Raw genomic sequence first — 129022 nt, 5'->3', positions numbered from 1 at the left:
TAATTTTTCCAGTTAGGCTTACATTATTAGTAGAGATGAGCGAACGTACTCGTTAAGGGCAATTTCGCAATCGAGCATCGCTATTTTCGAGTACCTGGCTACTCAGGTGAAAAGATTCGAGGGGCGCCGGGGGGCGGCGTGGTGGAGCGGGGAGTAGCAGTGGGGAACAGGGGGGAGCTCTCTTTCTCTCTCTCTCCACCCCACTCCCCTCTGCAACCCCCCGCTCACCCCCGGCGCCGTCCGAATCTTTTCACCCGAGTAGTCAGGTACTCGAAAATGTGATGCTCGATTGCGAAATCGCCCTTAACGAGTACGTTCGCTCATCTCTAATTATTAGCTGTACATGCTTCCATGAGGGAGCTACTCCCCTTCACAGAAGCCTCCCTGCAGTGCGCTTCCTCCTCAGCCACCACCTGTGTATGCCAGCGGCAGCACCCGAGAAGACTGACAGCGGGGCTGCTAAGAGGATCGCTGGTGGGATAGGACAGCCGGCGGGAGCAGGGCCAATACAGGGGAAACGGGGAGAGTGACAGCGGGGACTGGAGGTGGTAGAGGACAGCCGGCAGGCGTGGGGCCACTACAGGGGAGACGGCCACAGGGACAGCGGGAAGTGCAGGTGGGAGAGGATAGCCGCCTGGAGCCAGCCCAGTAAAGGGGAAAGTGACAGCGGGAAGCAGAGGTCGTTGTCTGCTACTGCTCCCCTGCCTCATCTACCTGCTGCAGCTGTCACCGTCGACACTGATTCCCGATCCTAATTCTCTTCTCACTGACTGCCAGGGAGCGCCGCGTAGTATGAAATCAGCTGTGGCTACAGATTTTGAAAGTTATTTTGGATGCAGAAATGCTGCAGAATTTGCTTCCAGTCTTTTTTGAAATGGCGCTGTCCTTTTTATAATGACGGAGGTAAAATAATGTCATGATAAGCCCCGCCCCTAACCACACCCCTGTCTCCCGCTTTGACTCTGGGAAAATCTGATCACCTTAATATATGTATATTACACTATGCAGAGGAGAGCTCCGACATCAGACCTCTCTTCTGCACTGTGTTATTGGAACTATGCAGGGAAATCTCAATGTCGGACACTGGCATGGAAAGGGTTAATGGCTGCTAAAAAAAAAATGATAGAATTAAAATAAAGTCAGAGCTCCAAGATCCAGAAAAGTACTAAAGACAAACACCCTGGCAGGAGGTGACTCCCCTGGTGGGCAGACCGTCACACCTCAATCCAGGATGGCCTTAGAAATGAATGTATTCAGTGAGATGGGACCCCTCGTCTTCCCAGAACATCCCCCAGGGAAGAGCGTCTGCAGGACCTCCGAGGGTGGGAGAACACAAGCCAAATAGGGGTAAAACCAAAATAATAAAATACAGGAGCAATGATTTTATATAGACCTGCGGAACATGGACTCCATACCGTGTTTCATCAGTTTTTTTGGCTTGAGAAAGACCTTTTGTAGGTCGAAACGTCGCCTAAATTTTAAAACTATGAAACAATAAAGCATGTTCCTTTAGACAAGGAGTTTTTTTTAATCACTATATGCTGCCACCTTTTTTGCTATACGTGTTTCCCCAAGGGGCCTATGTCCATAGCCCTGTTTGTGGCTTTGCATTCATTTAAAAAAAAAATTTCGCTACAGAGAAAAAGATTCCTTTTGCCAATAAATACAAGTTTTTTGAACTTTTCTCTAATTTGCCTCCCCCCGAGTATTCTACTCCAGTGGGGTCAAGTGAGTGCCGTGGTTTTTGGCTTAATTTTATATAGACCTTAAGTTCCCTCCCATCTTAATTAGTGCGAATGGAGGGGGAGCGGTTTCTTTGTCCCGCCAATCATTCATTCCATTTGGCGTGTGTTCTGCCGTAGAACCGGGTGTGCACGGCTACCAGAGGTATTTGTCAGGGCTCACACGAGCGTGGTGTATAGCATGTAAAAGGCGCAGTTTACCCCCTTGTGAGCTGGCCTTTCACCACGTTTGGCAGCCAATTTCTTTTTTTTTTTCCATTGCACATGACAGCGTATCTTAATTTCCAACGACCGGAAATGCAGTTGCGCTGATGTTAGTACAATAACTCTACAATTAAAAGGGAATATAAAACAGTTAAGTCATCACTATATAACTAAAATAGTTGCCTGTCACCATATCTCAACTTATTTGTATATTTTTTATCAATTTTCACTATTTTAGTTATATTATGATGATCTAACTATTTTATATTCCCTTTTAATTCCCCCCTGCAAAATGCAAGCAGAGCGTTGCTGACTATGACCGGCACCCAGACTTGTCAACTCCATCATGACAAGTAGAGATGTTGGCCGCAGTGGAGAAGCTCTGGGTAACAGCCCCCCAAGGCCTCCCACACATTCGGCAACAGCAGTGTTTAGCACTGAAAACGGGCGGATTTTGGCAGGGAATTGAAAGTAGCTGAATCCTGCCGGCATTTCCACATCAAAATTCAGTTACAAGTAACCTGCAAGTTTTGGTGCGGAATTCAGGGAAGGTTCCCGCATAGTGAGCAACACTGTTGCAAAAAATTCCGTTATGTTAAAAGGTCCCTTAGGTGCCATAACTTAAAGGGGTTGTCCCGCGGCAGCAAGTGGGTCTATACACTTCTGTATGGCCATATTAATGCACTTTGTAATGTACATTGTGCATTAATTATGAGCCATACAGAAGTTATAAAGTTTTTCACTTACCTGCTCCGTTGCTGGCGTCCTCGTCTCCATGGTTGCCGTCTAATTTTCGCCGTCTAATGGCCAAATTAGACGCGCTTGCACAGTCCGGGTCTTCTTATCTTCTCAATGGGGCTCCGTGTAGCTCCGCCCCGTCACGTGCCGATTCCAGCCAATCAGGAGGCTGGAATCGGCAATGGACTGCACAGAAGCCCTGCGGTCCACGGAGGGAGAAGATGCCGGCGGCCATCTTCACCGGGTAAGTAAGAAGTCACCGGAGCGCGGGGATTCAGGTAAGCGCTGTCCGGTGATCTTTTTTAACCCCTGCATCGGGGTTGTCTCGCGCCGAACGGGGGGGGTTGAAACCCCTTTAAGGGCTTCTCCCCTGGAAAATGGCGCTGATTGTCATTGGTGCCTGGTGTTGGCAGTTCAATCACAGTCCAGGTGCCGGCTGCAATCAGCGTTTCTCCCCCTGCATTTTGTATAGGTGAAACGCTGCTGAGTAATAACAGTCTTACTAACTTGGAGTTCTACTATGATGCTTATAAGTGTTCCCTTCATTAGTTTGAGCAGTGTATATATTATTTTATGTTACACGGTGCTTTTCCACTGCAACAGATGCTGCCATCGGTATTATTGTATCTTGATGCCACCAGGAATTCCTGGTGGAGGCAAGATTAACAGGGGGTGACGCCCCCTGAACGTGATTGACTGCACAGCTTCTTCGTCTCTAGGTCTTGCAAAAACACGTTTAGAAAAGGCATACAGTGGGTCCCGGCGCTGCAGCGGCGCGGCCCCAGGTGCATGTGGCTTCCTCAACGGCGCCCCAGAACGTTGAGTTCCTGCAGGGAAGCCAAAGTAACGTTTATCTGCTTTACCGGGAGCATCTGCTTTCCTTCTGAGCTGTCAGTGGGGAAGTGGGTGTCAGGGATCACAGAGGCGGCCGTGGTCACCCAGCAGAGAGGCGTCCGCCGCGACGGAGCACTTAGGCAGCCCCCGCCACAGAGCACGCAGCCGCCGGTCAAGACGGAGGCTTGAGGGGCTGGACGGCCTGGAGGCTTGAGGCGGCAGGCGGGTGGTAAGCATGGCTGAAATGCCGGCCGGCACGGAGCACACACGCAGCGCCTGGATTGATTTGTGCCTAGCCTGCAGGGTTAGGCAGAGGGTTACTTTGCTCGATAGCCTTACTTTATTACATGTAAATGCTGCCATGTTACAGCTATTCAATGGCAGCATTTACAGCTATTCATGTAAGGCTAACTGCCAAAGTAACCTTCAGCCTATGCCTCCATCGCTGGAACAAAGCAATCCACACTGTGCGGCTAGGACCTTCCTCCCTTGATCGGGAGCTGGGGTGTGAGAGGGGTGTTCCTCCTGTTAAACCCCTAGTTTCTGGTGGCGTCAAAATACAATAATACCGCTGCCATACCAGAGAAGTCAGTCCTGCTTAAATGCTGCATTTTTCATGCGTATGACGTTATGATAGTTTTCAGCTTTGATCAAAGGGAGGATCAGATCCCTGAACAAGGCAGGAGAGGAAATACCCCCCCCAAATTCTGTTATGAAATACTTTGTTTCCAGTCTCTTGTACTGGGATCTGATCCCTCCTTCAATCAGAAAGGATGTACAGGCGATCATTTTTGAAAAGACATATTTGGGAGATAAGATCTCCAAAATGTGATCTAAAAGGGATCTTGAGTTTGTGCTATCCCAGTGATCTCATGATCAGTCACGTGACCAATAAAGACACTCGTACTGCTGCCCTTATTTACACGCATGCCAAAGGGGGGACTTGTAGCTCCTTAAGGGGCATGTGCGCCGTCTCCTCAGTACAGGCGACAGTCAGGTAAACGACTGCACGAGTGCCGACATCATGGCTAAGCTAGTTAGTGCTCTCGCAGAGCGTTTACACAGACTGAGTCCTGCCCATTTAGACGGCATGAGCTGTTGGGCTAACGATGCCTGATACTCGTCCCAGTGATGCTCGCTGCTGTGCTGTAACACAGTGAGTATCGTTAGCATCGCTGATAGCGCTGCCGGTATGGAGGCGGGTCAGCCAGGCAGCGTTCTCCGCCCGCCCCTCCCCCTACATCCACTGTAAGCTGACAGTCATTCAGAAGTGAAAGACTGTTTATACTGAATGGCGGTTTGTTTAGTTTCTTCATGCAGAGACTGAATAACTCGCGCTCAGTGGCTGCATTCATTTACACGGAACGTTCAAATCCCTGCAAGAACGCGGGAATTTGAACAATTCTGAATGATTATTGTCCCGTGTAGGTGGCCCTTTCGTGCTGGATCGCTGGCTTCTCGCTCAGCACTTCACCTTCTGCATGAAGTGCTGAGCGGGGAAATTTAACATGGAACGAGGACCCAGCGATAGGTTTTATGCTGACTGAGGGCTTAAACAGATGGGCGGAGTTTAAAAAATCCAAGAAAAGAATAAAACAGTTCATGCGCAACTCTGCTCCGTAGCGGCGAGCATAGTTGCGCTCACACCCATCTGTTTAATCCTTGTCAGTTAGTGATAGCAAACTGCGAATAGTGAGCAATTTTTTTGTATTTGCACTGCACAATTATCGCTCAAATTCGTTTGTTTGAATGGATTTTGAGCAATAATTGTCCTGTGTGAATGGCCATGTTGGCGCTTTGCGAATAAGTGCGTTTTGGGTTGCAGTTTGGGCACTCTGTCTTTAAAAGGTTTGCCATCACGGCTATAGAGGCTTCTCAAGTCTCTCCAAGTAGTTGGCCCTCCCTACTTTGGATGGAAAATCCTCTTCCAACAAACTTCAGAAATATTGCTCCATTCTCCTTATATGTTCGTTTTGAGGTGATCCAGGGATCCGACGCCTGCCCGCTTCTCCGTAACCCTGCCTTTCCTCCAGGCCTAGAGGTTGCGCAATTTGAATGGTGGCAAACTAATCAACTTTCTACTCCCGTATGATTTTTTACTAAATGGTAGATTAATGACATCTCCTTTCAATAGTCAATATAGCCCTCCTCCGGACGAGTGGTTAAGAAAGTCGCACGTATTCCATCAGCGGAAAAACTCGCCACAAATCTATTCGGAGCCTCCGTTGCTGATTTCTATAAAAATACAGGATAAAATAACGGCATGCAGCGCTATTTCGTCCTATAAAATGCTAAAGGGCATAACGGAAGGTGAACGGATCCTATTCAAGTCAATGGGGTCCATTCGGCGCTGTTCAGTTCTGTCATAGGGTGGATCTGTTTTGTCCAGAGATTCAGCTTCCCTGTTCCTATAGCGGAGCAGAAAAACAGAATCACTAGTACTAATGTGAGTGAAGCCTTAGGGTTAAAAAAAAAGTCAGAGGTGAAAGTCGGCATAATTTGTTGCTGAAATCTAGAAAATACATTGGAGAAAATTTACTTAAACCAGCATTTCATAAGTAAAGAGTGCCCTAGAATGAAGTATGCACACCTCTAAATAAATTTGGCGCATGTCTAGCCAGTCCACGTACCGGACCAAAATCTTCCCCAGCTGGTGTAGATTTCCCATATAATTTTCTGTTGTAATTTATAGTAATTCCAAGAGGTCAATCTTTTTTTTTTGCTAAAACTTGCACAGACATAAAAAATGTGGCGAAACGCCGGTTTCCAGGGCTGACAGCGATGGAACACGGAAGCTGATAAGTATAAAAAAAAACACACACACCCACGCTTCGTGTTCCCTGACCTATGAGACTATAAACAGCAATATAAACTTAGTTTATGGCACTCATACAATATGACAGGTTCCCTTTAAATCTAAGCAATAATAGAGTATAAGGCCTCATGTCCACGGGAAAAATCAGGCCCGCTACGGATTCTACATGTAGAATCTGCAGCGAGTCCCTCCTGCCCCGCGGACATGAGCGCTAAAAATAAGAATTTAAAAGAATTTACCTATCCGTAGCGGGCGGGGAAGGTCTGCTGTTCCTCACGGCCGGATCTTCTTTTTCGGCCGGCGGATGAATTCGTCACGTCGCCGACGTGCCGCGCGCATGCGCCGGGCACATCCGCCGAGCCGAAGCAAGAAAGATCCGGCCGTGAGGAAGAGAAGACCTTCTCGGCCCGCTCCGGATGGGTAAATACTTTTAAATTCCTATTTTAGGTCTCCCGCGGATCCGGACGGCTTCCATAGGCTTCAATAGAAGCCCGCGGGAGCCGTCCCCGCAGGAGACCCGCACGAAAATGGAGCATGGTCCAGATTTTTTCATGCTCCATTTTTTTTAAAATCCCTTTTATTGACGATCCGCGGGTATTTATCTACCCGCGGGTGGTCAATGCATCCCTATGGGGTGCGGATCCGCATGCGGGAGATCCGCTGCGGATCTTAAATCATATTTTGCCCGTGGACATGAGGCCAAATGCTCTATGTGTGATTGCATCGGTGCACATGATGACTTTCCCCTTTCTATAATGTCAAACACTAAGAATTTAAATAATGCTACAGTTAAATGTGTTTAAGGCCTCTTTCACACGCAAGAAAATCACAGCAGTATCACATCTGTGTGATATTGCTGTTTTTTGTCAGGACGATATCATGATTTTGTGGCACTACAAAGTCACACGATTTTGTAGCACTCTTTTGCCAGGATTTTCATGGAGTAGGGGAGTGCTGAAATATAAGCCCTACTCTGAAAATAAGCCCTGGCTGCTTTAAAAAACAAAACCCAATGCATCACCTAACAGGTGCTGTCTGCTCAGCTGCACTTCTCCTCGCAGGTCCCCGACACACCTGCTTGTAGTTTTTCCCCAGCTCTTCCTGGTCAGGGGTTTGAAAACCTCTCCTGCAGGAAGTGCTGGCTCTGATTGGCTGAGCCATGGCGCTTGAGAACCAATCACTGCAGCGGTCTATGAACCAATCAAATCACAGCCATTCAATGTGATGGCTGTGATTGGTTTATAGAGCACTGCAGTCATTGGCTGAGCCACGGCGCTCGTGAACGATTCAGAGCCAGCTCTTCCTAGAGGCAGGGTTTTTGAACCTCCTGACTAGGAAGCACTGGCTGAAGACTATAGAAAAGTGTGCCGGAGCTGCAGAGAAGATGTGCCAGAGCGGACAGCGCCTGTTAGGTGATGTATTGTTTTTTTTGTTGTTTTTTTTTTAATGTAGCTACGGGTAATTTAAAGGGAAATAGTAGGATTTCCCACTGTAAGGCCTTAGTCAGACGGGCGTTTTTTCGCGCGATTTGCGGATCGCATGACGGATGCGCATCCGCAAATCGCGTGACCGGTGCCCGAAAATCGCCCGAAAATCTGCTCCTAGCCGCGTTTCATTAGAAACGGGCCGGAGCTGTCCAGCGCATTGCATTCAATGGAGCTGGCAATACAGCCGGCTCCATTGAAAGCAATGAGCTGCGGGCGAGTGTGGGATAAATTGTCGGGAAGGACTTAAATACATAAGCCCTTCCCTGCAATTCATCCAGAAAAGTGTTAAAATAAAAAATATATACACACTCACCTGCTCCCGGCAGCCGGAGTTCCCCGCGGCCGGCCTGCAGTGGGTGTGAGTCAGACCTGCCCCCTGATTGGCTCAGCGCTGAGCCAATCAGGGGGCAGGTCTGACTCACACCCCCTTCACACCCACTGCAGGCCGCACGGAACTCCGGCTGCCGGGAGCAGGTGAATATATATATATTTTTTCAAATCGCGCAAAAAAACGCCCGTCTGACTAAGGCCTAAAAGTTACATTGCACCACATGAAAACTGAGTTTTCGTTCAATACGATGCAACACAAAGGAAGGCTCCATAGGGAAACATGGGCTACAAAACAGCGCAAATCACAGCAATATTTCACACGCCGTGATTCTTTTTTTCTCGCAATGTAGCATCCTACAAAATATCACTAATGTGAAGAAACCCATTGGAAAGCACTGGCTTCACATACATGCGATTTATAGCGCTGTCGCATCGCGAGAAAATCACACGATTTTGTCGCCCCTGTAAAAGTGGCCTAAAGTGTACCTTCGCTTTCAGATGACTTGAGAATAAGCTGCCATGTGTGTCCATGAAGAATAACCCTATAATTGGTAATTCTACGACTTGTATATTGCATTTTTCACCAGTTTTCCCCTCTGTATTTTTAATTCTCAGTTAGCTGCTGCAGTGTCTATGTAAACTCTACCTTCTCTCTATAGAATTCTATGGGCAGCATGAGACATCGCTCTCCTGTTATCAATCTCATCTCTGTTGACTGACTTCACTTGACAACAAACAATGGACAGCAGATTAGCAGGAAGGGAGAAGCTTAAAGGGGTTGTCCCGCGCCGAAACGGGTTTTTTTTTTTTTCAACCCCCCCCCCCGGTCGGCGCGAGACAACCCCGATGCAGGGAGGTAAAGAAAGCTTACCGGAGCGCTTACCTTAATCCCCGCGCTCCGGTGACTTCAATACTTACCGCTGAAGATGGCCGCCGGGATCCTCTGTCTCCGTGGACCGCAGCTCTTCTGTGCGGTCCATTGCCGATTCCAGCCTCCTGATTGGCTGGAATCGGCACGTGACGGGGCGGAGCTACACGGAGCCTGCATTCTGCACGAGCGGCTCCATAGAAGACAGGAGAAGACCCGGACTGCGCAAGCGCGGCTAATTTGGCCATCGGAGGGCGAAAATTAGTCGGCACCATGGAGACGAGGACGCCAGCAACGGAGCAGGTAAGTATAAAACTTTTTATAACTTCTGTATGGCTCATAATTAATGCACAATGTACATTACAAAGTGCATTAATATGGCCATACAGAAGTGTATAGACCCACTTGCTGCCGCGGGACAACCCCTTTAATGGTCAGCACTTTAGAGGGATTTGCCTTTTTCCAAGTTTTCCCATTAACACAAGTCTCAAAAAGTAGTAACAATATATTTTATATTGATACCTGTGTGCGCATATATACATAGTAGTTCTTTAAATAGGACTTGAAGTACAATGTGTTCGTTATTATCTATAAATATTAACACAAGAGAAATGTAACAATTTGTTGACCTCAGTTCCACTTTGACTGCTGTTAAAGCAACTACTGTATATCGTGATAACAAGTATGGATGTGTTCACCCTGCAAATTTCGTTAAGGACTACAATTTCTCACAATACAATGTCAATTCATTTTCTCCATATGCTGTTAACACTTGACTATCTGAAGTGCACGTCACAACCACTAGGTGGCCACATGTGGCATAAGCATCTCCAGACAGAGTACCAAATAATCATGTTTTTTTCACTGCAGGACATCTTGTGACACTCATCTCAGGACAGGTTGCACCAAGAGGAAGGGTCAGGAGGGATACATCAGTACAAGCCAAGATATGTAACAGGTCACATATAAAGTTCAGTGATTTTGTTAAATTATAGTCATCAAGTTGGAGACAAACTTCTCGTTTCAGCTAAATGCAAACTCTCCAAACGTCTTTACAATTCCTCCATAATTTCCAAAATTGTTGCCTGGAGGTTTCGAAAGCTTGGTCTGTCATCAGCTTTCTGTGGAAAAAAATGAGAGACAAATTATTTTTGTTATTTTCCTGATGTGTAAAACATGGTAATACCATCCGTAGAGTGGCGAAGGATATGGCTGTACAAATGAACACTTTTCCCTCTGGTCAAGAGTAGAGATGAGCGAGGACGCTCGGTAAAGTCAGCTACTCGAGCGAACATTGCTCTTCTTAAGTAACTGCCTTCTCGTCCGAGCATGCTCGGGGGGCGGCGGGGGAAAGTGGAGGGAAGCGGAGGGGGGGGGAGAGTGAAAGAGATCTCTCTCTCTACCCCTGCCCCCCCCCCCCCCTGAGCATGCCCAGACGAGAAGGCAGTTACTTGTGAAGAGCGATGCTCGCTCGAGTAACTGACCTATTGGAAGGCAACATTCCTTCAAGCCAAAGTTAGACTCTTTATACAAGCCTTGTAACAATGACTGGAAATTAAAAGTAAAGTCAGACACCATCTACAGATAGCTGTTTCGGGGTATTTACCCTTCATCAGTGTACAGTAGGAGTCTGGCTTTGCTAGTGAGAGACCTGGGACAGAGGTCAAAAATGCTATCTTTTCTCCTTTGGGAGAGCACCTAGACGGTGAGTGAGGAGACTCAAAAGGCCATTCATGCTCCTCTAGGTAATATGCTGCCTTGCAATAGCTGGCACTGTGGAGGTATTATTCCATCTCCCTTATTTGCATATTACCCAGAGGAGCATGAATGGCCTTTTGAGTCTCCTCAACTGAGATTCATGCGTCAAGAAAGGTTGGATTGGCTTTTTGTCTTCAAGTATAACTAAACTTTTTAAAAACTTCTGATGTGTCATAGCGATATGTCAGAAGTTCTGAATTTTGTGGGTCTGGATGCCGAGACCCCCACTGATCACTAAAACGAATGTGCAGAAGTTTGCAGTTGAGCGAAGTACCTGTTCAGCTGTCATCACCAGCGATGTAAGGACTTCATAGACTTTCGATGGAACCTTTACACTGCTCTGAGCTATGATGGAAGCAGCTGAACAGGCACAGCACTCAGATGAACACTTCTGCCTGTTCATTTTAGCAATCAGTGATGGTTTCGTCCCCCAGACCACCAACAATCAAAACGTCTGATATGAAAACCTTCATTGGCATATCATTTTTATAATGCTGAAACTGTAAAGAGTTGTGTGCGTTCTGTTAATACTACATTAAAGTTTATACATCAATGCAATTTACTGTTACCTCTTCCCAACAGCTAACCATCACACTGTACACTTTTTCTGTTGCAAGTTGAGGTCTGTACAAACGGACTCCTTTTATTACTTGATCCACAATTTCACTGTTGTTGAATCTTTCGTAAGGCATCTTTCCAAATGTGAAAATTTCCCACATCAGAACACCTAAAAAATTAAAATGTATTTTTGTTAACTTTAGAGTAAAATGTTTAAGGGTTTATGAGGGATCAGTCCTGTCAAACCAATCTGATCAGCTGCTACGAGGGACTTCCCAGCGGGATACCAGCTGAGTGCTCCGAAAACACAGCAGCTATATACAGAAGACAGCACTCCCGCTGTCTTCTGTATACAGCGGGAGCCTGCATTTACACACCAATAAGCTCTTAAGTAGCTAATTAGCTACTTAAGAGCTTATGTAAAGTGAACACTCAAAATTGTCAGTCAAACTGCTGTTTGAGCGAATTTTGAGCGATCATCTTGCCGTCTAAATGCACACAACACACATAATGCACACATAAAAGATTGGCATATAAAATGAGAATGCTTGGTCTGGGTGAGAATGTGTGTCAGTGGGTAAGTAACTGGTCAGTGATAGAAAGCAGAGGGTGATTATTAATGGCACATACTCTGAACCTCTCTGCCACAGGATGTTCTAATAACTGATTCATTGAAAGCGTTTGAAAATGGTCTAGCTGTCTGACTTTAAAGATTTCATTACAATGTACGTGTAATAGATTGCTGTAGATGGGTCATAGATCCAAGCATTTATTCTGATCACCTTTTTTTTAGAATTAAGATATTTTTACCCCCTAATATGAGACAAGTAGTCTTGAGGGTGCTGTTGTGTTGCAATCTCAAATCTGCATATAAAATGTATTGTTTGGTACAATTACAAAGATTAGCAAATTACTCCAATATTGTTCTTGTACGCTCAGGTAAGTTTCCTGATATCTACAGATGGTATAATTTATAGGTATCGGAATACCCTGTGTAGATACTAGGCCTCATGGACATTTCACACATAGTAATGGCCATGTGATCCAATTGCTACAGACAGTGTCGGACTGGGATACAAAGGCCCACCAGTAGAATTAACTCTAAGGCCTCATGTCCATGGGGAAAATCAGGCCCACAGCGGATTCTCCATGTAGAATCCGTAGCGGGTCCCTCCTGCCCCGCGGACATGAGGCATAAAAATAAGAATAAACTTACCTCTCGCCCGCTCCGGATCTTCCCTTCGCCACGGCTTCATCTTCTCTCCGTCGCGGCCGGATCTTCTTTCTTCGGCTCGGCGGATGCGCAGGGCACGTCGGTTACGTGCCCCACGCATGTGCCGGCCCGAAGAAAAAAGATCCGGCTGCGACGGAGAGAAGATGAAGCCGCGGCGAAGGGAAGATCCGGAGCAGGTGAGTAAATTCCGATTTTGGTCTCCCGCGGATCCGGACGTCTTCCATAGGCTTTAATAGAAGCCCGCGGTAGCCGTCCCCGCAGGAGACCCGCACGAAAATGGAGCATGGTCCAGATTTTTTCATGCTCCGTTTTTTTAAAAATCACTTTTATTGACCATCCGCGGGTATTTATCTACCCGTGGGTGGTCAATGCATCCCTATGGGATGCGGATCCGCTGGCAGGAGAAGTGTTAAAATCCGCTGCGGATTTTAATTCTTCTTTTGCCCGTGGACATGAGGCCTGAGGCCTTAGTCACACGGGCGTTTTTTCACGCGATTTGCAGATCGCATGACGGATGCGCATCCGCAAATCGCGTGACCGGTGCGCGCAAGTCGCCCGCAAATCGCCCGAAAATCTGCTCCTAGCCGCGTTTCATTAGAAACGGGCCGGAGCTGTCCAGCGCATTGCATTCAATGGAGACGGCAATAGAGCCGGCTCCATTTAAAGCAATGCGCTGCGGGCGAGCCCGGGATGAATTGTCGGGAAGGGCTTAAATATATAAGCCCTTCCCTGCAATTCATCCTAAAATGTGTAAAAATAAAAAATATATATATATACTCACCTTCTCCCGGCAGCCGGAGCTCCGCGCGGCCGTGGTGCAGTGGGTGTGAAGGGGGTGTGAGTCAGACCTGCCCCCTGATTTGCTCAGCGCTGAGCCAATCAGAGGCATGTCTCACTCACACCCATTCATGAATTCATGAATGGATGTGAGTCAGACCTGCCCCTGATTGGCTCAGCGCTGAGAGGCAGCAGTCACTCACCCATTCATGAATTCATGAATGGGTGTGTGAGTGAAACCTGCCTCTGATTGGTCAGGGCTGTGACCAATCAGAGGCAGATCATTCAGCAGGCGGGGATTTTAAAGCCCCGCCGGCTGAATAGTGCCGAGAAGCAGTTCAGGAGAACTGACAGCGGCAGCGGCTGGACTCCGGCTGCAGCGGAAAGGTGAGTGTACAATTTTTTTTTTATTTTAACACATTTTAGGATGAATTGCAGGGAAGGGCTTATATATTTAAGCCCTTCCCGACAATTCACCCCCCGCACGCCGGCAGCCCATTGCTTTCAATGGAGCGGCTGTATTGCCGGCTCCATTGAATTCAATGGGCAAACATCGTTCTTCTCTGTCACAGCTGTTACAGCTGTGGCAGAGAAGAATGATTTGTCTTCTATATGTTCTCAATGGGGTCGGCGCTGCTGCCGCCGGCCCCATTGAGCGCATATAGAGAAGAGAACAGGAATCGCAGATCGCAGATAGGTGCGATCTGCGATTTCTGTTCTATAATGTATCGGACGAGCGCATGAAAAGCGCTCATGTGTCCGATACCATTGCAAAGCAATGGTTTTATAAAATCGCTGGACGCATGCGCATGCGCAAATCGCGGCTAAAAACACCCGTCTGACTAAGGCCTAAGGGTCAACTCTAAAGTTAGGATGCATTCACACCACATTTTTGACTATGTCTCAGGGTCTCCCCTCAGGATCCATTTGAATCCTTGAAAAAAGGATTAAGATGGAACATGAAACGGAACAATAGGCTTTCACTTGTCAATATAGTTTACATTAGTTTCTATTTTAAAGGACAGAACTAATGGAAACCTTGTCAAACAAAAACTTATTCGTCTCTGTTTGACTAAAGTTAAGGAATGATTCAGTTCGGGATTCTGCCTCAGTGCCGTCTGGAGTGATCCAGGTGGAAACCTGAAACACAAACCCACGGCATAATGAAAAACAGCATGCAAATAAGGGTCCATTTAGAAACAAAGATTATCGCTCAAAAGACATCTTTTGAGCGATAATCTTTGTGTGCATTTACACGGCAAGATGATCGCTCAACGGCAGTTTGAGGGACAGTTTTGAGCGTTCACTTTGCATAAGTGTGTAAATGAAGGCTCACGCTGTATACAGAAAACAAGCAGGACTGCTGTCTTCTACATACAGCTGTTTTCTTCTCGGAGCGCACAGCTGGTATACAGCTGAGCACTCCGAGTGGGGTATGCAGAACACCACTGGAGCACTGTCTTTTGCATACTTCTGTTGCGTTCACAAAGCGCTCAGCTGGTATACAGTTGAGCACACCGAGCGGGGTATCCAGAAGACAGCTGGAGCGCTGTCTTCTGCATACTCCTGCTGTGCTCATAGAGCACTCAGCTGGTATCCAGCTGAGCGCTGAGTGAGGTATACAGAAAACAGCTGGAGCGCTGTCTTCTGTGTACAGCTGCTGTGTTCTCTGGTCCTGATAAGACTCATCGTTGTCTTTCAGCTTGCTGCATCTTTTACGAAAACTGCACGATGGCCGCACATTTAGAGCCAACGATTCTCGCTCAAAAGATGGCTTTGAGCTAATGTTGAGCGAGAATCGTTGTATCTAAATGGACCTTAAATCCTTACATGCAAATATTACTTGTTCATCTCTAGACATTCAGGAAGTAGTAATTTTTTTACCATTGTAGCATTTTAAGATGCCTATCTCTCTTTTTTCCCATTGACAGTCATATGAGGGCTTGTGTTTTTCAGTGATGCCATTTGGGGGTACATATCATTCATTGGTTCACTTTTATGAGTTTTTTGGAGGAATAGAAACAAATTAATCTATTGTTTTTTTGACCCTTATTCCACTGGGTCATTTTGGTTGGGGTGTTACCAACTATATCTAGTTTATTTTCTATTTTACTACTTTGCACTGTAAAGACATATTTTTAAAAAATGATGTGTTTGATGCCACAGTGCAGAAGTAATGGCTTTATATTTTTCTGCTGACACAGTTTTATAAGAGCTTGTTCTTTTCTGGATGAGTTGTAGTTTACAATTAGCACCCTTTTGGGGTACATATGTCTTTTTTGGGGGGGAAGGGGGGTGGTGTGATGAAGGGGGAAAAGGTAAATATACCATGACTATATTATATTACATCATATGTTGTGCCCATGCAGTATAAATACCATATCATCTATATATGAACCTTAGGTGCCACGCTTGTTATTGACCGTGGCATCTGTGGGAATTGAATGGCTGGGATTGTAATTTTCTTTGATCCAACTTATCAGCTGGCACCAGCATATGATAGGTATGAAAACTACAACTTCACTCTATGAACTACCATACAATTATGTTATAGTGATGGGAACCCACACATCACTGTAATGTAATACTATGGCAGTTCACAGGATGAAAAACTACAACTGCCAGCAGCTCCTGAAGGTCTGTAGCTGTTAGGACATGCTGAGAGCTGTAGGTCCCAAAAGGGAAAAAGTAAGACAGAAATGGACAATAAGTGTATTTTTATGTATTTGTGTTTGGAGGGGACTGGGACAGATATATTAGTTTTTTTTCCCCTCACAGCCTCAGCCTGCTGGGCCTTCTCTTCATCAACGTCCGAACTATGCATTCTATCTTTTGCACCTTGCAGCAAACTCTAGGATATGGGCGGCACTAAGTATATGCTGCATCAGCGTCCCACTTGATGAAATAATCAGCCAAACGGATAGGAGGATGGCCATCAGGGAACACGTTCAGGTCAGGAGGTGGGTCCCATTGGAGGGAGCAAGTGATAAGATTTAATCCATTATTTCAACACTTGTTACACACTGTTGTACCGCCCTTTAGCTTGTATACAAGATATGATACGGGGGAGCATAGAGGCTCTAGTAGTCTTTTGGGCCACCCCTAGCTTGCATACAACATGTGATATAGGTGAGCATGGAGGCATACTGGTTCCGTATGATATCTTGCGGCATATCACTCCACATTTGCTGTAACTGAGCCTCTGGGTTGTGTAAACTCGGCGAAAATGGCGTTACAGATGGTCCCATACATGTTCTCTTGGCAATAAATCTGGCGACCAGGTAGGCCACAGAAGTGTGATAATGTTGTGGGGACATTCCTGTGACACACTTGCTGTGTGCAGTTGAGCATTATCTTGTTGGGATATGCCTCTTGGAAGTGTAGTGGCCCAGTGCACCATCCTGGTCCCCTCCATAAATGTCATACAAGTGTGTCTTATGTTGATGCACTGTGCAAAGCTGTCCTGTCATTTCCAGTGTGTGTGTTGCACAGCTGCAGTACTAGAAAGGTTAAATGTTTAATAAAATCCAAAGCCTGCATGTAAATGTATCAAATCTGTTATATCATGTAGTAAGAGAGAGGGTATAAAAGTGAGTGCTTGAGAGCGGGAAAGGGTCATCTTCCATCTTGTCTGCCACCTGAGTTCCACCTAATACAGAGCCACATGAAGGCATCTTCAGCCTTCTTATGGTGAAGATGGAAGCGGAGGAGAGAAATCCTGTTCTGCTTGTGAGTTGGATGTGAGTGGAGTAAACCCCCAAGAGTGAGAGAGTTTTTGTAAGTAACTACTTCTTCTCAAGGCCAGTGCAGAGGTACTAATTAATCCTCTAAATTTTCCTACGTGACTGTCTGGAGCCTGGATCACCGCATAGAGGTACATCTACATGGGTGTCTTTGAGCTTATGAGAGCTGTGTGGAGGTACTAAGTTCTAAAGTCATTTGCCTGCACTGTAAAAACTTTAATTGAACTGCTTTGTGTTATCTGTGTCAAGTTTTCAAGTAAAGTTTATGCCGGGCTCTAACTGTCCCTAGAGACCTGTGGTACTAAGAACTGAGTGGCTGCATTTATTCTCCGCCGAGGGTCATTCTGGTGTGTGAAGGAACGGTGGCGTCACCGGTGACAACTACAACCCGTTATCTTCCCTATCCTAGGGGTGTTCCTGTGGCAAAACCGGTCATCTAATCACACCACAACTTTAATCATTTGCATATCTACCTGAGATGTAACTGCATACTGAGTTTTGCAACAAAATAACAACAATCTCTAGGGGCTTGATTTATTTATTTTTTGATAATGAGTATATTCAGCACTGCTAACGTGTGGATTTTGGCACGGAATTGAAAATAGAATTCTGCATCAAAATTCGAAGTTAGTAATGCTTGATTTTTTTGACAAAGAGTCTATTTGATATATAGTGGTTCAACCTTTTATGATTGTGATTCTACAAGGATGCCATATGACCTTACTTTAGTATGGCAGTAACATCACTACAACCTGATGTCTGCAAAACACAACATCAATGGGACCATGTGCCATGTTACAACTGTAATAGCTAGTACTTGTCAGATTGTATTATTTTACTGTTCTTCCTACATATCTTGCCTATTCGTTTGAAGAATGAGGTTTTTGTCTAAATCTTGGAAAATCAATTTTAATATCACTTACCAAATGACCATACATCTGATTTACTGCTGAACTTGCTGTATAAAAGAACTTCAGGCGGAGACCAACGGACGGGAAACTTTGAACCCAGTGAACTTGTATATTCGTCATCCAAAACATACCTGTCCAGGATCAGAACAATAGGGGTCAGGATTCTGGCTGCATTTGTGCGAAAAAATTGGTTCACATGCTTTACACTACATTTATGTCTTTTAGGCATTTTCATCGCACAAGCAACATGGCTTGGTGGAAAGGAAGTGTGGTTTGTTGCTAATAGGGTACATTTTCCATTAGTACTGTAGACTTTAACAGAAAGAGCCATACAAATGCACAGCCACCTCTCCATTCAGTCACTACCTTGATATGCCGTAAATTTATAAAAGGGAGAATTTTTTATACCTCGAGAGGCCAAAGTCTGAAACTTTTACTGTCCCATCTTCAGCAACCAAACAATTTCTGGCAGCCTAAAAGAAATTAGAAATTGGGTCACTGGCAGTTTTATGCATTTTTAGTATCATTTCATCAAGGTCTACAGAATGTTAATGTGAAATTCCTTACCAGATCACGGTGAAGAAATTGTTTAGCCTCAAGATAATTCATTGCAGCGCATACATTGCTACACATGGACAGGAGGTCTCCCCGTCCCATACGAGAACGGGACTCCTTCAGATAAGTCAGCAGGCAGCCATTGGAGAGATACTCAGTAATGATAAAAATCGGCCGTTGTTTGGTGCAGACTCCATATAACTGAACCAAATTTTCATGGGATAGTTTCCTGTAAAGCAAACACACATGCTAAAAGATACTATCCATCTGGGAGTTACGCCCGTAGCTATGAGTTACATTAAAGTCCCTCTTGATTTGTTTGATTTTTATGTCTTGGTGCTGCTGATAATAGATATCTACTAGAGATGAGCGAGCACGCTCGTTTAAGGCTGATGCTTCGAGCGAGCATCGGTATTTTTGAGTAACTGATTACTCGTCCGAGCACCATGCGGGGGGGGGGGGGGGAGAGAGATCTCTCTCACTCTCCCCCTGCTCCACCACACCGCCCCGCGCCTCCTCGCATGGTGTTTGGTCGAGTAATCAGTTACTCGAAAAGACCGATACTCACTCGAGCATCAGCCTTAAACGAGCGTGCTCGCTCATCTCTAATATCTACTGCTGTCAGTAAAAAAATGAGTGCTTTCACAAGCGGAGGAAAAATCTACTTCAAAAAAATTTGCTGCAAAATCCACGTGCGTTTTATACAGATTTGCCCCAGAATCGCTGCGGATTTGCAAAGGGCAAATCCATACTATTTCCACTTCAAAATCTGCAATGGAAACATAGAAAATTGATGAAAGACATGGATTTAGTAGTAGATTTGTCCATGGTGGATCTTTCCGTTATGTGTGAAAGCACCCTTTAAGGGGTGATCGCTACAGGCCTGGCTCCTCTAACCCTTACTGATCACTTGTTATTTCTGGGGAAGCCAAGTATGAATAGATTACCTGGAGCCAGACGCATACTGTCAATGAGGCAAGTTGAGCTACGCACCTAAGGCATGCTCTTTCCTGACTACAGGGGCGACAAATTAATAAAAAGGTGTCGTTCTCTGCATAGTTTAACATTAAAGTACAAAATCATGTAGGGAAAAAAAAACGCAAATTTGGAATAATTTTTACAGGACTGAGTTGTATGTGATTTGGCTCTGAGGAAATCGTGGCAAAACCATGGTGTTCTTGCTGCAATTTTGAGCAGATTACTGGAAAAACTCAACCACAAGGATTTAAGTACCTTCTATGATATTGTAGTCAAGTGACAAAGGTCCTGCACACTGCAGTGTAGAGCAGGAGAAGGTGGTGAGAGCTCTGCCAGGAGGTTCATGGCAGGAGGGAAGAAATGCTAGGGGGTTAGAAAATATCAGATGGGGAGGGTGGAGGGCATGAAAGAAGATGAAGTGTGTAAGAAGAAATGGAGAAGAGACAGGAAGAAAGCAAACATAATAAAAGTTATGCAGGTAGCAGTGATGGGACTGCTGGATGATGAAGATGATGTTCACGTTACGAATTTGCTGCAGATTTTCCACAGTGGAAAATGTGCAGCTACAAACATGCTGTTTAGAAGCTTGAACATCAAAAAGCACAACAGAAGCTGTGTCTTTTTACAGTGACTTATCCAGCAAGTGTAATTGGGAGAAGTCATCATGGTGGTCTGAGTGAGATAGTAGAAAAAAAAAACAGAAAAGAGAATGACTCCAAATCAGATAAGACATTAGATTTAGACATTGGCTGAAAATTTTAAGTCTGTCTCTGATTGTGTCTGGTCAGTGATGGATTCACTATATGGTTGGGTGGTAAAATTTCTGGAAACAATAACTTCCAGTTTATTCTTACGATTGTTCAGGCCACAATGGGAGTTGTAACACCTAAAACCTTTGGGCAATCAAAGGCCCAGTGGCTACACACCTGAGAGCCTGCCAAACCTATGGTACTAGGTGGGCCATCATTACAAGTGTTTGGCTCAGGCAATAAAAAGGCTAGGCACACTCCTGCCACTGTTGCTTGTATAACTGCCATTCACATGACAATCTAGCCATGTAATGCATCCATGAGATGGGTCCACCAGCGTGGAATTTATTTCTCTATAGTGGCTCTCCATTCTGGCTCCTGGACCGGGTTCCTAAGCAGAAAACTTCCTCTATCAAGTTCAGATGCCCTAGTAGTTCATATAGTCAGTTGTTTTGCTGCTTACATACATGCATATATGCTTTTACAAATTCTCTGCATGATTAAAGCTGACCATGTTTTAACAATAGAAATATGTTGTAAAGGTTGCACAGAAGTGTCACTTACATCATGCACTTTGCTTCTTCAATGAACTCATCCTCCGACATGGAGCCCTCTTTTACCATTTTGATTGCAACTTCATGTTGACCTCTCCATTTTCCATACTTTACAACCCCAAACTGTCCATTCCCTAATTCTTTTAAGAAAGTCAGGTCTTTGGGATCAATCTCCCATGAGCCTTGGGATAAAATCAAAAATATAATTGTAAGTAATTTATGTTCTATTAACTCTAACTTCCCAGTAAACTAATGTAACACTTTCTTTCTGGTTGGCTATAATTATTAGTATCACTCATGGACTGATTCTTAGGTTTCATGTATTTTGGCTCCATATTCTGCCAGCAGAGATTCAGTGAAGCATTGAAAGCTAAATGTTAACCTATTCAGCTACACATATTTGTGTTTTATTTCCACATGCAGCATAATACAAAAAAATGGTTGGAATCAATGGCAAAGTTTTGAGGCGTTCCAGAGGTGGACTGGCCATTGAACCCACTGGGAATATTCCCGGTGGGCCAGTCAGGTCCTGTGGCTTGTAAAAGGGCTGAAATTTTTAAGCTCTATTTGGTGGTAGGCTCTGAAATGAAAAAAGGCAGTTCTACTCATCTATGCCGATTCTCCCACTACCGGCCTCTGCAGTCCATGCCTGCACTATTCACCCAGAAACTTGCCACAGTGATCACAGGGTCGCTTTACACGGAACCTAGTGGGGAAACAGTGTGGACACAAACTGCAGAAGCTGGTAGCGGCAGAGGTGGGTATAACAGCTTTTTATTTTAGTAAATATACCATTACTGAGGGGGCTGATGCCTTAAGGGGCATTATTATTGAGTAGAGGCACTTATACTGTGCTTGGGAGACTAAAAGTGGAATTTCAGGGAGCAGGAAAACGGGGATACTAATAGTGTGTGGAGCACCATGGGTAGCATTGTTACTATCTGGGGTACCATGAATAGGAAGATAATGTAAAGGTTTGGAAAACAAAGCCAGGTGACTGGAAAATTGAAGAGCCAAAATGCCCGTGTCAAATTTTGCACAGATAAGTCGTGACCAGGGAAAGTTGTCATGATGGTCTGGGCCAGATGGACAAGAAAAGGGAAAGTCAACAACTCCAGTTAGAGATGATGTTACCTGTGATCACTGGATATAATGGTACTATAATCACCTGTATGGCCTGCACAGCACCTGTGTAGAGCTGGTACATACTGCTCTATGGTCACTATAAGGGGGGCAATAATAGTCTTTTTATGGTGTGTTTTTTAGTAACACCATGGTGGCATTATTTGGCCCTTATCTGGTGTTGTTATTGATATTTGCAGTGGTCTTTATTTAGTGACAGTACTATATGTTGGTATTAATCACAATGTGGTGGTATTATGTGGTCATGATCTGGGGGTATAATTTGGCACTCATATAACGTAATTATTGGTAATACTAATCTTTGTAGTGGTCCTTATTCTGTAACAGTATGGTAGTATTAAGGCCCATTTAGACACAATGATTATTGCTTAAAGTCGCTCAAAAGACATCTTTTCAGTGATAATCGTTGTGTGCATTTACACGGCAAGATAATCGCTCAAAATTCGCTCAAACGGCAGTTTGAGTGACAGTTTTGAGCATTCACTTTGCATAAGTGTGTAAATGAAGGCTCACGCTGTATGCAGAAGACAAGCGGGACCACTATCTTCTGCATACAGCTGTTGTCTTCTCGAAGCGCTCAGCTGATATACAGTTGAGCGCTCCGAGTGGGGTATGCAGAACACAGCTGGAGTGCTTATCTTCTGCATACTTCTGCTGTGTTCTCCGAGCGGGATACCAGCTGAAACAATAGTATCAACGGTATCCCGCTAAGAACTCAGCGCGCGGTCCTGATAAGACTCATTGTTGTCCTTCAGCTTGCTGAAAGACAATGATGAGCAAATCGTTAATAAAAACTGCACGGTGTCCGTGTGTTTAGACCCAACGATTCTCACTTAAAAGACGAATTTGAGCAAATTTTAAGTGAGAATCGTTGAGCCTAAATGGGCCTTTAGTCACTATGTGCGTGGTTATATGTGATCAAGGTTTGGTGGTATTATTTGACCCTTATGCTCCGTTATTACTGGTAACGTGGAACTTGGTATAGTGAATTTTATTCAGTGACAATGGAGGTCATTATACAGGTCACGATGATTTTGCATATATAAGGATGGTTTCACACCTTTACCCAGGGTTCTGCTTTCCTGCTCCATTCGGTGACCAAGTAAGGGGAATCCCCATGACCGAACGGCTCTGTCTCAGGACTGAACCTAACAGCACTGAATGGACCCCATTGACTATAATGGGGTCCATTTGGTTTCTCCTCAGCTGCAACATTTCAGAATAAAGCATACATGGGGGCATTGTGTATACCTGTCCCAAGTGGCTCAGTCAGCATACATCGGTTGATATGTTTCCTTTAACTGTATATTATTGCATTTAAATGAAAGCTAAACACAGAAAAAGTATGGGTAAAGATTTAGGCCTCCTTCACACGAGCAACAAAGTCGCGCGATTTTGTTGCGTTGCAACAATGCTGCAAATCGCATGCATGTGAAGCCCATGTTTTCCTATGGGTTCCTTCACAAGTGCAAAGTTTTGTAGCATGCGACAACCTGACAAAAACCTCACAGGTCCGGTGATATGCCCACAACTTGTGAGGTTTTGTAGCCCATGTTTCTCTATAGAGCCTTCCTCTCTGTTGCATCGTATTGCACGAAAATGTGATTTTTGTGCAGTGCCATGCAACTTTGACAGTAGGAAATCCTACTGTCAAAGCCTAAGCTAAGCCCTAGCTGCAGGAAAAAAAAAAAAAAAAACATATACATTACCTTAGAAGTCATGGCCAACGCTGTTACAGCTTCCTCTCGGTTATTAACACTGTTTCTCTTCATCTCTTCTGGCCGGGGATTGAAAGATCCCTGCCTTCTGGAATCGCTGGATGTGATTGGCTGACGCTTAGCCAATCACAGCCAGCACTCGATGAACAATCACAGCCATTCATCAAGCGCTGCCTGTGATTGACTAAGCATCAGCCAATCACAGCCACCGCTTCCAGGATTTTTCAATCCCTAGCCAGAAGAGATGAAGAAGACTGCTGGGGACCGAGAAGAAAATGTGTCAAAACCCAGGACAGTGCTTCTAAGCGATGTATACTTTTTTTCTGCAGCTACGGCATATTTTTGGGGTAGTGCTTATATTTCGACTTTGTAGCACCATATGCAACTTTGTAGTGCTACAAAATCACGGCATCACAGCGAGAAATCGCAGCGATATCACACTGACCAGCGATACGATTTTGCTGTGATTTTCTTGCTGCGATACGTACGGCCCATGTGAAGGACGCCTCATACTTTACTATTTAACTTTTTTAAATGCATGCCTGGTTTTGCCTAAAAAATATAGATGTAAAGTATTGATGAAGGCCATGTTCACACGGGGCAGATTTGCTGCAGACTTTCTGTTCAGAATTTCTGCAGCAGCAAAGTGGATGAGTTTTCAAAATCTAATCCACAGGCTGCATATGAAACCTGTATTGATTCCGTGTGTAAATTGACCTGTAGTGCAGATTTTCTGCACCAAATTCGGCTGCAGATTCATAGTGGATTTACCACTATGTTGTTTACTTTCCGTGGATTTTCTGCTGTGGAAAATCTTTGGTGAATCCACAGTGTGAACATAGCCTAAATCTGTGTGAAACAAGTGTTAACTGCTCAAATGTACTGTATTACTGCTTACCATAGCCGAGCCCAGCAGTGGATGGTGTACTTCTGACAGAACACACTGGATATTTAAGTCTTGAGATCAATCCTATATAAGAAAATTAATAGAAATGTATTAAAGCTCATTTTTTAAATCTCAGTCTTAACATTCTCTGTCTGTAATGCTCTTGTGAGCACCAATGTCAGTTCAATCCATACCAGGCACAGCACTGTACACTGTATAGTGGCTGTGCCAGGAACTGCAGCTTAATGAGATTGAGCTGCTCTTAGGTCACGTGTCAAATGAACATCACACAACTGTCTAGCGCAGATCCTAAGAGGCGGACCCCTGCCAATCAGTTTACGCCCGAAAAGCTCCTTTAATTCAGTCTTTACTCCCTGAGGCAGAGAAGGCTTAATCAAGATTTTGACATACATTTTTTTTATTCAACTGGATAACTTTTGCACGTGTCACATCGGCCTATGGGTACATCCACAGGAACATATTATCCACAGTGGAGAATCCGCAATAAGTTCATACCAAAATCTGCATCTGTTACGGTACCCTCTAGAAGTTTGGAAACATCCTCTTAAAATGTGGAATTTGGGAAGAAATAATAAATTCTAAAGTCCATAGCTTTGCAGTGTATGTGTTTATACCACCATAAAAACAAAACAAAAGCAGATCAATCTTCAAACTGACTCTGGAAAAAACTTCAAATTTAGGGCTCTTCGAAATATCCACCCTTTGCTTGTATTACAGCCTTGCATAATCTCGGCATGCAGTGGATCCATTTAAAGGGGTATTCCAGAGATTGGACGAAATTTCCCTAACATTTCCACTTATTGCCATTATTCAAAACTGAAATTCAGTTCCTTTATTTGCCATCCTGCACCACATCCTTCAGATTTCCATATTGTTATTTAAAGTGACTGTCAAGGAGTGCAAAAACTACATCTCCCACAATGCCCTGCTGCCAATTACTGAGGAGAGTGCATTTACAACTGCACAGACTGTGAAGGCACTGAGCATGCCTGACCAGTGAAACACTGAAGCTACAGGCTGTAATCATTGGATATCAATGGAGAACCAAGTGGGGTGAGGCCATATCTCTGCAGCTTTGTTAAACAAGTTATAATATTATATTGCAAAAATACATGTTATCACCCTATGCGCTCTTTCACACGAGCGTATATCGGCCGGCCGTATACGCTACGATGTGAGGTGTAAAAACTTGTGAACGGGCACACACATCTAACGTTTGTGCGCCTGTTCAGACAGCATGGGCCCTGGCGCATATACACCGAGGCCACCATGCCGTTACCCCTTCCATCCCCCTTGTCGGCTCACCTCCTCTCTCCTCCCCTCCGGCTCATTGCAATGGGAGGGGACGGGGGCGGAACTCAGTGAGCCCTATTTTTCCTCCTCCCATTGCTGGCTGTGAACAAGGGGCAGGGAGGTGGCATGAGCTTAGCTCCATCCCCGTCCCGCCCCTTGTCCGCAGCAAGCAATGGGAGGAGGTGGGACAGGAAGCCGCTTAGCGCCGCCCTGCCTCCTCCCATTGCAATCAGCCAGAGGGTAGGAGAGAAGAGGGATGGAGTTTAGTAGTCATACTGCTAAACTCCCTCCCACCTCCCTTCTCTGGCCGCTGTCATTGGCTCCCATAGGAGCCTATGCAGCGGCCGACGTATTCCAGATGGAAAGATAGTTCCAGGACTATCTTGTGGGTCCGATGTAAAAACACCCGGCACTATAGTGGCCAGCCATGCACTTTTACGTTGCGGGAATACGGCCATGTGATCGGATGCATTGGACTTCAATGCATCAGATCACAGCGTATATCAGCCGACCGTGAAAACGGTGTGAAGGAGCCCTATGAAGCATATAACTTTCATTTTAAATCACCATAATACCCCTCCAAGTTTCTCACTCATACTGGATGAAAAACCTTCCAAAGAAGTTTCTGACTGGTGATTTGCTGTATAAACCATGGGATGTTTCCAAACTTCTAGAGCGTGCTATACATGCAGATTTGCTACAAATTTCACCCACTCATTTGAAGGGGTGAAATCCACGATAAACAGTCACAGCATAAATTAACATTGTGCAGATTTTAAATCTGCACCACTGCACAATTCACACTGCGGATGAAATATTACCCATCTGACCTGTAGTTTAATATGCTGTGTATTTTCTACATACAAATCTGTAGCATAAAATATTCATAGTATAAGCCACATGTGAACACCCCCTAAAGACACCTTTGCCATAAACATTAATAGGCCTTACCGGCGGCATTATGCTGGTGGTAAGTGATCAGTTCTGGAATTGAAGTATAGAGATGTTTCTCCGCCAAGTAATACTGGTTTGAAGGCGACTCGCAGACTACATAATGACGGATAATTCCTTCCCTGTAAAAGCCAATTAATTATACAATTAACATACGAGTTATCAATCTGTCTAAGGTTTTCGGTGTGCTCTTCATTTCTTTCACTTACCCTGATGACTTCGCATACACAGAAACTGTATACTTTCCAGCTTTACTTGAATCTCTAACAATAAATCCTCCTTCTTTGTCCTGTAAAATATTTTTACATATCATTATTGTTGCAAAAAAATAATTTCAGCAATTTTTATAACATTTAAGTAGGTTTTTACAAACAATGGGACATACACATTAAAGGGCTTGTGCAAGATGTACATTTATCACCTAGGTGATCAAATTCTGTTCATAGGGGTCTCACGGCTGAGAACCTCACCGAGTGCTTTGTACTCGGCTATTTCCATCAGCCCCAATGAAGTGAATGAAGCATTGCCTGCATATGGGCATCCAGCGCTCCATTCAATCTGACATCACTGCGGTTGAGAGAAGTGACCCTACAGTGACAAGAGGGTGGGAACAGGAGACCCCCATTCTCGGGATCAGTGGGTGTCTCAGTTATGAGATCTCCGTGGATAAGACTTTTATCACCTTTCTTATGGATACGTGATAAAAGTTTATCTTACCTCTTTAATGCTTGCATGCCAAATAAAAAAAAAATCAATTTTTTCCCTTCATTCTGCACTTAATACCCCATAATGACAAAGTGAATGCTAGAATTTAAGACTTGAAATTTAGTTCTAGGCGCCTCCCATTTCTCTTTATCATCTTTGAGATGTTTCTACACCTTGATAGAGTCCACTGGTGGTAAATTCAGTTAATTGGACATTATGGGTGAAAACACCTCGGGGCTCAGTCATTCGGGCGTTTGTACGCACGTCTGTCAGTTGCGTTTGCCGGACGCATCTAAATAGAATCAATGCTTTTCAATGAGAACAGGCACATGTGCGAATTTTACATGTGCACCGCGCATGCGGCGAAAATTATAGGACACCGGTTCGCAGAATGCATGTAACTGCATTCTGCGTCAAACCGGGGTTCTGTGTATGTGAAACCCCTGGATGCTATCGCATCCAGGGGTTTCACCTTGTGCTCAATGGCGCTGGCGGCAGCAGCGCCGGCCCCACTGAGAATATACAATAAAGATCGTGATCCTCTGCCACAGCTATCACAGCTGTGGCAGAGGAGAGCGATGTTCTCCCATTTAATTCAATGGAGCCGGCAATACAGCCAGCTCCATTGAGAGCAATTGGCTGCCAGCAAGCGCTGCAGTAATTTTCAGGGAGGGGCTTAAAATATAAGCCCTTCCCTGAAAATCAATCCAAAAAGGTGTAAAAAAAAAAAAAGATGTATACTCACCTCTCTGCAGCTGCCGGGGCTCAGCCACGTCCAGCCGGCTCTTCTCCAGCACTGTTTTGAGGATTTTTCAGCAGGCGGGGATTTAAAATCCCTGCCTGCTGAAAGGGCTGAGCACTGTGACAAATCAGAGGCAGCTCTCAGCTATTGAATGACAGCTGAGAGCTGCCTCTGATTGCTCCCTGCGCTCAGCCAATCAGAGACAGCACTCACCCATTCATTCCCACATATCTGTTTAAGAGCACTGTCGGTAGCAGGGAGGACTCAGCGGTGGCAAGACACTCACTGACAGACGTCGGCCGCACACTGCAGGAGAAGAGCAAGAAGCCGGCAGCGTTGCTGAACACTCCATTACATGCGTCCCCCAAAGACTGCATGACAGCAGGGATGCAACAGCGCAGGGCGACTGTGAGTGATAGGTACCCACTGGGGACACCAGGGAGGGCACAGTGCCGGGCCCGGGGAACAGGCGGGTAGCTAGGGAAAACTGCGGTGGAGCACAGCGCTGCCTAACACACAAGGAGCGAGGCCACAGTAGCACCTTCTTGGACCTTCAGCTATTGACCCTATCGGGAGCTAAGGGTGTAACAGGGGCGTTCCACCTATCAAACCCCTAGCTTCCGGTGACATTAAGATACAATAATACCGGCTAAGTGTGCCTCTGACTTTCTGTAGCCACCATACAAGTAAATGTCTGATCTTTTAACAGGCCTTGCAATATGACTAGCGATGTACCTTTTTCCCCAGGGCAAGTCTTAGTTGGTAACCCCCTTTCCCCATGTATCCCTCTGTCCCCAGACTCACATCAAACACCTCTAACCGCAAGAAAAACCTTGTGCTATGTCCTATCTTGGTGCGTATTATGCACGCATACACGCAAAGATAGTGCATGGGGATTGGTAGCACGCAGCAAGTGCGTTTGTCATTGTGCGGCGCACAGCTACTTGCAGCTGTGTCAGCATAACCTTAGTGACTATGAAATACTGGTAAACCATAACAATAAAAATAACAAGGACATGTAACGTGAAAGCAGAAAATCTAACTTGGTACACCAAGGAGAAACGGAAGATAAAAAAGGGGGAAAAGAGAGTGTGTTATGGTCTCCCTCGTGGTGTCCAGATCAATGCCTCAGCTGCGCTACAGAATCTTTTGAAGAAAGGGGGCCAGTAGATAACCAAGCAGAAAAAGCTGATGAGTCTCTGCAGTTCAACCACGAAGGTACCTTTACATGGCATGACTTGCGCTCCTGTGCTTTCACACAGGAGCAATAGTCTATAAGAGAATGAAGACAGAACGCGCCGGAGATCTCTTACAGCCAACCGCCTCCATTCACAGTAAACCACAAGTTGTGCAAAGATTGAGCAACTCCTGTTAACATTGAGCGAGAAGTCAGTAGTTCTTCTGTTTCAATGGGCTGAAATGGGACAACTCACAACTTCTGAGCAACTCTTGCCCTTAACCTTGTTGGGGCTTTTGTGTACACAGGTCTACAGTCACTCATTAATTGCTCATTTGAGCAATTATTTGGGTACCTACTGGCCTGTGTAAAGGTACGATACGGCCCAAGAAGAATAGAAGTTGGAGATAGCATTATCATCTATGGATCTAAGTTTTTTCATGTGCCTTAATGAGTCCAAGGCTTTAACCTGTATCACCCTCAATGGAGGAGTGGTCAATTTCCATAATCTGGGAATGACTCGTATTGCAGCCATGATAAAGTGTTCCAGGAGACCCTTCTTAATCCGAGAGATATAGCCTGGGACCATAGAAAGAAGGGTAATCTCCGATGTAATGCCTGTTGATGTCCTACACAAAGCTTTATATAGTATGGAGGTATCCCACCACAAACGGGCAGTCCCACCAAATGTGCTACATAGTACCTGGAAGATCCCATACAAGTCACGATCTTCAAAGGGGACACATAGTAGGAACCAGGGAGTGGGTGAGTATTAAAAAAAAACATCACCCGGCTCCATGTGACCTTCCCTACCAGCATAATAACTTAGTTTATGGTACAGTAGGGAGGTAACAGGTTCCCTTTAGGCAGTATCTGGAGCAGGATATACAGCAGTAGAAGAGGTCCATGATAGTTATTGCTTACCTCTGCTCTTAGTAATTGCTCTGCCTGGCTTCTTGTCATGTTTTTGGAATACCATCTGTAAAGGAAAAATAAAAGACACAACTGTTGTGAATCTATACCATATCCATCGCCATGTATTAGGGATTTGGGTTGTTCATAGACACTAACAAAATGAGTAGAGGAGCATCTTCTGGAGGAAGTGATCGAGGCTTCAGGAAGCGCTGCACTGAAACCATTGTCTCTGCAGAGGGCACAGTTGAATAGGGAAGAGCTTAGGTCAGCTAAGCACCTTAGGAAGATGCATCAAGCTTACTTTCCAGGTGATAAATCTCAAATTCCTAGAGTCCCCACTACCGTGTCCCCCACCAATCAAAAAAGGATGTTGCCAGGCCAGAAGATTTGGGTGTAGTGCTCAACAGGGAAATAAGTAAATAAAAACATTGGCATGAAGTGCAACCTTCTAGGTGTAAAGTGAAGCACTGAGTCAGGGACACCTTCTTTATACTACCTGGGACTTCTAAAGTATCTGTAGAGGTCCAATTCCAATCAGTAATTTCCGTGCGGTCCCGCTTCAGTCATTCCACAAGATTTGCACGGGAATTTCACCACATGTGAACCGAGCCTTGAGTGCTCCTGTCCATGGACGGATTTGCATTCTGGACTACGGAGCGGAATTCCGCTTCCGGACTCTGCAGTAAATCCAGCCCCATAGCATGCAATGTAAAAACGCGATTTTCTGCTCACAAGCGGAAATCAATTGCGATTTTTTTGCTCGTGGAGAAGAAATTGCAACATGCTGTGATTTTGTATGGGCTACGCACGGCCGGCATCCATTGAAGTCAATGGAAGCCATCTGTCCTACGGCCATTTTGCAATCATTATTGCAGAATCACCGCGAGGGCCGTGTCATCGCCGTAGCGACGGTGCGGCGTCCTCTGTACTGAGCATGTGTGCCGAAGCAAGAAGAAGGCGCTGGATGGGTACGCAGGTGTCACCAGCGGGGCCCAAAGTCGAACTTTGCTGTTGGATTCTACATGCGGGGTCCCGCCCGCCCATGGACAGGGGGCCTAACATAGCATTTCTATGGAGTGTGTCTGACAGCGAATTTCGCATCGATCCGTCCGTGGGCATTTGGCCTAAGTTGAGTATGTCTACTTTTGTAACTTTATGCTATAAGAAGCTTCTATAGAAAATGTGTGAATGCAATTTTGGAAAATATAAAAACACACATTTTAATTTATTTAGCTAATTTATATAGCATAAGCATATCCTACAGCGCTGTACACAGAGAGTCATCATTTACACTGGTCTCTGTCCCCATGGGGGCTCTCAATCTAAATTCAGCTATTTGTATGTTTATGGGGGGTTTGGGAGTATGTTTCTGGAGATTCCACTGCAACTGAAACCACCCTTATGTTACCTGTACACATAGTATATTTTGCCGTGTGACCTAGAACCATGCAGCAAAAACCATATGTAGTTTAACGAGTTGCAACGTTTTTTAGATATAGTTTTCGCGTGACTTGAACAGATATAGGCACCCTTACGATCATGCATGAGCAAGTGAAGGGCAAGAAGAGGAATTTTTCTGTAATGTGTGTCGATTAAAGATGCAGCTCATGTTTCTAAATTAGGCATAATTTTATATAATACACTTACTCATATATTTCCAGGGGATCCTGAGCTTCTGTAACATAATTGCCAGGGATATAGCCTTCCTGCCTAGAAGCAATAACATAGATTGCCATTTACAACTGAGGTGAGGCATAGAACTCTACAAGATTTAAAATACAGTGGTCCCTCCACATACAATATTACTTGCTTTCTGGCCGACCATTGTATATTGAAAATATCGCATGTTGAAACCATAACTCTATGGAAAACTGGCAATTGGTTCAGAAACCTCGAAATGTCAACCCAAAGTAAGACAAAATGAAGAATAACAAAAAAAGGCAGATAACTAAGACAAATAAAACAGGTTTGAATATTATTGGAAATTCCCTTGATATTTATGAATTTAAATTCAGCATACATGTTGATCACGTTGTTATTTATTACTGTTCCAATCATTACTTTACCCAATCTGATGAAAACGTGATATGCGACCCCCAGTCCAATGGATAACGGCAATCACATGAAAGTAAATAAAAAGTGAAAAGGTTAAAGTTTCAGCTCCCCTCATAGATCAGATCCATGAGGGGAGCTGAAAGTACTCACCTCCATCCTACACGATGTCCGCAGCATTCTGGTCCTTCCAGGATCTGACGCCGCCTTCTGCGCAAGCACGCCAGACGTAAAACGTCAGACGCATGTGCAGAATCACTCTGCTCCTGGCAAGTATGAGTAGCCGAGAGCAGGAAGAGGTCACCGGGAAAAAAAATAAATAAAAGACAGAACATAAAAAGGGTTAAAAAGTTGAAATTGCATCTTCCCTCATGGATCAAATCCGTGAGGGGAGATGAAATTACATATCTAAGGCTCCCGGATTTATCCACGGACCTCACCACGACTTCTGAGCACGTTCCGTCGCCCAAATGGCAGACGCATTTGCAAAAGCCACGGATTACTGGGGTAATTTAAAATCTCCCTGCTCCTGACTACCAAATGTAGCCAAGAGCCCGGAGATTTCACAGGGGGCTGCGGTACGTGTCCATGGTCACGTGATCGCTGTTATTCAATGGATAACAGTGATCATGTAAAAGTAAAAGAAAAGTCAAAGTTTCACCTCCCGCCACATATCCGATTCATGAGGGGAGGTGAAATTACTTACCTAAAGGCTCCAGCAATGTCCCACACTGGGATCTTTATCCATGGACCTTTCCACAGCTTCTGCGCATGCGCCCATTGACAAAATGGCAGACGCAGGCACAGAAGCTGGGACAGGCCCAGGAAATTTCAAATCTCCTTGCTCCTGGCTAGTAAATGTAGCCAAGAGCCTGGAACAGTGACAGAGGGCCGCGGTGAGCGGTCCCTGGTCACGTGATAGCCATTATCCATTGCATCACGTAAAAGTTAAAAAAAAGTTGAAGTTTAATTTCCCCTCTCCAATGCGATCTACCCCGGACTGCATTTCTACCCTGATGCGATCCTCCTCCACAGACCTTTCCCGGCTTCTGCGCATGTGCCCTCCAGCAAAGTGCCAGACACATGTGCAGAAGCCGAGGAGGGCAGAGGAAACTTAAAATCTCCTTACTCCCAGAGGTGAAATTACTTACCTAAAGGCTCCAGCAATGTCCCACACTGGGATCTTTATCCATGGACCTTTCCACAGCTTCTGCGCATGCGCCCAATGACAAAATGGCAGAGCTGGGAGCCAAGGGTAGCTGGGAGCCTAGAGCAGTGACCAGTGGCCTCGTTCAGCGGTCTCCAGTCACATGATAAAAAGGTAGCGGTCTATCTTAGGCTGGTCTGTTATGACCGGATAGAAATTGCGGATTCCGCATTAGTTTAATCTGCGGTAATACCCATTGTGCTCCATGGTCGTGGATATACCTGCAACCCATACGCAACTACATTGTATACAAATACAAACAAAGGTGTACTGCGCATGACCGCCTGTGAGTACGCAGTTATGCGCAGCCCATTACGCGATCATACGCAGGGCCACGGACGGGCTCACAGCTGGGATCCGCTGCGGGCCTCCACAAGCAGATTCCACATATGGCCATATGAACCCAGCATTATTCAGATCGCTACCTGAAGTACGCAATTTACAAGAAGTCCCCGAGAACGCTCGCCTTTCTGCAGTTCCAGGAGCAGCTTGTTGAGTGCCTTCTGTGTGAGACCACCGCACCTCAGAAAGCTTACAAAGCCTCCAGAGTGCCACTTTTTACACCCCATCCCTGTCACCGAGGTCAAGAAATACCCCCCAAAAAAAGTGTTGGGTTTGCAGGAAGCATGGGGGTAGGAGTAATACTCGGTTTGCAATGGGAGGGGGCGTGATGGGGTGGGGCTAAGCTCTGTTCTGTCCCGCCCACTCCCATTGCTGGCTGTGCACAAGGGGAAGGGAGGGGGAGTGAGCTTAGCTCCACCCCTGTCCCGCTCCCTCCCATTGAAAACAGCCAGAGGAGGAGGAGAGAGGCAGAGAGCCAGTGAGGGGAAGGTAAGGGGGGAACTGCTCTGATGGAAGTGTGTATCGGCCAGGCGTGAAAACAGTGGCCAATATACACTGGTGTAAATAAGCCCTAAGAGTAAGGAAATGCTCCAAATGTGGATGTAAACTGCTGTTTGGGCATACAGTATGGATTTAGAAAGGAAGGTGTGCTATTTGGCTTTTGGAGGACAAATTTTGCTGGAATAATTTTTGGACACCATGTCGTATTTGCAGATCTCCCAAAGGTACTAGTATAATCTGAGCCCCTAAAAAGTGACTCATAGTATGTAAGGCTGAAAAAAGACATATGTCAGTTCAGCCTATTATCCTGCAATGGTGATCAAGAGGAAGGCAAAAAACAACCCATGAGTTAGACGCCACTCTTCCCAGCTTCAAATCTGGCAATCGGAATAATTCCTGGATCAACAATCCTTCTAGTTCACCATTACCACGTCCTCAGGCAGAGAGTTTCATAGTCTCACTGCTCTTACAGTAAAGAACCCCCTTCTATGTTGGCATAGAAACCTTTATTTACAGTCACAATCCTCGGTATAATAGGTCATGGGAGAAATCTCTATATATTTACTAATCCCTTTTACCATTTCTCCACCCTTTTCACTACTTAATCCCAGTTCACTGTCTGCTGTGACTTCTCCTCTGTCTCTGTGGTTGCCCTTCCCCAGTCCCTAGTTTAAACACTCCATTTTGGAAACTACACCCCTTAAGGAATTCATCACATCAAGGAGTGTAGTAAGCATTTTTAACCCAAGGCTGTTTTATGGGATTTGTTTAACCCCTTAGTGACGGCCCCATCGGGATTCTACGTCCTGGCCTGCTGGGCTTTATTCCTAGAGGACGTAGAAATATGCATCCTCTAGGAATAAAGGCCCTGCAGGCTCAGGACGTGCTACCTCCATGCTGTCGGTTACCAGAGGTAGCCGACAGCATGGAGCTGTCATCCAGGGCCACAGGACCCCACCACCGGTAACACGATCGCCGGTATCCACCGGATACCGGCGATCGCGTTAAAGTCAATGTAAAGTAAAAAAAAGTTAAGATTTCAGCTCCCCTTACGGATCGGATCCATAAGGGGAGCTAAGAGTACTCACCCCCGGTCCTTCGCGCCGTCCGGCATCTTCAGTCTTCTCCCCGGCCCTGCCGCCGGCGTCTGCGCATGCGCGCCAGACGCATTACGTCACTCGCATGCGCAGAGAGACGGAAATTTAAAAACTCCCTGCTCCCGGCTAGTATGAGCAGCCGAGAGCAGGGAGCTGTCACCGGGAGCCGCTGTATGCGGTTCCTGGTCACATGATCGTTGCTATCCAATGGATAGCGATCATGTAAAAGTTAAAAAAAAGTTTAAAAAGTGTAAAAAAAAAAAAGATAAAAAGTTTGTTTCATCTCCCCTCATGGATCATATCCATGAGGGGAGATGAAATTAGGTACCGTAAGCCCCCAGATTTATCCACAGACCTTGCCCGGCTTCTGCGCACGCGTCCGTCGCCAAAGTGGCGGACGCAGGCGCAAAAGCTGCAGATTTAATTTAAAATCTCCCCGCACCTGGCTAATAAATGTAGCCAAGAGACTGGAGATTTCATGGGGTGCCATGGTACGCTTTTCCCAGTCACGTGATCGCCGTTATCCAATCAATAACGGCGATCATGTAAAAGTAAAGAAAAAAGCTCAATTTTCACCTCCCGTCATGGATCGGATCCGTGAGGGGAGGTGAAATTACTTAAATAAGGCAACCGGCGAGGTCCCCTGACAGGATCCTTATCTGCGGCCCTCCCCCCAGTTTTGGCGCCTGCGCCCATTGCCAAAATGGCGGACGCAAGCGCAGAAGCTGGGGAGGGCAAAAGGAAATTTAAAATCTCCTTGCTCCTGGCTACTAAAGGCAGCCAAGAGCTTAGAGATGTCACGGGGGGCCGTGGTGAGCGGTCTTCGGTCACGTGATCGCCATTATCCAATGGTTAATGGCGATCACATAAAAGTCAAAAGACAGTTAAAGTTTGAAGCTCTGTTCAGTTTGGGCCCCGTTGTGCATCCAGACAGAAAATTAGGGCCACAATGGGTATGTTTCTGAACACGGGACAAATGGGGGTATACATTTTGGGGTGAACGTCTTCATTCCTATGTATGCTGTACAAAAAAACTATTTTTAAAATGACATAATTGCCAAAAAAACAAAAATCGTAATTTTTTTCCTTCTGCTTTGCTTTGATTCATTTAAAAACGGTGGGGTCAAAATACACAGTACACCCCTAGATTAATGTGTTAAGGGGTGTAGTTTTTAAAATGGGGTCATTTGTGGGGGCCTCTGTCGTTTTGGTCGCTCACGGGTTCTACAAGTGGGCAATGGGGCCTGAAACACCTTCAACCAAAATGTCTGTTCTGAAAACCACCCGCTGCTCCTTCCAGTTAGGGCCCCGTTGTGCATACAGATAGAAGATTAGGGCCACAATAGGTATGTTTCTGAACACGGGACAAACGGAGGTATCCATTTTTGGGTGGAAGCCTCTATTCGTATGTCTGCTGTCCAAAAAAAACTCTTTTTAAAATCACATAATTGATAAAAAAAAAAAATCATAATTTTTTACTTCTGCTTTGCTTTGATTCATTCAAAAACTGTTGGGTCAAAATACGCAGTACACCCCTAGATTAATGCGCTAAGAGGTCTAGTTTCCAAAATGAGGTCATTTATGGGGGTCCTCCACGTTTTGGCCGCTCGAAGGGTCTACAAGTGAGCAATGGGGCCTAAAATGCCTTCAAGCAAAATGTCTGATCTGAAAGCCACCGGCTGCTCCTTTCGGTTTTGGCCCCGTTGTACATACGGACAGAAGATTAGGGCCACAATGGGTATGTTTCTGAACACGGGACAAACGGGGGTATGCATTTTGAGGTGTAAATCCTCATTTTTATGTGCACTATAGAAAAAAATCCTGTGTTAAGAATTACGTATTTGCAAAAATATGACATTTTATTTTTTCTACTCTAAATTGCATTAATTCCTGAAAAGAAACTATGGGGTCAAAATACTCCTGACCCCCCTCAGTGAATACACTAAGGAGTGTAGTTTTTAAAATAGGGGTCATTTGTGGGGTTATCTATAATTCTGACACCTATGAGCCTTTGCAATCTTGGCTTGGTGTCGGAAAATAAAGTGTTCCTCAAAATGTTGATAATTAATGTTAAATTTGTCTGTCTCCTAAATGGTTAATAAAAAACAAAAGTTTTTCAAACGTGCGTCCAGAATAAAGTGAACAGATGGAAATATGTATCTGAGCAAAAATTTATACAGTATGTTTGCACATATTTGAGATATTACAGTTGAAAATGTGAAAAAATGACAAGTTTTTCAAACTTTTCCCATTTTTGGCACTTTTAATAAATCTACACAAATTCTATGGGTCTATTTTTACCACCTGAATGAAGTACAACATGTGGCGAAAAAACAATGTCAGAATCACTTGGATATGCAAAGCTTTTATGGAGTTATGATATGTTAAGTGACACATGTCAGATTTCCAAAATTTGGCTCCGTCACTAAGGCGCAAACAGCCTTCGTTACTAAGGGGTTAAACTGGGCCATGAAAATGAAAAATTACAATTTTTTCCAAAAACATAGGCTTGGCACCAAATTTTGCATTTTTATTAGGAGCAATATAAAAAAAGCAGTACATAATTTACCATTTAATTTCTCCTGAATACGGAAATGCCCCTTATTTGGATGTAAACTACAATTTGGGTACATGGCAGGGCTCATAAGCAAAGGACTTCACAATCCACAAGTTCTCTCTCTGGTATTTTCTCACTATGAAAGGCAATCTAATGTTTTTTTATTTGTTCCTGACATCATATCAACAAGGAATCACAAAGAATAAAAAAGTAATGTGTTATTTTACCCATTTTTGTCTCTTGCTCTTAACCAGGGCTGTCCGCTGCACTCATCTAATAATAGATACTCTTCTCCTTTGTGTAATTCCAGATCCTGAGAATTGATTGGAGTGAAATCATACATAGCTACAACTTTCTGTGGTCCTAATGGACTGTCAACATTTGATGGAACAGGTGGTAGTGGCTTTACAGATTTTACCTGTCGGCAAACAGAAATCAAATATTTTAGTTTACTTGTTACCACTACAATTAAGGAAAATGCCCCAAACACTCTTTTGGCTTTAAATGGAACCTGTCATCACCTATGAACTTAGCATAAACTAAGTTATGGTGCTCATAGGGTAGGCCCCAAGGTCTTCAGGGATATTTTTTTTATACTTACTTATAGATCTCTCTCTCTCTTCTCCCCCTCCCCCCCCCCCCCCCCCGCACGCATTTGCTCGGACGAGTAATCAGTTACTCAAGAACACCGATGCAGCTCCAGCATCAGCCTTAAACGAGCGTGCTTGCTCATCTCTAGGTATAACACATTTGACACTAGACAAGGTACACAATCAAAAAGGGAAATAACTGAAGAATAAATACATTGTGTAGACTGAATGGTACAAAACCTGCAATATACACTTCAAACAACATTGTTCAGTACTTGTTATTACCGAAGAATCATAAGGTGCAGACGGAAGTGGCTTTCGAGATCTTCTCTGTGAAGAACCACTCTTTAGAACTACATGATAGAGAAAGCAAATAAAGAAAATGTAATATTAAAAAGATTTTTATGTTTCTAGCAAATGTTAAAATTTAGTAATTTGCAACCTTAAGGGTTTCTATATGAAGGATTTTACAGTAACATCATGCATAATATCACATTAATTAGTGGTCACAATGCATCCAAGACCATGTGAACAATTAACTAGATGAAATAGTTCAAAGTATTTGAATGGTCTATGCATCTAAAAAACATCTTCATACAGTGTCTGATATACATCAGAAAATGTAATCAGTGGGGATTTATGTTTGAGGTTAACATGAAGGAGATGTTATAGTTAAAGAGAACCTGTCATATGCTCGAGCCAACAAGGCTGGTTGCACAGCTTTGCAGACGCAACCCCGCTAACTCTGGTGCAACTTGTCTTTTGTGTCTACTCCCCTCATTTATTCTCAGATGATTTTGACCTTGGATGCTGTGAATCTGTCTAGCAGGCGGTCCTCTTCACTGACTGTCAATGGGTAACATCAGTTTTGCTCCATCCCCTACATCACCCATTGACAGTAAGTTGAGAAGATTGCTCACTTGACAGATTCATAGTACTGGGAGACGAAGCTAATGGTCAGTGCAGAAGAACTGGTGGAGTAGACACAAGAGTAAGCTGCACTAGGGTCAGTGAGGCTGCGGTTGCAAAGCTATGCAGTCAGACTTGCTGACCCAAAGACATGACAGGTCCTTTTTAAGTAAGGCCAACAGAAGGTAAACAAACACAGCAACCCCTTCATTCTAATAATTGGTGAGGTTCTTAGTTCACAGCTGAAATTTAGATATTTTAGTAAGTTTTTTAAAGCAGACATCCTTTAAATACTGTTTAACTGTTAAAATACTATCACAGCCCCCATTCGAAAAAAAGGTTGGGATACAGTGTAAAATGTAAATAAATGGAAAGAAAAAAGAATGCAATAACTTGGAAATCTCATATTACCATATTTTATTTGCAGCTTACACATCACCAACAAATCTGAGCAGTATATAAAGGTTTTAGAACAACATATGCTCTTATCCAGACAACCTTTATTTCCAGGTAAGCCCTTGCATATTTCAGCAAGACAATGCTAAACCACATACTGCATCCATCACAACAGCATGGCTTTGCAGAAGAAGAGTCCGGGTGGTGAACTGGCCTCCTGCAGTCCAGACCTTTCACCCATAGAATACATTTGGTGCAATCTGAAGCGAAAAATCTAGCAAAGACGACCCCGGACTGTTGAGCAGCTAGAATCCTACATCAGACAAGAATGGAATAACATTCCTCTCCCAAAATTCTAACAACTGGAGTCCTCACTTCCCAGACGTTTAAAGGCTGTTGTAAAAAGAAGAGTGGCTGCTACATAATGACAGACATACTTCTGTGCTAACGTTTTTGAGATGTGTTGCTGCCATCAATTTCCAAATTAGTCAATTTACGTAAGCAATTTTTCAGCTGATACGAGCTAGCCCATGTAAGGGCACAATTAGACATGGTTTTATCCCTGTAATCTCTCCCTCTAAGGTGAAGCACAATGGTTTTGTGAGGGGTGACTGATTCACTAATAAGAAGGTAACAGTGTGAGTGAACTGAAGTGATTATAGAGTTAAGCCTGGTTTAGACACAATGATTCTCGCTCAAAAGACATATTTTTGAGTGATAATCGTTGTGTGCATTTAAAGGGCAAGGTGATCGATCAAACGGTGGTTTGATTGGCAGTTTTGAGCGATCACTTTGCGCTCTGAGCGGGGTATACAGAAGACAGCTGGAGCGCTGTCTTCTGCATACTCCTGTTGTGTCCACGAAGCGCACAGCTTTTATACAGCTAAGCATTCCGAGCGGGGTGTGCAGAAGACAAGTGGGGCCGCAATAGCGGCGTTTCACCGCCGCTATTAGGTTATATTGAACCTAATAGCTCAATCCTCAGCGTGAAATAACTCGCGGCATGTCCTATTTGCTGCAGGAATAGTCGATGGAAGTTGTAGTCAATGGAAGTCGCCCGTCACGCTATACTTCCACTGTAGCACAGCGGAAGTATAGCGTGAATACGCGCCCGCCCACCGCCAGCAGCGTCATATGCACTGGCACGTCATTGCAGGATCTGGAGGTGAGTTTGGGGTCTTTGGGGGGGCGCCATCACAGACTCCGCTGTGGTATTCCGCTTGCGGAAACCGGCATGGCCGTGGGCATGAGCCCTTGAGGAGCCATGGAAAACCCAATTAAAAAAATAGGCCTGACAGAATAGAAAATTGTAAGTTAGGGAACATCATTATTAACATAATTAACAGTGACCACCAGGGTTGCCAACTGTCCATAAATTTCTGGACAGTCCAAATAAAAGGGCACTTGATGTGTCCTTAATTTTTTATAAGCTGGAGAAGCTTATGTTGGCTATTGCAATTGTAATTATCAACATTTTCCAGCTCACAATAAATAGTAACATAGTACGTAATGACAAACAAAGACTTATGTCCATCCAGTTCAGCGTATAATCCTGCAATGGTGATCTAGAAGTAGGCAAAAAAAAACATGAGGTAGAAACCTATATTCCAAATTTTAGGGGAAAAATCCCTTCGCGATGCCAAATCTGGCAGTCCTTGGTAAATATAGATCATTGAAGAGATCTCTGTATTGACCCCTATGCTGCCGTGTTCATATAGGTATGTTCTGCTGTAGTTCTATTAATTATAATCTTCATGATTTATTATCGGTTTTCAATGTGTCCATAAAAAATGTCATCCATCTATCATTTCTGGATAAGTCGTCCAGACAAAAAGAAAAAAATCATGTTAGCAATCCTGGTGACCACAACATAATACATTTACACTGGTATTTTTAGGGGAGCTACAAAAACTTTAAAATTCAGGAAGGATAAAGGTAAACATCTGGAGAGACGTGAACTGAACAGACTTGTGTAAAGAGAAAAGGGCGCAAAATGTATGGGAAATTTTTAAAAACATATTCAAAAGGAAATTAATGAGTCACTCATGAAATAATGATACAGACACAGCCAAATGTAATTCAACAAAACAGTCCTTATTGTTAATTTATGCTAAGACAGTGGTACAGCCTCAAAGGGGTGAAAACATTCTACTCATCAGAGTGGTGCAATCCTGGAGTGTTATAACAGCAGAACAGTCTCTGTACAATCACACAGAACCAGGTAGCATTGTTAACTACCTCTTCCTCCCATCGTCCTCTGGGGTTTGGTATGTTCTTCGACCCTGGTCACACACAAGGCCCATGATCTGTGAGCTCCCTCCATTTGGTCATACTTGATTTGCTCTCCAGTCTGCACATGGTGGAGCCACTTCAGCAGGTCCCTTGTTTAACAGACCTGCAGTCCACAAAAACTTTGAACTGATTCCTATCCGCCCAAACAGAGCCATATCCTCCCCCCCTTGAAGTTGAGCTACCGCATGGTCCCTTTCTTTCAGTTTCACCAAATGTTATGAGCATATGATCTCGCCAGCAACTTTTATAACTTGTTGTACGCCAACCCACTGGTCCTTTGACACTCCAATTGTGTCTCAAACTGCTTGCTGCATCTCAGCCATCGTGCTGCTAGTAGGACTTCCAACTCGGCTACAGTCCCGGTCAGTTTTCCTCCAGCCATGCTCCCGCAATCTCCACGCTCAAATGTTTTATCCACTCCCGCTGTCAACTCAGAAGGACTGTGTATCATTAACAATCTTTCCTGGACAGGGCATCAATCCGGCTCTGTTGTAAGGTTCAGTAAGTTGTGGAAGGATGCACATGTATGGCCCAATAGTAATGCAACAAAACAGTCTTTGTGGAATTACACCAACACCGTAGTTTGGCCTCAAATCGGTGCAAACAATCTTCCCATTAGTGAGAGATAAGGTGGATAACAAAAGTGGGTTAAGGGCTATTTTCAGTGAACTGAAGACTCCTGAATGCAATAGTGTGTGAGACACACTACTGTGTTGAAGGTTTCAGCTTTGGGTTGATATTGTTGTGCCTCTTCATTTTGTGGTTGTCTGTTAAAATGCTGAGAGACCAGAGGAAAGGCTACCCGACTGCCAGACTAATTTAATTGGAACTGTGAATCCGGACTAACAGGTTAAGGACTTATCCGGAAAGTCTCTGCCAGTGGTCGTTCCAGGAAGAACCATGCCACCCATCTGGGCAATCAAGGCAGTAACTGTCCTAGGGCCAGAGAAATTACCACAGTGGAGGTCATGGGTAATCATTCTGGTAAAGGTATATGTGTCATTTGTGTCTTGTCTGTATAAGTTATATGATTTATGTGTACCCTTGGACTGCTGGCCATAGACTGGAAGAAGCACGCCCAAACAGTTAGCTAGACTACAAGAGGTGGAGCTAGGTGATGTAAGGGGAGGGAGGAAAAAATAGGTAGGATTTCTCTGACGTGATAGTTTTTTCCCCTCCTTATCACAGACCAACCTAGCAGAGAAGTGTATATCTATTTGGGTGGAATATATATATATACACACACACATACACACTATATATATATATATATATATATATATATATATATATATATATATATATATATGTACACACACACACATATATATATATATATATATACACACACACACACACACACACACATATATAAATATATACTGCACAACACAAGTGCATAGTATATTCAATATATTAGGTTTTACTTATTTGAGTACTATTGAATTAGAATGCTAAACCGGTAATAATACAAATAGTGTACTTGACAGTCCTTGAGTGGGTCACAGTATCTCGGAAAGTGCGTGACAGAGGATATAAGGAAGTTGAAATAAAGTGTTAGATAGCAGTCAATAGGAGATTGTGAGCACTAGAATGTTGCATCATAACATTTCATATAGATGGCATCTTCTTAAAGTGATGGTTACTTAGTTTTTTTATGAAACACAAATCATTATTTACCCTTTCCATTCTGCCACAATTAACATTTTAGACATCAAACATTGGTTTCTTTAAAGTGACAGCAACAAGACAGGTGTCAACTTAAGCCTTCAACATATATGCCTGATTTGGCTAGAATTTAGCATCCCACTGCTCAGTAGTTCCGATCAAAATACATGCAACTAACTCAGCAGCTGGCAGCTGCTGGGATTCCGCATCCATCTTCCTTCTGCTCATGTTGCATAGAAGCTTACACAGGAGCTTAACACATCCCTGACTGCACAGAAGTATTCAATCAAATATGTGCTTCACACAACTTCAGTTTAATCATTCAGCCCACATGTAGCGGTTTTGGGCACGAGTCTGGAGCCTCAGGTGTGATGGCCACAGGTCCGGAGAGTAGTCAAGGATGAGCCAGAAGTCAGCAACGGGAGGTATCAGTTTGCAGCACAAATGGATGAGGCGGGTAGTGTAGTCAGAGAGGACGTCAGTATCAGGAAGTCTTGCAGAAATAGCGAAGGAGTAGGCAACGTGGAGCTTGATCGAACAGTGCCGTGAAGCAGATTAATCACATGCAGGTGCAGTGGCGGGGTTAGGCTTTTATAATGAGCCTAATCAGAGACAGAAGCAGGGTCAGGACCAGAAAGCAGGAACTAAATAACCGGGATCATGGAACAAGGCTGATAGTAATGCAAGGGTACTGTCCACAGACTAGATGGTTCAGCAATGAGAGCCACTGACTTGAAAGCAGGAGTCCCCGGTTTGATTCCTGACTACATACCTTGTAGAACCAAACATTCCTCAGTAAATATGTGGAAACCTTGTGTGATATTTTGGTGTCTGCTGCTTTATCACTGCGTCACATACTGTATAACCAAATATGCAATGTTACTATCAGTCTTTACTTTTGTTATACACTTACTGCCTTGCTGCGCCATAACAACCAAATAAACATATAAGCATTATATCATCATAGTAACGAAATGTGCTTGCACTGAAGATGGTGCCATATTTAACACAGTTCATTATTATTAACCTTTTTGGGTAGTTCCATTAGGTCCAAGACCCCCACACTATCCAGTGATTCTGCACAAAACAGAACTGGGGGAAAGAGTTCACTCATGATTGATACTGGTAGCCAACTTTTAGATATAAGCCTTGGCATAACGATAAGTCCAAAGAACCAGCTCCAGATCTAATGGTCCGAAAGGCTCAGCTCCTTTGTCCTACAGGGTGTTCAACTCAGTATAAGTCTATCTCCAGCATAGTCTCATGGCAGACTTCAGACGGTGCTCTCAGCAGTCAGCTTGCATTTCTCAGCATCAGCAGACAGGAACCACTCCTGGGATATCTCGCCAACAATCTTGATAACTTGAGACATGTTTTATGTACAGGGCATACGTTTTCAGGCTGGAACACTGCTGCTTTCACACACTATAGAAGCTGCTCTGTCACTCCTCTTGTGGGATAGGTGAGGCTTGCTCCATGGTAGCGGCCTTTGCCACTTTATTATGTTGATTGGACAGGTCTCCCTGATTTTCTCTTTTTCCGCTGTGTCACTATCTGGAAGGTTCTGAGACCTCCCTCTATAAGCTCAGTCTTTTAGCCAATCAGCACAGAGCGTAAGGTGCTGGCAGCTTACTGCATAAGAGTGGAGCTGATTTGAACCACATGACCTGCTTGGAAGGTCCTGCAGATATATACAATTGTAACCCTGCAGCGATCTGAACTTGGTTGATCACTTGCACCTGCAGTACAGGGCTATAGCACTTCCTACTTTGCCCTTTACTTTAGTCAATAGAGTTAAGTCAGCATAGTGAAATTAAAGCAGTTTAAATCAGCCAATATAAAATAATTGCTGCTAAACTCTATTCTATATATTAGGGCACATTTTTTAGGCGTCTCAATACACTGAAAAAAAGGTAACCTAGAGTAACTGTTGAGCGATTTTACCATGACTTTGTGAATATCATAGAAAAACCTTGATATGACTCCAGCGTGCGAATAGACTATAACAAGTTGCTCTATCAATAATTATATGGTATGTGTTTCAGCCAGAGTTATATTGGCAGATGCATAAGCCAGAATGATCAATGCGTCTTATTAATCATAGGCATTTAGCTCTACTCGCTGTAAGTCAGCAATAAATATAATATGGCTCTTTTTAACCTACATGGGTTGAAAATATATTATGCACAAAAATTATACAGTGATCAAAGCTGTGAATTCAAACAAAAACAATTTTATCTCCGACAACACGTGGTTTCACACTGCATTGGAACCTCTAGTCGAAGGCTCTGTCGCAGTCCGGCACAAAATACCAGAAGAAAAAGTGCTGCATGCACAGCTTATTTTGGAGAAACTAGGCGGCTGAGCGTAAAGTGAAGGGACCCCATTATAGTATATGAGGTCTGTTTGGCGCTGTTTGGTTTCATCATAAGACAGAGTCGTTCGACCACAGGGATTCCCCTTTCCTGCTCCCTGAATGAAGCAGGTGGGAAATCACCAAATCTTTTTCAATTTGAGAACCACCATTTCAATTAAAATTGGAGCAAGTAAAAGTACAATGTAATTTACAGCCATTTAAATTTTATGTGAAGTCAATGATAATCATCTATCTATATCTATCTATCTGACATATATATTTTAAAACTTATACAGTAATTTGATCCACTGACTTCCATTGGCATTCCGCAGCACTTGACATCCCATGGCATTTTTAGCTGTTTGGGCACAGCATACGTACTGTCCATCCTGGTGGAAGCGAGGATGAAACTTCTGGGCGAGGTCACTATTAAAACGGATAACTAAAAAAAAGGAGATAAAAAGGTATAAATAGAATATTTAAGAGGGAAAAGATGTAAATACTGCCCTAACAAACCACTTATAGCTAGTTCTGGGGCATTGGGAAAGAGATTTTTACTGTAAATGTAATTCCACCAGTAATGTTAGCGATGCTGTATGATTAGAAATCAATAGCAAAAGAACTCAAAATTAATTCTGTTACATAAGAATAGACAGTTAGAAGAAAAAGTAAGTGCAGCATGTGGAATCACGTGGATTTCTAAATTAATTACTAGCTAAATATGGTCTCAATGTCATCCGAGTCACAATGTAACTACACTAATTAAACCATTTATAACTTTTCTCGAGCTCATTGAGTAAACATCCACAGTGCAGGGAGAAAAAGTAAAGGCCTTTTTACACGGAACGATTATCGTTCCAAAAATTGTTCAAATGAGCAAAAAAGAGCGATAACGTCCAGTATTAACATGGCCAACGATAGGACGATAATGTGTTCGCTTTTCATTCATTTTATGCAGGCATAAAAATAATCGTTGGCTCGTTCATAGAGATGAGCGAACGTACTCGCTAAGGGCAATTATTCGAGTAAGTATTATCCTTAGGCCTTAGTCAGACGGGCGTTTTTTCGCCCGATTTGCGCATGCGTCCGGCGATTTTTTAAAACCATTGCTTTGTAATGGTATCGGACACATGAGCGCTTTTTATGCGCTCGTCCGATAAATTATAGAACATAAATCGCAGATCGCACCTATCTGCGATCTGCGATTCCTGTTCTCTTCTCTATATGCGCTCAATGCGGCCGGCGGCAGCAGCGCCACCCCATTGAGAACATATAGAAGACAAATCATTCTTTGGTAAGGGGGTGTGAGTCAGACTTGCCTCTGATTGGCTCAGTGCTGAGCCAATCAGGGGCAGGCCTGACTCACACCTCCTTCACACCCACTGGAGGCCGGCCGCTCTGAACTCCGGCTGCCGGGACAAGGTGAGTATATTTATTTTTTTTATTTTAACACATTTCTGGATGAATTGCAGGGAAGGGCTTATATATTTAAGCCCTTCCCGACAATTCACCCTGCGCTCGCCGGCAGCCCATTGCTTTTAATGGATCTGGCTGTATTGCCGGCTCCATTGAATGCAATGCGCTGGACAGCTCCGGCCTGTTTCTAATGAAACGCGGCTAGGAGCAGATTTTCGGGCCCCCGGTCACGCGATTTGCGGATGCGCATCCGTCATGCGATCCGCAAATCGCGCGAAAAAACGCCCGTCTGACTAAGGCCTTAGCGAGTATCTGCCCGCTCGGAAGAAAAGATTCGGGTGCCGGCACTGGTGAGCGGTGAGTTGCAGGAGTGAGCAGGGGGGAGCGGCGGGGGGAGAGGGAGAGAGAGATCTCCCCTCCGTTCCCCCCCGGTACTCCCCCGCCGCTCCCCGCCCCCCAAATCTTTTCTTCCGAGCGGGCAGCTATTCACTAAGGACAATGCTCGCTCGAGTAATTGCCCTTAGCGAGTATGCTCGCTCATTTCTACTCGTTCGCTAATCGCTCGGTTTAAATAACGATCGATCAGTTGTTCTCATTCACTTATACAGTGAATGTGAAGGACTGAACGATTTCTCGTTTGAACGAGCTAATGATGTATCTGCCTGCTGTCCGAGCGAACCCTGACATCCTTTGCTCATTTAAACGAGAAATTGACAAGTCTAAATGTACCCTTTGTAAACACTTTAATTACATGTAGACAGGGGCAGGCTAGCAAATGTAAGGCTCATAAGCAGCGGTCCATCTATAAGCTTTTTACTAGGGCCAAGTTCATAACATAATGTCAGAAATGAGGTTACTGTTTAGATAAGGAAAGAGGATCAAGCTTACTACATAGATACAAGAACAGAACTAAGATTACTACATAGATATGGTAACCCCAATCTGTTCACCCACAATCGTTCCCAGTAGCCTTTATAAATGTTGAAGCTACAAACATTTGCTGATGATTTTTTTTAAATTTACACTTTAAACAAATCAAATTATTCCCTGTCCACAGGATAGGGGATAACTTTCTGATCAGTGGGGGTTGGATTCCTGGGACTACCAGCAGGGGCTCTGGTGTTTTCTGAAGGATAAGCAGCGGTGGTTATACATACATACTGGCACTCAATTAATTTCAAAGAGACTGCCAATGATAGCGGTCCACTTAAACCTGCCTATCTCTAGTGGTTCCATTGAAAAAAAAAAAGAAGTGTTGGCGTGCATGTGCGACTGCTGCTGCCCACACCTGAGAATGCATCGGAACCCTCTTCTCAGGATTTGTGGGGTCCCAGTGGTAGGATTCTCACCAATCAACATTTTATCCCCTATCCTTTGGGACAACCCCTTTAAACCCTTCTGAACATGTACGGCTCACTATGGTTGTCATTGTATGGAGCAAGCTCAGGAGCCGTTGTTTTGTTGCAAAACTCTGCATGCAGGTACATCTCAGTCAGATATGCAAATTATTACAGTTGTGGCATGATTAGATGAACGGTCTGGCAACCTGAAGCTGTTAAATTGATTCCACCCTTGGTCTATAAAAAGTCTTTGAGACTACTTGTGTGTAGTAGACCTCTTTTTCTGCTTGTGTAGAACTTGTTGAGCACTAGACATACCTCTACGACGCAATCAAAGAGATTTAATCCGGTAAACAGTGTTTGAGAGGGGGCACATTGTTAGAATGCGATAAGCTGGGTGGTTGTATCAGTGAATTAGACCAGACTGTTAGGAGGTGTTGTGACCAGTGAGGACATGCACACAAAGCAATTGGGCTCAGGACACCCTCGACAGACCACCAGTAGAGATGACTGTCTGATAAGCAGCTCCAAGTGTTTTATTGTCCACCCCCCAGAGACAGGTGGCACCATAGTTACAGGCCCCTGTGTCTGTTAGAATCATTTTCAGGCGCTTAGCTGAAGAATATTTGGTCTCATGGCACCCATTACGTGTACGGCCTTTGACACCCACTGTCGCCTCCTTTTGCAGTGGTGTCATGAATGATGAAACTGGACTATTACAGAATGGAATCATGTTGTCTTAAGCTATGAATGCTCGTTTAGTTTGGGCACTGACGACGGCCGTATTCGTGTCAGGAGACCTAGGGGATGGGAGCCTCAATCCTGCCCTTGCTGTGCAGCGGCACACTGCCCCCACTGCTGGTGTGATGGTCTGAGAAGCCATCACATACGACAGTCGGTCACCCCTAGTATTGGTACGAGGAACAATGACAGCTCAGCGATATGTTCAGCACATCCTGCAGCCACATGTGTTCCTCTCATGGCGGCTTCCAAGAGGTATTTCCCAGCAGGATAACGCTCAGCCGCACACAACAAGGATGTGACAGAAATGCCTCCACAATATCGCCAAACCAACGTGGTCTGTCTAGCCACCAAATGTATCACCAATGGAACATGTATGGGACCATCTGGAATGCCAACTTCAACAGCCTGCAAGTTTACATGATCAAGAGGCTCCGTGCCCATCTGTATCACATCTATTTAAGCTACAGATGGCCTAACCTGAATTTTCACGAAAGAAATGTGCTCCCATCGAGAGAACATTATGTTATAGGGTAGTATTTAGTGAGAAGGCATCGTTTGACAATTGCTGAACCTTCTGGTTGGTGGAAGTAGTAGGAACAACACTATAAATAATACTCGCGACCTCTATTTTCCTATCATATAATACATTTTATCTGAATTTGTTATACTGTAAATGTAGTGGAGTGTTGCTTATTCCTGAGACTCTTGGGGGCAACTCAGATCAGACAAACACACAGACATCCCTTCCGTGTATTGTCCCATGTGCTGGAGACTCCGAAATTGACATGTGCTATTCTTGTCTGAAAATTAGACAAGAATCAGACATGCCGCAATTTCTTTTTATTATGACTATTCATCTGAAAAACAAAAAACATGCACATATACCTCTTCAAATGAATGGGTGCTATTTCTGTCCGATTTTAGGACTAACTTTTGGTCCAAAAATCAGACAGAAAAAAAGCCTGTGTGCATGTACCCTAAGGCGTAATTCAGGGGGGCTATTACTACTTTATAAGGGGGGTTCAAAGGATACTGTGCCTATATAAAGGGTGCTTTGTGACTATATAAAGGGTGCTTTGTGACTGTATAAGGTGGAATCCAATATGAATAGATAAGGCCAGCAAAGAATTGGTGCAATTAAAGATCCAAAGACATCCTTTATTATTATTATTTATTATTGCTTTTACTTGTCACAGAGGAATAAAGGATATATTTGGATATTTAATTGCACAAATTGTTTTCTGCCCTTATCTATTCATATTGGATTCTACCTGGATTGTTGGTTTACTATCCTATGGGCTTTGCATGTCTGCCTCACTAACTTCCGTTTAAAAGGTTTGTGCTGCTGATTATAATCTGTCTTTGGACATTCTGTATAAGGTGGCATTCATTGGGAGCATTATTAATATATGAGGGGAGGTATTATTACTAATAATAAGACAGCATTATTGCTATATAAGGGGGCATTCATAAGGGACAATATTATTACAGAAGGGGGCTTTCAAGGGGGACAATATTATTACTATATAAGAGGGATTTCAAGGGGGTCATTATTATCTTATAAGGAGTAGAGATGAGCGCGCGTACTCGGATAAGCACTACTCGCTCGAGTAATTGGCTTTATCCGAGTATCGCTGTGCTCGGGTCTAAAGATTCGGGTGCCGGCACGGAGCGGGGAGCTGCAAGGGAGAGCGGGGAGGAACGGAGGTAAGATCTTTCTCTCCTTCTCTCCCGCCCGCTCTCCCCTGCTCCCCGCTGCGACTCACCTGTCAGCCGCAGCGGCACCCGAATCTTTAGACCCGAGCGCAGCGATACTCGGATAAAGCCAATTACTCGAGCGAGTAGTGCTTATCCGAGTACGCTCGCTCATCTCTAATAAGGAGCATTCAATGTGGACAAATGTATTAAACGGTGGTTTTCAAGAGGGGTCATTATTGCTTTATAAGGGGACACTCAAGGGGGGCACTCACAAGGGTAATCATTAAAGGGCCACTCCAGTGAAAACATATTTTCCCATGTCTTCCCCCCTCACTGGATTACCTGTCACCCTCTGAAGGCCTCATCTCTGTATTCCAGCCACTTCCATGCCTGTTTGATGCTCGTCAAGCACCATCCTGAGTGACATTTTAGTTTCAGAGTGTAGGTGACGATGCATAAAAGAAATCTCGGAGACTATTATGTGATCATCATCTTCTACTAAGCAGTATGCTACCATATGTAACCCCAGAGTTTGAATTATGCATAAATGTCCTACATGTCCTTTTCTCTGTCTCTGGGATATATCATGGCAGCTTGTCTCTGTGCCTTATGGGGCTCTGCTCATGAAAAACTAACGAATCATGCTCTAACTCATGCAAGAATAATGCCTTCCAATAGGTGACGCTGCAGATGTATTGTTCCATCTCCCTTATTTGCATATTATCCAGAGGATTATGAGTGACCTTTTAAGTCTCATCACTCACCATCTAGGTGCTCTCCCTAAGGTAAAAAGATGGCGTTCCTAACCCACATCACAGGCCTCTCACTAGCCAAGCCAGAAACCTACTGCACACTGATGAGGGGCAAACACCCCGAAACAGCTGCCCGTGTATGGATTCTGCCTTGGATTTCCATTCCAAGTGATTGTTACAAGGCTTGTATAAAAAGTCTAACATAGACTTGCAGGAATGCTGCTTTCCAATAGGTGGCACTCCAGAGGTATTGTTCCATCTCCCTTTTTTGCTAACTCATGTACACACGGCCTATTCTGAAAATTTACTCAAAACCATAGTGACACTTTAAATTATTACAATTACAATTCTTATTTTGACTAAGATTACTCGTTACCATGCTTGAGCTGATGAATCCAACGTTTCCTCAGATCCTCTGTTGGGGCGAAGACATAGAGTGGTCCATCATCATACATTATCTGTAAGCATCATTTGTGGTTTAGAGAATATCTGATAGCTACATAGAATTGTATTAACTGTGTATTTATCTCTACTCATCCCACACAAACAATCCTACACATTAGAAATATATCATGCACGATGAGCAGGCATTATACTTTGATATGATACAGTTGATGGCCATACCTTCTAACCATCACAGATCCAGTGGGACTGTCCTGTATTTCAAGCATTGCTTCAGGAGAGCTGCTGCATCTCCTGATATGCTACTTAACACTGCGCTGTTACTTAGTTGGGACTGCATGGTGGTGCTATGCCAGTGTTGAAGAAGGGGACCAAGAGTAAGTTTACCCAAATTATTCCATACAGGCTAGAATTAGAAAGGAATGGGGAAAATGATCATGGCAGATGATGGGAAAGAAGACGATTGATGAGGTGGGGCAGGGTGTAGAAAGACACCATAAGGAAGAGAGGAGGCGGGTTCTAGTGGAGCCAACGAAAAGGAGATAAGCAGGAAGAAAAAGCTGTGTAGGCACGTAGCTACAGGGTGTAGAAAGACACCAAAAGGAAGAGAAGAGGTGGGTTCTAGTGGAGCCAACGAAAAGGAGATAAGCAGGAAGAGAAAGCTGTGTAGGCACGTAGCTACAGAAGGCTTGCAGCTTTACTGTATCTTCATGGTGAGCATATCATAGAATAGGCTGGTGGCTTCTCTGTAGAGCTGATAATGTTCCTGCAGCTGCTGGATGACTTGCTGTCTGTTTCCCCAGTGATCTGGAGCCTCTACCAAATCTCTTTGCCATATATACAAACTACCCTGTGAACTGTTAGTGGGTCAAAATGTGAATCTGTCAGATTTTAGAAGGCTTATCCGTTCTTACAGGAAACTCCTGAAAATTATATGGACACAGAAATATCCACATTGGACATTGAATTTTCAGATTTGAAGAATAACAATAAATCACATAGTAAATGGAGGGGTAGATTTAGGGATCGAGGTAGGGAAAGAAGCCATTCACAGAGGGGGAGACTGAGACAGATATCCTACACCAACCCTTCATTCCCCTGAACCGAGATCCGCCCCGCCCCAATTCTTTGCATACTTCATCCTCTAAATCCTCAGCATCATTTTCTGCATCTTTTTTGGCATTTAAAAGAACATGATTGAGTATTTCAAGTTAAGACTAGAGATGAGCGAGCATACTCATCCGAGCTTGATGCTCGTTCGAGTATTAGGGTGCTCGAGATGCTCGTTACTCGAGACAAGCACCACGCGGTACTCGTCTCGATTAAACGACCACTGACCATTGAATTCGATGGAGCCGGCAATACAGATCTCACTCACACCCATTCATGAATTCATGAATGGGTGAGTGAGTGTTGCCTCTGATTGGCTCAGCGCAGCTCTCAGCTGAATGACAGCAGTTCAGCACCACAGTGCAGGGGACAGCAGGAGAACACGCAGCTGTGCCCAGGCAGCTGAAGGGAGGTGAGTATCTATTTTTTTTGTTTTTTAAATCACTTTTAATTCATTTCCAGGGAATGGCTTATATGTAAAGTCCTTCCCTGAAAAAGAATTCAGGTGTGCCAGCGGACCATTGTCTTCAATGGAGTCGCCGGCAGCAGCAGCGGCTCCATTGAAGAGAATGCCTGCATTTTTATTCTTTTTTACACTAAAATCTTTCTTTTTCAGGTAAGGGCTTATATTTTTAAGCCCTTCCCGAAAATTTATCCCGTGCTCGCCGGCAGCCCATTGCTTTCAATGGAGCCGGCTCTATTGAATTCAATGGGCTAACATCATTCTTCTCTGCCACAGCTGTAACAGCTGTGGCAGAGGAGAACAATCGTTATGCTGACAGTGGGGGGGGGGGGGGTGTCTCACTCTTGCCACTATTGTGGCTAAAAAGTGAGACCCCGGAGCCCGAAATGCAGCCCTGCATGTTGCTCCTCGCCTGCTCTATCCATTTCTGTGTTTTTTACATGACTTTGGTGATTTGCTTTCACAAATGAAAACCTTAGCGGAGCACCAGTCATATACAAAAATGCTTGAGTCGCCCATTGACTTCAATGGGGTTCGTTACTCGAAACGAACTCTCGAGCATCACTGTAAGTTCGACTCGAGTAACGAGCACCCGAGCATTTTGGTGCTCGCTCATCTCTAGTGAAGACCTACTGGATTTAGAGATCTGGTGGGCCTATAGGTGGAAGGTGAGAATCAATAGAATTGGACCTTTCAATGACCTTAGAGCCAAGAGTACTAGAATGCCTCCCTAATGGATTCACCAGAAACTTACATGTTTGTAAAAATCGTGTTAGACGGGTTTGAGAATCTTGCCATAGAAACACATCGGGATAGTAATTACTTCAGTAAGGCAGATATAAGAGTTTTGGTTGATTTGGAACCTAATTAATCAATTATTATTAAAGCAGCTGAAAAGGGGGTAATTTCTTTACCGCTGAAGCTTGTGATTGGCTGAGCGGTCATGTGCACAAGTGATGGCACATTACTGCCAACCTGCTTCTTTCAGGTACTGAGCAGTGTGCACCAGGGCTCCAGCACTGGACAAGGAGCCTCGGAAATACGTGTGTATGCATTTTTCCTTATTTTAGACAATTTTAAGCATGTAGATTTGGATTAAAGCTCCAGTAAACCCTTTTAACATCTTAAAAAGGGAGAAGCTCATCAGGAAGCTGTGAGTTGGTAGCAAAGACTTAAAAGTTATTTTTCAGTGGAGAGTCTTCAGTGAACAAGGATGCCCTTGTCATGGTGAACACCACAAAATTAGGCAAGTATATTATAAGGTAACTGTAGGAAGATATTGATGCTACCCATACTTTCCCTCTTTTACTTCTTCAGGTATGAAAAACTAGAGTCAACTGAAAGGACACTGATAAACTCTACAGTACGTTTGTATATCTGACAACATTATAGTTTTATGGGGTAAATAATTACAGCGATTGTTCAGGGTATAAATTGCAAAGAGGTTATCTAATACCGTCAGGTAATGGAGAAGATAATCTGTATTCAGTTCATCAAGGGATACAAATACCATGTTAACACTTCCACTGCCAGAAGTGAACCTATGAAGTTGGCCACAAAAGACAGGAAGGCAGCACCTTACAAAAGCAACATTAATTAAGAGGGCCATTTAAGGACGTGCGTCCTGTAACACAACCCACCAAGAATAAGTGTCTTGTAATGAAGCATCGTCCAGCATTCGACTGGAGATTATATGGAGTGAACTTGGATATTTGAGGAGACCCATTAGCCAGTGGTGTTCTCTGAAGTAAGTAACTAGTTTTAATTAAATACAGCTACTGACATCATTACAGTGCAGGAATTGTTTTTACATTTGTTATTTAATTTTCATGACTGAGGTTCGGTACCCTAGGCTCTACCGGTGACGCTTTTCCTTGTACTCTTAGAACAAGACAAGGATTAGGTGTATGTAGCAGCCCCTATTGGAGGCATTCCTCGACAAGCGGTGTGGTAACCTGCCACGAAACAGGCCCCCACACCAGATGAGTTCAGCCTTTATTATATTCATTTAAGAAAGACATTTTCCTTGGAGTGCGACCATATATATAAGGGTGACTACCCACTACAGTTCTTTTTCACTGCAAAATTTTTTTCTGCAGGGGTCTACGGGAGTTGTAATGTTAAAATCGCGATCACGCAAAATCGCAATTTACCGCGAAATCGCAATTTTAACATTAAGCCTGGGGTCCCACACAGCGGAATCCAGGTGGAAATCTCGTGGTTTGGCCGCAGCGAAAAACCGCGAGATTTCCGCCGGAAGAAGCGCTGCTTTAAAACCCGCGGCACTAAACCGTGAAAAAGAAAAAGAATGAGCATGCTGCGGCCGGCTAATCCGCGCCGCAGTGTCGGCTTCTACCGGCTTTGCCGCGGTGGATTTGCCGTCCGTGTGGACGAGATTTCTGAGAAATCTCGTCCACATGGCTGGCTAATCCCGGGACTAGCGGCTGCAGGCGGATTTGCTGCAGTGAAATTCCGGACGGAATTTCCTGCCCCGTGTGAACCCAGCCTAACAAGTCCCATAGACCCCTGCAGAAAAAAAAACTCTGCGAATTTTGCAGTGAAGAACTGCAGTGGGTAGTAGTCACCCTTAGAGAGATAAGATTACCAAAATCTGCAATTCTGGCATGGTGTTTCATTTTTATTTTTTATGGCATTATATTTATACCACAAGGTATATGATTTATACTTCATGGTATAAATATGTTAAATGAATTATTCAGGTCAGTATGATTATGAGATACCAAATTTATACAGGTTTTTCATGTTTTGCTACTTTTTCACACTTTGCAAATAAAAATGTATTTTGTTTATTGCCGAATTGAAAAAGCGCTAACATTATTTTTTCTGTCAATGGTGCTGTGCACGGGTTCTTTTCATAGGTCGAGTTGTACTTTTTAATTGTACCATTAGATGATTCGTATGACTTTTTGATCACTTTCTATTACATTTTTTGTGAGGTGAGACATGTAGAATTAGACATTTTGGGCAGGTTTATGTCCACTTCTGAGCTTCTAAAAGTCAAGAATTCTTGTGATGATACCAAGTGTACTTAGCTGCTAAATTCAGCAATCATCCCACTCACAGTGACTCCTAACTCCTCCCAGAATGCAACAGGAATATGCAAATTACCTTCCAGGAGCTCCAATCTCTCGTCATGTAATTTATGTGGCTCAAAAGTGATGACAGTGTTCCTTTAAGATTCCACTGGTCACTGAGCTCATCTCAGTGGACCCACATCCACCATTCTTGGAATATCTTATCTCTTTAATTCTTGTTATCCCTCATATGTTAACATCTCTCCCACAACTTGCTGATGTGACATTTAATAAACCTGTTAGATGAAAGGGCTCAGGCGGCCGGGACAACTTCTGTCCAGCAGCTTCTGGGTGGAAAGAAGAAGCCATGCATTACACTGCTCGATAATAGGCTGTTGCCGGACACCACCCATGTGAACCCCGATAAGTGTCACCCCTGGCATTAGTTCCATCCTTGTTCTGTTCAATGTCCCAATCAAGTTTCCCTGTGTCCAATTCAACTTTACTTACTTTAAAAAAATTGAATTCTTTTAACTTTAGGGCAGTATCAATACAAAAGATATTTAGAAGATTTTCTATTGCAGTTTGTCAAAGTATGTTGCAGAATATATCTTACCTGGAATGGGTAGGGGAATCGCTCAATGATGCTAATCTGTTCGGTATCTGCAAATTCCTCCCTTGTCTGTAGTAACAAGAAAAATCCTGAGTTACAATATGTCAATTTAAGAAAAAAAATAGGATTTTTAAATCTTGTTATATTTTAGATTAAACCTTGAAGTGATTAAAGCTAATATTCTGCAGCATCTGCATGAGAAATAAAGACTAGCATTAGTATTTCCACAGACAGGACAGCGGACTACAACTGGGTGCCAAAAGTGATATAGGCAGGATTTTCCGCAGAATTTCCACCCGTGCCCACTGCCACAGGATTGAATGCATACACGCAATCCTATGCACACAGCCGCGATTTGCCCGCGTGAAAACACACACGGAAAACAAATCGCGGCATGTCCTATTTCTGTGCAGGTCTTGCAGAAGCCCGCACAGAAACGTCAGTCGAGACCCGCCAGCTCAGCTCTGTGCATGTGCCAGCTGGGTAGCAGCCGGCACATCACAAAGAAGAGGAGATTCCGGGAGTGGGTGAGCCGCAGGTCTCTGCAGGGGCACGGGTCCACATCCCGCTGCGAGAATTCTTGCAGCGGGATCCAACCCGGCCGTCTGCAGACGGCCATAGTCAGGGGACCTTTTAGTTATAGATTCATAGTCCAAAATATAGAACCCCCTTAAATGTAAAGTTTAAAACTAGTCGCACTGGCATTTATTGTACTATACACAGCTCCTATACAGCTCAGTAAAAATGCTATATATCTTGGAAAACAGAAACAGACCCTATGCTAAAAAAAAGTGCAAGCGTAGTAAAACATTACAAAAACTATATAAATTTGGTATCACTGTAAGTCGTAAAAACATGCAGAATGAAGTTAACATAGCAATTCTACACATAGTAAAACCTAATCCAAAAAATGACGTAAATGCATTTTTTTGGTATCCACCCTGAAAAAATAATAAACGTTATTATGTACCCCAAAATGGTTCCTGAAAAACAACTCATTCTGCAAAATGCAAGGTTGCAAAAATCTGTATTGAATTAACCCCTTAACGCCACAGGGCGTAAGTGTACGCCCTAGTAGAGGGATACTTAATGCAACCGGATGTACGCTTACGCCTTGTGGATAGCGCGAGATCAGAAGAGATCCTGCGCTATCCGGCAGCGGGAGCCAGCTGTCACCAATAGTCGGCCTCCTGCTGCAACAGCGGGGGTGCATCAGGATAGCGACTCCAGTTGTTAACCCTTTACACGCTGTGATCTTTGTAGCTCGTAGCATGTAAAGGACTCACAGAGGGAGCACGCTCCCTCTGTGACAGCATTGAACCCCTGCAATGTAATCATGGAGGGATGATGGGTTGCCATGGCAACAGGACGCCAGCTACAGGCGTCCTGCTTTGCCATTGCCTATGATTGCTATTTACAAGTGATTAGGCATTGCAGGGCAGAAGTCCTGCCATGCTTTATCATAGCGATCATAGGTGTCATGGTACAAGTCCCCTATAGGGACATAAAAAATGTAAAAAAAAGATTAAAATAGTGTAAAAAAAAGGAAAAATGTAAAAAAAATCGTGAAAAAAGCCCTTTTTTGTGCTTTTCCCCCTGGTAGTATAAAGACAAATGTAAAAAAAATTTGAATTCCACATATTTGATATCGTCGTATCTGTGACGACTCGAACAACAAATTGAACACACTTTTTATAATGCATGGCAAAAACAAAAAAAAACAGGCAAAATATTTATTTTTTTCATTTTGCCTCCCAGAAAAATGCAATAAAAGTGATAAAAAAAGCTGTATGTACCCCAAAATGATACCCATAAAAACTACATCTCGTCACGCAAAAAACAAGCCTCCGCAGAGCTCCATGCATGGAAAAATAAAAAAGTTATAGGACTTTGAATGCAGTGATTTAGAAAAAAATATAATTTAAAAAAAAGGGAAAAACCTAAACAAAAGTTAAATAATTTTGGTATCGTAATAAAGAAAAAAATGTATTGTGTCATTTATGCTGCATGATTAACGCTGTAAAAAAAAGGAAGAATTTATGTGTTTTCTCTCCCTGGTATCATAAAAAAAATAAAAGTTTTACAATATAGTTTATGTACCAAAAAATGGCACCAATAAAAACTATAGTTCGTCATGCAAAAAACAAGCCCTCATACGGCCGCGTGGATGGAAAAATAAAAATGTTATGGCTTTGGAACAGTGGAGATGAAAATCTGTCAAAAATCATTGCGTCCTTATGCCCAAAATAGTCCATGTCCTTAAGGGGTCAAAGATTAATGTTATAGCGGGCAGAAGATAAAAGATGAAAGAATTTTACCGGTTCCTTCATGCTAAATTTAGTTATGCTATTAAAGAGGTTGTACCACAATTGACTTTTATCACCTATACATACTTAGGGCAGTGAGGTTGTGTGTCAACTAGATTTACTTGAAACATGAATTAAAAACCTACAATAAAAAAGTGACACTTTAAAGGAAGGTTTTCCTAATTTTAATGTGACTGGTAGGGAATAAAAGAGCTCTCCCATATGGCTGTTAATTGTTCTCTTTAGCCAGCACCAGACCTGTACTGGCAAGTCTGCCTGATTAGGCAGATTCCCTGTGGGCTGTGCCGCAATAGACCCCAATCCTGGCTAGCCTATCGTCGTCATCAACTGTATGGGCATCCACAGGACGCAAATGAGGTTGGAAAATGTGGTAAATGATGTAAATATAGGGCAGGAGCGTGATATGGAGTAAGCCATGAAGAAGTAACAGGCACAGAATTGGGGGTAGCAGTTGAATGGAGAGTTTGTATAGGTCACATGTTAGAGATGGTGCTGGAAAAGCAAGACACAAAAAATGTCTCTGTTGCAAATTTCGTAGACACAAATAATGGCTGGGAGAAATCGTCATGGTGATCTGGGCCAAATGGAAAAGAAGGAAAAAGTGCATGATTCCAGTCAGAGAGGATGACACCTGTGAGTCACTAAGTATAATTGTACTGTAATCACTTAGTTGGTCTGCAGAGCTGCTGTGTAGAGCGGTTATCTATCACTATATATTCGCTGTATGGTAATAATATTGGTGGTCATGATGTAGTGGTACTATTTGGGATTTCTATAGTTGTATAGTGCATTTTGTTCAGTAACAATATGTAGATGTCTGACCACTATATATGCACTGTATGGCATATGACAGTATCATTGGTTATATTGGTACTTGTACAGTAGATATACACTAGTCCCAGACTCAAAAAAGAATGTGCGTCTCTCTCTGGCTGTGTGATAATGTGTTTATATGTTTCCCTATTATTTTCCTTCTGGTGGTGATGGTCTAGGTATTTAAAGGGATTGGGCACTTTCTCATTATTTCCATGAATGTGCTGTTTATCCATTTACTAATATATTGTTGTTTGTAGCGCATCTGAGAAAATGATAAAGGGGAGAGACCTCTTTAATGTTGTTGTTAGGAAATTGTGTTGAATCTTGTTGAAACAAATCTGTAAAAAGTGGAAAATTAATGGAAAGAAAATAAATGCTGACAAAAAGAAGGCAAAGTCAAATAATTTTAAAATAGATGCCTTACCGGTATTTGTCTTTCTGGAGGTGGGTTTTCTTCAGGCTCAACACACTCCACACAAATGACCTTTTCTAGATCTACTGATCCCTTCTTACTTCCTCGACGCTGTGAATAAAATGTACAAATGAGATTCTGCATTCAGTTCCTAATATTAAGGGGTATTCCCACACAGTATGCCATGAATTTACCACAAGTGCGAGCCCTTCCTCTTGGACTTGCAATTATTGAGAGTACAGGGTATTGGTACTATTGTATCTTGTCTCCACCAGAAGCAGGGAGTGGAGAGATGGGTAAGCTGTGTTGAGATGCAGGTGGCGCCCACAGTAGCTGATTGGCTGGCTGTCCCCGCTGCCCTGCCAGCCATCAGCTTCAGGTCTTGCTTCCAGCTTGTCCTCTCCAGATTCTGGCTGCCATCTCCGCTGCTGTGAGTGCCGACCACCCCAATGCTGTGTTCCCTGTCCAGCCAGCCCGCTGCCATGCCATCTTCAACTTCTCTCTGGACAAACTCTGTTTTGCTGCGGCTGCTCCCGTTACAGTTCCCTGCCCTGTCCCCATTACCCACCTCTCTCCGCTGCTCTCTGTGCCAACCAACCCACTGCTGCTGCTGTCACACACTTCCCTGGGTCCACTGGCCTCCCATCTCCGCTGTTCTATGTACCGACTACACCGATGCTGCATTCCCTATTCACCCTGCTGCCCTGCCATCATCTCCGGACTCGCTGCCCTACCACCTCCGGCTTTGTCGAACACCCTTCGCGGCCCGCTACTGTCACACTTCTTTGCCCTGTCCCCGTGGAAGCTCATATACCCAACTGCTCAGACAGGACACCAGCCAATCAGCAGCTGTGGGTATACCATATACCTCCCTCAGCTGTATCCCACATATCCACACATTTTTGTGGTGGAGACAAGATACAATAGTACCCAGGGTATCCATGGCCCCTGTTTGCCAGCTCACAGCAGCAGTGCTCCCATAGATGGCAGTGCTTGTGTATATCCATCTGCACTGAAGTCTTTGGGAGTTGCTAAAGAGCCCATGTCTATCACACATTTCCCATAAATGTATATATTGGGAATATCCTTTCAAACTCCCTGCTTGTTTGGTTTCTTCTTCATTCACTAACATTTTTATGTCTAGCTTTATAAGCATTTACTGGAGTAATTACAATATAATTCAATCTATACTATAAGGACTGTGACTCTAAGAGCCTATTCACGTGAGCGATTTTCAGGTCTGTGCGTTGTCCGTATTTGCATATGACTGCACACAGACACCACACTGATCCATTATAGTCAATGGGACTTTAGAGTATGTGTTTTTTTTACAGACTGCAGCATATACTATTATAGTCCAACTTCTCAGATGACAGTCACCCATTTAACTCAATAGGTGTGCAACAAAAAAACACAGTGCACATGGAGGACATCTGTGTGCACACCATTTTTCACTGATTATTCCATCCTGATCAATTCTAGAAAAAAAAATCAAAGACTTTTTTTGTGTACAAGGAAAAACAACAGAGAGATGACACATTAATCATGCATGTGTGTAAAAAAGACATGCAACACATACAAATGTCACATATACATACACATGTGTAAAAATCATTCCACTTTTCTATCAGTTATGTGACGTAGTAATCACCTCAGGCGTTAGCAACAATACTAACACTTGATAGCTTTTAAAAAGGCTTAGTCTGAGTTCACATCTATGCCTGAGACTTTGTTGCAGATTCCGTCATACGAGCATTTGCTAGAAAAAAACGTGCCGCATGCACTACTGTTTTTTCTAGTTAAGTGACAGACATCATCAAACCCCCAGACGGTGCCCATTATAAATCAGTGGGGTCCGTCTATCGACACTTTATCATTTTCAGTTTTCTGCTGGAACAAAAAACGGAAATAAAGGCCCAGATATGAATTTAGCCTAGGACGATTTCATAGAACAAAATAATATCAACAACTTTGCAAATGTATCAATGTCCATCCAGTCTGATTGCTACTTGAGATCAAGAGGGAAGTTTTCCCTTTGAGGGCAGATTGACTCATGCCTTTCTATACCTTATGTGGACCAATGGTGAAAAACCAAGCGATTACCTTTCCCAGATTATGCAGGACCCAACTAGAGGGACGGCTCTTTTGGACATAATATTAACCAACAGAGCTGGCAAAATAACAAAGGTGCAGGTCAGGGGAAAGAGAGAGTACCTGGGAAATAGTGATCATTACTGATCATAATCAGTAAGGGAGGGAGCTACAAAATTCTAAACTTCGGGAACGCAAAATTTGATCCACCCCACTGGTCTCAGCATAAAATAAAAAAAAGTGCATATTCACCTCACCTTGACTTCCTGGCATACAGCTGACAGTCTCCGATAGGCCCAGCACTGGCTTCCGAGTAGACAGTATGGTGGAAGTCAGGTGACAGCTGCGGCCAGCCAGACGCCGCAGCATAACCATCTTTAATTCCTGGAATCAGCACTAACAGCCTGGGTGCCATGATGCCAGTAGCTGGTGACGGAGACACTGATTGTCCACAGTGGTCACCTGACTTGAAAGCAGGCACTGGGCCAATCGGAGACTGGCAGCTTATCCCGGAGGGCTAAGAAGTGGTGAGCAAGCGCTGTTTTTTATTTAAACGTTTGGCCCAGCAGATGGACGTTTTTGGGGGTTTTTTTTATGACAAAACCCCTTTAACCTTATTGACTGGGACAGTATCCTCAAAAATAAAGGTTCAAGCAATAAATGAGAAATTTAAACTAATAAAAAAAGAAGACAGTGAAGAAGAACTAAAAACAATACGGAAAAAATAAATGCTATAAAAAAACAAAAGCAACTACAGTGGAGAGAGAGACACTCATTGCCAAAGAGAGTACAACCAACTCTAAACTGTTCTTCAATTCTATGAATATTAAAAGAGATTAAACGTGAAAGTGTTGGCGCTTTAAAAGATAATGTAGGAAAAACTGCAGCGGGTGATGAGGAGAAAGCAAATCTATGTACTCCACTATGCTCACAGTGTAAAATAAAATGTTACATGAAATGCAGAGTGATAAAGTCAATTCTCCATTAAATAGCACCTGGTTAACCCAGGAAGACGTGCAGAGCCACTTAAAGTAATTAAAATAGACAAACCACCAGATCCCGATAGACAGACCATTATTTCTTATATTGAAGGACTTTATAGTGACGGGGTCTGTTCCACTGTATTGTCACATAAAAGAGGTCAAAAAGGAAATCCAGAAACTATTGTGAGTAAAATGTTCGATGGGTTTCTAAGAGATGCTATCCTGCAGTACTTCAATGAAAATAGCTGAATAACTCCATATCAGGAGTTGGCCCTCTCAAACCAATCTGAGCAGCAGAAGCTGCTGCTACAACCCCAGTGTAGAGGCCGGTACTTGTAATTGCAGAAAGCAATTCCCATAGATTTCAGTGAGACCCCAGCCTGCAGTTACAAGCCCTGGTCAATACACATGGGTCGGAGCAGAAGCTTCCGCTCTGATCCCCATGTGTAGTGGCACTGGCAACAAACGCCCGTTCAGGTGATTGATCAGGATTAGAGATGAGCGAGCCTACTCGGCCACGCCCCTTTTCCGCCCGAGTACCGCGATTTTCGAGTACTTCCGTACTCGGGCGAAAAGATTCGGGGGGCGCCGTGGGTGAGTGGGGGGTTGCAGCGGGGAGTGGGGGGGAGAGGGAGAGAGAGAGGGCTCCCCCCTGTTCCCTGCTGCTACCACCCGCACCGCCACGCCTCCCCTCGCCCCCCCGGCGCCCCCCCGAATCTTTTCACCCGAGTACTGAAGTACTCGAAAATCGAGGTGCTCGATCGAGTAATTACTCGAAACGAGTAGGTTCACTCATCTCTAATCAGGATCCTTAGCAGCGGATCCCAGCGAATCCACTATTAATAACCTATCCTGAGGATAGATCATCAATAGTATTTTGCGTGGAAAACCCTTTTAGCACTGATGAATATAAGGTTATGCATATGGTCAGGGAAAATACATATCACCATTACATATTAAATGGGGAAACATTGGTTGAAACTGACATAGAAAAACACTTGTGTCAGGCAGCTGCTGCCAAGGTAGATAAGATCATGGGGTGCAAAATTAAAATCGGCAATACTCTTGGGGCTGCAGATAGCTTTTTTAGCAGCCCACTTTTTATGTAAGCTGCTAAAAACCTTTGTATTCTACAGTTTAATGACTAAACCATTATGCAAACTGCTTTATTAAGTGGTACAAGTTTTCAAACACATTTTGCAGTTTCCTAAAATCAGGAAAATTGGCCTCTGCCTCATGTTTTTTTTGCCTTCCTCTGGATCAACACTGCAGGATAACACAGCCCCAGATAAATCGTGAATGTGGTGCTCAGCTAAAAGCCACACAGTCAATAGCTTTATATTTCACCCAAAATAGAAAAACCGAGCACCCACATATAGTAATGCAAAAAATTGCGTTTTTCATTGTGCAACTCCAGAAAATATCTTTTTATTGCTAAGTTTGCTAAGTGTATCATAGCCCAGGCTTCGGTTGAATTGGTGATTATGCTTATCTATACTGTAAAATTTGTAATCCTTATCTATGTTTGGGTTTACAAATATCTTTAGGTAATTTGTTAATGTCAATCTATTACCATTATCTTTATCTTTCCTTTAAAAATGTTCAAGTAATTTGCATTGAATGTTCTTTATTACTAGGAAAGTTTGTGACACATAAGGCAAGCAAGTAAAACTTGAAAAATAAGAAGTAAGATCATGGTGGTAAGTGATAGGCTGGGTTTGGGTTGGGATAAACACATTGGTAGGGTTAGGGATGAGAAGGGATGGGATTGGTTCAAGTGCTCAAATGGCGAGGTATGATTTAGAGACTATGGTGAAAAGATTTTCATCAGTAATGGTGCAGTGGGTTATGGGTGGGGAGAGAGTATTTGAGCCTATCATGTATTAGAAAAGTTATTTTCGTCAGAACTATACTTGACATCCTCTTCTGACCCCAAAAATTTACCTCCAAGGATCCCTGCATGTTTTTCCTCAGTTGCACAACTTTCAGTATACGTTTGACACCATTGCACGAGAAAACCGCATCAAGTTGGCAGTTTTTGAAATACTGACCCTACCTCATCTAGCACAAATGACCATATATCGCTTGATTTTTCCATTGTAATGTGGATTCACATGAAAACTGGTCCATGGAAAACTTGCACGCTTGATTTTATGCAGCACTTTAGAATCACATGTGTAAGTGCCATACAGGGAAGCGCCAATCGTGAAATGGCAAAAATAGCAGGTGCCTCTAATAAAGTGGCCATTCAGTGTGTGGGTGTAATTAAAATATTTGTATATATATACACACTGAATAATCACTGGATTAGGAGCACCCACTCTATAACTGGTTGGTCCACATTTTTAGGTGATCATGGCTTTTGGACGTCACAACCATTTCCAGCATATCCCAAACATGTTCACTGGGGTTACAGTGCAATGAGTTTGGTGACTAAGACAGTATGGAGAATTCATTGCTGTGTTCCTCCAACGACTCCCTAGTGATCTGAGCTTGATGACATGGAGCACTGTCCTGTTGAAAAACGGCACAGTGTTCAGGGAAGACTCCTAAAGATATAGGTGCAGATGGTCAGCTAACAGGTCCCTGTAGCATTCACCATTCAAGAATTGTGGTATGATGACCAATGGTCCTGGGCCATGCAAGAAAAACACTCCTTGGGGCATGACACGACCACCATCACCAACGGCCTTTGAACCCCCACCATGCACCCAGAGGATACAGCTTCATGCCATTTATGCCAGACATGGATATGGCCATCTGTATGGTTCAGCAGGAAATGGGACTTGTCCCTCCAGGAGACCTTCTGCTATGTGTCCAAGATTTATTGATGCCTTTACTGGGCCCATGCAAGGCATTGCTGGCAATGATGTGGGGTTATCAGGGGCATCTTTTTAGCTATTTGGCTACTGAACCCCAGTGAACACAAGGTACATGATGGAAACTTGTCTAACTAGCCCAATGTTGTATTGCTTGGTCAGTTGATCCATTGTGACACATCAGTGCCGAGATTCCCAACGTGCCACTAGACGCTCACCTCTAGGATCAACCACAAGTGGCCTGCTGCTATGTTATCTTCTGTGAAATGTCTGTCCATGGTTCAACCAGTCTTAGTACACTCTTGATACCACGGTTTTTGAACAACCAAGAAGTATGACTGTTTCTAAATACTGTACTGGCACCATACCTTAAGGCACCAGAAATCTATCTGTGATCAAAGTCACTCAAGTCACTATGTTTACCCATGACTGCCAAATGTTGCCTTCTGCTGCACAGAAGAGAGTTCTACACATTATCCGAGAGAAGATTGTGACGTGCCCATCATGTGGTACCTATCACAAGATGCCAAGTGCCAGCTGTTCCTAATGCACTGATGGTTCAGTTTATATGTTTCTATGTGGAGGGAGTGGCTCGTTGACCTGGAACACAACACATATTAGATAATATATGGTAACTATTACTGGTCAGTCATATTATGGCAAAATGCTTGCTCAGTGCTGGATTGATTAGAGAGAACATAAAATATAATCTCATAGCAATATCATCTTATTGCTAATAACCTGCTAAAATTTACGGTATTTTCAGCCAGCACTGCAATTCCCATTACTGTTTTTTTCTTTTTGAACATGCAACCTACAAATGATGCGATAACCTGCCACAATTCCTATTTGCATAATCACATCCTTTATTTGTATTAACATGTCCACAAATATAGTGCAAATTGGATATTTCCACTGTTCATGGCAATTTCTTTTTAGGATGACTTACCTGAAACTATCTTCCATGCCACTCAGAGTGGCATGGAAGTTGCCAGTCTTACTGAGGGCCACTTTGTATAAAGTCATGTATAATTGTACTGAATGTGGTCTATAATATAACACAACTTAAGAAGTAAAGGTAACGTTAGCTAAGGGTGGACCAACTCATGAGGCAGAGACCTATGACACTTATTGCCCGATGGTCCAAACTCATCTATGTCCACTCAAGTTGTAAACAATATAAGGCTTTTGTGATGTATAGACAAAACTGTAAGAGCAACTAAGCACTATGCTAAAAACTAAACAAAGGTTTGTCACATATTCAAAGTTGTAGCTATGCAAATTCTGTAAAAAACAAATGTAATACACAAAGTGCTATTATTACACTGCATTGCACTACTCTTACCCTAGAAGTTATTCTATCCTTTCATACATTCAGCATTTGCATACACATTTTGTTCATTGTATGAATAGGGCTGTATGTAAATAAGAGAGGGAAATTAGCTGACCTTCTGAAAGCATCAGTTAAATGCTTTATAAAATATTGAAAACAATCATTAACTTTGTTTTCTGTAATTCTTCCTTTAGATCCCTTTCCGATGGACTATTCATTGGAACTTTCGCAATTACAAATAGTGAAGGAATTCAAATATTTGTGAGTTATGGACCGGTATCTACTAAGCGTCAAGACTAGATTTCTGCCAATTTGCTTCCATTGGTACGAAAGTTTGAGGATAAGGTTAAAGTCTCGAATTGTCTCCCACTGTCTATAACAGACAGGGAAAATCTTATTAAAATGGTTTAGATGCCACAACTCCTTTTATATACTTAGACGTTTTCTAGTTTGGATTCCATTACAATATTTTTTTAGACTCCATACGATATTTAGAAGTTTACTATGGAATAAGAAATTTGCTAGAATTAAATTGGAGACCCTTCAAAGGGATAAACGGTCTGGAGGCTGGGTAATTCCAAATGCTTGGATTTATTTTCTGATGTCTCAATTCAACAGTTGAAGGGGTGGGGAGAAAAAAACGGGGTTGAGTTGAATGGTAGATGGGTTTCTAAAATGACAGGTTGTAGCCCCTGTAACGATATGTGAGAGAGGGATGAAAGGAGGAAAAAAATATTATAGCCAACAATTATTTAATAACTAAATCATGGGATAAATGTCAACAGATTTTGCAATTAGATGGATTTACTATTACCCCCCACGCTCCCTCTGGAGGAACCCTAAATTGACAGAGTTTTTTTTTAATTTGGAGGGATTTTCACCATGGGAGAACAGAGGGGTAATTTTTTGGAACAAGTACATTCTGGTGGTCTATTTTATAGTTTTGAACATTTTAAGAGCTTTAGAATGTTCCCCATAGTTATTTTTTCCAGTTCCTTGAGTTCCGACATGCATTGCTGTTCAGACTCGGTCAGTATCTATGCTTACAGTCCAACATCCTTTGGTGAATTTTCTTGGGTGCTCTGGAGCTACTAAGGGAGTAAAAATGGGAAAAAGATTTAGGCCATATAAGAGAAGATAAATGGGCCACAGTGTTGCCTATGATACCAATGATATCCCTGTCTGAAGGTCAACGAGTATCACAATTGTATTTAGCGCGTAGAGCTTGTGGTACTCTATTAAAGCTGTTAAAACATGAGCATTAGATTACATTTAGACTTTTTGCAAAATGTTACATGAATGGTGCAGATTTAATGCATATGGTCTGGGATTGTGTAAGGCCTTAGTCACACAGGCGTTTTTTCACGCGATTTGCGGATCGCATGACGGATGCGCATCCGCAAATCGCGTGACCGCTGCGCGCAAGTCGCCCGCAAATCGCCCGAAAATCTGCTCCTAGCCGCGTTTCATTAGAAACGGGCCGGAGCTGTCCAGCGCATTGCATTCAATGGAGACGGCAATAGAGCCGGCTCCATTTAAAGCAATGCGCTGCGGGCGAGCCCGGGATGAATTGTCGGGAAGGGATTAAATATATAAGCCCTTCCCTGCAATTCATCCTAAAATGTGCAAAAATAAAAAATATACATATACTCACCTTCTCCCGGCAGCCGGAGCTCCGCGCGGCCTCCTGCAGTGGGTGTGAAGGGGGTGTGAGTCAGACCTGCCCCCTGATTGGCTCAGCGCTGAGCCAATCAGAGGCATGTCTCACTCACACCCATTCATGAATTCATGAATGGATGTGAGTCAGACCTGCCCCTGATTGGCTCAGCGCTGAGAGGCAGCAGTCACTCACCCATTCATGAATGGGTGTGTGAGTGAAACCTGCCTCTGATTGGTCAGGGCTGTGACCAATCAGAGGCAGATCATTCAGCAGGCGGGGATTTTAAAGCCTGCTGAATAGTGCCGAGAAGCAGCTCAGGAGAACTGACAGCGGCCGCGGCTGGACTCCGGCTGCAGCGGAAAGGTGAGTATACAATTTTTTTTTATTTTAACACATTTTAGGGTGAATTGCAGGGAAGGGCTTATATATTTAAGCCCTTCCCGACAATTCACCCCGCGCACGCCGGCAGCCCATTGCTTTCAATGGAGCGGCTGTATTGCCGGCTCCATTGAATTCAATGGGCAAACATCGTTCTTCTCTGTCACAGCTGTTACAGCTGTGGCAGAGAAGAATGATTTGTCTTCTATATGTCTTCTGCCGCCGGCCCCATTGAGCGCATATAGAGAAGAGAACAGGAATCACAGATCGCAGATAGGTGCGATCTGCGATTTCTGTTCTATAATTTATCGGACGAGCGCATAAAAAGCGCTCATGTGTCCGATACCATTGCAAAGCAATGGTTTTATAAAATCGCCGGACGCATGCGCATGCGCAAATCGCGGCTAAAAACGCCCGTCTGACTAAGGCCTAAAAAGTGCGTGGATTTTGGAATGGGGTACTAGAGATAATAAAAAATATATATTTTATTGATATTTGTATGATATGAATTTGTATATTAGGTATTGTTAATGGGCTTGATTGCCATACTTTCTTGGGAATTCAGAGAGCATTGTATCAGGTGCGGAAGAAGATTACTGCCCATTGGATGCAGACTCCCCCCCCCCCCCCCCCCCCACGACATTAGAAGATTTTCTTGTAAAAATAAGAGATCTTTGGAAAGGTGAATATATCAAAAAAGAGACTGTGACTATGTTTGAGTAAATTTGAGGAAAATGGTCTGATATATTTAATGGATACAGTAGTTTTCATCAAGTCCTGGTTGTGTTGTGATATTGTAGAAAATTTGATGGGATGGGGGGAGAGGTGAGGAGGTGGAGAAGAGTCAGGGTTAGGACGTTTGTATGCGCCTAAATGTTTTTTTGGGGATGGGGTCATGAGGGTGCTTATGATTTGCTAAAATATAGTTACCATTGATTGTATTGTTTGGGTGGGGTAATGATTATGTTTTATGTATATTATGCTTATGCATGCATTAATGTTTTGAAATTTAGGGGTAATTGCCTTTAAAAATATAATTTCAATAAAAATGATCTGACTGAAGCAAAAACTTTGTTTTAGAGATGTTTGCTAGCTCACATTTAATGGAAATTAATGAATTATTTTGCTTAGTTCAGGATTTAACTTGAATCTAGTGTATTTGTGCTGTTGAAAAAACACCCTAAATTTCAAATTCCCTTGGCAAATATGATCCAAGGCTATGTGCAGATCAACACCAATATGTGCATGTAACCCATATAATATGCTGTAGACTTTGGTGCAGATTTCGCACCTTCATTTGAATATGAAAAATCCACACTGAAAATCCTCAGCAAGTTGTGGATTTAAAATCTGCAGATCAATTTATGCTGCGAAACATCCAACATGTGTATGGGATTTCTGAAAGTATAATTTACTTTGCGGCTACTATAATACACTGCAGCCAATTCTGCAGCAGCTCTCGCAACATGTCTATCAACCATTACAGGTTGGACTTCGGACAGTGCGACGTTTCATGATTCATAGAGATGAGCGAGCAACCCCGGTTAAGGCAGAGAAGATTCAGGGGGCGGCGGGTGTGAGCGGGGCGGTGGGAGGGAGAGAGAGAGATATCTCTCTCACTCTCTTCCCCGCTACCCCCTGCCGCCACTCCGAATCTGCTCAAACCAGTAAGCAGTTACTCGATGAGAGCGATGCTCGCTCGAGTAACAGCCTTAACAGAGCGTGCTCGCTCATCTCTAGTCATTCAGTTTTGAATGTTGCTCAGCAAAAGAGCCCACCCAATGAGGGTTCCTCTGGCTAGTTCCCATAATTGTGCTGCTGTAGGAAGTAAGAGAAGAGTTGATTTAAGTTTTTAATCTGTGTTCCCCTGGTTCTAACAGCAGCACGACATTTCCCTCCCTTGAAAAAAGAAAAAAGGACAACATATTATACATAAAGGAATCCATGGGGGTGCACAATTGCGAAATTTTGCGGTGTTAATTGCTAACACTGGGGACTAAATAGCCTGCTGAGCCAGTTCAAAACCGGTCTGGGTGTGCTCTCCGCCGTTGTGAACGGACACGGCAGAGCAAAAAAGTACAGTAAGCAACGCATAAACATTTGCAAGAACATTTGATAGCACTCCATTCATGTGCAGGAGCCCTTAAATATGTCCTATGCAAGTCCTTTATAACAAGCAACATCTGTGTACTCCCCTATTTAGTTCTTCACTTCTATCCTTTTGCTAATCTTTCCCATTTGATCATGTGATATTAAATACATTATTCATGTATACAAGAGTATTTAACGTCACATAGATTTTTCAAGGGTTTTTTTGTACAGCAGTGATTCTTTGCAAGGCTCATTTTTAATATAATTCTTTTAAAAAAATGACATATTTCCATAAATTCCATTTTATCCCTATTTAATAAACCCCACCCCCTGTCTAGTGGCCACGGCTTGAAATTACAGCCGCAGTTCCCTTTTGATTTCAGTGAGACCCCAGCCTGCAGTTACAAGCGCTGGCCAATACATAGGGGTCAGAGCAGCAGCTTCCGCTCAGATCCCGATGTGTAATGGCGCTGGCAACAAACATCCGATCAGCTGATTGGCCAGGATCCTCAGTAGCAAATCCTGGCCCATCCACTATTGATAAACTATCTTGAGGATAGGTCATCAATAGCATTTTACCTGGAAAACCCCTCTAACACTGATAAATGTAAGGTTATGCATATGGGCAGGGAAAATACATGTCACCATGTGAGTCGGGAAGGAATTTTTTGCGCTAAAATCAATAAAATTGACTTCTACCTCATGTTTTTTTTGCCTTTCTCTGGATCAACATTGCAGCCTAATAAACTGAACAGGATGGGTGTATGTCTTTTTTCAGCATTACAAACTATGTTACTGTGGTACTCGTAACCAGCCAGAGTTGATCATTTGCTGGATTTGGTCAAAAAGATAAATAAATCTTTTTATTTGCATAGCTCCAACTAATTCCTTAGTGCTTTCAGGTAATTTAATTATTTGTTACCCCCTACCAAACTGGGTAGTCATTTTACTGACCTCAGAAGGATGGAAGGCTGAGTCAACCTTTAGCCAGCTACCTGAACCATGCAGGGATTGAACTTGCAACCTTCAGGTCGTGAGCGAGAGCTTAGGACTGCACTTCTGCTGGTCTTGTCAAATATATCAGATACAATATCAAATTTGCATGTCCAGGAGCACTTCGGCAACAGTGACCATAATATGGTAAGATTCAAAATAATGTTTAATAAAATAGTACAAATGGGAGCTACAAAAACCTAGAACTTTAGAAAAGCAAAATTCAGTCAACTAAGAGAAAAGCTTTGTCTTGTAGACTGGGATCAACTAGTAATAAATAGGGATACTGAAACTAAACGGGGGCTTTTTAAATATACAATACAGGAATCATATAGTAGTAACTTTACATCTTCTGGTATTAAAATGGCCAGGAATAAGAGGAAACCAGTATGGCTAAACAGAGAAGTGCTGAGTATAAGAACAAAAAAGCATTTACAACATTAACCCCCTTTAAGCTGCAGCATGTATATATAGTATCCATCATGAGCGGGGGTAACTTGCCAGACATATACGTCATGGAAGGTTATAATTAATCTTGCAAATAATGATGTATAATGGAACACGAGGTTGAACTATATGAACATCTGTCTTTTTCAACCTAGATAACTAAGTAATTATGAGATCAAAGCGCAGCTTTCAATTGATATTCTGCTCTTAAAAATTAAAGCTGTAGTGTTATTGGTTGCTAAGTGCAAAACAAGCCGGGTTTCTTTTCTGCAGTTGTAATAACTCTGCCCCAGAAACTGCAGGACACAGAGCCTTGTCAGAGTGCTGGTCATGTGATCGGGAGGCCAAAAGAAAAGTGCAGAATTCACAGCATGGAGGGGATAAGCAAAAGAATTCCCCTCCAAAAAACAGGGGGGGGGGGCTTATTTAAAACTTATATTACTTAAGAATATTACAAAAGTGTCTGGATGATCTGGACTAAAACTGGGAGGACAACAGTAGAGAAGGACTGGGGTATTCTGGTTACACGTAGGCAGGATTATAATGAAAAGTAGCACCTATATACGGGTAACACAGGATCTACCATTTGCAATAAGTAATAATCCCAACTATCTACTCCTCCCTGCAAAATGACTTTTGCGCATGTCACAGAGCATGCCCGGAAGACTCTCGCACAGAAGTCAATCGGTCCCCTCTTGTACAGTTGGGGATATTTATTATGTAATTTGCTCTAAAATTCTGACATCAAACGGTCGCTACTTTGCTGGAAGCAGCCTTGTGCAGCCCAAAATTTTGACTTTTTAAACTTCTATATCACTACCGACAATTTTTTTTAAATGTGCAGGGCTTAGCAGGAGGGAGTATGGCCTCCTACAGCCTGGGAGATTTACTAGAATTTAGGTCAGAAACGGGTGTATATTATAGTGCAAACCTCCGCCCGCTCTGGTGACCAGAGACCTAGTTAGCCTGTTTTGTGATGTGATAGCTCTGTTTCTGTCGGTACCGCATGTTGAGATGGATTGTGTTGTCAAAATTCTTGAAACGATACAGTAATTATATCACAGAGACAAATTAGTTTTTACTTATTTCCCCAGATATTTTTAATTAAGACTAAGTAATATATTACATATGGAATATAAATATAATTTTTGTTTGATGGTCAGTTTTTCTTGCAAAGACAGGGAGCATCAATGGGGGAAAACATTTTCCCCTCATTGACAAATATGTGGGAAGAGTCATTTGTCTTTTCAGAGGGTAACCTTTTCTTCTTCCCTTTCAAATGGTATGGCCGTTTATATAGGCAATAGAGATGAGCGAGTGTACTCGCTAAGGCAAACTACTCGAGCGAGTAGTGCCTTATGCGAGTACCTGCCCGCTCGTCGGTGACGGCGGGGGAGAGCGGTGAGTTGCGGGAGTGAGCAGGGAAGAGCGGGGGGGGGAGAGAGTGAGAGAGAGATCTGCCCCCCGTTCCTCCCCACTCTCCCCCGCCGCTCCCTGCCCCCCGCCGGCAGCCGAATCTTTAGAGACGAGCGGGCAGGTACACAAATAAGGCACTACTCGCTCGAATAGTTTGCCTTAGTGAGTATGCTCGCTCATCTCTAATGGGCAACCTTCTTCTGGTATACAGTTGAGCCATGCAAGAGGCAAAAACAATTGTTTGGTATATTAACCCCTTAGTGACGGAGCTTTTTTGCTTTTTTCATTTTTGTTTTTTCCTACTCCCTTTTAAAAAATCGTAGCTCCTTAATTTATCCATCGACGTTGCTGTATGTGGGCTTGTTTTTTGCGGGACGAGTTGTATTTTTCAATGGTACTATTTATTGTACCATATAATTTACTGAAAAACTTTTTAAAAATTCTTAGCAGAGAGAAATGGAAAAAAAACGACATTCCACCATCTTTCGGTGCGTCCTGTTTCTACAGCACACAAATTGCAACAAAAATGACCTGATATTTTTATTCTATGGCTCAGTACGATTACTACGATACCAAACTTGTATAGTATTTTTTTTGCTGTAGTACTTTTATTTTTTTTTAAGATACTTAATTTTTTTCAATTATTTTCTGCGGTCATTTTGTGCGCGCAATACCTTTTTTATTTTTTCGTCGACGTAGTTGAGCGAGGGCTAATTTTTTGCGGGATGTCCTGAAGTTTCCGATAGTATCAATTTGGAATACATACGACTTTTTGATCGCTTTTTATTGCGTTTTTTCTGGGAGACAGGGTAACTAAAAAAGTGTATTTCTGGCGTTCTTTATATTTTTTTTCAGACGACGTTCACCGTGCGGGAAAAATAATGCACTACTTTGATAGATTGGACTTTTACGGACGCGACAATACCAAATACATATTTTTATTTTATGATTTTGATTTTTTAATAATGGATATGGCAAAAGGGGGGTGATTTAAACTTTCATAACTTTTTTTTTTTAACAATTAAAAAAGGTAACGCTATAGCATTACGTCATACTGCTTTTTTACAGGCAGTCTTTCAAGCCACCCTGTGTGGATGGCTTGATAGGCAGTCTGCTAAGGCAGCCCTGGGGCCATTCATTAGGCCCCCGGCTGCCATGACACCTGCACGGCTCCCCCGATCTCACCGCGGGGGGGGCCGTGCGGGACCCCCGAACAGCGTTCAGGGGATTTAAATGCCGCTGTCAGAATTGCCGAGTGCAGCTATTGCCCGCGGGTGTCAGCTGTAATAAACAGCTGACGCCCGCGCTGTATGGAGGGAGATAGCGCCGCTACCTCCCTCCATACACGTCCTGCAACAGCAGGACGTAGTTTTACGATAGGGCCGTCACTAAGGGGTTAATGATGATTCTAGGAAATTACAGTTCATGATGAATTTTAATTATTCCAGAATTAATCTTCTGAAAATTACCTTGTTTGGATGCTTAGTCATTGAGAAAGTGGAGATACATCCTTTACAAAAAGCTAAGGCAACTAACTCAACACTTTTTGTCACTCACCCGCAGTGATCAGAAATGTTCTATTAGAGAACTAATAAGGGCTAAGAGAAATTATGCAATCAGAATAGGTACTTGTGAGAAGAAACAGAAGTATGCTCCTGTTGTCTGGTTGGAAAAAAATGTAGAGCCATTGCAGGGTTAACCCTTTCCAATCCACTGTCTGACCTCTGAAGACATTATGATTTAAAGCTGTACAGCTCCAATTTTGAAAAGACATCCGTCGGAGTTCTCTTACTGTATATTGCCAGCCTCTCTGCTGTCGGAGCCTATCCAACGTGTCACCTCATGCAGTACTGGCTTTAGCCAGTAGATAGCGCCGTTGTATAACGGCAGAAAGAGTAAGCTCCCTAGGAAAACCAGGATACAAATTGGATTGGAAAGGGTTAATAGGCTAAACTGCGTGGACATATGTCTTTTTTTGGCCTTACATACTATGTTACTTTGTTACTTTTTTTTATTATACATACACCCTTATAAAAATAGGCCATGGTATAGTATTCCCACAGTACTTTGCTCCCAAGGAAGTATAAAGTAGTTTTCCTAAATGATTGACCATATTGCTGTATTGATAATAAAGGGGTTGCATGAGATTAGGAATACGAGTATATGGCTGCTTCCTTTGGCTTCGTCTGGTTTTGCAGCTCATCCTCATTCACTTCAATAGAGCTGATCTGCAATGACTTGCTAATGGCTGCACAGAAATGGGCTAACCGTAATGACACGATAGGCCTATGTGCGGGACTTAAATTACAAAAAAAAAGATTCTTACCCCTCTTTCAAAGTCGTATTCATAGTATGTGATCTTAGTCTCTGTGAGTACAAACAGTCTCTTCTTGTAGTTTAGAGGCGATGTCTTACGTTTTTGCTGTGACCGCTTTAAAAAAATACTCTCCAGAATACTAGCAGTAGCTGTGGCCATAGTATATATTTCTTAAATGCCGTATGTATGACAGGAAGACCTCAGATATTTAACTATACAGTCAGTGTGTCTTCAGAATGAATAGCTGGCAATCAATGTATGGCAGTTAGGATTCTTCCAATCTTCTGTTCTCAAACTTTTGGAACATCATTTATTTTCATCAGGATAAAAGTAAAGGACCCATTCGGTGCATAAGGGATCTGAGAAGAAAAGAATAAAACGTAGCAATCAGTCAAAGTTATAATACAGCGCAAATGTTCCGCAATACCCAAATACTGTTGTTGCACAGAAGACAAAATTTTTCTTTTTATATTCAGAAAAATAAATTTACTGTTCAGATCTTGTCATTCAAAAACCCTTAGGCTAGTTTTACATGAGCGTATTACAAACCCACTTATGTATCAGTGATATGGAGGGGTGTCCTGGTCCAGCAGCGGGTCTTCTGACCCGAACTGAAAGTATCTATGATGCTCTACGTTCAGGTCACTAGTAGGGATGAGCGAGCATGCTCGTTTAAGCCTGATGCTTGATCGAGCATTGACATTTTCGAGTAACTGATTACTCGATCGAGTGCCATGCGGGGTGGGTGGGGGAGTGGGAGAGAGAGAGAGAGAGAGTGAGAGAGAGATCTCTCTCTCACTCTCTCCCCACCCTTCCCCCCGCATGGCGCTTGGTCGATTAATCAGTTAGTCGAAAATATCAATGCTCGATCGAACATCAGGCTTAAACAAGCATGCTCGCTCATCTCTAGTAACGCTCATCAATATTACAGGTGAATAAATGCGCTTGTAATGGGCTGGTGTGAAACTAGCTTAAGACCGGCTTCACTAGGGCGTATTTGCGTGCGAAACATTCAGTGAGTAGAACCCACTGATCTCACTGGGTTCAGTCACATATGCGTATTTTGCGTGCGCATTTTCGGCCACCGCAAAAAAGATAGAACGTGCTCTATCTTTCTGCGCATTTGCACACTAAAGGTCCCCTACAGAAGTCAATGGGGGGTGCACAAATTTGCTAAGGAATATGAAGAAGATGCGTCATACGCTGTGAAATTCTGCTGTAAAAAGAATACATCCGGAAATAATTAGCCATTTCAATTGGTGCGTTTGTTTGATATACACAAATTAACATCTGCGGACAGAAAAAGTATAATACAATAGGCAGATATGCGCACAAAAAAGCCTCGTTCATAATGCAAAAAACTGCACAACTGCGCTCAAGCTCATGTAAAGCCAACTAGAGATGAGCGAGCATGCTCGTTTAAGCCGTATGCTCAATCGAGCATTGATATTTTCTATTTTCGAGTAACTGATTACACAACCGAGCGCCATGCGGGAGGGGGGTGGGAGACAGAATTTTAAAAAAGTTTTTCAGTACATTAAATAATACCATTTAAAAATAAAACTTGTACTGCAAAACACAAGCCCTCATACAGCTACTTTGATAGATAAATAAAAGAGTTATGATTTTTTTAAAAGGGGGGAGGAAAAACCGAAAAAAAAAAAAGGGCCATGTCCTTAACCCCTTCCCGCTCCAGGACGTACATTTACGTCCTGGAGCGTTGGGGTATGTATGAAGAGAGGCGACACCCGTGGGCAATAGTCGCGATCGGCCATTTGGCCGATTGCGGCTATTAACCCTTTATGTTTTATCTCTTTTTTATTAAGTTTTTCAAAATATTTTACAAACATTAGAAAGATAAAAAAGGAAACCAAAAAAAAAGGGAAAATGGAAACAGGCTTCGCAGGGCCTTCAATTCACATTGTATAACAATTAGGCACATCTTCTTGTGAACAACGAATAAAACAGTCAATTCGTCTAGCCCATGGATGGTCTCCCCGATCGACTGTTCTTTTACTATATCAACGCTTAACTAACTGAAAGTAGAGGTGGGTTCAATGTCGTAATGAGTGTTACTATTTATGTGATGGGAATCCCTTTCATTAGACCGAGAGAAAAACAGGAGAAGAAAGGAAAAAAAAAAGAGGGAAGAATATAGAAACAATCTAAGCGAGTTAATCAGATATGACAGAGAAACAAGGTACCTCGTCTATAACACACCGAGCACATATACACAGACAAGACAACAACAACACAACAAAACAAAAAAAAAGGGTGGGGGGTATATACTTAAAGAGGAAGTGGGGAGGATAGGAAGGGGAGGCTCTCCTGTCGATCTCTAACTCAAAAGGGCCTGTGTCCTCTTCAGAGCTCGTGGGTAAGACTAGTCAAACAGGCTGGTAAACTCTGCTGAGGATTCAAACATAATCACGTGGTGCGATCGGGGAGCCGTGCAGGGAGCCGTGCCCCAGGGCTGCCTTGAGACACTGCCTATCAAGCCTTCCCCATGGGGTGGCTTGATAGGCTGCTGTGAAATTGCAGTATGACGTAATGCTGTAGCATTACGTCATACTGCAGGAGCGATCAAAGCATCGCATATTGTAGTCCCCCAGGTGGACTTGAATGTAAAGTAAAAAAAAAAGATCAATAACGTTTTTTTAGTTGTAAAATTTAAAAAAGTAATAAAAGTTTAAATCTTTTGCCATATCTATAGTTAAAAAATCTAAATAATAAAATAAAAATACATATCTGGTATCGCTGCGTCTATCAAAGTCGCACATTATTTACCCCGCACGGTGAACGTCGTCCGAAAAAAAAAATAAAGAACGCCAGAAATGCACCTTTTCAATCACCCTGTCTCCCAAAAAAAAAGCAATAAAAAGTGATCAAAAAGTCGTATGTATTCTGAATTGGTACTATCAGAAACTACAGAACATCCCGCAAAAAATGAGCCCTCGCTCAACTATGTCGACGGAAAAATAAAAAAGTTATTGCGCGCACAAAATGACCGCAGAAAATAATTGAAAAAAATGAAATGTCTCTGAAAAAAAGAAGAGTAGTATAGTAAAAAAAAAACTATACAAGTTTGGTATCGTAGTAATCGTACTGACCCGTAGAATAAAGTTATTATGTCATTTTTGTTACAGGTTTTGCGCCGTAGAAAAAAGACTCACTGAAAGATGGCGGAATGTCGTTTTTTTTCCATTTTACTCCACTTAGAATTTTTTAAAGTTTTTTAGTTCATTATATGGTACAATAAATAGCACCATTGAAAACTACAACTCGTCCCGCAAAAAACAAGCCCTCATACAGTGACGTCAATGGATTAATAAAGGAGTTACGATTTTTTAAAGGGGGGAGGAAAAAACGAAAATGGAAAAAAAAGGGGCCGCGTCATGAAGGGGTTAAAGGGTAAAATGTCTGGTACGGTTATGAAAGCGCGTTATCTGCGGTTGGCTGTGTACTGTCAATATCTGACATCTCTACATGAGTCAGTTCTAGGCCTTTGTGATTGTGGTGTGATATCACATCACATGTTATTGTCACTGATGCTAATCTATAAGGGGAGGAGGAGGCGGCACATGAAATTGCATTCTGCTTCATGCACCTGCATTTTTTGAAATTGCATAGACTTTGACAAGGATATTAAACAATCGGACAGACATAGGAAATATAGAAAAGGTGTGCAGAGTGCTAAGACAGCAGAAATGCAGTCCTAAGCTCTCGCTCATGACCTAAGCGCTTCAGCCAATCAGAATCAGAGCTACCAGCAGGCGGGGATTTAAAATCCACACATGCTGCTAACTGAGAACTATAGAGTCGGGGACAGTGGCATAAGCCCCTCCCTGAAAAGCCATTTAAAATAGTGAAAATAAGAAAAGATAAAAACTCACCTGCCGGGGCTTAGCCGCGGTTTCTGGCGCTGTCCCCGACTCTGCAGTTCTGAGCTATGAGCAGCCGGGGATTTAAAATCCCCACCGGCTGGTAGCTCTGATTGTGATTGGCTGAAGCCGCGGCTCCATTGACAACAAGCACGCAGCTGTGTTCACACGTGTTTTTGCTCGTACCTAGGTGCGCACGTATGTCTGCACCTAAGTATGCACAAAAACACGCTCGTGTGAACCCACCCTTAGGCCGGCTGCACACACTTAGGCCAGCCATGTCACATGACATGCCCATAGCGTCACATGACGCGGCTGTAGGTGGGGAAGATAGCGTGACGGACGGGCTTCCATTGACTGCAATGGAAGCCATCCGCGCATACACCCGCGGCAAATAGAGCATGCCGCGGGTGAGGACGGGTGATTTTACGGTGCGGAATTCCGCGGTGGAATTCCGCACCGTAAGCATTGTGCGGAACCTAATAGCTGCGGGCAACGCAGCGGATTTCCGCCGTGAAGTGTCATGCGGGACGTAGGACGCCGGATCCGCAGGTAAGTATTGGGGTCTCTGGGGGGCGCAGTGACTGGCTTCGCCGCGGCGGAGCCCGTCACGGCCGTGTGCAGCCGGCCTAAGTCTGTAGTTTTTAACTCTTCTGTCACCTAACACATGAGATAAGGGAATAAATCCCTCTATGTATTTGTGCTGCACTTTGAACTACATAAAAGAAAAATCACAGAATAAATGAATTCTTTTTCAGTGTTTTTTTTGTGCGGACAGATGTTAACTTCAAGATTGTAGTGAAATCTTCAGCGTAACATAAAGCACTTAAAGAAAAAACAAAGAAACAAACAACAAAATCATAATGTTTTAACAGCAAAAAACTCCCACTGTTAAAAAGTGTATGTGCAAAGGAGGCCTAGGGCCCAATGTCCACGGATGGGGTTAAATTGCGGAATCTGCACGGGGCACCCGCACGGATGAATGGCAGTTCAAGCCGCCCATGGGAGTCCGCACTGGAATTAAAGCATGCGGATTTGTTTCGGTCCGGATAACAAATCACAGCATGCTGCATTTCAGTGTGGATCCCGCACAGACTGCTTCCATTAAAGTCAATGGAAGCCGTCCGCTCCGTGGCTCTCCCGCAATTAAATTAGGTATTACCTTTTAGTGTAATCCTGTCTGTGACGTTAGAGAGATGACGGCTGCAAAGCTTTCTCTGTAGATCGGGAAGTGACAGACTAGCATTGGGCTCTGTCGTCGGCGTGAAAAGCAAATCACCAAAAATTCTTTAAAAATATGTTTAACACAAAAATGTGCTTTATCTAATAAGTCATTTTCTGATGAGGGATGACACATTCCTTTTAACTCTTTAACACTACAGGACGTACGTTTACGTCCTGCCTGCGGGGTACTTTGCTCAACAGGACATAAACTTACGTCCTGAGGATGGCGTGAGATCAGAGGCTGAGACAGCTGTGGCAGAGGATTTCCCATTGTCACAGTGTTCAGTGCTGCCAGCCCCATTGACCAAAGGTGAAACCCCTGGATGTGACAGCATCCATGGGTTTCACATCCAAGGAATGCCCTGCTGCAGCTGTCACAGCTGCAGTCGGGGATAGCGGGCAGCACATTTTTTGTGCGAAAAACAGGTCCGGTTTTTCCTGCGTGCCACCCGCTTCAGTCACGCAAATTTTTGAATGCATGCGTTATGCGCACAAAAATTTGCGCTTTAAAACGCCCGTGTGACTGAGCCTTAAGGGTTAGATATGAAATGCAAGTGCAAACTCACATGCCGGCTCTGAGGTGCGTGCAAAGATAGGACATGTCATATCTTTGCTGCGTGCTTTCTATAGGCTTCTATGGGAGCCTTGAAAGCACACAGCATGCACCTCACTACAGGGCAATAGTATAAGTAAAGGGTTCTCGAATGTGTGAAGCAGCCTCATTATGCTTCATCTGAGAGCCCTGTTAAAAAGAGGATGGAGTCTGTCTATGTGACTCCTGAGTTTCTGGGTTCCTGGCTAACACTGACTATACAATGGTTCTGTACACTTTTGACCACAAGGCACGACAGAGGATTAGACGCCCCTTGTACTGAGATACGATTGCTGACATATGAAGTATGGTATGTGATATGAAGTTGTGAGGCACTAGACCTACTAGATAGTTCCTGACAATGTTTCATTAGCGGTCAGATGGGCAGGTTTGGTTTTGTTCCTGTGCACTACGGTGATGCAAAGTGCTGTATCAACAAGTTTGCCGTGAAGAGGCAATAAATCTGGCAAACTAAACTTTAATTGTGGAAGTGAGTTCCTGCCCATGTGCTAACCATAATGTGGTGGATGATGGTGGTCCTGAGCAAATGACTAATTCCCTGAGGTCATAGGCTATATCACACAATGGGGCATTGGAATGGATTACTAATTGCATATAGATGACACTCCTCCCAATAAAGCATGTACAGATTAGCCACAGAGTGGCTACATTTTAGCTGCCATGGGACAACCTGATATCTGCAAATAATAAACCTGGTTGAACACAAAAATGTAACAAAAATTCCAGCCATTCTATGCATAATGGGCACCCTTGACTGAATGGGGTAAAACATGTGGGATTAGATACTCTTATTGTAATTAGTCATAGATGAAATGTCCAATGTCTGATGTTAAGAGGCAGATTGAAGCTCCACTAATGATATAGGAGCCATCTGTTCATGAAATTCCATATTTGGAAAGAAAATCACGGAGTCCAAGTGAATTGAGATAATTAATTTTGCCAGAGAATCGCGGCAATTCGCAGCATGCTGTGATTTGCCGGCCGCAAGCAGAGAATCACTATGATTCTCCACTCGTGGACAGGGAGGCTGAGCTTTTCATAGCAAAGCTATGGAAAGTGTGCACTGCATTCCCCACGGCCGGATTATCGCCATAGGGAACGCAATGCAAAAACGTCCGTGGACAGGCAGCCTAAGGGGACCGATCCGCAGCGGTTAACCCGCACGCGTGATCCACGCCCCATAGGGATGCATTGGACACCCGCAGTTGATTAAATACCTGCGGATGTCATTTTCCCCTGAGGCGCGGATTGAGTGTGCTGGAAAACACCAGCAGCATGCTCCATTTTAGTGCGGGTCTCCCGTAGGCTTCTATTGAAGGCTATGGAAGCCATCCGGATGCGCGGCACAGCGGCAGCTGAATTCCTGCTCTCCGGTGCGGGAGAGCAGGAGCTCAAAAGAAAACAAAAGAGTGCACGGCGCCGAGCACATCCGGCGAGCCGAAGAAAGAAGATCCGGCCGCGACGGAGGGAAGATCCGCAGCATCCGGACAGGTAAGTAATGCTTATTTTTAGGCCTCATGTCCACGGAAAAGGAGGGACCCGCTGTGGGATTCTGCATGAAGAATCCGCGACGGGGCTGATTTCCCCCGTGGACATGAGGCCTTAGTGTCAATGGAGTTTGCATGTAGAGTTAGGATGTCCTGTGTTTATGTTTATGTCTGGCTTGTTTGTATTTTATTGTCTTATTTTTTTTACGTTTTTTGCGCCCTTATATTAGTTTTTGGGTGGAAAATTGTGGTAAACTGAAAAAATCATGATTAGACTAAGGAATATGAAATAAACCCCCAAAAATCTGTTCGATTATCTCATGAATTACAGTCAGTAGAGCTAAAGCTCTACACAAGGCCAAATTTTGAAAATCCGATATGTGTTATTTTAACATAGAATAACCCCATAAAGGTTTTGCATATCCCGGTGATTTTGACATTCTTTTTTCGCCGCATATTGTACTTCATTTAGGTGGTAAAAATAGATCAATAGAATTTGTGGAAATTTTTTTAAAAGTGCCAAATTTGGGAAAAGGTTTGAAAAAATTGTTGTTTTTTTTTTACATTTTCAACTGCAATCTCTCAATTATGTGCAAACTTGCGGTACAAATTTTTGATGAGATAAACAGATGGAAATATATACATTATTTTGGAAGTACATTGGAAAAACATTTGTTTTTATTAACCACTTATGAGACGTATAAATTTAACATTACTTATCAACATTTTGAGGAACACTTTGTTTTCTTATACTAAGCCAAGATTGCAAAGGCTCATAGGTGTCAGAATGATAGATACCACCACAAATGGGCCCATTTAAAAAAATACACATCTTAATGCATTCACTGAGGGGGGTCAGGAGTATTTTGACCCCACAGTTTTGTTTCAGGAGTTAAAGGGGTTGTCCCGCGCCGAAACGGGTTTTTTTTTTTTAAACCCCCCCCCCGTTCGGCGCGAGACAACCCCGATGCAGGGGTTAAAAAAACCACCCGCACAGCGCTTACCTGAATCCCGGCGGTCCGGCGTCTTCATACTCACCTGCTGAAGATGGCCGCCGGGATCCTCTGTCTTCATGGACCGCAGGGCTTCTGTGCGGTCCATTGCCGATTCCAGCCTCCTGATTGGCTGGAATCGGCACGTGACGGGGCGGAGCTACACGGAGCCCCATAGAGAAGAGGAGAAGACCCGGACTGCGCAAGCGCGGCTAATTTGGCCATCGGAGGGCGAAAATTAGTCGGCACCATGGAGACGAGGACGCCAGCAACGGAGCAGGTAAGTATAAAACTTTTTATAACTTCTGTATGGCTCATAATTAATGCACAATGTACATTACAAAGTGCATTATTATGGCCATGCAGAAGTGTATAGACCCACTTGCTGCCTCGGGACATCTCCTTTAATGCAAAAAATAAAATTTCATATTTTTGCAAATTTGTCATATGTTATAAAGACAGGATTTTTTCCTATAGTGCAGATGAAAATGAGAATTTGCACCCCAAAAATGATACCCCTGTTTGTCCTGTGTTTAGAAAAATACACGTTGTAGTCCTAATATTATGTCTGTATGCACAAAGGGGCCAAAACCGAAAGAAGCAGTCGGTGGCTTTCAGAACAGACATTTTGCTTGAAGGTGTTTCACGCACCATAGCACACTGGTAGAACCCTTGAGCTGCCAAAATGATAGAGAACCCCACAAATAACCCCATTTTTAAAACTAGACCCCTAGGGGTGTGTTGTCTATTTTGATCACAGTTTTTGAATGAAACCAAGCAAAGCAGAAAGAAAAAAATCTATTTTCATGTTTTTGACAATTGTGTCCTTTTAAAAACAGTTGTTTTTGTACAGCACACATATGAATGAAGACTTGCACCCCAAAATGGATCCACCTGTTTTTCGCGTGTTCAGAAACATACCCATTGTAGCCCCCAATATACTTACAGGACAAATCTAATTGCGTATTTGGTGTGGGTATAGCCATGACCATAGAGAACAATGGGTTCTATGTCACGTATATTCGCGGTAAAATAGAACATGCTGCGTTCTGTTTTCTGCGAGTGAATTAGGTAATTCCGCTCTGCTAATGTGAGCGGAACCGTGTAATCCAATGCATTTGATTGGTCCGCATATTACCCCGGATCAAACGCATGCAGAATCTGCAATTCCTATTCGGTCGTGTAAGACCAGCCAAAGGTAGATTGCTACCTTTTTATCACATGACTAGGGACCGCTCAACGAGGCCACCGGTCACTGCTCCAGGGTTTCGGCTAACTTTGGTAGCCAGGAGCAAGGAGATTATAAATTTCCCAGGCCCTCACTGTCTCCTGCACGTGTCAGTCATTTTGCCGACGGGCGCATGCGCAGAAGCCGGGGAAGGTCCGTGGAGGATGATCGCGTTGGGGTTCAAATGCGGAGGCCTCCGGTAAGAAGTTTTATTTCCCATCACTGATTGCATTGGTGAGGGGAGATTAAACTTCACCTTTTTTTTTACTTTTCTGTGATCCCCATTATCCATTGGATAACGGCAATCACATGACCGTGGACTGCTCATTGAGGCCACCAGTCACTGCTCCAGGCTCTCAGATACCTTTAGTAGCCTGGAGCAAGGATATTTAAAATTTCCCGGGCCCCAGCTTCAGCGCTTGCATCCGCCATTTTGCCAACAGCGCATGTACAGAAGCCGGGGAAAGATCTGCGGATAAAGATCCCATCGGGGGACATTGCCAGAGGCCTTAGGTAAGTATTTTCACCTCCCCTCATGGATTGGATCCAAGACGGGAGGTGAAATTTTAACCTTTTATTACTTTTACATGATCCCTGTTATCCATTGGATAGCGGCAATCACATGACCAGGGACCGCGTACCGGGCCCCCAGTGAAATCTCCAGGCTCTCGGCTATGTTTGGTAGCCAGGAGCAGGGAGATTTTAAATTTCCCCAGCAATCCTTTGCTTTTGCACATGCGTCCGCCATTTTGCCGACAGGTCCATACGCAGTTGCTGAGGTAAGGTCTGCGGATAAAACCGGGGGCCCTAGGTATGTAATTTTATTTTCCCTCATGAGACGAAACTTAAACTTTTTCTTTTTTTTTTACACTACATGACTGCCGTTATCCATTGGATAATAGTGATCATGTTACCGGGGACCACCCACGGCAGCCCCCTGGTAACATCTCCCTGATCTCGGCTATCTTTGCGAGCCGGGAGCAGAGACATTCTAAATTTCCCGGGCTCCTCTGCCTTTTGCTCATGCGTCCAACATTTTGTGCCTGGGGCCTATGCAGAAAAAAGCGTCTGGTCCTTGCCTTGTCACGGAGGCTGGAGGTGAGAAGTTTCAACTCCCCTCACGGATCCGAACCGTGAGGTCAGATGAAACTTTAAAATCACAGAGATGAGGGGGAACACAAAAAGATATTTCACTGCAAAAGAGCCAAAAATGCAATACCTGATGAAGTGCAGAGCAGGCACAATCGCTATAAGGCCGGCACAATGGCCGTAGGGTTGGCACAATGGCCGTAGAACCTAACAATATGCAGCAAGCCAGACTATAAACCAGAGTAGCTAAACTGTCCACTGGAGACTTATATGCAGCCACCCACTCAACCCAGCCCAGATTGGGGAGGAGTGACTGCATGCAACTAAATCTGCAATGTGAACGGAACGATACCACAGAAGCCAGCCAAGATGTCAGCCAGTGTGGCCCACTGTTCAGATACGGGGCAACCCACTGCTATGTCAGTGTGAGTTGTAATTCTGTATTGTGGGATGCACCCATCTATTGGCTGGCTTCTGTGGTATCGTTCACATTGCAGATTAGGTTGTTTGCAGTCACTCCTCCCGAATCTGGGCTGGGTTGAGTGGGTGGCTGCATATAAGTCTTCAGTAGACAGTTTAGCTCCTTCGGTTTATAGTCTGGTTTGCTGCATATTGTTAGACTCTACGGCCATTGTGCCGGCGTTATGGCCATTGTGCCTGCTTAGCAGTGAGTGTGCCTGCTCTGCACTTCTTCAGGTATTGCATTTTCGAGATGAAACTTTAAGTTTATTTAATTTTGTTTTTACTTTTATGTGATCACCGTTATCCATTGGATAATGGTGATTGTGTTACTGTGGACCGCACACCGCGACCCCCAATGATAGCCCCAGGCTCTTGGCAACCTCTGACAGCCGATAGCAGGGAGCTGTCACACTCCACAACCCCACGGCTTTAGTCTAGAGGGCCAGCGTGTTTTTACGGTCCTGTAAATTAAAGCCCAGACACCCAGGATGTGAAAACACGTATGGGTAGTCACTAAGGGGTTTCAGATAGTGAAAATCCAGGTGTGCAGAGTATGTCTCAAAAGATGTCTGTTTTATAATCTTAATTTGCATCTCTTCTTGGACTCTAATTTAGTTTTTATAACCAATTACATTTACCACATAAATTACTCCTCTAATTTTCCCAAGGATAGAAATAGCAATATCTACACATCACTTGTTGTCCGAACCCAACATTACTGCACCAAACGAACTTCTCCATTATAAAGATTAGTTATAGAATAAAAATTTATAGAATTTCCTAATACACATGGATTTAAAATTCTGTTTACACATCTTATAAAAATGCACTGGCTGCTATTTGCTCAGCAGAATATTATAGTCCATAGACTGCTCTGTCCATTGTAATGGACATTAGTCATGTGAGCTCTGATATTCAAATGACACTGATCAGGTGTGTAATAGGTGAATAATAGACTATACTATCCTACTGTGCAGAAAGGGGCAACTGCACTGATATAAGAAAGGTATGCAAGCAGAATTTTAAATACATGTATATTACAAAATGTATGGTTTCCTACAGGGGCATAACTAGAGGCTCAGGGGCCCAGGTGCAAAAGTTCAGCCGGCACCCCCCACCTTCCATCTGTACCCATACCCATACCTAAACTGTGCTGCATACAGCACAAATGAATTTACATACATGATCTAGCCCCTTGGCGTAAGCTTTCTAAACATGACTAATTTCCTGGACTATGTGAAAATTTCTTTGCAGCCCCTTAGGCTGTGTTCATATTTTTTGTTGAATTTTTGAAACACAATTAGGCTACTCTCACACATGCGGTCAGTTAAACACCACTTGAAACAGCAGCATTTTACCACGATTTCGAGCGACATTTTTGAACGTGTGGTACAGCGTTTCAGTGCTTTTTAACACATCTCATCATTGTAATGGGTGATGAGCTGCGTTAAAAAAGGCGAAATCGCTGAAAAGTAGAACAGTGATTGAAAATTGCTGTGTTAGAAACGCTGTGTTCGAGGGCAGGTCTGCAAAGTCAATGGGAGTGTTGTACCGTGATTAGTGTGGCGCTCGGGATGCCGCACTAATAGCGGTAAAAAAAAAAAGTGTGAGAGTAGCCTTAAAATCACATTACAAAACGCATGCGGATTTAAACAATGCATACGTTTTGTTTTTTAAACTGCATGCAGGTTTTTAATGTGTTTTTAATTGCGTGTAAAGTGGGCAATCATAAACAGGAAACACCCAGGTTATTCCAGCATGGCTATATCACTATATACATGGTCCATAGCACTATATATAGGGATACGTATATACAACTCCTGTATATAGCGATATTGACCATGCTGGTGTAAGACCCATTTCACATCTGTGTTGGAACCACCAGAGGGAGATTCCATCACAAATCCATCTCGAAATGCTGCAAGTCAATGGAGGACATCCCGTGCTGTTCAGTTCTGTCCAAAGACAGAGCCGTTCAGCTGTGGGGATTCCCCTTTCCTGTTCCCCGAACAAAGCAGAAAAGCTGAATCCCCAATGCAGGTATGAAACCCCCCTTACCAGGGTATATACTGTTTATAATTATATATGTTCAGCTGGTATAAGCTATACATCCTGTATATAGTGATATCAACCATGCTAGGATAACCTGGGCCAGGTTATATCAGCATGGTCCATATCACTTTATATAGGGAGATGTATAGCTTATACCAGCTGAACATGTAATTATTTATATACCCAGATTATACCAGCATGGTACATATCACTATACACAGGATGTATAAGTTATACCAGCTGCGCATATAATTATATACAGGAGATATCCAGGTTAGGCCATTTTCACACGGCCATGAAAATCATGTGAGATTTGTGCGTTGGGAGAGGCACAAATCTTTCACAAAAATTAACCCCATTCTTTTAAATGGGGTCATATACATGAGCGATGTGGGAAACAAATCGTGGCACGTCCTACCTTTGGGCGTGCCCTCGCATCACCGATTGCTTCCAATGGTGCCAGCTGCAGCATCGCGCCACATGTAAAGGTCCATTTAGACACAAGAATTATCGCTCAAAATTCACTCAAAGCCATCTTGTGAGTGATAACTGTTGCGTCTAAATGCACGGACATTGTACAGATTCGTTACTCGCTCAATTCTAGTTTTCTAGAACTGAGCGATGAACTCTTATCAGCGGTGCAGGCTGTTATCACAGTTGGCAGCGTTGATAAGATTCTTTCCGCTCGTGTCCCGCTGGTAGTTCACAGTAGGACAGTAAGCGCACAGAACAATGCAGCTATTTGCTTATGCAAAACAGCTGTATTGTGCTCCTAGTAATCGTGACAGTGTCCAGCTCCGCCTGCATAGCTCTTTAGTAGCTAATTAGCTACTTAGAGTTATGCAAAGATGATCGCTCAAAACTGTCACTCAAACTGTCGTTTGAGCTATCATCTTTCAGTGTAAATGGGGTCTTAGGTACACGCGGTGTGAGGTCTCCCCATTGAAAGCAATCAGAAAAACTCTGCAATCTTTTGCTGTAGTTGGTAGCCACGTTGGAGGAGCGCTGCTTCCCTGAAGTAATGTGAGTTGGGTTTGTGATAAAAACTACCTCGCATCCGCAGGGAAATCACATGTTAGCGAGCATATCATCGGGCCGTGATTCACAGTTCGATATCACACTCACCCGTGTGGAGTTAGCCTTATACTGGCATGGTTATATCGCACTCACCCTCCTGTATATAGTGATATGGAGCATGCTTATGTAACCTGGATATTGTCTGTATACTCGTATCTACAGCTGGTATAACTCATACCAGCTATACATATTTTTTAGTACATACAATACTTAACATTTACCAAACATCAACGGGTGTCCTCTCGTAAGAATATATAAATCCTATACTAAGAAAGAACTATCTGTACTGCCTATATTGTCTCTGATAGAGTAACGTAAAAGTATTTTCTCCAAAATTGAGCTAATAAAACTCTGGAACAGGCATCAAATTGCAATTAAAGTTACAACAATACTCAATGAATCTCCTGATGACCCGCTTAAAATAGCGGCGAAACGCGTCGAGATTAAAAAATACTAAAATTGGAGACTATGGATGTTACAATTGAAACTATAAAACAAATAGTAAACACTATCTATTGAGTAAATGCGTGGTCATACGGTTAATCAATAGCCAATGAAACTGTATGACACTACACTTTTTGATACAAAGAGGTAATGAGCCCCTATGTATTTGAACCTTACTTGGAGTAAGAATCATATACTTATATTGCCAAGAATAAAGGCACACACCCTTTGTATTCGCAAACCTTCCCTCTTATGATATTGGAAAAGATGCAAGATTAGACGCTGTGACATCTGTATCCAGTCTAATGCTTGATCAACCTTTATTATAAGATTAAGAATACGGGAAGAGATACGTAAGAAATTAATTTTGATTCTACCCGGACTTGAGTTTTATGATACAGCGACAGCTACTGTATTATTGTATAAATACACGGCCCTCTCTGAATATTAGAATGGTACGATAAAACTAATAAAGTAGCTATAGTCGCTCACCCTTCATTAAGGTCAATATACCTCTGGTAATCTAGAGGGTTATTTGTAGTGCCCCGTTTTGTTCTATTGTGTTTTTTAAAGCTATCTAATAAAAGGAATTGATTTTAATTTATGTCTAAACTGTGAAGGGATACAATACTTAACAGCGGCGTGTACTCTTCCCCTGCTCTCCTCCACTCTCAGACACTGTCATTGCAATGCTGGCCGGACCAATCACAACTGCAGTCTATTAGTGGAAGGGAGGAGCTTGCGCCCAGGGCGCTGCAGCCTGTAATTGCCAACTCCCTGGTAACAGTGCCACCCCTAGTCAGCCTGCGGCGGTGAACCAGCATATGGCAGGTGGCCTGCAGGCCCCCATTCACTAAGAGGCCGGGTTGCAACTGCAACCCCTAGCAACACACCAGTGATTTCCTATTATATAACTCAATACATAAAAGCTGTAGAAGGAGAAATCCATCATTTAAGCATAGCTTAGAAAGTAACAGCAGCATGGTAGACGTTATACAGCAGTACTGAGCAGTATACCTGTTATTTCAGTAGCTGTGAGATAGCAAACACTTACTATTAGCTGTAGCAGCCTGTCTGTGTGAACTAGACCATGTGTGAATCCACCCTCAGGGTGAAGTCACATGTTACAGATTTGTTGAAAAGATTTCTGTAACTACAAATTATTTCACTAATCTAAATGTGGATATTTTAGTGGCAATCACATGGATTTCTGTAAGCTCCATTCAGATGAAAGACATTTCTGCAGCTAAGCTGCCACGTATGAGTTTAACCGTACACTTTAAGCGGAGATCACATCTGCATAAGACATTGGAGCATCAGTTAAAGATCATGTCACATTTGATAGAACAATAGTGCAGCATGTAGCACTTTTTTTTACATTAAAACAATAGACCCCATTATCTCCCACAGCTGAATCCACAACGCAGATGTGAACAGAGCTAACAATTCTTATCCATGCCCTGTGTCTGGAATTACAGATCAACTAGTTGGCTGGATTGTAGCAATCCCAAATGGATACCATATACTGTACAATAGGGGTAGGGTATGCCATCAAAGTGAGCATTCATAAAACCCCTTTATTTTTTAGTTTGTTGCATTCTTGCATAACAATGGATTCATGTACATAATGTAATCTTCGCTAGAAGCAGTTTTTATTATTCAGTACCATTGAAAAAATAGCTTCTTCAGAAGAGAAAAACTGGACAAATATGGAAAACTGTGTATGTCATTGTGATTAGTGTTGAGCGATTGATTAATTCTTTGGAGTGCCGGAGTTGTATGTTCAAGTCTGACCAAGGGCAACATCTGGATGAGTTTTTCAACGTCTATTCAGATGTTATCCTCGATGGGATCTGAACCTTGGACGCCAGCAGTGCAAGGCAACAGAGCTAGCGACACTCATAGAAAACAGGGGCTCACACACACCTACTGACCGGGCCTGAGGTAAACATATCGTAACTGGAAAAATGACTATGGGGAACATCATAAAGCTCTCAAAAATTGGCCAAAATTATATATATAAAAAAAGACCCCCAAAATGTTCCTGTTCCAAAAAGAATACCCCTCTCTTCTCCTATGGTGAAAATCCCATGAAGTTTACAGTGCCTGGAAATCGGCACTTAACTAGGTTACTTAACAGCACTGATCGGGGAAATAGAGGGCGACAATGGAGTGTTACAATGGTATTTTGTTTCTTTTAAAAAAAATAAAAAAAGTGCTTGCAAAAAAAAAGCCACCTGAAAAGTGCTTGCAAAAAAAAGCCACCTGAAAAGTGCTTGCTAAAAAAAAACAAAAAACACACGCATGAATTTCATGGCATTTTTCTTACAAGCCCATAAAAACATCACAAAAATTGTGAAGGTTGCCCAAGGGTATAGCCGCATGTAATGTAAATTCAGCAAATTGTCCGCAATGCATTTGCTTGCAGAAATTCTACAGTATTGTAAGAAATCTCATTTACATGCTGCAGAAAAAATCTGAGTACAAATTGACCTGTGGTGCAGATTTCATATCCGTCGTGTGACAACTTCTGCTAAGGATATTCACAACAGAGGGGGTGAAAAGCCATGGCAAATCCATACTTAACACATTTTGATACAGGTCAAAAAAAATCTGCGCCTGATATTCCAATGTGGAAACTACATCCCATGTGGACGCACCCTAAAGAATATTACCATATCATGGGTTACTTTCTGCCTGTTGTACAGAGAGAATGTTACACTGCAGCATATCTACATGGCCGTATTATATAGGCCTGGATTTTAAAAGTGCAGCTTGTACGACCTTAATTTATTTTGCGAATGGAAAGCACGCAATGAATTCTAGGGAGAGCGATTAAGTATGTTTGCATCCACATGTGATCGGCATTTGATCTGTATTACCTCATTATCTTATCCATATTGTATCTATTTACCCAAGAGGCTCTCCAATGCATCCAAACCATAAAAGAAGGTGTTCTAGCCAGTTCAATCCACCAGCACTCAGAGCTCATATTCAACAACCATCATAGATTTTATCAATACTTCACTTTCCTTTAGCTTTATCAAACTTGAAACAATAATGAACAGAAAGTCAGTAAGAATATAATAACAATAAAAGTAACCTTTTTATACTTACAAAAGGTACTTGGAAACTTTCTGTGCACCCCTATAGTTAGGCACGCTTGTGTTAAGGTAGAGCAGACAGCTGTAAAGAAATGGATGAAGGACAACATGCTCTAGACTGAGAGGCTTTTTATTCTTCTGTTTTTTTTCATAATACTCCCAGTTCCTCTTTTTAACTTCCTGTGTCAGGAGATGGCTCAGTTTTGATTACTGCACAGATGAGACTGAAGTAGTGGCACCCTCAGCTTATTACTGTGCAGACTATTTAACGTGCATTGTTAATATGCTCTATCTATCCATTATTGATCCGTGGCTCATGCTATATGATAAATTTAGTGTATCCTTATGATCTTATGTAACGGGTGGTTGAGATGAACCGCCTGCACCCTCTTACAAAGTATATAACTGAACGGTGCCTAAGGTTGTGTCAGGTTGTGCCCTGTATTGTGAGCATATTTAGTAGGTTTCCATAAATTTCTAGAATGATGACTGTCAATACTGTGTATGATGGATGCAGCCTATGCTCATCGTATTTGATTTAAACATGCTGTCGTGTAGTGCCCCACCACCACCACTATTTGCATGCGTTGCGATTCCTGCTGGCCGTAGTACTCTCACTTTGGACACTCTGGTAAACAATATATAAGAGTACATTGAAGGAAACAAAAGGTTGTTTCATGTAGTTGAAGTCAAAGTGTATAGTTTGGTCTAGGGTGTAGAGTGTTCCTGTCGAGTGTGGTCAGAGTCATGAGCATCAACTGGCCTGATCTATGAGAGTAGAGTTGGGACCGAGCAGAGAGCTGCACTTCAGCAGTGGATCCTGTTGGGTGGAAACCTCCTCCCCGTCATCTTAACCCATATTGACTGCAGTCTTGCTTTGGATCGCCGGGCCGGAGAAGAACACAGAGGTATAGCTAGCAATTCAAGGGGAGACATCCGGAGTGAGCCTCCAACCCAGGTAAAGCAGGTTTACAACTGCAGAGGCACATCCTAATCATAGTGGTTACATGAAGACCAGTGTTACCACCATGAAGTGACCATACTGTAAGGCGTTAGATACCAGTTCTACACAGGTGCTCTGCAGGCTGTATTAGTGATTACAGTACAGGAAAATCCAATTACTCACATGACGCCTTCTCTGATTGGAATCCTTAACTTTTCTCCTTCTTTTCATCTGGCCTAGACCTCCATGATGACTTCCTCCGGTCACCATATACTATATTAGAGGAGAAAAAAACACAGAAAAGCTGACGCTTCATGTGAAGCCTCCTTGGACAATTGAAGTACAATTTGTTTACTCACTTGGTTAGGTTGTGTATACATAAAACTAAATAGGAAGATGAAACAATACCCCTGCAGCATCAATGTCAGACATTTTAACAAACCTTGTAACAATGACTGGGAATTGAAAGCCAAGACAGAATTCCATGCAAACTGCTGTTTCGGGGCGATTGCCCCTCATCAGTTTGCAGCAGATTTCTGGATTGGTTAGTGAGAGGCCTATAGATGAGTTACAAGGCTTGCTAAAAAGTCTGGCATTGACTTGCAGTAATACTGTCTGCCAATAGGTGGCGCTGCAGAGTTATTGCTCCATCTTCAATTTGCATATTTCCCAAGTGAACAAAGATGGCACTTTTAGGTGCTCTCCATAAGGAGAAACAATTCCCTTCCTGACCTACATAAGACTATTAACACATGAAGGATAATTATCCTAGGACTGCACCCTGCTCTATGGACATTGGACACCTGCTGTGCAGATGAAGGAATGGGAGGTGAACACTGCAAAAAATGTGGAGAACCAGACGCAAGTAATCACGCAGGTGGGGTGGAAGTGGAGGTCAGACTGGGCCCTGGCCTCGTTAGACGCAGCCAAGGCGTTTGACTCGGTCGAGTGGCCATATCTGATGGAGACCCTGCGGAGGTTTGGACTAGGAGACTCATTTATTAGGTGGATCTCTATACTCTACAAATCCCCGTCTGCTAAAGTAGTGGTAAATGGCCTGGCCTCCACCTCCTTCCAACTACATCGGGGGGACCCGACAGGGCTGCCCCCTCTCTCCCCTTCTGTTTGCGATTGCAATAGAACCCCTGGCCCTGAAAATCGACAGCACACGGCATATAGAGGCATCCAGATAGGACCCAGAGAGGACAGAGTCGGATTATACGCAGACGAGTGGCTATCTCCCTAATAGACGAGTTTGGAAACTTCTCAGGACTACGTATTAACTGGCAGAAATCCGTGTTTATGCCCCTAAGAACAGAAGGATGGCAGATGGGAGACATATTGTAAGCTGCAAGTTACCCCCCAATTTAAATACCTAGGGATCTGGATTACTAGAGACCATACGCTAAGCCTAGACCTAAACATCACCCCCTTATTGACAACCCTACAACAAAAACTTAAATCCTGGAGCTCCTTGCCACTGTCTGTAGCAGGTAGAATTAACCTCATAAAAATGATAATACTCCCCAAGTACTTATACTGTCTAGAACACGCAGAAGCACCCATACCACAGAAATTCTTCAAAAAAATAACTCCCTAATAATACCATTTATATGGGGGAACTCTAGGGCCAAACTCCGTATGGAAACTCTACAGCGGCCTAAAGAAATGGCAGGAATGGTGCTACCAGACTTCAAAATTTATTACCTAGCGGGTCAAGTAAGATACATCCGACACTGGTTATCGGGCTCTTCTCTCCCAAACTCCGAGCACCACCTGATGTTCTTTCTTTCAGAGGCATCGCTTTGGATCCTCCTAGAAAAGCCGAGACTATTGACAAAACAGATGCTTCCCATACATAGACTCGCAACCAATGTGTGGCAGGCGTGCAAACGCTTGGCTAAATGGGAAGACATCCCCCTGGAGACCCCCCTGTGGGATAACAGAGAGCTACTACACCTGATAAACTTACCAGACAAACAATTTTGGGTAAACCTGGGAATCACTACCCTAGAACACTTATACATAGATCAAGTATTGGATACTTTGAACAATTAGAGCAACTATACCAAATCCCAAGATCCGGCTTCTTCAGATATCTACAAACTCAGGCATGCCCTTACAGCACAATTCCCAGAGCCCAGACAGCCTTTCTCCCAATACCCATTAATAGGCATACTGCGCACCCAGGGGCCCAAAGGCCTGATATCGGTACTATATACCCACCTACTATGATCTAAGATCCCTGACACGCCCATGACAGTGGTGGAGAGATGGAAAGATCTTATCCCCACCCTTACTAATGAGGACTGGGAAACCACAATGTCCACGTATACCACGGTGTCACCAGCCGCAAATAATAAATTAACACAATTATACATACTGCACCAATGCTACTTGACACCGACTAGACTCCACAAAATGAATAGGACACCTACAAACCAAAGCCATCGATGCAGAGCACCAAACGCAAACTTTAACCACCTAATATGGAATTGCCCAAACATTGCTACATACTGGGGAGAAGTCATTGAATTCCTAACTCAACTGATGGGTGTACCGGTACCATACGACCCAGCGATATGCCTCCTGGGTATCTTAGATGAAGAACAATGGCAATATCACGACAGGATATATCTCACCAAGGTACTATTTTATGCCCGTAAAACAGTGGCCCTGCGGTGGATGGACAGGCGCCCCCCGACACTTTCAAAATGGCAGAATATAATCAATACTATACTACTGTATGAAAAAATAGTTTACAAAATAAGAAAGTGCCCTGAAAATTTTAATAAGGTATGGGAGAGATGGTGTGGGTCAACTGACACAGTAATCACGCAAGACCGATTCCAAAGCCTGTTGAGAGCAACTGCACCCAGAATGAACCCGTAAAACAAGCAAATATTACTGCCCCCCCACTGGAACCACGAGCAAATGTATTGACACAATGTACCTAATTACTGCATATGTTAATGTGACGTATTCAAGAGCAACTGTATCACCACATGGAGCCTATGATATAACCAAAGTTGTTTATTCATGTTTTATATGGAATACACTGTTCAATAAAACGAGTTTAAAAAAAAAATGTGGAGAACCATCCAATGGAATCCACCAGGAATGGATCATTAAAGTAACATTCTTTATTAAGTCACAGAAAAGTATGGCCATATTCACTTACCAAAATAGTAGTAGGACACAAAAAGGGAGGCAGATATACAACCTCCCACTAAATGTAGAAAGACCAAATGCTAAATGGAGAAGCTTAAAAAGGTGCAAGGTACTAAGGAACAGCTGCCCACATGACCTACAGAGAGGGGAGTGGCCATCCAGTGCTGCACCTGAGTGGATACAGGATACAAAGGGTGCCAGGTCATATACCACTCAATGCAGATCCAGAACCCACCGATGGGGATAAAGCAGGCTGAAACATAGCAAAGTGCAGTCCACTTTGGTGCACTTTTTTGGTGTTTTGCACCTTTGCAATGCTCCTACATTTTGCACTTTGGCCGTCTGTATGTTTGTTTTTATCAATATCGTATCGTCTACAACATGCAGTTTGGCCCTTGGTGCTGGGGGAGACCGGAGTGTCAGTGCCAATGTGGGTTGCGCTTTATGTTTCAGCCTGCTTTATCCCCATCGGTGGTACATGACATGGCACCCTTTGTATCCTCTATCTACTCAGGTGGAGCACTGGATGGGCACTCCCCTCTCTATAGGCCATAGACGGGTTGTTCCTTAGTACCTTGCACCTTTTTAAGCTCCTCTATTTAGCATTTGGTCTTTCTGCATTTAGTTGGATTTTATTTATCTGCTTACTACTATTTTGACAAGTGGATATGCGAGTTTGTACATTTTTCCTTTCCTGTGATAACATTCTTTATCAGGAGTTGGAAACACCAATAGGTGATCTAACGTTACTCTACACAATCTAAAATATGCCATATTTATCATCCAGCATGAGACAGTGATAAATCTGGAACATTTTAAGGTTGTCTAGTCTGTTAATACCACCTATTAATTGGTGCTTCCAGTACCTAATAAAGAATATTAATTTAGTGAGCGGCTCCCAGCTTAAACTGTCTAATTATCCCCAGACAATATTAGTAAATCTGCCTGAACATGTCCAAACACCGCACTATTAGATACAAACATCAAATCAATCCATTTTATATCATTTCAGAACCCACCGGCTTCGAAACACTAAAAGGAAAAGAAACGGTTTGGATCTTCAGTCTTTATACTCTACGGCTGGGAGGTCTGAATGAGAGGTCTGATACAGTACAATAATCAGGATAGCAGTTAACCAGTCCTCTTCAATGTTATCAGTCAAAAGAAGAATAAGTAATGAATATCTGGTTTCCCAATTATATGTTAGTATAATAAAGCTTGTAGAGTCATGTATAAGATTGGAACCACATGACAAAATTTGGTCTTAATATACACATTATATAGATTTTTAGAGCACATTAACAAATCTAACAAAGTATTCACAAAGTACCAGCTCCCCGGGAGCTCCCTCTGTGGGCTGATATAGATGAGGAACATAAGCAATTGTTTTTGGAATTTGATTGACATCTAGTGGTCAGAATTAGGTACTACATCTAACAATGTACCTTGCTATTGGGAATGGTCCATCTAGGCTTCTGTAGTTGTAATATTCAGTAGCCATTTTCAAGAAGTTCTAATGGTGTTGCCTAGAACAGAATGCATATTTTTTTTTATTTTCTAGTGACTATTAAATGATCAGTGATGTATCCAAACTTTGTAAATATACATATTGAAATTTCACAATATTTATCCCATACATTGAAAACTATAGGGGAAAAAATGGACAGAATGCAAAAAAAATGTTATCATGGCTCTCAAAAAATGTGTTGAAAAAGTGATCAAAAAGACATGTTTCCTAAGATGGTGCTAATAAAAACTACAGCTCCACTCGCAAAAAACAGGTTCTCAAACAACCCAATCAATAATAGAAGTTCCGCATCTCAGGATATGGTGCCAGAAAGCAATTATTGTTTTAGAAAAATGTTTAATTTTAAAAAATGAAAAACTATATAAACTTGGTTTATATAGGGGGCAGTATTGGACACCAGTATTCAAAGAATTATCAGAGCTTGAGCAAGTAGAAAGATGGGCAACTAAATTTAATACATGGGCAGACTACAATACCCAGAGAGGTTATTAAAAGTGGGATTATTTAGTTTAGAAAAAAAAAGATGGCTGAGGGGCGACCTGATAACCATGTATGAATATATCAGGGGACAATACCAATCTCTCCCATCATCTATTTATACCCAGGACTGTGACGGCAACAAGGGGGCGCCCTCTACATCTAGAGGACAAAAGAAGGTTTCTACACAGAAGCAGAAGGGGGTTCTTTACTGTAAGAGCAGTGGGACTATGGAAGTCTCTACCTGAGGATGTGATGATGGTGAACTTGCTAAAAGAGTTCAAGAGGGCCCTGGATGCCTTTCTTGAGTGCAACAATATTACATGTTACAGTCACTGATCACTTCACAAAGGTTGTTGATCGAGGAAGCGATTTGGACTGCCAGATTTGGAGTCAAGGACACATTTTTTTCCCCCAAAATGAAGAAAATTGGCTTCTTCCTCATGTTTTTTTTGCTTTTCTCTTCATTATAATAAGCAGAACTGGATGGACATAGTAGGTAAAGCTGAAAAAAGACCTATGTTAGATAGTTCTGCTCCACTAGGATGGCACATCTGTGCGTACACTCACAAGAAGGATTGCCGAGTCTGTCAACACAGTCCCAAAAGAATGGAACAGATACCAGGATATGAGGAAACTCGTCAAGGCTGCAGAAAGGCATCAATCAGGCATCAGGACTAGTGTCTGCTACCTTGTGCAAGAAGGACCAGGAGGAGCACTGCCAGAGCCATTCAAAATGACCTCCAACAGGCTACTGGTTTACCGATTTCTGATCAAACTGTCAGAAACAGATTCCATAAAGAAGGAATGAGGGCCACCAGTTCAATAATTGGTGATTTACAGGTGAAATGCTCATTTTGATTGGCCGGATTTTACAGTAAGGTTGTGTATTGCAGATATGGACTGTCTGTGACGTTGTATGCAGACTCTGGTGGTTTTGAATTACAATGGTCCAGAAAAGACAACTGTATGCTGAAAGAAATTGTATTTTGAGGCCATTGTAACTTGAGGGGTCACTGTATCAGCTCACCAGTATATTGAAATCCCAGATCAGCCTTATGGTCAGGACAATGCACAAAGGTGAAATTTGCCACATTGGTCATGGATCAATCATTGTAAAGAACACAATTGAAGGTAGAATAAAGCATTCGCCAAATGGATAATATAAGCATTCCTTTATTGATGCATAAGAAATTTACTCGGAGGCAAAATGCTCCAGTACTTTTTTTCCCCATCCATTGCAATAGTAGATATTACCATTTCCTCCACATTTTATGCAATTGGTTTATGGATAATACACTGAAATGCATTCAGCACATGGGCCAAGTACAATTGGCAAAATTGTGTCTTTCGGTATATGTTTGTCTACAGCTGACAAAACAGGAGAGACCTAACCGAAGACTACCGACTTTAACAAGTGTTGGATACATGTTATCCAAGAGGCTTAATTACAAATCAGAGCTGATGTATAATTGAGCATATATTGTATTATTCAGCATGTTTGGCAAGTATCATATCTTTATTGTTGAATCAATCTGCATACCAAGGCTTAAATCACTTTACTGCACCTGAGTGAATGGGAGGTGCATCTATAAAGAGGAAGTGTATTGTGAAGGTATTCATGCTATGACCAAGAACTGGAAATAGTTTAAAATGTCAAAAAGTTTGGGTTGTTTTTTTTCTTTTTAATATTCACTAATAATGTTTTTACAAGCTTTGTAAAAAAAAACATCAAGCGCCTAGAGGGAGTTGTCATTTAGTTGCAAAAGTTGGCATGCAAATACATCTCAGGCAGATATGCTAATGATTAGAGTTGCGGCATAATTAGATGAATGGTTTTGCCACCTGAGGCCCTAAAAGTGGTTCCACCCTTGGCCTATAAAAAGGCTCTCAGAGACTACTTGTGTGTAGTGACCTCTTTTTCCGCTTCCACTAGATCCACTATGACGCAATCAAAGCGATATCACCCAGTTAACAGGGTTTGAGAGGGAGCATATTATTTGAATGTGAAAGGCTGGATGGGGGCACTTGGTTGAAGGACATTTGGTCTCATCGCGCCCATTAGCTCTACTGTCTTTGACACCCACCCACTGTCACTCAGCTTGCAGTGGAGTCATGAACAATGAAACTGGACTGTGGAGTGGAACTAGGTTGTTATGCCATTACAAATAAAAGAATTCTTCCCCATTCTGCTAAATACTATAAAAAAATTGTGAACAATAGATTTGAAACACATATAAAACGGCCATATAAAACTTTACAGCATTTATGGTAAAGGTCGACATTCAAGGTCCAAGACAACGTGGTCCACATGTGGTGCATATGATTTCACCTTGTCAATACGTATAATGCTTGTGTGCCATACAGTGTTATGAATTTCATGTAAAATAGTCTTGATTACAGCTTCAGTAGACTCTGCCCACTTTCTCCAGATTGTTCTCCGTGAACATTCAAGATTCTGTGCAGTAATGATTTTCTTGCCCACTTCATGTTTGCTGAGAAAACAGTCCACATTATGGTGAATATGTAGCATACCGCCAGTGTGTTTCTTCAAAACCCTACAAGCTACGTAGTAACCAGCTTCAGATGAGGGAATCAGGCCCAAATTCACACGATCCGCAACATCATGTAACAGCAGCTGGAGGGATAGAAAAGATCTATTATATAAGCATGAGAACTTCCTGGTCCACCTTGTTTAACATTCACAGTAGCATTGTGAGTTTGAAAGAAAAAAAAAGATATTCCTTGTAGTTAACTTCTTCAGTGTTGATCCAGTGTTGGTGGCTGGTGCTTGTAACTGCAGGCACAGCTCTGATTGAAATCAAAGGGAGGGAGCCGTGCCTGCAGTTACAAGCGCTGGCCACTACAAACTTGCTTCCCAAAGTGAAATAAAAAGTGATCTAAATATCATGTTCTCAAAAATAGTATCAAATTAAAACTACAGATCGTGATTTTACACGATCGCGATTTTAACATTACAAGTCCCATAGACCCCTGCAGAAAAAAAAAACGCTGCGAATTTCGCAGTGAAAAAAAATGTAGTGGGTAGTCACCCTTAATCTGACTTCTCCTTTTATTAACAGCAAATATGATGTGTTTTGAGGCATGCAACTCTTACTATAACCCTTGAATACGCTACTCTGGTAAACTCCTCAGCAAAAAAACAAATAGTGGGTTCAATTAGAAAATAGGGGTAGGGCTTATTTTCAGGGAAACACAGTAATAAAAGGGAAGTTGGATAATTGTATCCCACTATCTGTCGAAATTCATTAGAGCGCAGCGCCCAAACAGCGGTATTGTTTCTCCACTCACTCCACTTGACCACCAGTTAGTGGATCTATCTGGTCGGCAGCGCCTCCCTACTGAAACTTGCTTCATACACATTCACACTTTTCTCTTTTCAGCTCCTTGAGGTTTCTGGGCCCTGGACATCTGACCAGACCCCAGACCCTTAAATACATCAGGTTTGCTTTACCCCTTTCTTACTTTCTTATAATGAGAGTGTTAGCGGAACATAGAGAAAATGAGCAGGGAGAAATTTCAGCATCACAATGCTGCCAGATAAGTATCAGACAGGAGGCTGCACTGCATGGAAGCGATTGCAATATACATAGGAGATGTTCAGAGTGTGACAGACAATCAGGTGAGGGGAGCATGGATAGAAAAGACTATTATATATAGATTTTTTTTTTAATTTTTAAAACCAATTTCTTCTTGTTCAGAGGGTACTTGTAGTTCTAGATATCAAAAGATTAATAAACAAAATGATAAAAAAATATAATTTAAACCTTTTTTAAGTTAGGTTACATAAATAAGATTAAAGCGTGTGTGCAAAGATTTACTTTTATCACCTATCCACAGAATAGGTGCTAAGTGATCAGTAGGGGTATCATCGCTGAAACCCCCACTGATTCCAAGAATGGGTGGGGTTTAATGGCCCTTTCTCCTCCTCATTGCAGGCTCACTAGAACCCTGCAATGAGGAAGAGATTGAGTGTAGCAGCGGTTGAGCATGTGTGCTGCTACGCCATTCATCTTCAATGGGAGTGTATGGGATAACTGAGCGCTTGCACTCAAGATATCTCTGTCAGCCCCATTAAAATGAATCAAGCAATGCTGCACATGTGACTGCAGCTCCATTCAATCTCTCACATCACAGCAAACCTGCAGTGACGAGAAGAGGTGGATACGGGACCCCACCCTTCTCTCTCGCGATCAAGAGGGATTTCAGTGGTGAGACTCCCGCGATCAGACTTGTATCACCTATCATGTCAATACGTGTTTAAGATATAACTTTCCTTGACGTCTTAACAATTGGTTGTATTACCTGTCTGTTGTCACCTTCATGAATACGGCATTTGTGAGACACCTTGTTAAGTTCCAAATTTCTTTGCAAAGCTGTTACAGCATGGGGATTCCACTCACATGCGTGAACAAATGCTGCGCCTGCATGGACCAGGAAAGGCAGGGTGAAGTATCCAATACCTGAAATAATGAATGCATATATAATTACACAGCAGTGATGCTCTGTAGTTGAAAGGTTATTGCTTTGACAAAAGTAATTAATACATTAAGTGAGTTTGCCCCCAAATGGATGTCCAATCATTAACTTTATTCAATGGTACAGTGGCTATTGGGACAAAACTAACAAGGACCTGCAAAACAAAAAAAATCTTTTTGCTCCCTTCTGAAATTCATGCCTTAAAAGGGATGTCAGAGCCAAATTATGTAATAATTATTATACATTATTCCCATGTGCAAAAATAATAAAGAGGCACACTCACCTCTCTTGGATCCCCGTAAGTCCCCAACCGGCACTTCCGGTCTCTGTTGTGACCTAGTGTTTACAGGCTGCAGCAGCCTGTGTCCGGGCCGTCACAGGGTGCTGCAGTCAAGGACAGACCTCAGCAGTCAATTGCTGAGCTCTGTGATTCGCTGCAGTAGCCTTTGACGTCCCGGACATAGGCTGCTGCAGCCAGTAAACACTAGGTCGTAGGGGAGACCCAGATCTTCTGGCAGGGACTTATTTATTTTTGCAGAGGTGAAAGATATATATTTTTTTTTAAATTAAGTCAGACAACTTTATAAATTTGGGGTGTTGAATTAAAATCTGGAAGCAGGATTGCTCTATCGCCCACCATTTTGGACAGAAAAAATAATCTCAACCAAGAAATCAAATTCACATCAATTTATTTGATATTTACATTATTAATTGAACACTTTCAGAATTGTTTGTTATATATTATTAGGGCCAATAAACAACTCATTTAGCCATTTTCTTTCTCTTATATCCTTCAGCAATAGCCTCTCGTTGAAGGGTTCAACAGTACTCTGTGACCATGTTCTCATTCGGACACCCCTCTCCCAGTTCAAACAAATGTGTGTCTCCTCTACAACGCGCGGTCTACAAAGATAGCATGATCCTCTCACCGGAGGTGGCCCTGCTGTCCATGATCCCGGGACCCCTATCAAGGACCAAAAAAAGTATTCTAAATTTTTTTCTCATCGCCATGAGGCAGTCGATACCTAGGCTCTGGAAGTCCTCCCTCCCCCCCCCCCCCACGAGGATCTTGTGGTTGGAAGCCCTCGACAACATAAATCGAATGGAGGATCTGAGCGCAACAGACAAAGTTAACACCCGAAACAACTTTACCACTTGGACGGCGTGGATTCTATTTAGGAACTCCACAGACTTGAAAACTTGGCTCCAAACAGGAGCAATATCCTCTTAGGTTTGGCTGATCTGTTAAGTAATCAGAAACTCTGGCAATAGACCCCCACCCTTCCTCCCCTTTTCCTCACCCTATCCTACCTATGCTTCCCCCTTGTCCAGTTATGTGTACTTGGTTTCAGCATCTACTTGCCTGTATTTTATATATTCTAAACCCGGCCCCATGGCCCTGGAGGTGTTTGGCCGAAGCCCAATAGGTGTGAGGCGGATTGGGACATCGACGGCAAGCCCAGGGACCCCGGCAACATATGTTCCTTTCTTCCTGTTTAAATAGGCTTTATCATTTTTTATGGCAACAGTTCTTGCATTGGAAAACTCAATAAAATAATTTGAACCATAAAGGAAAATAATTATGAGAGACATTGTGCAACCTAATATCTGGTATAAAGATAGAAGTTTTTCCACAATTTCTATTAATTATCAAGTTGGGATTTTTTTTTACACTTTTTTTAGTTTCTCTTTGGCGTGGGGTGGTACAATCTCAACTTTCAACACACTAAGTTAAAGCTTAGAAACTGATCTATTCCAATATCTTGTAGATCAAAGGCACATTTGCATTAAGGTGTGTAAGGCCCAATGTCCACGAGCGGATTTTAATGATAAAATCAAGTTGGGATTTTTTTTTACACTTTTTTTAGTTTCTCTTTGGCGTGGGGTGGTACAATCTCAACTTTCAACACACTAAGTTAAAGCTTAGAAACTGATCTATTCCAATATCTTGTAGATCAAAGGCACATTTGCATTAAGGTGTGTAAGGCCCAATGTCCACGAGTGGATTTTAATGATAAAATCCGCGCAGAGATCCGCACCTCTTGCCGCCCATAGGGATGCATTAGCATCCGCAAGGCTATTTAAAGCATGCAGATGTGATTTTTTGTTCCCGGCCTGCGAATCACATGCATGGGAGGTAATCGCAGCGTGCTCCAGTTTCCTGCGGATCCCACAGGGACGCCTTCATTGAAGCCAATGAAAGCCATCCGATGTGTGGCACAACCGCAGCTGTCACTGTGGATATGCTGCTGATCCGCGGGACAACATTAACCAATTTAGAGGTTTTTAAGAAATTTTTTGGATGCAGATTTCAGATCAGAAAATAAAAATGGTCGCCACGCCAAATTTTTTATTACTGTATATACTCGAATATAAGCCTAGTTTTTCAGCACATTTTTTTATGATGAAAAAGCCCCTCTTGGCTTATACCAGAGTCAGGGAAGGCTTTAAAAAAAAACCTTCGTCTGTGTCTCCGACGGCGGTGCGGCAGGCTGCGTGAATTCTCTTTGCTGTCATCCCCCGTCGTCCTCTTTGCTCAGCTCTGTCATCCCCCGCCGTCAGTGCTGTGTAAGTAAGAGCTGTAATTGGATCAAGGGTCAACCAATCCCAGCTGGTGCTCGATCATTCACAGTCAATCAAGCTGCTTTAGAATTCTCCCCGCTGTCATCTCCTTGCTCGGCTTTCAAATCCTCTGCCGTCAGCACTGTATAAGTAAGCGCTGTGATTGGATCGAGCGCTGGCTGTGATTGGCTGGTGCTCAATCCAATCACAGCGCTTACTTACACAGCACTGACAGAGCCAAGAAGAGAGGACAGTGGGGAATGATATCGGGGAGAATTCAAGCAGCTTGTCGCACAGACACAGACGCCGGCTGGGAGGTGAGTATGCAGGTTTTTTTTTACCTAATATATACTCGAGTATAGCTCGGCTTATACTCGAGTCAATAAGTTTTTCCATTTTTTTGTGGTGAAACTTATTGTCTCGGCTTATACTCGGGTCAGCTAATACTCTAGTATATACGGTAGGGACTTTTAGACATGTAAAAAACACTAGTTACTTTTAATTTTCATATTTTGCTACAGAAAATTTTATGGGTGGCAATACTGATTTTTTTATAGTAGGGTCACAAAAAGAAAGATTGGTACATTCCTGTAGAGAGTAATCTTCATCCTGAAGAGAGTAATGTTGTCTAGTTAATCCCTTTGATGTTTTTATCTAGCACTTCATATCAAACTAGGGCTGATGAAAAACTTTGTACATTTTATGAACAAATCTGGTCCTGGTTTCTTGGACTTAAGGAAAAATTTCCGAAAATAAAATGATGCAGAATTCAAAGACTGAATCTTTGTTGGAACGGAGATAAGGTAACCTACTGAGTGATTCTGTTTTTATAGAAAAGCTAAACAACGGGGAGTTTGATGCACGGCAATCATTCACATCTGTAGTCAAGGAATGTCTAGGGAACTACAAAGAGGAAAGATACCATCACCTCATTTAAGACCTTTGCAAGAACTATAAAGAACTTGGGTGCCAAAAGTCCTTAAAAATACATTTTCTATTTTCTTCCCTGGATTTCTTTACAGACAACCTACAGTGAGAGCAGTCTGCAAAGAACAAGTAGAAAGATTCCACCAAGATATCTGAACTATGGAGGAAAGGTATTAATGATGAGGACTTCTAAGAGAAAAAAAAAACTACTTTTGTCTGATATCCAGTGATGTACGAATATGGTATTTATACCTAACACTAATTCTACAGTATATCCAACAAGAAAAAAATGCAGTAATAACTTACAATCTGAAGCTCAGCTTTACATTGATATCTAATAAAATATGATGACATTTACTTCCAAGACATGTAAATATTGCATTGTATATGCATATTAAAATATAGTAATTGTTAATACACAAAATTCTGCATATGGAGCTTCTTTTTAATAGTCATATTTGATTTCAGCCAACCAAAATCAGTAAAAAAAACGTATTTCATCCATATCATGAAAAATGTTTAGAATTGTTGACTAGAGTTATTGACCAACCTGTTTTCTTTATGAAAGCTACAGGTTTCAGTTTCCCAGTTTATGGGTAGTTGAAGACCCCCATAATAACCATCTCATTTGATGCTTCATCTGTTTTCCTTAGTAGCAAATTTTCTATGAGTTCAGTTGTAGGAAATACCTCTTAAGATTTTATTGTTTTTTCCCCCCATGTATGTGTACCTATAGAAACTCCACACATTCATTTCCATCACATATATATCTACCTATAGTGTGGGCTTTAGACAGGACTTTACATAAAAGACAAATCCCTCCCGCTTTCCACTTCTTACAATCCATTCTGAGCAAACCGTAACCCTGAAAATAACTATTCAGTCCTAGCTATAATCCAGCAATGTCTCAGTTATTCCCACTATGTCATTATTCATCAGCCATTATTTATTCAAGTTCATTATCTTCTAGCTTAAGTTCTAGCATTAGTCACAATGTAATTTAGAGGTTTTTATTTTATATTTTAACTCCTTAATGGCCTATGAGTGATATATCCATCATGGCTTGTATGAGGTGGGCTCGGAAGCTGAGCTCATTTCATACCTGGAGGGTATCAGCCATTTCTGACAGATGAAGGTAATGCTGCTGTTGGAGCTATATCCATTCTTGCCCGTTTACCAGGCATAATTCTGCAGTCAGTGCAGAATGTGGCGTCGTAAGCAGCCGGCCAGAGGGGGTCCCCTCTCCAGGGGCCCATGGATCTGCCTGTGATCGCAGAAAGCCAATGGGTTCAATGACAGCCCAAAGCCCAGGAATGTTATATAATTCAGCATATTACTCCCTTCCTGTGGCAGAACTTAACATAAGGCTGCTGATAAAATTACATGAGGTATACAATTACTGAGGTACTGCGGTCTGCTGTACAAGTAATTACATGATTGCACGTTCAAGTCATGAGGGTTAAAAAAAAAAAGGAAGCATAAATGTAATTTGAAAAGGCAAAATATTAAAAGTTCAGAAACATCCATGTTCCCAGTTCATTAAAAACATACAAAAACAATAGAACAAAAACATTCTTACAACAAATCACTGAACTAATTAGTGAAAATCGCTCTTATGAGAAAGCCTTAGCAGTACGAAATAACAGATTACCTGCTTTTCAGGAATCATGGAGGGGGTGGCTTAAATATGTAGAAAGGGCAATAAGAGTTCGGCAAGCAAAAGGGTCACCAACGGGAGACATGAGGAGAAAACAGATATAAACACTTGGCGAAGAGAGGGGAGATCGGAGAGATGGTTGACCTTCAACCCCCTCCCTCCTACTATTAACCTTTATCCTGACCCTGCTAATCACAATTCCACTCCTTCCCCAGTAACATCTAGTAGGTAGTTGCAACCAGACAAACAGAAAGTTTTGGTTTGTTTTTTTGTTGTTGTTTTTTTTCAATGTTAAATAACGACGGTCTATTTGCAGGACAGGCAGACGTTATAGAGAAAATGTAAAATTAACTGAAATATCCTTTGTTGTTCATATAATTGTATACTAACAATGTTTTCAAAGATTTGGTTATTCTTTAATGTTCAACTACAACAGCATTAAAAATTGTACATTGCTTATTCCTTCAATAAAAACAACAATGAAACAAAAAAAACGAAAAAACAGAATTGGTATCCTTACATCCGTAAAAGAATAAAATATCAAAATATCACATTTATCTCTAACTTTGAGTAACATAAGAAAAATATATACAATGACAGAATTCCAGATTTTTTAAAATCACCTTACCACAAAATAAGAAAAGGTCGATAAGCTGTACCCCATATTGACCAAAAGCCAGCAAGCCGTACATATACAGCTGTTTCAGGGATTCTGCCCCTCATCAGTGTGCAGTAGGTTTCTGGCTTGGCTAGTGAGAGGCCTGTGACATGGGTCGGAAAGGATATACTCACTCCTTAAGGAGAGCACTTATAAGGCTATCTTGCTTCTCTGGGAAATATGCAGATAAGTAAGATGGAACATCACTTCATGCGTGTATGGTTTTCTGGCTTTTGGTCAATTTCCAATCATTGTTATAAAGACTTGTGTAAAAGGGTCTGATGTTGATTTGCAGGAATGCTGCCATCCAATAGGTGGCGCTGCTCCATCTTCCTTATGTGTTTACTGTTCAAAAACCACTGCAGCTAGGTTGATCCCCGGCCTGCCACCCATGGCATCTGTCATGTACCTATAAGGGTTTGTGCTCCTTTACCTACCTACATTTGGGTGGAGTTATATACTTTTGTGTCTACCATGACACAATGTACATGACTTTCACTCCTTTTGGAGTTAGTACAAAAATGCTTACCATCATTCACTAATTACTTTCGCAATGCACTGTATGTCATATAGGTTTTTTTCTCCTCTCTTTGCTGTCCATCGTATGAGGTAACTCAATCCTTTTTTCTGGAAGACCAGGGAGGAGTCTGGCCCCATCCTGGAGAATTCAAACAGCCTTATGTCCCCTCCAGACAGACTTCCATTCATAAGATGGCTACAGATAGAGGGGTATGTGGCAAACACTTTATTATGATGCACAGTGCACTTTCCATCTACAGGTGTGCAGTTCCTGTACATCGGGACTCAAGCGCACTGTGCATTAATGGTGGAGCCAAGATAAATTACTGAAGGCAGCGGCACACACTAATAAAGGATATATTAGCAAGTGCCACAAATACATGTTTAACACACATCAGGATAACTGATAAATCAGCCCAAACCTTTACAAATTGAATATCATTGATCTGAGATAGGTTTAGATCAAGGGATAGCCTTGATGGCATGTGTAGATTGATAAATTCGAAGCATTGGAAATTGAAAAAGGACCATTTACACACACAGATAACCTTTCAAAAGATTGAAATATCAGCGATCATTTTGCATAAAGTACTAATAGGCACTAATTGCCATTAGTACTTTATCAGCTTCATTTGCATGCACATGAGCTTCTGGGAGCTGTTGCAGAACTCAGCAGGACATCGGAGCACTGTAATTAGCTTCATTGTTTAGCCACTGGCTGTTAAAAGAAAACAATGTAATCTCTAACTCCCTGTGGAGAATTCAGGGCCATGGACAGCAGGCAGAGTGCATCCTGCTTATCAGCTGTTTGCCAGCCAGGCTGATAGCTGAGAACAGCTGAAACAATATTATCAGCTGTAATCAGCTCTTCCTGGGCAGAATACAGCGTGCGGTCCTGCTCATCAGCTGTTCTGCTGAACGATGGTTTTCCAGCAGAACTGAAAACCGCCGTTAGGCAGAAAACTGAAATATGGGCACACTTAGACACAACGATTATCGCTCAAAAGATGGCTTTTGAGCGAATTTTGAGCAATAAGCGTTGTGTCTAAATGGGCCTTAACACATCCTACAAATCTGGGCCATTTTTTTCAAGCGTTACAATGCAAAACAAAGAAAGTAAAAAAGAATAATAGCATACTTCACCTGCATAGAGGTCAACAACAATCTCTTCGGAACACCTAAGAGTTGCCACTCTCTGTTTTTCTACTATATTTCCAGCTGAGAACATGCACTTTGTTACATCAAAAGTGTATCTGCAGACAAATGTGAAAATCATGAGACAATGAAAGCGAACGGGACATGGCAAAATGTTAAAATTAACTTTAATTTGCCACGATACTTACCTAATGCCATTGTCCACATGTTCTACCCAACCATTGTCCCCAAGTAGCAAAGTCACATTAGGTGATCTCACGCCATCATTCAACACATGACCTTGCTTTGCTAGGCGTTTAATTCCAAGAGAGCATGCTACACTGGACCAAAGTTCATCACCTACAAATGTATAAGTAATAGTTGTAGTTCTGATTTTTAAATTTGAGCCTTATTGCCGTACACATCAAAAATGTAATTATATACCTAACTTCTTCCATATAGAGTCACAAAAGCAGTCTTCTCTCAAAACAATTAAGTCACCATGCCGCTGCCAAGAGTGAGGAAGGTCACGGGCCAAATTTTCTGTCCAAGTTACTCCATAGCTTTCCAACAGGTTCCACAGGTCCATGCGTAATTTCTGTGCTGGGGATTGAACTCTGCCTTTTTTTGAGAGGACAGGATTCTGAAATATAGACAACATGCAGAATAACTTTCCAGTACTCAAAATCAAAGATATAAAAATTCATTGCAAGGCATAAATCAATCATTACATGTTGCAAGTATTCTGTATGAATGACACTTATTACACTTTGTAGATATATGGCAAGAAGAACATCACCTGGAGGAGATAAAACAGTGCAATGCGTTACAACTAGAGATGAGCGAGTATACTCGCTAAGGCACATTACTCGAGCAAGTAGTGCCTTAGACGAGTATCTCCCCGCTCGTCTCTAAAGATTCAGGAGCCGGCGGCAGGCGGGGAGCGGTGGGGGAGAGCGGGGAGATCTCTCTCCCTCTCTCCCCCCCGCAACTCACCTGTCACCCGCGTCGGCCCCCGAATCTTTAGAGACGAGCGGGGAGATACTCGGCTAAGGCACTACTCGCTCGAGTAATGTGCCTTAGCGAGTATACTCGCTCATCACTAGTTACAAGCCCTTCTGGGCTCTTCATCATAAAAAGGCTGCCCTTGATGAAGACCGAAGGAGGGGTTGAAACACATTGTACTGTTTTATCACTATACGGTTGAATAGAGACATTTGGATACATGCCCCGGCATAGTCATGGTGCCGCTGGTTTTACTAAAGGATAGAGTTGAGCGAACATACTCTGCCGAGCTTGATGCTCGTTCGAGTATTAGCGTACTCAATGGTGCTCGTTACTCGAACGAGCACCAAAATCGTGTTCGACCCCACCCCAGTTTTTGGCTCCTCCCCGCTGAGATGTGCCTGTTTTGGCCCCTCCCCGCCGCAGAGCATGTCATTGGCAAATTTTTTGTCTGGCATGTATCCATATTCTACAGCAGGTTTGAGGTCTTTTGAATGATGCCTTCACACTTTCATCACAGTCTGAAGCTTGTGGAACCGTGAACCATTGTATATACAGAGTTATCAGATATTCACTGGAGTTGTGCCCAGCTGCGCAGAACCCATTCATGTGAGAGTTTTCAGACATTCACACTCTCCAATCATCCTCTACATGTAGATCTGCACCATTGCTCTCTCTTGTTTTTTTCTACTTTTTAGGTCTAAGAAAATCGTCGTTAGTGTCATTCAATCACTGACAGCATTGCCAGGATGACTTTACATACAAAGATCTACAGTAACTGATTAGGAAAGCCTCCTGGACTCCTAAGTTAGAAAGAGCAACCGTTTTGATCAATAAATTACAACTTATGTTGGATCTTTTCCCACAAAACTATGCAATCAACCTCCTCAAGTCCTCCATGGCCTATAACATGCTGCCTGCAGAATGAACTGCATTTTTAAATGAATTGTTCTACAGAAAATAGTGTTAATAGTTAAATGCAGCCTATAATTATAAACATTTTTTTGTATTTACACGTAAAATTATTAATTTACAATTATAAAAAGTTATTCCTGGGCTATCAGGGGATATAAATAGAATAGCACCATCTGCAGTTTCAATTCTGCGTCCACCCCAGTAATTGTTCCAAGGTGGTCGCACATGCTCAGTCTTGCTTCTCGCGTTGTGAATGGCAGCTTCTGATGTTGCTGCGTCTTATCTGAGGTCAGAAGAGATGCTGAACAAGTGATAAGACAGTGAGACAGCGTTACTGCAGAAATGCAAGACTGAGGCTAGGCTCACACGAGCAGATATGTATTGTGGATTCCGCTATCACCGTCTGTGCGGATGATTCGTGGTAAAATGCCAGCATTTTTAAATTTACGTTCACATTTGCAGATACAAATTGCATACTCTATTTTGACGTGGAATACGCACAGATGTCTCCATTGATGACAATGGAGGCGTCCGACCTGCAGCCCATACGCAAATAACATTGCGTATGCGCTGTGGGTATCCACTTTGGCTGCCTGCAGATGGCCGGGTCGGATCCGGCTGCGAGAATTCTCGCAGCGGGACCTGACCCGAGCACCTGCAGAGAGAAGCACGTACTCACCGGCGCCCCGCAGCTCCGGCTCTTTCATGTGCCGGCTGTCGGGCAGCCGGCGCATGCGCAGAGCGGAGCCGGCGAGTAACGTTTCTGTGCGGGGCTCGCAGCACATGCAATCCTATGCCAGCTTCCACAGGCGGGAATTCCGCAGGAAATCCCGCCGCGGAATTTCCACCCGTCTGCAGGCAGCCTTTATCGCTAAGTGACAGTGCAGGAAATACAAATAAACCCAAAATAACCTAAACTGCACATAACAGACTGCAAGCCTCCATAGGTATAACTGAGAATATTTACGGGAGGTCGACTGGACGGAGAAAGGCTCTTCAACAGAAACGGCGCTATTCTAATTTTATTCATAGATCATATGGAATATAAAAAGTGTAAATAGTTCATATTAAGTGCTGGGTGCCTTGAGGTATTGTAGAAAAGTTGATGGGATTTAGAGAAGGTGCGGTAGAGATGAGCGAGCACGCTCGTTTAAAGTTGATGCTCGAGCGACCATCGGTCTTTTCGAGTAACTGATCACTCGTCCGAGCACCATGTGGGGGAAGGGGGGGGGGGGGGCGGAGGGGAGAGTGAGAGAGATCTCTGCATGGTGCTCCGTCTAGTAATGAGTTACTTGAAAAGACCGATGCTCGCTCGAGCATCAGCCTTAAACAAGCGTGCTCGCTCATCTCTAGTAGAGAGGTGAGAAGGTGGAGAAGAGTTAGGTTATTTTTTTCTCTTTGTAGGAGTCTAACTTCTTTTTTTGTTGGGGATGGGGGGAGATTATGATTTGTTTAAATATAGTTATGATTAATTGCATTGTTTATGTTGTGTAATGATAGGATTTATGTATATTATACTTATGCATGTATAAATGTGTAGAAATTAAGGGATAATTGTATTCAAAAATATAATGTCATTAAAAATGATCTGATTTTAAAAAAATTAAAAAAAACTCACTCAAGACAAGACTCCTAAATTTACCCACAATGCAACCGTTTTTCCACTTGTATACATGCATTGACGACGAGCTTGGATAGTTGAAAACAACAAGATTTGATTACATCTCTAAAGGTGCCTTTACACAGGATGACTGTCCAGCGCATTGACTCCCCACAAACTATGGCTCCTCTGCTTTCACACAGGAGCAATAGTAGTTCCAATAATGGAGGTGGAGCGCGCCAGAGATCTCTTCCAGCCGCTGCCTCCATTCACTGCAAATAGGCAGTTGTTCATAGATGAACGACTGCTGTTTGCATCGGCCAATAGTTGCTTCGTTTTTAGGCGAGCTAACAACAAAAAACTCTAACAAGTGAATTACTATTCAATCAGTGCCCTGTCGGTGGCCACGTGTACATGGGACAACTATTGTCCGAATTCGCTATTTACAGCAAATATTCGGGCGATAATCACCACATGTAAAGGTACTTTAAGCAAAGAGAACACACCGCACAGATTTATAACTCAACTGGGTTGTTAACCAAAATTAGTGTTAGAAAAAAAAGTTGTAGGCATTAATATTGGGCTGTGTGTAAGTAAAGCTATTTTTTATCATCTCAATGGAAGTGAAAATGTGATTGTTCTCAGTAAGAGAAACCAAGTAATCTTGTAGATATGATACCTTTTAATGGCTAACAAAAATACATGATGTTAGAGAGAGCTTTCGAACCTACGCAGGGTTCTTCCTCAGGCTAAAAATAAGTCAATGGTTGCAACATCCAACTATATACTGGTATTCTTTTCTGACAATATATTTTTTACAGTAATATTAAATATATATATATATATATATATATATATATATAAAAAACAAGGTTGCAAAATATATTATAAACCTAGCTTAAACCAGACCAAATAACCAAATAAGAAGACTAATACTTACAGTAATGAAGGTTTTCCTACAAGAGCTGCCAGGGGCTATATTTTCTAACAGGTTCTCTTGTATAGATACATCAAGCTTTTCTTCAAGAACTGGAAGGGCTACCATACCGTTGTCGAGCTTCTGTGCACGATAACGACTGTCTAAAATGCCTGCCTTTTCTAAGTACTCTCTGTGATAAAGGAACAGAAGAAAGACAAATTTGTGACTCGGAATCAAGAGAATGACTATTGAAAAGGAGAAGGCCACTTTATAATTAGTAGAAAATACTTTGTAAATATGATTACCCAATCTACTTTTATTCCTCCACTGTTCTGTTCTGCTGAGTCCGTGAACCCTTGCCCCCTTCACACTGCTCATTCATCCATCGAATGGCTGACTATGCAAAGGTATAATGTGACTCCATTACACACCAGTTATTACTAAGGAGGAGGCCAAGTGTTGTCTATAGTCACGTCCCTCCAGAGTCAGCCATCTTATGGATGAGTGAGCTGTGGAGATGGGACAGGAGGATGAGGCTAGTAGGACAGGGCTTCATAGATTAGCAAGTTACTCAATCACATTTACAAAGTATTTTAGTAGTAATGGTAAGGTGACCAAGCCCTTAGAAGGTTTCCCATCTTTTAAAGTGATGGAACATTGTCAGGAGATGCCAAGGACCATATTTAGACTTCACACCGCGTTAGGCACTTTTATTGCTTACGCCACCTATTGGTGAATCACGTTGAAGCTGCTGCCCACTCTTTAGACAGCGGTTGGTCAAACTCATAAGAGCTTCCCCGTACGAATGCACACATAGCCAAGAATGCATGGGTTTTCATTGGCAAGAAGGAAATAAGCTACTGCCACAGGCTTACTCCCACAGAAACATTAGGGCTGTCTCACATGAGCGTATGGTTATAGTGTACCAATATCCACATTGGGTAACAGACATGGCAACCCCTCCATATAATACAACATCATATCACTGAGATGTAAGGAAAACAAGAGACAAGACACCACTGATAGGACAAGTGGACCAAGTTTGGTTTTCATATTAGAAACAAAAAGTTACAGTAACCTAAATACTCAATACAGAAAGTTACGAATCAACTTTAGAAAGACTATTTTCTGGGAACCCACAAACAATGACAAACAAAAAAATCTCTTATTACCCACATGTCCCAAAAATGGAGCAGTAAGAGACGCAAGCACAGAACACACCCAAGACCAATGGCGTACAAATTGTTTTTCTTTCTTTCTGCATTTCCTATAATTTTAATACTGATAACAACATCACCCAGCTCCAGCAATTGGTGCGATTTTATTATATTTGATTAAAAGTTCTGAAAGTAGCATTTTTTGGCTATTTCGACACCCATGAGCCAAGGTTCTTACACATTACAGGCTCCCTGCATTTGATACAAGTGGCTGTGGAATTCTTGTCTCGTATGACACGCTCTCCCATATTCTATAAATCAACTTTTACCATATTTTTCAAGAGTTTTTACATTTTTGATGTCAGGATCTATATTTAAAAAAAAAAAGAAAAAAATCCTGAAATCCTACATTTTTCACACTAACGACAAAATCTAAAGGTGGCTTTAAACGGGACAACTGTTGTCTGAATACAGAGAACATTCAAATTAAAAATACCAGCGTTCAGGAGTCTGGAACCTCAGTATGAAAAAGCTGATAAACATATGCTATGACCGGTCTCACACGACCGGATTTGTATTGCGGATTCCACGTTCGCCGTCTGCACGGATGATCCATGGTAAAACACAGGCATTGAAAGGCATGAACTTTCAATTTTTCTTCCCACTCGCTGATAAAAATAACGTATTCCACGAGTGGAAGAAAAAAAAGTCACAGCCTGCTGTATTTTGGAGCGGAATCCGTGCGGACAGCCTCCATTGAAGTCAATGGAGGCATCCGACCTGCAGCTCATAAGCAAGTAACATTGCGTATGGGCTATGGGTACTCGAGTCATCACTTAGCGACGGTGTGGGAAATACAAAAAGAGGAAAAAAAACAGACTGTACTGCACATTTCAGGCTGTTTGCCTCTCATCAGTGTGCAGTAGATTTCAGGCTTGGCTAGTGAGAGGCCTGGGATGGGGGTCGGAAATGCTCTTTTCTCCTTAGGGAGAGCACCTAGAAGGTGAGTGAGTGAGGAGACTTATAAGGCCATTCATGTTCCTCTGGGTAATATGCAAATAAGGGAGATGGAACAATACCTCTGCAGCGTCACCCATTGGAAGGCAGCATTCCTACAAGTCAATGTTAGACTCTTTATACAAGCCTTGAAAGAATCGCTGGGAACTGACGCCCTAATGCAGAAAACCCACAGAAAATTGCCGTTGTATATTGCAGTTGACCTTAAATAAGGGTTATGAGCTCAGAACATCTCCATTCACAGTGTTCACAATTTTAGGCCACAAGTATAATTAGTCAAATGTTTAACAAGTTAAATTGGCGTTTTAATACGGTGACATTCTTTAGTAGTTAATGAATACCTGATGTCTTGAACCTGGGTTTCTCTTCTGTTGATGCTCTGCCAGCCCTTTGCAGCAGCCTTCAGCTTCTAATAAGCATTCAGCAAGTGAAATGCAAGCTCAACTGGCCTGCAGTCAAGTAACTGACCTTGCCATAGCAGAATAATCCACTATTTAGCAGTAAGTCTTGGGCTGTTTCACGGAATGCTTCATGTCACTGTCTTTTGTATTTCTGAAGCATTTTATGGAATCTGAGCACATTCTATAATACACACCTACTAGGAGATATACTCGTGCGTTGCACAGCGATTTTATGACTAGCAGTCCTGGAATATACAATGTGGGCCACAAAAATGAGCCGAGCACCGCACTGTTATGAAAGCTGTCCAAAAGAAAATCTGTGTGGTTCTATACACTGTGCACAGAGAAAACAGCAGATTCTACTCCCTGTAACACACACAGACATCATCATGTAGGACACTAAAGAAGTACTGAGCAGTGTGGATGTGATTTTAGTAGCTGTAACACAGTAAACAATCAATAGTAACTGCAGGCCATGTCACTATGCAATGGTTTCAGTTTTCCTCCATCCCTCCTCTGGTGCTGTGAAGGGGGGAAGCCCTTCTATGCTGCAGATGGCTTCTCCACACACAGCGCCCACTTGTTGCTGGACCTGATGCAGTGTCAGGGTTGCGGTACATTGTGTGGTGACACATAATACTGTACACCCAATACACTTAAGCGCCCTGATAGGTCCCGCTGGAAGTGGGCGTGCTGTGAATGGGAGAAGCCATTGGCATAGAACAGCTTCCCCATACACAGAGCACTACCCAGAGAAGAACAGCGCTGGAGACAGATGTGTAGATGTGGGGCACAGCAGGAAATATGTGTATAATATGTGTATAATATGTGTGTAAAATGTCATAAAATATATCACTTTATTCATAAAGGTTGCTTTATATATTGAACAGCTGTGTCTGCAGTAGAAAGAACAGTGCAGGCACAGCTGGAGCGCCCTCTTCTGTTATGCAGTGAGATGGATACAGGTTTCCATAGCAACATCCTAGCTGCATGGCAGGAGGGGGTTTTGAAGGGAAAAAAATGTAAAAAATAGGCTAATGAAACATATTACAAAATGCTTAGAATCCCGTCTTCCGTATATTTAAATAAAAGCACTTTGAGTACTTTGCCTGAAATGGAACAACACGGCGAGTTTGGTTTCATTACGATTAATTTGTACCTGTATGCTTGTGAGAAAGCAGATTCTGTGAGAAGTGCAGGAACCATATAAACAGGATGTCCAGCTGCCTCCATGATCAGCCTCCAGGACTGTGGGGGCGCCAGCGGTCACTAGCAGAGAAGGTACAATATTACTGTTCTTTCTCAGATTATTGTATTGGATTGCTCATTGTGCAAAACAACAAATTCCTCTTCACTAGGCTTACACATCCCCAGCACTGCTTCACACAGGGGGACTCATCAAACTCAAAAGCTGACACGCTGCATGCAGAATGGTAACGGGTAGAGTGTATTGGCTGCTAGGAGGTATGGGAACACGAGAGTCACATGGTCTTGAGGTCACGTGACCGGACTGGAAGGGGCGGAGATTTATTCTTACTACAGTTCTAGAGCGGGAAACGAGGACGCTATAATACTATCAGTCACCACAGCGCGGGGAGAGGCGAGGTGGGGAGCGATGTGTGTGAGGGGCTGTAGAGGGGGGAGGGAGCAATATGTGTGTCTGTAGAATGGAGAGTAGTGTGTGTGAGGGGCTGTAGAGGGGGAGGGAGCAGTGTGTGTATGTGAGGGGCAGTAGAGTGGAGAGGTGGGGAACAGTGTGTGTGAGGGGCTGTAGAAGGGGGATGGTGCAGTGTGTGAGGGGCTGTAGAAGGGGGGTGGTGCAGTGTGTGAGGGGCTGTAGAAGGGGAGAGGGAGCAATGTGTGTGTGTGAGGGGTTGTAGAGGGGGGAGGGAGCAGTGTGTGTGTGTGAGGGGTTGTAGAGGGGGGAGGGAGCAATGTGTGTGAGGGGTTGTAGAGGGGGGAGGGAGCAATGTGTGTGAGGGGTGTAGAGGGGGGAGGGAGCAATGTGTGTGAGGGGTTGTAGAGGGGGGAGGGAGCAATGTGTGTGAGGGGTTGTAGAGGGGGGAGGGAGCAATGTGTGTGAGGGGTTGTAGAGGGGGGAGGGAGCAATGTGTGTGAGGGGTTGTAGAGGGGGGAGGGAGCAATGTGTGTGAGGGGTTGTAGAGGGGGGAGGGAGCAATGTGTGTGAGGGGTTGTAGAGGGGGGAGGGAGCAATGTGTGTGAGGGGTTGTAGAGGGGGGAGGGAACAATGTGTGTGAGGGGTTGTAGAGGGGGGAGGGAGCAATGTGTGTGAGGGGTTGTAGAGGGGGGAGGGAGCAATGTGTGTGTGTGTGTGTGAGGGGTTGTAGAGGGGGGAGGGAGCAATGTGTGTGTGTGAGGGGTTGTAGAGGGGGGAGGGAGCAATGTGTGTGTGTGAGGGGTTGTAGAGGGGGGAGGGAGCAATGTGTGTGTGTGAGGGGTTGTAGAGGGGGGAGGGAGCAATGTGTGTGTGTGTGTGTGAGGGGTTGTAGAGGGGGGAGGGAGCAATGTGTGTGTGTGTGAGGGGTTGTAGAGGGGGGAGGGAGCAATGTGTGTGTGTGTGAGGGGTTGTAGAGGGGGGAGGGAGCAATGTGTGTGAGGGGTTGTAGAGGGGGGAGGGAGCAATGTGTGTGTGTGTGAGGGGTTGTAGAGGGGGGGGAGGGAGCAATGTGTGTGTGTGTGAGGGGTTGTAGAGGGGGGGGAGGGAGCAATGTGTGTGTGTGTGAGGGGTTGTAGAGGGGGGGGAGGGAGCAATGTGTGTGTGAGGGGTTGTAGAGGGGGGGAGGGAGCAATGTGTGTGTGAGGGGTTGTAGAGGGGGGGGGGAAGCAATGTGTGTGTGTGAGGGGTTGTAGAGGAGGGGAGGGAGCAATGTGTGTGTGTGAGGGGTTGTAGAGGAGGGGAGGGAGCAGTGTGTGTGTGTGTGTGTGTGTGGTTTTAGAGGGGGGGAGCAGTGTGTGTGAGGGGTTGTAGAGGGGGGGGGAGGAGCAGTGTGTGAGGGGTTGTAGAGGGGGGGAGGAGCAGTGTGTGAGGGGTTGTAGAGGGGGGGAGGAGCAGTGTGTGTGAGGGGTTGTAGAGGGGGGGAGGAGCAGTGTGTGTGAGGGGTTGTAGAGGGGGGGAGGAGCAGTGTGTGTGAGGGGTTGTAGGGGGGGGGGAGGAGCAGTGTGTGTGAGGGGTTGTAGGGGGGGAGCAGTGTGTGAGGGGTTGTAGAGGAGGGGAGGGAGCAATGTGTGTGTGTGTGAGGGGTTGTAGAGGAGGGGAGGGAGCAGTGTGTGTGTGGTTTTAGAGGGGGGGAGCAGTGTGTGTGAGGGGTTTTAGAGGGGGGGAGCAGTGTGTGTGAGGGGTTGTAGAGGGGGGGGAGGAGCAGTGTGTGTGAGGGGTTGTAGAGGGGGGGGAGGAGCAGTGTGTGAGGGGTTGTAGAGGGGGGGGAGGAGCAGTGTGTGAGGGGTTGTAGAGGGGGGGAGGAGCAGTGCGTGTGAGGGGTTGTAGGGGGGGGGGGAGGAGCAGTGTGTGTGAGGGGTTGTGGGGGGGAGCAGTGTGTGAGGGGTTGTAGAGGGGGGGGGGAGCAATGTGTGTGTGTGAGGGGTTGTAGAGGGGGGGCAGTGTGTGTGAGGGGTTGTAGAGGGGGGGGAGCAATGTGTGTGTGGAGGGGGGAGGGAGCAATCTGTGTGTGTGAGGGGTTGTAGAGGGGGGGAGGGAGCAATCTCTGTGTGTGTGAGGGGTTGTAGAGGGGGGGAGGGAGCAGTGTGTGCGTGTGAGGGGTTGTAGAGGGGGGGAGGGAGCAGTGTGTGTGAGGGGTTGTAGAGGGGGGAGGGAGCAGTGTGTGTGTGTGAGGGGTTGTAGAGGGTGGGAGGGAGCAGTGTGTGTGTGAGGGGTTGTAGAGGGGGGGAGGGAGCAGTGTGTGTGTGAGGGGTTGTAGAGGGGGGGAGGGAGCAGTGTGTGTGTGAGGGGTTGTAGAGGGGGGGGAGGGAGCAGTGTGTGTGAGGGGTTGTAGAGGGGGGGAGGGAGCAGTGTGTGAGGGGTTGTAGAGGGGGGGGAGGGAGCTGTGTGTGTGTGTATGTGTGTGTGTGGGGTTGTAGAGGGGGGAGCAGTGTGTGTGTGTGGGGTTGTAGAGGGGGGAGCAGTGTGTGTGTGTGGGGTTGTAGAGGGGGGAGCAGTGTGTGTGTGTGGGGTTGTAGAGGGGGGAGCAGTGTGTGAGGGGTTGTAGAGGGGGGAGCAGTGTGTGTGTGTGTGTGTGAGGGGTTGTAGAGGGGGGAGCAATGTGTGTGTGTGTGTGTGAGGGGTTGTAGAGGGGGGGAGCAATGTGTGTGTGTGAGGGGTTGTAGAGGGGGGAGCAATGTGTGTGTGTGAGGGGTTGTAGAGGGGGGGAGCAATGTGTGTGTGTGAGGGGTTGTAGAGGGGGGGAGCAATGTGTGTGTGTGAGAGGTTGTAGAGGGGGGGAGCAATGCGTGTGTGTGAGGGGTTGTCGAGGGGGGAGGGAGCAGTGTGTGTGTGAGGGGGGAGGGAGCAGTGTGTGTGTGAGGGGGGAGGGAGCAGTGTGTGTGTGAGGGGTTGTCGAGGGGGGAGGGAGCAGTGTGTGTGAGGGGTTGTAGAGGGGGGGGAGCAGTGTGTCTGAGGGGTTGTAGAGGGGGGGAGGGAGCAATGTGTGTGTGAGGGGTTGTAGAGGGGGGGAGCAATGTGTGTGTGTGTGTGTGAGGGGTTGTAGAGGGGGGGAGCAATGTGTGTGTGAGGGGTTGTAGAGGGGGGGAGCAATGTGTGTGTGTGAGAGGGGTTGTAGAGGGGGGGAGCAATGTGTGTGTGTGAGGGGTTGTAGAGGGGGGGAGCAATGTGTGTGTGTGAGAGGGGTTGTAGAGGGGGGGAGCAATGTGTGTGTGTGAGAGGTTGTAGAGGGGGGGAGCAATGCGTGTGTGTGAGGGGTTGTCGAGGGGGGAGGGAGCAGTGTGTGTGTGTGAGGGGTTGTCGAGGGGGGAGGGAGCAGTGTGTGTGTGAGGGGTTGTAGAGGGGGGGAGCAGTGTGTCTGAGGGGTTGTAGAGGGGGGGAGGGAGCAATGTGTGTGTGAGGAGTTGTAGAGGGGGGGGAGCAATGTGTGTGTGAGGAGTTGTAGGGGGGGGGAGGGAGCAATGTGTGTGAGGGGTTGTAGGGGGGTAGCAGTGTGTGTGAGGGGTTGTAGAGGGGGGAGGGAGCAATGTGTGTGTGAGGAGTTGTAGAGGGGGGGGAGCAGTGTGTGTGTGAGGAGTTGTAGGGGGGGGGGGGAGCAGTGTGTGTGTGAGGAGTTGTAGGGGGGGAGGGAGCAGTGTGTGTGAGGGGTTGTAGGGGGGGAGCAGTGTGTGTGAGGGGTTGTAGAGGGAGGGAGGTGTGTGTGTGTGTGTGTGTGTGTGTGTGTGTGTGTGTGTGGAGTGGGGGAGGGAGCAGTGTGTGTGTGTATGTGTGTGTGTGTGTGTGTGTATGTGTGAGGGGTTGTAGAGTGGGGGAGGGAGCAGTGTGTGTGTGTGAGGGGTTGTAGAGTGGGGGAGGGAGCAGTGTGTGTGTGTGTGAGGGGTTGTAGAGTGGGGGAGGGAGCAGTGTGTGTGTGTGTGAGGGGTTGTAGAGTAGGGGAGGGAGCAGTGTGTGTGTGAGGGGTTGTAGAGTGGGGGAGGGAGCAGTGTGTGTGTGAGGGGTTGTAGAGTGGGGGAGGGAGCAGTGTGTGTGAGGGGTTGTAGGGTGGGGGAGGGAGCAGTGTGTGAGGGGTTGTAGAGGGGGGGAGGGAGCAATGTGTGTGAGGGGTTGTAGAGGGGGGGAGAGCAATGTCTGTGTGAGGGGTTGTGGAGGGGAGAGGGAGCAGTGTGTGTGGAGAGGGGGGGTTGTAGGGGGGATGGAGCAATGTGTATGTGAGGGGTTGTAGGGGGGAGGGAGCAATGTGTATGTGAGTGGTTGTAGGGGGGAGGGAGCAATGTGTGTGTGGGTGGTTGTAGGGGGGAGGGAGCAATGTGTGTGTGAGGGGTTGTAGGGGGGAGGGAGCAATGTGTGTGTGAGGGGTTAAGGGGGGAGGGAGCAATGTGTGTGTGAGGGGTTGTAGGGGGGGAGGGAGCAATGTGTGTGTGAGGGGTTGTAGGGGGGGAGGGAGCAATGTGTGTGTGAGGGGTTGTAGGGGGGGAGGGAGCAATGTGTGTGTGAGGGGTTGTAGGGGAGGGAGCAATGTGTGTGTGAGGGGTTGTAGGGGGGGGAGCAGTGTGTGTGTGAGGGGTTGTAGGGGGGGGAGCAGTGTGTGTGTGAGGGGTTGTGGGGGGGGAGCAGTGTGTGTGTGAGGGGTTGTAGGGGGGGGAGCAGTGTGTGTGTGAGGGGTTGTAGGGGGGGGAGCAGTGTGTGTGTGAGGGGTTGTAGGGGGGGGAGCAGTGTGTGTGTGAGGGGTTGTAGGGGGGGGGAGCAGTGTGTGTGTGAGGGGTTGTAGGGGGGGGGAGCAGTGTGTGTGTGAGGGGTTGTAGGGGGGGGGAGCAGTGTGTGTGTGAGGGGTTGTAGGGAGCTGTGTGTGTGTGTGTGTGTGTGTGAGGGGGGGAGGGAGCAATGTGTATGTGTGTGTGTGAGGGGTTGCAGGGGGGGTGGGAGCAGTGTGTGTGTGTCTGGAGAGTGGAGAGGGAACAGTGTGTGTGAGGGGCTGTAGAGAGAGGGGCGGTTTGTGTGAGGGCTGTAGAGGGGGAGAGCGGTGTGTGTGAGGGCTGTCTCACATGAGCCTATGGCCACAGTGTATTACGGGTAATACACAGTACCAATCTCCCATACTTTCCCATGTTGCAGCTCACATGTGAAATACGTTCATGAAAAAAATTGCAGCATTTTCTGTTTTACGCTAAGATAGTTCTTGTCGACTGGTGGTACACAGTGAATCTGCATGTCATTGCGTACTTGCTGCATGTCTCTCCAAGGCACACAGCTAATTACAGCCGTGTGAGTCGAAGCCTTTGGCCTAATGTCCACGAGTGTGTCTTGTAAACACGGGGCCTGTCGGCAGAGTCAGTGTATGGCTGCGAGTGTGCTGCTTATCACGCGGTCATGCAATGTGTGACTGATTTCTTAAAGGGGTTGTCCCGCGCCGAAACGGGTTTTTTTTTTTTTCAACCCCCCCCCCGTTCGGCGCGAGACAACCCCGATGCAGGGAGGTAAAGAAAGCTCACCGGAGCGCTTACCTGAATCCCCGCGCTCCGGTGACTTCTCTACTCACCGCTGAAGATGGCCTCTTCCTCCGTGGACCGCAGCTCTTCTGTGCGGTCCACTGCCGATTCCAGCCTCCTGATTGGCTGGAATCGGCACGTGACGGGGCGGAGCTACACGGAGCTACACGGAGCCCCATAGAAGACTGCAGAAGACCCGGACTGCGCAAGCGCGGCTAATTTGGCCATCGGAGGGCGAAAATTAGTCGGCACCATGGAGACGAGGACGCCAGCAACGGAACAGGTAAGTATAAAACTTTTTATAACTTCTGCATGGCTCATAATTAATGCACAATGTACATTACAAAGTGCATTATTATGGCCATGCAGAAGTGTACAGACCCACTTGCTGCCTCGGGACAACCCCTTTAAATTCACCGCTCTGTTTCATACTGGGCTTAGGTATGAAAATGCCGCCCACATGCCATGTTTCATACGCTGCCTATAACAATGTGTAGGGCTCATGCTGCGTGGTACACAGAGAAATAGAGCATGCTGCAGGGTATTTCTTGTGTGTATCTACACACAGTGTCAACACGCTCATGTGCATGGATCAATGAAAGTCTATTGTGTAATTCGCAGTGAAAACACGGTCATGGACATGAGCCCTTAGGCCTCATGTCCACGGGGAAAATCAGATCCGCTGCAGATTCTCCATGGAGAATCTGCAGCGGGTCCCTCCTGCCCCGCGGACATGAGCGCCGAAAATAGCAATTTAAAAGAATTTACCTATCCGGCGCGGGCGACGAAGCTCTGCTCTTCCTCACGGCCGGATCTTCATTTTCGGCCGGCGGATGAATTCCTGACGCCGGCGGCACGTCGTCGACGTGCCGCGCGCATGCGCCGGGCACATCCGCCGAGCCGAAGCAAGGGAGATGCGGCCGTGAGGAAGAGAAGAGCTTCGCGGTCCGCTGCGGGTGAGTAAATGCTTTAAATTCCTATTTTAGGTCTCCCGCGGATCCGGACGGCTTCCATAGGCTTCAATAGAAGCCCGCGGGAGCCGTCCCCGCGGGAGACCCGCATGAAAATGGAGCATGGTCCAGATTTTTTCATGCTCCATTTTTTTTTAA

General features: G+C 43.7%; 2 protein-coding genes across 2 annotated transcripts; both read right to left on the bottom strand.

Moving 5' to 3' along the window:
• Positions 1–9542: 9542 nt before the first annotated feature.
• On the bottom strand, positions 9543–95776 carry BTK (Bruton tyrosine kinase). Its single transcript, XM_066581009.1, has 19 exons — positions 95676–95776; positions 78019–78368; positions 61494–61592; positions 57930–57995; positions 52680–52761; positions 46667–46795; positions 39018–39085; positions 38370–38560; positions 32034–32096; positions 30396–30450; positions 27057–27136; positions 26848–26969; positions 24595–24666; positions 20846–21017; positions 18567–18783; positions 18408–18472; positions 18012–18130; positions 11346–11503; positions 9543–10139 (listed from the first exon to the last, which is right to left on the bottom strand). The coding sequence occupies exons 2-19, from the start codon at positions 78166–78168 to the stop codon at positions 10071–10073; spliced, it is 1977 nt and encodes a 658-aa protein (XP_066437106.1). The 5' UTR covers positions 78169–78368; positions 95676–95776; the 3' UTR covers positions 9543–10070.
• Positions 95777–102941: 7165 nt separating this feature from the next.
• Positions 102942–122204, bottom strand: TRMT12 (tRNA methyltransferase 12 homolog). Its single transcript, XM_066581008.1, has 8 exons — positions 122117–122204; positions 121912–122021; positions 118199–118367; positions 114183–114381; positions 113948–114098; positions 113748–113857; positions 106108–106265; positions 102942–104419 (listed from the first exon to the last, which is right to left on the bottom strand). The coding sequence occupies exons 2-8, from the start codon at positions 121983–121985 to the stop codon at positions 104048–104050; spliced, it is 1233 nt and encodes a 410-aa protein (XP_066437105.1). The 5' UTR covers positions 121986–122021; positions 122117–122204; the 3' UTR covers positions 102942–104047.
• Positions 122205–129022: the final 6818 nt, after the last annotated feature.

The sequence above is a fragment of the Eleutherodactylus coqui genome, chromosome 10 (assembly GCF_035609145.1).
Source record: "Eleutherodactylus coqui strain aEleCoq1 chromosome 10, aEleCoq1.hap1, whole genome shotgun sequence".
Lineage (NCBI taxonomy): Eukaryota > Metazoa > Chordata > Amphibia > Anura > Eleutherodactylidae > Eleutherodactylus > Eleutherodactylus coqui.
The sequence above is the reverse complement of the archived record's forward strand: the minus strand, read 5'-3'. Positions and strand labels throughout refer to the sequence as shown.

Coding starts and splice junctions, on each gene's coding strand:
- BTK (XM_066581009.1), bottom strand. CDS start 78,168: ATGGCCACAGCTACTGCTAGTATTCTGGAGAGTATTTTTTTAAAGCGG. Junction 46,796..52,679: donor GATTCATCAGCTCAAGCATG/GTAACGAGTAAT, acceptor CCTTTTTTTTAG/TTATCCGTTTTAATAGTGAC. Junction 30,451..32,033: donor GATCCCCTGGAAATATATGA/GTAAGTGTATTA, acceptor TTTCCTTTACAG/ATGGTATTCCAAAAACATGA.
- TRMT12 (XM_066581008.1), bottom strand. CDS start 121,985: ATGGAGGCAGCTGGACATCCTGTTTATATGGTTCCTGCACTTCTCACA. Junction 114,382..118,198: donor GTAGGAAAACCTTCATTACT/GTAAGTATTAGT, acceptor TCTATATTTCAG/AATCCTGTCCTCTCAAAAAA. Junction 106,266..113,747: donor TGTTGTTGACCTCTATGCAG/GTGAAGTATGCT, acceptor TCATTATTTCAG/GTATTGGATACTTCACCCTG.